This window comes from Episyrphus balteatus, chromosome 2 (genome assembly GCF_945859705.1).
Source record: "Episyrphus balteatus chromosome 2, idEpiBalt1.1, whole genome shotgun sequence".
NCBI classification, from domain to species: Eukaryota; Metazoa; Arthropoda; class Insecta; order Diptera; family Syrphidae; genus Episyrphus; species Episyrphus balteatus.
The window spans coordinates 40,347,362-40,471,010 of record NC_079135.1 but is presented as its reverse complement, the minus strand read 5'-3'; the positions used below and the strand labels follow the sequence as shown (position 1 = coordinate 40,471,010).

Sequence of the window (123,649 nt, the reverse complement as noted above, 5' to 3'; positions counted from 1 at the left end):
CCGACTTTTGTCGTCGACTTTTGTCGTCGACTTTTGTCGTCGACTTTTGTCGCTGACTTTTGTCTACGACTTTTGTCGCCGACTTTTGTCTTCAACTTTTGTCGCCGACTTTTATCTTCGACTTTAGTCGTCGACTTTTGTCGTCGACTTTTGTCGACGACTTTTGTCGTCGACTTTTGTCTTCGACTTTTGTCGTCGACTTTTGTCGTCACTTTTGTCGTCGACTTTTGTCGTCGACTTTTGTCGTTGATTTTTGTCGTCGACTTTTGTCGTCGACTTTTGTCTTCGACTTTTGTCTTCGACTTTTGTCGTCGACTTTTGTCGTCGACTTTTGTCGTCGACTTTTGTCGTCGACTTTTGTCGTCGACTTTTGTCGTCGACTTTTGTCGTTGATTTTTGTCGTCGACTTTTGTCGTCGACTTTTGTCTTCGACTTTTGTCTTCGACTTTTGTCGTCGACTTTTGTCGTCGACTTTTGTCGTCGACTTTTGTCGTCGACTTTTGTCGTCGACTTTTGTCGTTGATTTTTGTCGTCGACTTTTGTCGTCGACTTTTGTCGTCGACTTTTGTCGCTGACTTTTATCTTCGACTTTAGTCGTCGACTTTTGTCTTCGACTTTTATCGTCGACTTTTGTCTTCGACTTTTGTCTTCGACTTTTGTCGTCGACTTTTGTCGTCGACTTTTGTCGTCGACTTTTGTCGTCACTTTTGTCGTCGACTTTTGTCGTCGACTTTTGTCGTCGACTTTTGTCGTCGACTTTTGTCGCCGACTTTTGTCGTCGACTTTTGTCGTCGACTTTTGTCGTCGACTTTTGTCTTCGATTTTTGTCTTCGATTTTTGTCTTCGACTTTTGTCGTCGACTTTTGTCTTCGACTTTTGTCTTCGACTTTTGTCGTCGACTTTTGCCGTCGACTTTTGTCTTCGACTTTTGTCGTCGACTTTTGTCTTCGACTTTTGTCGTCGACTTTTGTCATCGATTTTTGTCATTGACTTTTGTCTTCGATTTTTGTCTTCGATTTTTGTCTTCAACTTTTGTCGTCGACTTTTGTCTTCGACTTTTGTCGTCGACTTTTGTCGTCGACTTTTGTCGTCGACTTTTGTCGTCGACTTTTGTCGTCGACTTTTGTCGTCGACTTTTGTCGTCGACTTTTGTCTTCGACTTTTGTCGTCGACTTTTGTCGTTGATTTTTGTCGTCGACTTTTACTTTTGTCTTCGACTTTTGTCGTCGACTTTTGTCGTCGACTTTTTTCGTCGACTTTTGTCTTCGACTTTTGTCGTCGACTTTTGTCATCGACTTTTGTCGTCGACTTTTGTCTTCGACTTTTGTCGTCGACTTTTGTCTTCGACTTTTGTCGTCGACTTTTGTCGTCGACTTTTGTCGTCGACTTTTGTCGTCGACTTTTGTCGTCGACTTTTTTCGTCGACTTTTGTCATCGACTTTTGTCGTCGACTTTTGTCGTCGACTTTTGTCGTCGACTTTTGTCGTCGACTTTTGTCGTCGACTTTTGTCGTCGACTTTTGTCGTCGACTTTTGTCGTCGACTTTTGTCGTCGACTTTTGTCGTCGACTTTTGTCGTCGACTTTTGTCGTCGACTTTTGTCGTCGACTTTTGCCTTCGACTTTTGTCTTCGACTTTTGTCGTCCAAAACGCGTTCAAAACGCGTCCACGCGTCCACAACATTAAGAATGTAACCACTTTTTTGCAATTTCGTTTTACCCCTATTTACCCTATTTAATGATTGAATTTTTAAAAATCCTTCTGTTTTATAAGCTATAGAAGATTTTTGTATCTTGAATAGTTTATTTTTAATAAAATTTATGCCAGACTGCTCAAAATTTCAGGCGGAAAGGGAGAAAATTGCGTCACTTTTTCGTAGGTGCTGCCATGGTTCATCGATTTATAAGACGTTATCACGTCAAAAAGCTTGTAAGGATGTGTCCAAGTCTATGAGAGAGAGGTCCCCCAAAAAAATTTGGATACATGGTCCACAAAGGTTTAGCTACGCCACATCTTCATCAGTAGCACTCTTGCTACTGGCAAATTTTCCCAGTTATTTTTATTTATTTATCTTCAGTAATATATGAACAAGTGGCACCACAAAACCATAACTTGGTTTAAAATAGACACACATTTCATTTTTTGTCAGTTATTACAAAATTTTTGTTTTTTTTTTTTATTTAATCGCATATTTTAAGAGTTAAATGATTAAACTCTTTGGCACTTTAACAATTTCCATACTTAAATAATAAATAAAAGAAATTACGAAAATAATATTAAATAAATAATATTAATTTACTCATTGTTTTATATCAAAAGTTTCCATCATATCAGTATATATCGAAAATCCACAAAAAGTACACCTCAGATGAACGTCCGTATCTCCAAAAATACTTTTTAAATTATCAATATCTTCTATGAATAATCTATTGCAACTAAGACAAAAATTTCTTGACAATAACGGTACCTGTATTAAATAAAAAACCAAAATTAAACTAAACCCACGGAAAGTTAATACATAAAACTAAAATACTTACCACTAAGTATGAAATTGAACATCGAGGAACTGAATGCATATCTGCACACATTAATGTAGAAAAATCAATTGGTTTATCACAGTACGTGCAATTCTCCTGAGCATCTTCAAATTTATTTCCCAAATCCATAAGTAGACAATCACTCAATGTATTTAAATTTTCATGAACATTTCGGAAAACATCTTCTTTGGACACGAGTTCTGAGTGAAGTAGTTGCAGTTTGTATTTCATACATTTGCCAGCGAGCATTTGAAAAGGCGATAAATGCTTTAAACTTCGAAGTCGTTGCAGTCGTAAATTTATATAAACGCTTTCAATAATCTTGGTTAACGAGTTTATTTCATTTGTCATGACTTTCTTTACAGGATTCAATTTTATACTGAAAATGAAAACAAATTTGTTTCTGTTTTAATTCTATTGATGGGATTGAATTAATTTTCTTACCGTTGATAACTTATCCCCGCATTCATTATCAACAATTTCAACTGCAGCTTTTTGAAATAATGTTTTGTTATTTTTACATCTTCAATAGAAATATCTTCATATTTCGGTGATAAATTGTCTTTTAAAATTTCCATTCTAATAGCTTCGGCGCAATCTATAAGATTTTCTGAGCCATCGTCAATATCATTGGTAAGCATTTCCAATACATCTATGCCATTGAAGCTACATACTGATAGGATAGCATCATTGGAAGAGTATATCGAAGGGTGTTTGTAAGGTTTGTTGTGGTATAAAATGAATGTCCATATAATTTTGTTTGGCGATGAAACTAGACCCAAAATCTGATAGTTTGCTTGATCATATTCATATTTGACATTCTCTTCGGTGATACCAATAGTGTCTTTTTGGATGTTAAGTTTTATTAATTTAACTACTCCCGTGATGGTAACAAAAATATATTCTGTCGGAGATAAAAGATCAAAGCCTTGAACAGAAAAAAGAAACATACATATTATTTAAGCTTTAAGAAAAACTAAAAAAGTCGGAATCACTCGATAAAAATCATTAGATGAAAATCCATTATTTTTAGAGGCAAGGGGTTAATTTTAATTGTGTCGTTTTCCTTCACTCTATTTGGGAGTACTCTAAATTTTAACTCCTTTTTCTGGAGTGATGGAACATAATGAGAGTATTTTTTTTTTTTATTTGTAATTGTGTGTGTGACAGGACAGAAATTGCTCATTTCCTTCAAGAAAATAGTGATAACAGACGTAGGGAAAAATTTGTATGAACTAAAAAAAAATTCGCTATTATTTCATGCAAATGCTTCATGCTTTACGCTTGCCACTACTAACTACGAACATTTTTGAGTTTTTTTAAGCCTTATTGACAGACACACTTGGTTTGATTTTATATTTGTAAAATTAAAATATCCCATCGGGTGCAGAAAAAAATGGGATTAATTTTTAAAACTTCAAATTCATTACTGTGTGTGCAAATCCGTGTAAATCCGACTAAAAATGTGGAATAAATCCGGAGTACTCCGTAGTACTAAAATTACTCCGGAGTAATATTTTTGTACACTTTTGTGGCGTGAAGGAACACAAAACCTTCAAAAGTGCAAATAAGTACTAAAAGGTTACTCTCATTGGAGTGAAGGACAACGGTATTAGATAGATAACCTTGATTTTTTTCTCGAAAATCTTAAAAAAAATAGATTTGTAATTTTTGTAATTAAATGGGTAGGCATATTCATTGTGAGCTCATATCTGTAAATCAAATCTTGTTTCGAGACCTTGATCCGAAAATATCTGCTTCCGAATGTGAAAAAATAAAAATACTCGATTGCAAATAATTCAGCAACCAGACGTCCAAGAAACTTTTGGTTTTCAGTAACGAATAGAGTCTAAAAGACCTTTTTTTTGATGTCTCACTCGATGGATTTGGAGGACTTTTTTGAAAATCCATTATTTTTAGGCAAGGGGTTAACCTTGATTTTTTCTCGAAAATCTTAAAAAAATAGATTTGTAATTTTTGTACATAAATTGGTAGGCTTATTCATTGTGAGGTCATATCTGTAAATCAAATCTTGTTTCGAGACCTTGATCCGAAAATATCTGCTTCCGAATGTGAAAAAATAAAAATACTCGATTGCAAATAATTCAGCAACCAGACGTCCAAGAAACTTTTGGTTTTCAGTAACGAATAGAGTCTAAAAGACCTTTCTTTTGATGTCTCACTCGATGGATTTGGAGGACTTTTTTGTAAATCCATTATTTTTAGGCAAGGGGTTAACCTTGATTTTTTCTCGAAAATCTTAAAAAAATAGATTTGTAATTTTTTTACATAAATTGGTAGGCTTATTCATTGTGAGCTCATATCTGTAAATCAAATCTTGTTTCGAGACCTTGATCCGAAAATATCTGCTTCCGAATGTGAAAAAATAAAAATACTCGATTGCAAATAATTCAGCAACCAGACGTCCAAGAAACGTTTGGTTTTCAGTAACGAATAGAGTCTAAAAGACCTTTCTTTTGATGTCTCACTCGATGGATTTGGAGGACTTTTATGAAAATCCATTATTTTTAGGCAAGGGTGATTTTTTCTCGAAAATCTTAAAAAAAATAGATACGTAATTTTTTTACATAAATGGGTAGGCATATTTATTGTGGGCTCATATCTCTAAACCAAATCTTGTTTCGAGACCTTGATCCGAAAATATCTGCTTCCGAATGTAAAAAAAAAATATTTCGATTGCAAATAATTCAGCAAACCAGACCTTGAAGAAACTTTTGGTTTTCAGTAACGAATACAGTCTAAAAGACCTTTCTTTTGATGTCTCACTCGATGGATTTGGAGGACTTTTTTGTAAATCCATTATTTTTAGGCAAGGGGTTAACCTTGATTTTTTCTCGAAAATCTTAAAATTTGTTTACATAAATTGATAGACATATTCATTGTGAGCTCATATGTGCACCAAATCTTGTTACGAGATCTTTATACGAAAATATCTGCTTTCGAATGTAAAAAAAAAGATAATCTTCTAAATTGTATGCCAAACTTAAACTTAAAAAATTAAAAAAAAATTATTAATTAATAAATAAATTACCATGACCGCATTTTTTTAATCTAAGATACGTAATGCAAACGAAACACTTGCAAAATTAAGAAAATAAAAGCAAACATAAATCCCAGAATGATATGCTATATATGTATATTCGACAACAAATTAATTATTTGCAGGGAAATTTTTTAGATAAAGGGTCAAAATATTCAATTTAATAGCTGTGATAAAAGTTTCCTTTATAATCTGTGAGAGTTACAGGAGCTTAGATCTATTCCTCGTATGCGTATTTTTTACAAAACAAATAAAGATCTTTAAAAAATAACATCTACAAATATATAATTACCTGTTATTTTGATGCTTCCCAAATATTTTCTATTTTTAAACAACAGCTTGCCTTCCTTCGACAATATGAATACAATCACATGAGCCGTTTTCGATGTCACACAAATCCATCTATTTGTGATCTCACAAAAACTCATGCTAATCTGTTTGCAACTAATTCTATCTGCATTTGGCCACAACGTATCAACGTCTATAATTTCATTGCCTCTCAATTCGAATACCTTAACTATGCCATTTGAGAAACAAGTTACTATCAAGTTCTTTACAAAGTAAACAAGAGATATTCGACCCAATGTAGTTGTGTACTTAGTCAAACAACGGACACATCCATCGTTCGTCAATGAAAACAAAAGAATCCATCCAGTTGCATTGGCAGTCACAAATATGCAACGTTTATCTGTTGGATCCATATTCCACGAAAATGCTGTTGTACAAGTATTTTCAACAGCTTCTCGAAACTTTTCAAAAGTTTGACTCTTTGGAGTAACTGTGACTGGGAATAATTCCAGATGCAATTGATTCAAATTGCAAACTTCTATTTTCCATTCACGACTTATTGTATCGCGTCGTCTTAGCTCACACGTTCCATTGTTAGATACTATAGCTAATATACTACTTTGGAATAAGTTTTTAGGACTCCAAGTAAGTACGACAGGCTTAAACTTTGGAGGGTCTTCTGACAATTCAGATACAAAAATAGGATCTAAGGCAAAGTATTGTCGTTGTGTGGTATTTGAATTCAAGTATATTTGTGCCATGTCAAATTTAGGAACAATTTCTGAAGCTACCCGAGTGGAAGAGAGTCTTAAGTTTTCTACGGCATATGGAAAAGTATAAGGCGCTAAGCTAGAGTGTCGCAATTCGAGTAAAACAACATCGGAAGTGGATCCAAAGAGTCCCACATTGAATTCGGATGATGTTAAATTGAATCCATGGATTGTATTTTGTTTGAATGCGTATGTAGATAATTCTCTAAACTCCATGATGAATTGTTAATATTTTTTTGTTATTAAATTGGAGGGAGCATGCAAATGTCTGGCGGACAGTTTAAAATAAATACAACCGGCAAATGGTTTTGGCGGTTCTGCCAGGAGAGTTTTTAACCAAATTTTTGTTATTAAATAGGTTAGCGGTAGATCATTTTATTTTTAGTTCGTCTTAAGAAATTTATTTTGTTTATTTAAAGCTACAACAACCATTCAATTGAATTTTAACTTTTTTATTAAAGCAAATTTCTCAGTTCTCACAAAATCAAAACAATTTTATTTATTTTTTGTACACAAATCAAAAATAACAAAGACAAATGTCAGAAAATTGATATCAACTGCGAGACTTGAAATGGAAATGAATTTAAGAACAGTTCACAATAGTTTGTGATTTATCTTCCATATTCAAAGGGTAAGTTTACACGACGTCTATTCCTTTCATTTTTTTCTTTATTTTCATTTTAATGACTGATCCTTTTATCAGTTTTTAAGCTAGTTGTACAAATATTTTTGAACTATAGCTCTATTTCAAAAGTTATATTATACTAAAATAGCCAAAACGTGGCTTACCCAGAGTGTTGAATCGTGCCTTATCGGCGAGTTAAAAATCTTAGGGCCAGTTGAACAAATATTTAATCATTGGTTCAGGATAGTTTACCTCCTGAAATTGGTTGTAAAGCATATGTTAAAATAGCCAAATCAATTGAACCACAGCTAATCCACAAAAATTGGCAAGTTAGTTTCTGAACCAAGGTTGAACCACGTTTGAATAACTGGCCCTAAGCCAAGGCTCTAACTCACTCATTTCAGTGAGCTATGGTTTAAATATTTGTAAAACAAGCGCTGAATGACAGTAGTTCGAAAGTGGGTTATTTTTCATTGGAAGTGTTTAACTCACTGAATTTGGGTCTGATCCAGTTATAGTTTAATTCTTATTCAAGCATGTGCTTTGATATTTTTACTTATGACCCTCTGGTCTCTATAAAATTAAATTAAGTTTGTCTTCAATTGAATATGATAGGATACAAGAGAGATTATTTAAAAGCGTTTTTTTGAGTGGTTTTACCCTTTTAGCTAAGTATACAGTTCTTCTAAAAAAATAATGCATTTCTATTGGGAGAGATTTTTTTAGATTTGTTTAGATTTTTTCAGAAAAAAAATATTTTTTAATTCATAAAGCTAAGTATACAGTTCTTCCAGCAAAAAAAAACCAATGCATTTCTTATGGGAGACATTTTGTTAGGTTTTTTCCCAAAAAAAATATTTTTTTAACTCACCACAGCTGTAAACCAAAATCGAAAAATAAAAATTATAATCACCACGTTTTTTTTCTCGCAAAACAATGTGCAATCTGTTCACCAACGATATTTTTTTTTCTTCACCACTCATTTTTTTATCAAAAAGAACTGTATACTGGGCTTTAACCAAAATCGAAAAAAAATTTATACTCACCACAATTTTTTTTTCTCGCCAAACAATGTGCGTCCCATTATTTCTGTGGAAAAAAAATTACAATTGTCATCTGTTCACCACAGACTTTTTTTCAAGAAAAAAAAATTGTTCAGTATTTATTATTTTTTTTTATCGAAAAGAACTAGGCTTTTGTGTAGGTATTTTCAAAATTTAATATAATTTCTTAACTTTTTATAATGCCGAACAAACGAATAGTTCCCTATAAATGTAACTAATCTATTGTGAACTTATTATATTGACTGAAGAATGAATATTGTGAATTGAATTTTAAATGTCAAACTGTATCGTGTAGTTTCATAACAAAAAATTAAAATTCAGTCAAAGTCCATAAATTGTGTGTCATGTCAGGAAAGAAAGGTGTAGAATTTTTAAAGCAAATTGCTGAATATATGGCAAAAACCAAAGGATATGACAGCGTTATGAAAAAGGTAAGTACCAAAGTGGTACAAATTTTATATGGAAACGAATGTTTACATTAACGGAACATTGAAGTTGTCAAAAAAATGGTTAAGATGAGTTCACAATTATATTTTAAAAACTATGTCAGAAGACCCATTCACAATAATTTTCCGATTATTTATTCACAATAATTTTTGAGCTAGTCTGACAGGGTGCAACAATTTTTTTTAAATTTTAATAAAGTTATTAATTTTATGCAATTTTTATTTTTTAATTTCAAAGGTGCAAATCACAAGTGGCGGTGATGGCAAGTGTATGGCTGAATTTACTGTTTCTGAAGAACATCTCAATCGTGGCGGGGGATTGCATGGAGGATTCACCGCGACAATTGTTGATAATATAACAACATACGCCCTTATGTCAAAAGATTGTCATCCTGGTGTCTCAGTTGATTTACATGTGAGCTATTTAAAAGCTGCCAAAGAAGGTGATGAGGTTATAATCGACGCAAATACTGTTAAAGCTGGGAAAACATTAGCATACATTGAGTGTGAACTAAGGCACAAAAAGAATGGTTCCATAATTGCCAAAGGAGCACAAACCAAATTTGTTGGTTTTTGAAATTTTTAAAAGTCAAAAATGAATATAGTGTCACAAATATTAAATTGTAGTTTATTAAAAACTAAATAAATATACATAGGATTTTCCCCAAAAATCTTTAATATCTTTTATTTAATAAATAAATTTGTAACCTAAATATAAATTGCTTTGTAGGCGTTCTGTTTAAAAAATAAGACATTTTTTTCCAATACATTTTTAATACCTACATATAAAAGATAAATTAATTTAAAAATGATTTTGAAATACTATAAAAATTAAATTGCATGAAATTTGATCACCCTGTCTTCAAGTCTCTAAAAACGCCATTTTTCTTTATTTCGAGTATCGGCCGGTATTTCGATGCGGTCAATGAAAATAATTCACAATCGTCAAAAAAAATGATGTAAAAGAAAAGTGTGTACGCCATAAACAAAAAATACCAAGACTGGAAAATTTCGTACGTCTTTCCCCCCAAAACCCTTTTGTGGACAGTGCTGTCTGTGAATATATGTGAAAGCCACCACGTTGATAAATGACGTTAACACGCACACATTTATAGATTCACGACATTCACCACACATCGGACACGAACACAACGATAGGTTCACGACATTCACCACACCGCGCAGCTTGTAGGCAAACGTCAGTTGACCGCCGAGTTTCCAGTCTTGGTATTTTTTGTTTATGGTGTACGCCAAAACCAAAAAGTAATTCTCTTTCCTCTCTTGTTCTTGGCAGCTTGAAAAATTTTCAGTGGGGATTTTTTTTTTACTTTTTTCTACAAGAAATTTAATTAAATAAAACGTGGATAAAATTATAAAGTTTACATTCGTTTGCGCTTTTTTTCCTTTCAAATCTACTCTTGGCTTTTGCTAGTGAAAGTAGATTTATAAATTGAAAAAAAAAAAACACCAAAAATTGTCTGCAGATAAACTTTGCTGAATTTTTCTGAAAAATGGCGTCCCAAGTTGCAAACAAAGCTGGAACTGGCTGGCCACGGCGAACTAGCCAGGGACAAGTTGAAGGATCATCGAATAATAAATTAAGCCAATCGTTGACGATTAATAGAACAATAAATTTGTAAGTTCTTTAAATTAAAATAGTATATCTAAGCAAAGTAATTAAAATAACCCCGAAAATATACTGGGCGAATGATTCTTCCTACTATATAGTGGATAGACATGGATTTAGCTATTTTTTCTTAACAATTCTGTTCTATCTGTAGGTTTGTACATCATAATTGGTTAGTTCCCGCATGAAACCTTAAATGTGTTTTCTTTTATGTGGCTTCTATGCTCTAAAAATTTATAGTACACTTGTGTACTGTGTCTACGTTCTAGGCGTTTTTTTTTTTTTGTCTTTTTCCTTTCTCTTTTTGCATATTTTGAACATTTCTTACTTTGACCGCAAGTGAGATATATTGTTCGGATACCTACCAAAAGAGTGGGTAACATAATAAAGCCATCTTTCCTGATACCTACTTAAAAGTTGGTTTATGAATGTTTCCATAGAACAGAAGTATTTTATGGAAGAATTCGTTAACGCGCTACTGAATAATATAGACGGGAGAGCAAAAAAAAACCCAATGTTGAAAAAACATCAAAGTTTGCCTTGGCTAAAAGACATTTGAATAAAAACATGCAGTTTTGAATGAGAGTTTTTTTTGGAGTGATGATTAACTAACATTGGATCCAATAGTAAAACATTGTCCATCCCCCAAAGTGTAACAATTACAACCACAAGAATTATACTCTCAAAACGATAAAAACAATGTGTTTTACACGCAAAAAAAAAAATGTAATTGTCTATAATTATGCGATTAATCTATCACCTCTAACTAATTTGGCTAGTTTCACTGACCTTGGGATAGTATTGGACTCAAAATTAACTTTTACTGACCATTTTGACTACATTATTAAAAAAGCTAACATGACTCTTGGTTTTATCAAAAGATTTGCTCGGGAATTTCGTGATCCTTACGTTTTAAAAACTCTTTATGTCTCATTCGTAACATCCATTTTAGAATATGGTTGCGTTATATGGGCGCCATATTATGCGTTTCATATAAATAGATTGGAGTCTGTTCAAAGAAGATTTATGGTTTAAGATTTCTACCATGGTCAAATCGAATTAACTTGCCACCATACGCTCGACGTATTAAACTAATAAATCTTCCATTTCTAACTAGTCACAGAGCGTATCTACAATTTTGTTTTATTGTCGGGATAATCAATGGATCGATTTCAGCTCCATCGATCTTCTGTCGATTAAATTTCATTGCTAGTCAGTATAGTTTGAGAAGGCAGTTGCCAATTTCTAACATTTACAGAAGATTAAACTGCGGTGCTAATAGCCCTTTAAATCTTTTAATTAATATTTACAATAAAAATTCAAATATTGACAATATAAAATCACTTAACTTTAAAAAAATATTCTTTATTCAAAATAACCCATAACGTACATTAGATGTAAGTTTTTCTTTTAGTTTTGTAATAATATAATACCTATATGTATATGTAATTTTAATTTTAAGAAAATGTACCTATGTATATCGTTAGTATTTAACGAATAAACTTATGATAAACTTATGATACTTCTTCTTTATAACCAGCAAGATGAAATTTCCTAGTATGGAAAGGGCCATTTGGTTAGGTGGATTGCAGAATTGATGAATTCTCCTATCTTAATACATATACAATGCTGTGCAAACATATGCAACTGTTTCTACTTACTATTTCGTGTTTATTTTCTGCACGTTTCTGCTCATAAGAGAAATATCAAATTAAGAAGAGGTAGGCCCTAGGGGTATACTTTGTATCTTTCAACTTTTTATAAAAAAAAATAATTCTTCAATGGGTTTTAAAAATAAAATAACAAAAATCATTAAATTTTTCTGTGTAAAACATATATGCAACTTTGTATGTCAAAAAACATGTTGGACCAACGGACAAAGTCGCAAACTTAATAAGGATACAACCACAATTTGAAGTCATGCATTTGACAATCATCTAAAAAAAATTACAGGCCATACAACACCTCCTTCCATACAAAAACAGTTGCATATGTTTTGCACAGCACTGTACCTAAGAATACCATAGAACCATATTTCTCGTCAGTAAATTTGATATTCACGCATGTTAATGACTAAAAAGTCGATGTTTGTATTTGGCTAACTCAAATTCACGATCTGAACCATATAGAAAATATATATATTAAGATTGGAGGAACAAAACTCATATTTTTAAACAATCTTTGGGGCGGAACCAAAAAAGCCAACCAACCACTAGATCCCAAACTAATAGCTTTTTTGAACAACAGTTTCAACACTATTTTGAGAGTTTTGTTGTTCAATTTTTTGTTAGTTTGAATCGATTGAAAAACTTTCGAACAAAAACAGAAGTGGTTGTGTTAAAAATCTTATATTATGAGTTTTATTGGTCGGATTTTCGAGATCAACGTGTTCAGGGTCAGGGAAAATGACAGAGCTTCATTTAGCTTTTACATGCTCTTTGTTTTTTCATGATATGACCATTTTTCACTGAGATACAGTCTGAGGAAAATCACTAGAAAAATGAAGAATTTTTTTTTTTCCTGTAATTTTTTTTTTTAAACAAAAAATGCATTTCCGATGTAAGATTAAGTTATAATCTCTCAACTTTGAAATACTCGGCCCTAACGACAACGAGATATCCGTCGGAGCGGAAAATTCTCCGATTTCATACGAAACTTGCTTCGAGGTCTGCTTCCGACAGATAAAAACTTCGGATGAAATCGGACAAAATCCGCTCCGACGGGTTACATCGCTAGGGCCGAATAAGTTCAAATTCGTCACATCTAAGACCCATAGAGCATATTATCAAGAACAGTCAGTGTTAGGGTTAGTTTTTTCATTGGTTCCAAACTTTTGACGGAGGTGGCCAAAAACAAAAAAAGTTCTTAATTGGTTTAAATTTTTGGTGAGGTTTTTACTTTATGATTGACACTGAAATTAATTGGTCTTAGCAATAATTTGATCAAAATAAAGTATTTAACACTAACGCATTTTATTAAAGCCTCGAATCACAAAACAAACCACACACAAAAGATTACAATAGGCGTGTTTTTTCTACAACTCAGTAGCTACTCAAAACAACGAAAAACAATAAAAACAAATACTTACTTGTGTAATTTGTATCATTGTTTTGCGAATAAAATGAAAAATGAGTAGCTACTGAGAAATAGAAAAAACACGCCTAATATATTATGTTCAATTGTATTACATACTTATTTTTTTACCATTTATGAGCGAATTTGTTAATATCCTGAAAAAAATCCTTAAAAAAAATAGGAATAGAAGACTTTGATCCGAAAATTATCTGCTCCTGAATGTAAAAAAAAAGAATGAACAAAAAGAAAAATCCAATGCATCCATTATACAGCAACTAGACCTTCAAGGAACTTTTGGTTTTCAGTTATAAATAGAGCTTAAAGTGACCTTTCTTCTGATCTCTCACTCTATGGATTTGGAATAAATTTTTTATTTAGACATAAAAAAATAAAAAAAATTACACAAGTATTCTAACCGTCCATAATTTACTTATCGGTCTAAAACATAAATTACAACATAAATTAATCAGACAATCTATTATCATAAAAAAAACATATTACTATTATAGTTAACTACATAACTATTTTCTTTTAATCAGATATCCTTTGACAAACTACACCTTCGGTACAAAAGAACCCCTTTTTGAAAAGGACCCATCAGTGCCAGCACGCTTCCAAAGAATGCGAGATGAATTCGACAGAATCGGAATGCGTCGCTCTGTAGAAGGAGTTTTGCTAGTTCACGAGCACGGTCTTCCACATGTCTTGCTTCTACAATTAGGTACAACATTCTTCAAATTACCTGGTGGTGAACTTAATGCTGGCGAAGATGAAGTGGAAGGTCTAAAAAGACTTCTTACAGAGGTAAGTTAAGATACACTCAAATAATAATCAAAGAAATCGTAAGGAAGCCTATCTCGTTTGTTCGAATCTGTAAACGAACACCACCAAGATACATGTTTTCTAAATGATGGGAATTGTAAACAAACTTTAAAAAAAAAAATTGTTAATAATTTAAATCACTTTATAAATTTAAGTAAAGATTCGTGTGTGTGTGTGCACAGAAACGCATAAATTTTGTTAAATAAATTAACATTAAACCACCAACAAAAAAAAAAAAAAACTAGATGTGATAAAATGTGTAAAAAGCGTTAAAACTTGTAATTTATGTTAGATTGTATATGATTGTATGATTTATTTAGACATTAGGCAGACAGGATGGCGTTAAGCAAGATTGGATTGTTGAGGACACCATTGGAAATTGGTGGAGACCAAATTTCGAACCACCACAATACCCATACATCCCACCACATATCACCAAACCCAAGGAACACAAACGACTGTTTTTGGTACAACTTCACGAAAAGGGTAATGTTTCATAAATGACAAATTGTAATTTAATTTTATGCATAAGAACAAAATTTGGAGATTAATTAATAACAAAAAAAAAACATTGTTACTTTCCTAGCTCTAGAAACTGTAAAAATCAATACCAACAGAAACTAATTTTATTTTTAATTTTCTCTTTTATTTTTTATTTTGTTAAATATTTTACTCGTTGCAACCAAAAAAAATCAAAACAAAAATGTAGAATGAACAACGACATACCATTTGTGCGATTGCGCATTGTAAATCTCTTAGAATAATTGTTTACTTATGTTTTTTTTTCTTTTTTTTTTAATAACAGAACAACAACAAAAAAAGTGTAATTTGATTGAGTCAAATAATATTTGCCGCTGTACAGATTCTTTTTGCCTGCAATTGTTTGTTGAATTTTTTAATTAAATCGAATGTTTTTATATATAAATTTGTAAAAGAATTTGTAATAGCACTGTTTGCAAATGGCAAATCAAATTTGTGTACTCTTAAGAAATCTTTTCTTCTTACAAATTGTTGCAAATGTGTTTCTACTATTTTTAAAAAGAACTGTATAAATGAAGTTATGTCTTCATGTATTTTGAAAATATATATAATTTATATTTTGTTGAAACTCATTTTGAAATAAATTTCTGTAATAACTATCGCTCTGTACTTATGGAAGTTTTGAACTGACTTGAGTTTTTGTAGCTTCATATTGAACAAAACAAAAATATATTTTTGTTAGGATAAAAAAAAATCTGTTATTATAAAACTCTTTCAAAATATTGTAAATTTATTTAAAATTTATAAAAAAAGCTTTTTGTGCAAAGTGTTGAAGTCTGAAACTTGTGGGTTTGCATTGGCATTGATTTAAAATTGTAATAAACAAATGCATCCTAGTTACCAGTCTAATAGAGTAATGTTTTATAATTATTTTAATTTTTTTCCATGACCTTAGTTATTAAGCATGAAGAAAAGTTTAAATTATTTAAAAGTTAATAAGTGAAGGGAAAGAATGCTTCTTTTTTATCGCCAAGTACAGTATTGCCAATGCTTTGGCTTTTACCGCTTATAGTTGCTTTCAACCCAGATTTTCAATTTGTGTAAATTAATTTGCGTTCAGTGATGTAAAATTATTATGCAATTTTTGATGCGATGAGCTCAAAAAGAACAAAGGCAAAGGGTTACACTCACAACAAAAATTGAGTAGATAAAACCATTTCTTCGGTTGAATTTATCTAGTTTTCATTATTACTTGCAGTATTGTCAAGTTTTGGATTCGTAAACAAAATTGAACTCAAGAAAACAATCAGACATGACATTGCGATGATTGAGAATCCCATAAAATTGGGTTTCGCAATTTTGTGTGTCTGTCTTTATCTTGACTTCTCAATAAGAAGTTTTGGAGATTTTTTATTTTTTGGACCAAAATTAACTTTCCATATGACCGAAACAGAAAAGTTCATTTTTCTCAAAAATGGCTCCAACGATTTTGATTAAAAAACACGTAATAAGTTCCTACCTAAAAAAAAAAAAAAACAAAAGCCATAACTTTTGTTTTTTTTTTAGCATTTTGTGTTTATAAATTTTGTTTTTAGAATTTAAATTTAAAAACAAATAAGATCCTCTAAAGGTACAAATGTAACCAAATATGTACATACAAAATTATAATACTCTTTCTTATTACATATCTATGAATTTAATGTTTATCTACACAGTTTCAGTTCACTTTGCACAAGAAGCTCTCAAAATCTATTTTTTGTAAAACATAAATACCTACATTGTTTTTATTTTAATTCTTTTGTTTTTTCAAATTAATAAAAGTAGACAACCTGTGAATTTGTTAAATGTATTAATTTAAGAAAAAAATTAAATATTTTATTTTTAATTCTATGTATTAAACTTGATTGTTGTTATTTTTTTAGCATTATTTGCCGTACCTAAGAACTACAAGTTAGTAGCTGCACCGCTTTTCGAATTGTATGACAACTCGCAAGGGTATGGACCCATTATTTCGTCATTGCCGCAAGCGTTATGCAGGTATTTTACATTATTGCAATTATTTATTATAAATATGTACTTATACTAACAAAACTTTATTTTTTTAGGTTTAACTTTATTTACATGTAAAGCGAACAAATACGTGGGCAAGGAAGAACAAAGTTAAAATTTGAAAAAAAAAAAATAAAAATATGATGAGAGATAATTTTACTAAATGCTCATTGGAAAGCCTTTTTAAAGCTGAAATTGACATTAAAATTAATGCAAATTGTATTAGTGTGTATTTAGTTTATCAACAAATAAATATACTATAGTGTAAAATATTTAACAATAAAAAAAAAAATAGCAATAGAGAATACAAATTATTATTTTGTTTAACTTAATTATTGGGCAAGGTGCGCTATAAGTACTGTAAGTTGATGAACAATTCTATCTCACTTCAAAAAACGCAGTTACGACGAGCAATACTTTGCGAGTTCAATGTCATTAAATTAATCGATTTCGATTGATCAGCGCCATTTACACCAGAAACCACTAAAAAGAATGCTAAAAACTAAAATGCTGTGGACGAATTAGCCTTATAGCCTGTTTTCACTAGGGCCTTAATGAAAACTTCCTATTAACATGTAAATATAACAACTTAACCAATAGGAACAAACATTGACTTAATATATATGGACTGCTAGAAGCATATTCAGGTTGGTTCCACTTGTTTCTTCGCGATACTAGCGCCCTAAAAAAAAGCGGAGAATAAGTGCAACATTTTTGACGAAGTGCGAAAGGAACAAATATAGAAAAACAGAGAAAGCACTACCTTTTAACGACAGATGTCATTCACTAAAAGTTTCCTCTTTTCGCCGTCTAAGGTTGTACCGCTAGTAGAGCTAGAAAGATGTGGAATCATTTTTTTTCAATTTTTGTATGGAAAAGTCAAACGACTAGCAGTCCATATATAGTAGGTCAATGGGAACAAAATTGGGCTTTAGAGAAGAAAAAAAGTGTTTGTTTTTTTTTTGGATTTCCGATATGGGTAATTTTTGGGGCTTAAAATATATCTGAAGCAGATAATGTTTTAATACGTTTTAGAGAAAAAGAAGATCAACCAGTTTTTTAATTTTCGAAAGGGGGGCGAAAGTTGGGTAAGAGTTTACTAAAATCGGTTTTGTTAGTTTAATTGTCTAATTCTTTCTTTTTTTGCGATTTTTGATTTGGCTTAAAAAATATATGTAAGTGTTCAACTTGGAACAAGTTTTGGAATTTTTTTTTGAATGGGGACCTATAGAAAATGTAAAAACATCACGATATACTTTGAAAGTACATTTTCGAGTTCATATTCTTACTGTAAAACACTGAAACTCAGTAAGAATATGCAGGTATGCATGGTTAAATATTCGAACTCGAAACAACTTTTTGGAAAACAAAAATTGGAAAAGTTTTTTTTTTTTAGTTTTATGAAAAAAAAGTTTCGAAAGCGATATCTTAAAAAATACAAATCTTACAACCTCTTTTTTTAGAACAATGCAATGGTTAGAACATTTTTTATAGATTGTTTTATTTTAGCCCCTAACTTTCAAAATATGTATGTATTTAACTAAGGTCCAAAAATTTGGAACGTCAACGTTCATATGTATAATTTTTTTCATTCAACCATTCAGTAATTCTTCAAAATCCCCATTTTTGAAAATTTTTCAACAAAATTGGAACATTCCGGAACAAATCGGAAACAACCTGGAACAACTTTCAAAAATAGCAATTTCAAACTAACTTCCCACACCCTCGATTAACCCTAAACTTCCCACACTCTCGATAAACCCTTTTTTATTATTGAAATAGGTGTTTTTTAATACAACCACCGACCGGGCTAAACTTGACGAAAATAACGCAGTTGTGGTTGTGGCTTAGCAATTTCAATCCATGAACTCCCCGGGATGCACTGTATTATCGATCCACGAAAACACACTAAACTTACTTACCGACATAAGTCATTGTTGACACTTCTTATATAGCCAAATGTCATTCTATCACTTCCGCACCGGTGGGTTCGGTAATAGGAAATCTGATGAAAGTGACTCACTCCCGCCGCAGTGCATCTGCGTCTTCGGTAATAAGCATGATTAATTATATGTTGTTTGGGTCGCTGAAACCAGATTCGAAGTCTATTTTGTCCTATCACGCCAGGTTTTCGAAATAACCTCAAAAAAGGTGTTCGTTACTTTTTTGAGGTTATCTCAAAAACTCGAAGTGATAGGATAAAATAGACTTCGAATCTGGTTGTTTCAGCAACATGTAACTAACATAGTCGCACTCCCAGATAAAAATAAGCCGAGCGAATTTTACATGTGAATTTCTTAGCCCCGACTGCATTGTTTTTGTCGATTTTGTGTCGTATTCCTCCAATATTTTATGTATGTTTATTTGAATATGTTTTCTTTTCAATTTCCCTTAAAAATCTAAAATTTTACAAAAAACACAAAATTGTAGATTGGATTGGATACGGAATTCAGTACGTTCTTCATTCACACTTCCTTACCGACAAATTCATCTATTACATTATTTCCATCACTCTTCACTTTTCTGCCCATCCCTAATCAAGATAAATTGACAGCAGCTAAAAACAATTTTTTTTATTTTTTCATGGAAAATAGATCGGGAGTGAAATCATAAGTTAAATAAATTTTCTTATATCGAATCTCTTATTAGGTGCATTATTGTTCAATTTTTGCTTTTTTGTTAATTTATACCAAAAGTGTTTATGTTTTTTAATAAATTTATTATATTTCATATCAAAATCTTAAATTAATTTCCTAAACAAAGTGCTGAAATGTGTCGCTAGAAAAGAAATTACACACCAAAAAAAAGTAGAAAAAAAACGAAAAGAGGGCAATGAACAAAGAAGTACACTACGAAGGCTGGCTGATAAAATCGCCACCAACTAAAAGGATATGGAGAGCTGTGAGTCATATAATAATTTTTTTGTTTTGATTTAAATTAAATATATTTTAAAAATATTTGTTTAAATTAATAAGAAAAAACAAAACAGTAGAAATCATCTAGAAAATGAACACTTTTTTTTGAAAATACAACAACACTAAAGTAGCCAAAGGGTGTAACCAGAACCACCTCCCATTTGTTGTGCGGGGAATGTTTAACAACATTTTTATACCGCGCCTATCCTTTCTCCCCATCCTCCTTAAATTTTTGAATCTGAAAAAAAAAAGAAAATTGTCGGCTGTTGAATAAAAAAAAAACAGTCGCAATCGATAAGTTGAAGAGCAAAAAAAAATTCATTGACAACTAGCTGCCAAAGAACGAACTTTCACATCGCGTCGCTGTCCTCGTCGGCTTCGACATCGATATCGATATCGACCAGGGCCGGTTTTAGGGTGGGGAGTCGTCGCCCAGGAGCGCAAGCATTTAGGGGCGCCAAATTCGGTCCGTATATTTACGATACCCTATATCAGTGTTTTTCAAACTTTTTGAGTTCGCTAGCCCCTTGAGAGGAAAAATATTTTGGCGACCCCGTCATAAGTATTTTTAATAGCTGAAATCACTGTTCACCCCTTCAAACTCGACCTAATTACACAAAATTTTACTTATTCTCGAAGAAATTTGTTCCCATGTTGCACATTTTATTTTGTAATATCCTTCCTGCTGTGTTGTAACTTCTGCCCAGTTTTGTGCCACACGATTTTAGAAGGCTGACACGACTACGAAATAGATTGGACAATGTTTTTGCTTGTTGTAGCGATGGTACCAAAGCTTTGACCAACAAATTCAACTACATAATTGCAAAATTGAAACTCATAAAGCCAAACATTTCATGAACACACTGCTTCCTTCATAGACAAGTTCTTGCATCGAAGGTAATGCCTCCATTATTGAATGATGTGTTTAAAGATGTGATCAGAGAAGTGAACTTTATAAAAGGCAAGGCCTTATTTAGGATTGTATGCTATGAAATGGTTTCACTCCACAATAATCTTTTTTAACCACACATCAGAGGTCAGTTTGCTGTCAAAGGGAAAAGTATTTAAAATTAAGAACTAAATTATTGGTGTTTTTACAAGATCCAAAATCTGAAAAAAATCTGATCTGATCCGATCAATTTTTCTGACCCTCTTAATAAGACAATATCAGAGGATTTCTCGGAAAACTTCGGTTATGGCCCCAGCCTTTACAATCAAAAAAATTTGATTCTTTTTCCAGCGTTCAAAGAAAATTCATCGGAAGAATTTCTAATTTATTCCTATGGTACAGAGTTTATTAAATTTGAACATGAAACTATTGAGTTGGTTTCCAGAAATGGATTCTGAAAGTGAAAATGGAAATAAAATGGAATTCAAATCCTTTTTTCAATAATTCGTTTGAACTTGCTCACCTGTCGTCTTTAAAACTGAAAGAAAACCTTTTAGATTTAGCTGCAGGTGGCATGCTGAAAATGGATTTAATTAAAAAAAAAAAACAATTTCTAGATTAAGAAAAGGGAAGAGGAGAGTATTCTGAGCTCGCAAACGAAGCTTTGCGGTTGTAAGTGCCCAATATTGGACAACACATTTCGCACTGAGAAATTTTCTGTTTTTATTTAGGCTCTATATAAAGAACGAAGGCATCTTATCCCTTATAGGTGTCTTAACGGGACATAACCTACTGGGCTACCATAAAAAGAAAATAGGGCTTAGCACAGATGACCTATGTAGAGGCTGCGGCAATGAGGACGAACAGGAAGACACTACTCACTTCCTCTGTCACTGTCCAGCTCTCTGCCGCACTAGAAAAACATTTTTAGGGAACTACTTCTTTAATGAATTAGAAGAACTATCAAAACTGTCAGGCAACAGCCTACTGAACTTTGTCAAGTCTACCAAATGGCTCGACAAACCATAGGATTTATAGGATTACACTTTTTTAATAAGGTTATTAACACTTCAGGGTATCACAAGGGATCTACATTGATCTAAGTGTGACGGTAACAACATCAACTGTCAGCCCATTTAACCTAACCTAACCTATACTTATTGTTGGTCTTTTTATTTTGGTGTCCCTAGTTTTTACTCTAATTCTTTCGAAAGGCGCCCCTAATCTACATTAAATCTATTTTACTTTTCCAAAGGCAACCCCAGCCTTACACTCTTTTAAAGACTAAAAGCGTCTCCAATCTTAAGTGGATATTTTGCCAAAGATGTACAGTAAAACCAGCTTAAGAGAAACCCTCTTAAAAGAAAAACCCGCTTATCTAAAACACTTTTCTTATCCCCTAATATTGTATTTCACTTAAACGGGGTTTGTTTAAGTGAAAAATCCGCTTAAGTGAAAGAGGAACTGTAACATTTTCCCGTTTCTCTTAAGCGGGTTTTACTGTACCTTTATTTGGCCCAATTCTTTTATAGGGATGAAGCTGCCTCCAATGTTCGTTCAGTTTATCTGACCTCCGAAAAAGTGTCTCTTACCCCGTTTGTATGTCCGATTTAAAGATCGAATTGAAATTTCGATGCAGGTATTTATCGAGGAATGGAATTGAAATAGAATCGAAAACACAATTTTTCTTTTAAAAATATAGACAGAAAATAGAAAAATTTAACAAAAAATAAAAGGCAAGAGAAACTACATAACATAATACACACATACAATGAGTTTTTCAAATAAGAAGACAATCACACACAATTTCCACCAGAACTGATACTCGAGTCTTTAATTCTGTAGTTATATATGCGCGTTATCGATTCGATTCAGCTCCCGAGTTGGATCGGAACGATAAATCCGGATTCAATTCGATCCAGGTATATATAGAACTTAATCCTGATTCAATTCGGATTCAAAAACGTCTTATAAACGTGGTATCTTTTTAACATCCTTATTCCTTATATTTTTGAAGAACTAAAATTGAAATTGAAAGCACTTTTATTTATTCTGAATTTTACAAAAACGTCCTTATTTCAAACCCCTTCTATATTTGAAGAAAGTGGCGTCCAATTTTCGCTTTTTTTTTTAGTTCAAAGGTGTAAGTGTATTTTTAGCCTTACTTCTTTTGAAGGATATTAGCACTCCTAATCTTTCGTTTAATCTATTTAGCATTATCTTCTCGATTACCAGAATGACTTTTCAATGTTGGTATTAGACAGGGTGTCCTGTAGTAAGATAAGGAAAATTTAAGAAGGGTTGGTTTTTGGGTATTTTCCAAGAAAGAAAAAATGTTTTACACTAACGCTCTATATGCAAAATATAAAAAAAACTTTTATTCCTAGGAATAAGCTCTATCTGAGGTTTATCTGACTATTGAAAAATTGGCACTCATAAACAAAGCAATAATAAACTTACAAATTATTTAAAAGCTTACCAGAAAACTAATATATCTTATGATATTTGGGAAAACCTGCACCAGAGATAAAGCCTTTAAAAAAATGTGGTTTTTGCTTTAGTCTTAAAAATCTAAGGATACAAAATTATAATTTGTTATTTATTTCTGGAATTTATTGCAAATACTAAATGTGTTTGTATTCTGCCTTAAACAGAAATATTTCTACTTTTTTCAACACAAAAAAAATACACAGTTTCAGAGTTTTAGGAACTAGATTAAAAACGTTTTTGTTTGAGGCAGTACCCAAATAGACCCATTAATTGAAAGAGGTTTTGCAAAATCATCATGCATCATATTATTATTAGCAGGATTGGCCTCCAGTCCACTACGGTAACGGAGAAGACACGTACGATATTTTCCGTTACCTGTGAAAATTTTGGCTTCGTTTAATTAGTTTGTCGTAAAACTTCTAAAATCAGCTTTGTGATGAGCGCTCAAGAGTCACCAAGTTTCAAGAAAAAAAATGTTTTCTTCAACGAAATAAACTGGATAACATGGATATGTCTTCTCCGTTATTTTGGAATGGCCTAAAAATAAACTTATTTATATACATATTTGTCATTAAAAAAAAAAAAATTGGGGGAGGGCGCCGCGTGAAATCTTGCCCAAGGGCGCCGATAGTGCTTAAACCGTCACTGATATCGACATCTATATCACAATCCGCATCAAATGAACTATGATTATGAATCATGCATTTATTAGCTATTAGTCGTGTTTTGTATGATTTTCATTTTCCAACTCGAATTCCATTGAAATCAACAACAAATAATGTACTCTACTCGTGTTACTTTCTTTGTGCAATCAAAAATAAATAAAATAATGCATAATATTTATTTGTTATTTGTCATTTCCATTTCACAGCGCTGGAGACGCCGCTGGTTCACTTTGAAACAAGGTGAAATTCCTGAGCAATTCTGCCTGGAATACTACACAGATCGAAATTGTCGAAAGCTCAAAGGTGTCATAGATTTGGATCAATGCGAGCAAGTCGATTGTGGGCTACGCTTGGAGAATAGAAAGCAAAAGTTTCAGTACATGTTCGATATAAAAACTCCTCGAAGAACTTATTATCTTGCAGCTGACACGGAAGCCGATATGCGTGATTGGGTGAATTGCATATGCCAAGTGTGTCATTTGCATGATACAAAGCAGTCAAATGATTTGCAAGGTAGGCTTTGATTGTTTTTATAATTTATATGCTTTAAAGTTGTTTTCTTTAATTGCAGATGAAAAAATACATATCGCTAAAAGTCTAACAACAACCGAACAATTTGTGCCATCGAATGAAACGACTAGCACAACAGTAAACACTTCTGGTTCCACACAACACGAAGCATCCATGACAAAGCAATCATCTATGAGTTCTGATTGTTTAAGACAATCGGTTATTAGCAGTGCATCACAATCAGGCAATGATTGTTCTTATGTGAATACCGATTACTCGAATAGAGAGACTATGGTTTGTGGTGGAAACCAACCTTTATATGGGAAGAAACCATCTCAGCCAGCACAAAATATGACAAAAGCCACTACGTCGTCAGGTTGGAAATCAGCAGATACACAATCTCGTTTGGCTGTGAGTTCACAAGGGGTAGTTCGAAAAATTCCCGAGAATTTGGTATTGAGTGCTACAACATTGGTTGAAGGTAATGTTGAGCCATCGCCAGCATTGAGTACATCTTCGGGGCCTTACATTCCAATAAGTGAATGCTATTCGGGAAGTCCAAAGTTTATGGTAAAATTACAACTATCATTAGTTTAAGTTTTTGAATGTTTTTATTAAAATGATTATTTTGTTTCTAGACGGAAGGTGGTAATCCTTCGACACCACTCAATAATTTGGATCCGAAATTTTATGATACTCCTCGAAGTCATAACAATATTGGTTTGAATTTGACAAATGATCAATCTTATTCTCCCAAGATAACGAATTGTGGATTGGTAAGCAAATAAATGAAGATAAAAGGCTTAATAAATGATTTATGACTCCTTTTTTTGTAGCAAACGACATCTAAAGCACGCAGTGGCCGTTCGAGTCCAACTGATTCTGAAAGTGTTTTTACCGATGACGATGAATGGACGCATCCTTTGCCGCTAAGAGAAAATGTTGGTGAGTTATTGGTATTGTATTAAAATTCACAGACTTCACTTAAATTGTTTGTTACTAAAATATTAGCTGTTTTTTTTTTTAATGGTAAAAAATAAGCTAAACTACTACTTGGGCTTGGCCACTTACTTAGCAGTATACGTAAACCGGATTGATTACAAACTTCTTCAATGTTTAACTGAAAACTGGGCCCTATTTCATAAAACTATTAATATTGTACTTGTAGACTTGTAGTTACAAGCACAAATAAAGGATAGAGCGGTCCTCCAAAAATTTGTGGAGGTTCTTGATTATAATGCTTGATAAATTAAGTTTCATTTGAATGATATAACCTTATCCATAAAGCACATTCAAAGAACAAATGACCCAAAATAAGACACTATATTTTTATAGTTTATAATTTATTATTTTTTTAGTTTTATGAAATGGGGCCCTGTTCTTAGAAATATAAAAAAACATTCTTTTTCTTTAAATTAGTAAAGACAAAAAAATCAATTACAAAAACTGTATACCCTTTTTTGAACTTATATATAGCTTAATTTGTATAATGAAGCTGATATCATGTTTTCTAGCTTCCCTCCCTCACTTAATCCAAAAATATAAAAAGTACTGTTGAGTCATCTTTATTTATTGAAAAAGCACTCGAATAATAGGTACAATGTTTATTTAAACAAATAATTTCTCAGATACAATTGCACTCTAAATGAACAAACTAACGAAGGTTTTTTTTTAACTCAAATAAACAAGACAAAAGCATCCAAATTTTAAATTTTTCCACTATCCCCCCACTTTAGTACAATCCATTCATAATCACTTAATAAATAATATTTGTTCATTCTATTTTTTCTTTTAAAATTGAGACTGTTAGGCTAAATTTGCGGAAATGATAGGCAATTTCGTATTTACTTACTTAATTACAATAAAAACACACCGAAACGGTAGAAAATGTTAGTAAGGAATACATCGTATTTTTAATTTTGTGTCTACGACATACTGTAGCCTTGATATCGGCTTAGAACCAAAGTAACCCAAAAAATGCATTTTTGTACATAACTAGAATGGTCAGGTGGTGAGAATTTGGCTTCAATCTTTTCAGATACAGCCTTATCGATCCATGGATTTTTTTTAATGTAGTGCATTTTATATGCAACAAAGGTTTTAATTTTCATGAAACTCGTCAAATCAATTTGAACTTTTATCAGAAACAGTATTTAAGCGAAACATTGTTGTAAAAGTTGAATTATATTAGTAGATAGTGAACAACATTTTTAAATTGTTTTATTTTATTTTGTTATTTTTATTTTTTTTATTCGTTTATCTTATATTTGAAATAGATCGAAGCACACGCCCCTCTGATAGTTCTGTTGAGAATGAATCTTTTGTGTTTACATATTCTCAAAGATTCTCAAAATTTCCTGGAGATAATAAAGACGAAGAAAGTTCTGAGCATGCAGCCGAAAATATGTCGAAAGTTGTTAAACGAAAGAAAAATTTAAGTCTCGATATAACGAACGAACATGAAAAGTATGCAATTTTTATTTAGTATCATCAAACAAATACTTAAATTATTATTTTGTTTATATTTTTATTAGAGTATTAAGAGAAATGCCTCAATTTTCGGATACCGAAAACACTTCGCCTGCAATTGGACCACGAGATGCATCATCGGTATGTATACAATCTTAATACAAACCTTGAGTTTTTTATTAATAAAAAATAATATTTACTTTCAGTGTGTGGAAGAAAGTTATGATATTCCGCGTTCACACAATTTGCCTTATTACAATATGAGTCAATTATTTGACAAAGTAAACAGCCCAGAGAATCCTGTTGCGGCATCAACCCCGAACCTATTACTTGATGCAGAACCGCTATCAGCAACAAGTTCGAATCGCACCTTACCACGACCCCATTGCTACACAAATGCAGCACCAACTAAAATGGAAGGAAATGTTTTTCGTTATGATTTTATTGATCAGGTAATATAAATAGTCAATTATTTTAATCTTTGTTAAATGTTTATTTTGCCTTTTCAGTCTGCTTTGCCTCCAGTAAATAGAAAGTTAAAACCGAAAGTAAGTCTGGAAGATAGGCCTCCAGAAGAGCTGGCTGCAAAACCACCTCTTCAACACAACGGACAGGGTACGTTAACGAAGCTTACCAAAAAGCTGATGTCTACAACAATGAATAACAGCGGTGAAAATTCTCCCCTGCGCCCGCCACCATCGGTCGATAGAAAATCAAAACCAAATGCATTTAAAGTGAGTTTAAAATCATACTTTTTAAATACTATTTTTAACACTACCTTCTCTGCAGGCACACGGTTTTTCTTCTTCTGGCTGTACCACCAGAAGATCAGGTATTCCCACATCGATGGTAATACAGAACGAGAGTGACGCTTACGTTATGGAGACTAGAACATTACCCCGTCAACCACGAGGTCATATATCAAGTGTTTACAGTAACACAGTAAATCGGGCAATGTCTCTCAGCAAACCAACACCACCAACTCCAACAACAACGCAAAAGAATGAACATAAACTCCAGTATTTCGACTTGGACGTGTCAAATCCACCTGCAATGAATCGTGCTAGCATGAGTACTAGCAATCTAACAGCTACCGGATCAAAACTCGGTCTGTCAGCAGACCCTTCTGCTCGAGTTCCGGTTAAAAGCAGTGTTGTCTATAATTCAGTTGATTTTGTTAAAACGGATGCATTTAAAAAAATTCGAGAGGAAAGAAAAATGGGTATTAACAAGTAACTGCCTGGCTCATTGTTTGATTTCTTTTTAAATAAAATTAACATAAACGCATATTAGATGAATTTTTCCAACTTGTTACTTTATATTAATAATATCAAAATATACTCCACTGAAATTAATAAACATTGTCCCAAAGTGCATAATATTTAATAAATCAATTAATATGAAAAAATAAAACATATTTAGGTTTGATTTGAAGAACTTTGAACACAAAGAGAATCATCGTATAGTACAAGAGTGGCTCTAGAAAATTTAAGGCAAAACAAAGTAATTTTATATACAAACAAAAATGTTTAAAAGAGTTCAAACACTTGTATGTGACAAAAGTAACTATTTACTATTTTTTACAAAAAACAAAAACTTACAAATTTATTTAAACTCTTATTATTGAGGCTTTATTTGGGACATCAAATCAAATCTAAATATTTTTACTGCTACTTTTTTATCTACATTTATATATCAAATACCTATACTAAAATAATATTAATCTAAAACCAGTGGACTTTTACATCAATTTTATTAATGTTTAATTGCACATTCTTTTTTGTATAAAATTATAAACATAAAAAAAATATTCGTCATAAATAAATATAAACACCGCATATATACACGATTTTGTAAGAAATTGAGTACAAAATAATCGATAAAAAAATATATTAAACGAATCCATATCATATTTTGGAAGCGCAGAGCGTTTATCTTATACATACATACATATTTTGAAATATACATACATATAACATATAAATAAATCATGTGTTTTTATTTTACTAAAGGAATTGATGATGAATTTCATTAATTTCAAAATTGGTTTGTACTTCTTTCTATTTTTCTTTGCAATTAATTCGTGTTGGAGTATCAAAACAGGGGCCCCAGCACGTAACTTGATACAATCGAGTGTGGTCGATACAATCGAGTATCGGCAGCATGTAATTTGGTTCAATCGAAGATTTTCAATGGTAAATGCTCTATTGATCCTAAATAGGTGCTGCCACTGCTCGATTGTATCGAGTTAACTCGATGGTACAAAGGTGCAAGGTAATAATAACTCTGTTAGTAGGGATTGTAACGATAAAAATTGTTGTTTATGTGAGAGTCGTTAAACAGAGGCTGCTATTATGATGATGTTATGCGATCTATTTTCTAAACAGTGTACTTAAGTAATTTAGACGTCATTTCATACAAAACTCCCCTGTATAATCACGATAGGGCCCAATAAATCTGGAACTTTTAAAATTACATTGGTCATACACCATCCTATCAACTATATTAAATCTAAAATAAAATACTAATAATAACTCGAAATCGTATGAAAAATTACAATTTCCTTTTAAGATTTTTCAGTTTTCTGAAGAATGGCAAAGTGTTTTTTTCTCCTTTTTAAAAGATTAGTTTCGGTGAAGAGGCCCATTATTTGATATGATCTACCTAAAGTAGCTGAAACCACTTCTTATCTTAAATGTCTTCAATATATGGGGCACTTTGACGTAAAAACATCACGATTCTCGAGGCATAACAATGACACAACAAAGGTTTTGTCCACCTTACTAGTCCTTTTACTTAATATGACTTCATTCAGTTAAAAGTAATAGATGAAATTTTAATGGATATCTCAATATTATTTCAAAGTTAATTTCCATTGACATACATGGTACACTGGGGTGTATACGTGTTTCTTTTTTTTTTTGCTCAGGTTAAAAGATCGACTTGATACAAACATACTATACTTACATGTGATGTATTAGATTATTGCAACACTTAACCAGCTTCCGTTCTTTTCAAATTCTCTATCAATTGAATTAACAATACAAAACTTTTACTGTGTTTTGATTTCTTTATTATTTGCTTTAGCGAAAAAAAGTTCACTTATATACTGCATTTTTATAATATATTTTGTTTTAATATAATCTTAGCTTCTACGAATACATTTTTGTGTGAAATGTTTTTTTTTTTTTTGTTTTGTATCAAATTCAATATAATATGAGTCATATAAAATTTTGTAAGATTGACAATAAAAAAAAGTGTTTCAAATTTTGTTAAAATTTATTACGTAATTGCTATAAACAGAATTATAAAAAATTCAATGCATGATAATGTTATGTATGTTTTTTTTTTTTACAAAAAAGCTTTGCTAATATCATTTCTTTTCGTTTTATATTATAAAAAAAAAGATTCATTGGAAGTTTCCATTTATCAAAGGGAAGTAAGTGAAATATGTTACGTCACAAATTAGATATTTTAAATTTTGTTTTTTTTTCTTTTGGTCTCCAAAATAATGATATTTTTTTTGTCAAAATGCATATAATGTAAGTATTTTTTGTTTTTACTGAAGCTTCCTCTCCTCTCTATAAGACGCGTCATCGTCATCTTCGTTTTGTGTGATTAAATATAATATTATATTCATGTTTAAATATTCTATAGCATTAAGTTTTGGTAATATTTATTAACCGAAGAGCTGTAAAATAACAATTGTGTTGTATGAAGGTACTTTAAATTATTTAACTATAACTGAATTAACTAAATGAGTGCGTTTGTGCAGTCTGTAACAAATTGCAAATGAAACAATTAAAATACATAATATAAACAAATAAAAATAGTTAATAAAATTCTTCTAAATACATACATACATATATATACATAGCTATACATATGTATTGAATTTTCAAAAAGTTGCCAGTACAGTAAATACGTTAGGGCTAAATGCATTTATAACAGTTTAGGACTAAATTATGTTTAATGGCTGGCGCATCTGCGGCGACGGCTTCGACTTCTGCGGCAACGACACAATTTACCAAAGCTTATTGTGATAAAATTTCAAATCATAATAGCCTTGATCAGTGAAGCCTTCTCCTGATGAAACTGTTGACATTGCATCAGTGTTGTCTGGCGGCGGTGGAGAGACCAATTTGCCAGGAGGACGATTAATTTTGACAACGCCAAATTCATCTGTTTGTTCCTGATCGAATTCCATTTTATTTGTCGGTGTAACTGCCATACCTACATTGAAAGAAATATTTTTAAGACCAGTATGTTGCTTGCTCAACTGGAATGAAGTTGGCTTCTGGGGATGAGATAAGTTCTCAGCTACCCCATCGGGTTCTACTCGTTCTTCATCGTTGATAATATTTAAAGAAATGTCATTAATATTTTCTTCTTGAAGTTCCAATTTCAAGTGTTCGGTTGAAGCTTCTGAGCTTTTCTCTTGAATAACATTTTCTTCTGATGGTGCAGTTTGTAAGGTTTGGAAATCCTGACAAACAGAATCTATTGTAATTTCCTCTTTCAATACATCTTCGACATCGTTTAATGTGCTGTAAAAATATTTTTTGTTTTGTGGAATATTTCTGTTGTATAAATAATCTTTTCTTTCTACATTCTAATTAGGTTTTTTTTGAGGCGAAATGGGGAAACAAAGACAAAAAAGCACAAAAATCAAAAATCATAATGTACTGATTGATGTTACGATTTTTAGGACAAATTAAAAAAAAATGAACTTTCAAAAGAACATTATTAGTAAAAAATCTTATGTCAAAAATATGTCGTCTTATTTTCCAAAAAGATAATTTGACCATTGCATTTTACGGAGCCGATAACAAGCCCATAGTTATTAACCGGGAGCTGCCAGTAGATTTTTAGGATAAGAAGTAACCCATTCAAGCTCGCCTGTCGAGTGTTTGGTCGCCAATAAAACGTCTGTCATGGGTATTTTTCTAATCAGGACAGCAAAGGCGTCAGGATCCAATAGATTCCAAGTGGTTCCACAATGCCTTAAAACGCGTAAGGCTGGGACTAACTCAAATATAGTATCTATCGGTAACTTTTCACTCAAAAATCTGCTGTCAGGGGTGAGATTCTGTATGGCGAAAACGAACAAACGTTTTCGTGTGTGCGAAAGGTTTGATTCACACAACTTGAAAAACGAAAGAATTTGTTCTGTATCTGTCGCAAATTTTCTTTCGTTTTTCAAAAACGAATGATCGTTTTCGTTTCGTTTTTTATAGAATGTACCCCCAGCTTTTAGACTGTTATTGTTATGCAAAAACAGAGAAATTAGAATTTGTTATCTAGTTCTTATACTTTCTAAAGCCTTCGTTTCAAAAATGTTTTTAAAACATATTTGTAGTTTGAAATAACTCCACATTTCGATCTTAAAATGGTCAATAGGTGGATTACAAGGCCACGTACAGACATGTCCAACGTCACGTACAGATAAATATTCCCTATTGGTTTTCATATTTTCGACATACATATAAAAGAAATTTAACTCCTTTCCTTATTTTATTAAGAGATCAAAGGTAAAGGAACGTCATTTACAGACAGGCAAGACAATCAAGAAGTTCGATGGAAGTCAAAGAGATCAAATTAGAAAGAATTTGGTCTGAACTTGTCGTTTTCCTTTCGTTTTTTCAAAAACGAACGATTTTTTCTTTTCTTTTGTTTATGCTGGCCTCTGAACTATAAAATTTATATACATAGTTTCAATTTTCCAAATTTTTTTCATCAGCAAAAACAATACAAAATAAACAAAACAAATGTATGAATTAAAAAATGTCTTTTTAATTTTTGTAAAAAAAAAAATTATTAAAATGTGGACGTAACAAATAATTTAACTAGACAAACAAATTTATGAAAGATTTTAACAATTAGCAGCACAATGTTTATAATTATTATAATGTAAAGGTATAAAAAAAAATATTCTTTGAAATGATGATGAAAAATAATATAGTATAGGTACAATATTATGAAACTAATGATCCAATCAATCACAAAATCATAAACATGTTGATCGTTACGATATTCTGAAATAAAAACAAAAAAAAAAACAATTAAAAGTAGAAAATAAAACATTAAAGAAGCAAAATTAAAAATGGAAATACATATATCAGAAAATAATGAGGTGAAGGAAATGTGTATTTTAATTTAATAATTTTTATTTTACCTGCCAGCTTCTCCTGTATTGGGTTTTGTACTGCTATGAATTATCTGTAAAATTATTCAAAAATCATATAAATTTCATGTTATATAAAACAAAAAATTTACATAATATTATGTCAACTTAGTGTTTGCAAAAGAATTTTGTTAGGTAAAATGTATTTAATTTTGATTTAATTTTATTTAGTTATATTGAAGGTAAAAAAGATTTTGTGAGAATGTTGTTATTGTTTTATACAGAAAATTAGAAAATAAGAGCCCTACATGCCATCAATGTTCACCGTGATAAATATACTTACGATATTAATTTATTATCCATCAATGATGCCTATCAATGAATAATAATACCATTAGAAAAAATAAATCCTATTGCAGGAGGAGTATCGGCAATAGGTATCGAAGTAAACTTTAACTATAGCTTTAAACCCTCCATATATGAATTCGTTTACAACGCCATCTATTAAATACTAACAAATCAAAACACGGATAAAAATGAAGGATACAAAAACTATGTTGAATGGCCCATTCAGCGCAAAAAATTATAATTGCAAAGATTGCTAGATTAGGCAAAGCTATTTGAAACACAAACTTAGCCTACAGCGTTCAGCAATGAGCCCGGTAAAGACTAAGGGCGAAATTCAGAGTCGTTACTCAAGTAAAATTTTTTCTCAAGCACAAGTTTGAGATGACATTTCTGAGTGATTGGTCAAGCATTTACTTCAAAACATCCTCAGTTGGTACTCATAAGCTAAAATTCAAGTAATCCTTTTTCTTTACGTAACGAGTAGCTGAAGTTGGCCAAACGCAAGAGGAAATGCTTACTTGAGTAAATTTTTTTATTTGAGTGACGACTCTGAATTCCGCTCTAAATGCTAGATGTTATTGCATAGCAAACAGATAAGCTTTATATCATTACAAATCTTTCATAAGATAAAACAAGCGACTATTTTTTAAATTTAACTATTCCCTTTCTATTCATAAAATACGGTCAACATGAAGCTTGAGTCACATGTTAGTTCTATACAATACAAATAGATGGCGTTGTATGCACGCTACATAAAAATGCTCAACGGCTAATTCAGCCGCAAAGTTTTCGTTAACCTTAAAGCGACTGAAAATGAAAACCGAAATGCAACATGATTGAACATTGGAAATACTTAATTTATTGAATAATAATATCTAAACAATGGCTCAAGATAGACCGAGAGCTGGGAGCAAATTTTTTGCGTGAGAGGTAACCGATTCATATTAATATTAGAATAAGTCCCAGCCATGGTGATGACGAAAACGAACGTCTGCCAGCATGTGTCTGCGCCTTTGCTGAGAAAAAGTGCATCAAAAGTACATTTTTTCTGAAAATTGATTTAGTGAGGGTAACCACCTGGAAACAATTGGAACCTGACGCCCTCGTCGCCCTGATTACAAAAATACTCATGACAGACGTTTTAACCGCGCCCAAACACCCGACAGACGAGCCTGAAAACGCGTTTTTTTACGCGTTTTTAGGGATTGGGGTAACCACCTAAAAACAATTGGAACCTGACGCCCTCGTCGCCCTGATTACAAAAATACCCATGACAGACGTTTTAACCGCGCCCAAACACCCGACAGACGAGCCCAAAAACGCGCATTTTTACGCGTTTTTAGGGATTAGGGTAACCACCTAAAAACAATTGGATCCTGTAGCCCTTGACTCCCTGAATGCAAAAATACCCACGACAGACATTTTATCCGCGCCCAAACACCCGACAGACGAACTCGAAAACGCGATCTTTTACGCGAACGCAAGGGCTTGGGGCAACAACTTGAAATTAGTCTCATTCTGTTGGTCTTGACTCTCTGATTACAAAAATACCCATGACAGACGTTTTAGCTGCGCCCAAACCCCCAACAGACGAGTTCTAAATCGCGATCTTTTTCGCGAAATAAAAAAGCAAGGACTTGGGGTAACCACTTGAAATTAGTCTCATCCTGTAGCCCTTGACTCTCTGATTGCAAAAATACCTATGACAGACGTTTTATCCGCGCCCAAACACCCGACAGACGAACCCAAAAACGCGATTAAATTTTTTAATTGAAGATTTTTGTGAACAAAAAATTTTTTCAAAAATGTTGCTTAAATTTCATAAATTTACTAATGCCAAAAGATTGGTTAGGGAATTTAAGGAAAACAACTATAAGGCATGGAATACACGATACAATCATAGTACACGACTTGAGATGTACCGATATCGTTAACAATATCGAAAAAAGCACATACACCATGCGATTCACTTACGATTTCATTATCTGTCAAATAAATTTTCACATTTTTATCCATTATTTGGATGTTAGGTAAAAACAATTTATGTAATCTCAAAAACTGAATCATGGGTGAATTAAAAACCCACACACGCTACAACCCTCATCTAATCAATCGCATACTACCTTTTGTTTTCCATCATCAACATTCGACCGTGCGATATGGGTACAGCGGATACTTTGGTGCACACATACGATACAATTATCGAATGCGATTCAAATTTTGTACGATAATCGGTACGATAATTGTACCGTGTATTCCATGCTTAAGAGTGAAGGACAATCTTCCATCGCTTAGGCGATAATTGCAATATGTAGAAATGAAATTCTGGCTTATTAAAAACGTGTATGCAAATATTGTTATTGCTGGTCACCCTAAGTAAGTGTATGCTAATATTCTAGGTGCTGACCGTTGTGCTCAAAATATTTTGTGTTTGAAGTCAATTTATGAGAAAATTACATTTATCGCCTAAACGGTGGAAGATTGTCTATGACTCTTAAATAGTTGTTTTCCTTTAATTGCCTAGCCAATCTTTTGGCATTAGTAAATGTATGAAATTTAAGCAACATTTTTGAAAAAAATTTTTTGTTCACAAAAATCTTCAATTAAAAAATTCAATCGCGTTTTTGGGTTCGTCTGTCGGGTGTTTGGGCGCGGATAAAACGTCTGTCATAGGTATTTTTGCAATCAGGGAGTCAAGGGCTACAGGATGAGACTAATTTCAAGTGGTTACCCCAAGTCCTTGCTTTTTTATTTCGCGAAAAAGATCGCGATTTATGACTCGTCTGTTGGGGGTTTGGGTGGAGGTAAAACGTCTGTCATGGGTATTTTTGCAATCAGGGAGTCAAGACCAACAGAATGAGACTAATTTCAAATGGTGACCTCAAGTCCTTGGTTTTTTATTTCGCGAAAAAGATCGCGATTTAGAACTCGTCTGTTGGGGGTTTGGGTGCAGCTAAAACGTCTGTCATGGGTATTTTTGTAATCAGAGAGTCAAGACCAACAGAATGAGACTAATTTCAAGTTGTTGCCCCAAGCCCTTGCGTTCGCGTAAAAGATCGCGTTTTCGAGTTCGTCTGTCGGGTGTTTGGGCGCGGATAAAATGTCTGTCGTGGGTATTTTTGCATTCAGGGAGTCAAGGGCTACAGGATCCAATTGTTTTTAGGTGGTTACCCTAATCCCTAAAAACGCGTAAAAATGCGCGTTTTTGGGCTCGTCTGTCGGGTGTTTGGGCGCGGTTAAAACGTCTGTCATGGGTATTTTTGTAATCAGGGCGACGAGGGCGTCAGGTTCCAATTGTTTTTAGGTGGTTACCCCAATCCCTAAAAACGCGTAAAAAAACGCGTTTTCAGGCTCGTCTGTCGGGTGTTTGGGCGCGGTTAAAACGTCTGTCATGGGTATTTTTGTAATCAGGGCGACGAGGGCGTCAGGTTCCAATTGTTTCCAGGTGGTTACCCTCACTAAATCAATTTTCAGAAAAAATGTACTTTTGATGCACTTTTTCTCAGCAAAGGCGCAGACACATGCTGGCAGACGTTCGTTTTCGTCATCACCATGGCTGGGAGTTATTCTAATATTAATATGAATCGGTTACCTCTCACGCAAAAAATCTGCTCCCGGCTCTTAGACTAAGATGTCTTGGAGGTATAATGATTCTACTTTCTGGAAATTTTAGCCAATTGAAATAATAGCTGTGTCATGTCATGTCATCATCGAACGGATTGTTTTGGTTTCTTCCGAAATGAAATCAAGTAGAAATCAATATAATTTTGCCATATAAAGCGAATAGCAGAATAATGTTTGTCGGATCAGCCAGTTTATACTAAAAGTATTGAATTAAGTAGTGTCAACGAAAAAACTTTCAGCAAATATCAAACTATTGGCAGTGTTAGCTGTAGGAAACGCACAAGCAAAATAAATAAACGAACGCCATTTGTCTTACTCGGTGTCTAGGTCCTTTTAAAAATTAAACAAAAATCAACATAGGAGCTGTAACTAAAAAGCTTAAAATTTAATCAGGTTTTACCTATTCCTGCCTTCACCAAAGTTTCAAAGTTACTTACACGTTTCTGCAGTTGTGATATTGTCGCCTTTACCCGTCAAAATTTAGTTACACATTGATTTATGGCCATTTTCATACAATTGTGACAGTGTAGTTTGTGCAAAAAAATTGCTTATGTGATTGCCTGAGAGTCGGTACAAAAGCGTTTCGTTGGTTCGGGAGATCCAGATGATATACAAATTTAGAAAAATAGTATACTTATAGTTAATCATAGTTACTTTCTTATTTCCCCACGAAACATTTTATTGGAAACACTTAAACTGGAAGCTACTTTCTTGTTCTGCTCACGTTTAATGTGTAGTTTAATGTATTCGTTATAAAAAAGTCAAAGAACTGCCTGTTCCTTAATAACATTTTGACAATTACCACATAAATAATGATTTCGTATCAAATTCAATGTCCATTATTCTTACGTAGGTATGCCAGACAATTATTATTTCCACAGGTCAACTACCAACATACTACATTTATCGACCATAAAAATGAATTAGTTTTAAAAAAAACCTAGTGTCATGCAATATTCATCACTATAAACTGACGACTTAACTACCGGAAACGACCTCCTACTGACCCCAAATAAAACAAAAAAAACCTGCAAATTTATAACCCAAACATTTTCCCTACAATCTTTCCACATTTCGACGTTAAAGTCGACTTGTATGGAGTTTGTTTTTGTTGTTTTCGTTTTGTGAACAATTTAGTTGGTGTTTTCACTTTCCTTTGAAAATTATGCGGAAGCGACAGGGAAAGTTTATTGGCATCCAGCCAATTTAATGGCAATAGACTGCATTGTCATTATAATCGTCCTGTTTTCTTTTTTTTTTTGCGAGAATTGTGTTCAAAAGGCGTGATAACACACAAAAAATAAAGAAATTCCTATCGCTGTGGAAATGTACCTACCTATGTATACTATGTGCTCTTGTTCATTTTGAGGAAGGGTTATGGTCGTTTTTTGTTTGTTGTCGTACGTTGATGTTACTTTGCAACAGACAAATAACCGAAACACATTTTGTCGTCGTCACATTTAAATGGTGTCGCCTTTAAAGATAAGAGCACATGCAAGTAGGACAAACGAAGGATAAATAGGAGCTATCTCAAAAACAATTATAAGTGAACGTCAAAATGCAGATAGTCTGTTGAATTCCATTAATTTAAGGAAAGGATTATACTGAGAAAAGTAGGTACCTACTTTAAAAAAAAAAAACGAATTCTTGCTGCTATTGCAGATAAAACATAGGAAAAGTAGAGTTTTGAATCTTAGATTGCGGACTAACCGCTTTGAGAAAATTGTAGATTGTATGTTTTTAAGGATTTTACCGACATATATTTAACGATGCATACTTATGATTATGATGATGATTATTATTTTTAGCTGTGAAAAATTTAGCATTGCGGCGATGTTCGTCTGAAATGTCTATCGGAAAGGATAAGTCAATAGATTTCAAAAAAAATTGACAAAAATGTATTCCTAACTAAAATTCGATAAACTTGAGTAATTTATTTATTTAATTTACCTTTCGAAATATTTGCTTTTTACATGTATCTTCATTGCTTTTATGCTGAAGAATTTTCTTCGGATTTGTTTGAAGTTTCGGGTACCAAAAGTATTTTAGCTGAGCAATTAGGGCAAGTTGTACAAAATCCTTTTTCCGATTCATTGGATATCTATCATTACAAACTTTTACTTATAAATACCTAGGACCCAATATAAGTTAAGAATTACATTTATAGGGTTTGAGTTTTCTGTGAATATAGGCTCAGAAGGTGGAGGAGGATTCTAGAAAAATTTAATTTATTTTTATAGTTCTAAGGAATCAAAAACATTTAACACTTTATACCTTGGATTCTTGGTTAACTTGTATGTTTGAAGTAGTTCCCTATTTTAATAAATATTGAAATTATAAAAATTTAACAAATTAATTGAAATATACAACCGTCGTTATGCCATTATCTTTTTGATTATTATTGTGACCCTGTTGCTCTCTAACCGATATATTCTTTAAAAAGCAAACAAATTTAAAAGAAAAACTAAATGAAATTCAAAAGTTTTACCGATTTCTTCTGAGAAAACATTGAAGATTGCTGAAAATGTTCTTCTGAAACATTTTGTAAGCCCTTAATGGGACAATTATTATTAAATGGATAAAATATACGAAAATAATAATGAATTACCGATCTCTTTTCAACAACGTCTATTGTTTTTGGAGGCTTAGTAATTGCATCTAATGGATTTTTCTTTTGCTAAAGTTAATATTTTTGTTTAAATTATATTCCAATGTAAAACAAGAATTAAAAACTGCAAAACATACCAAATTCAATTTATCACGTTTTGTAACTTGACTTGGTGTAAGACTTACTTCACTTTCTCTAGCCTGTCTCAAAAGTAAAATAAATAGTCAAACAAATATTTAAAAGCTTGAAAGAAATGCTTACATTCAATGCTTGATATTGTGCAACATATTCGGGGTTTCCAGTTAAACGGGTAGTTTTTCGATCCATTAGAAGTTATTAGTTTTCGTTATAAAGCAGAATAATAAAAAATATGAGTTTTCAAAATCTTGTGCAAAACACAAATAACAAAGTTAATGTGATACTTTTATATCGATTCAATAAACGAACAAGTAGATTTTATTTTTTCAGTTTTCATGTGAATCTTAGCTAAGTCGAGACGGTTCCATAAAGTAAGTATAGTTAAGCCCATCAACTAAAATCTTAAGTGATTAAACCTAAATGCCAATAATTTTGTCACACATTTGCAAATAACTCAGCAACAAAGAAACTTTTGGTTTTCATATATGATTAAAGCTTACACTAATCTTTCTTTTCATGTCTCACTCGATGCATTTAGAGGAAATTTTTGAATATTAATTTTTTTGAGACAAGGGGTACCCCTTGGATTTTTTTCGAAAATCTCAGAAAAATAGATTTGTCATTTTTGTGCCTAAATGCAAAGGGTTGTTTCCTATGAACTCATATGAGCTCATATCTGTTAACAGAAACATGTTTCGTGACTCTGGTCCGAAGACATCTGCTTGCGAATTTTTGAAAAAAAGTGTGATTGCAAATAACTCAGAGCTTAAACGGACCTTTCTTTGGATGTCTCACTCGATGGATTTGAAGGAAATTTTTTAAGATGCATTTTTTTTCGGCAAGGGGTACCCCTTTGATATTTTTCAAAAATCTAAAAAAATAAAATTTTTAATATTTGTACCTAAATGCATTGGCATGTTCACTATGAACTCATATTTTTAAACAGAAACATGTTTCGAAACTTTGGAAAAAAAATATTTTGGTTTCAAATAATTTAAGAAACTTTTAGGTTACATTCATGAAAAGACCTTAAAGAGAATTGGTTTTGTTTGCGGAGACACATTTATAAGTTGTAATTGTAGCACATTGCTCTATTTTGTACGCTTGTATGCTTTTCGATTCAATTTTATTTTTTGGGCAATTTTATGACCAACAATCGAGGCGACTGCAATATAATCTTATTTCGTTTAACCCTTTCGAACCAAAGCTATGTTTTTTCAGTATTATCGTGTCAAAAACATCACAACTAAAAAATATGAAGACCAAAAAGTTATTTTTTAAAGTAATTAATAGAAATAGCAAGTAAGAAACACTGTCTATGACCACAAAAAAAAGTCGGACAACTGAGAAAATAACCTTTTATAGAACAATATTGTATGTATGCTACTTCTTCTAAGCCCAAAAACAAAACACTTTCTGGATTAACATTTTTTATATCATTTTTTTTTTAAAGCTATGACCATATACATATGTATGTACAAAAAAAATTTAAGCAAAAAAGAGTGAATTTCCCTTTTTCGATAAAAACAAATTAAAAGTATGATATTTGACTAACTTTTTTTACTAATACAGTAACTAGACATTATTATCTTTTAATTAAACCATCGAGACCTAAAAAATTATTGAATGAAATATTTTTTACGAATTTTTAAATATATGTTACATGAGAGTAACGCTGAGACCGAAAGGGTTAACATTATAAGATACAATATAAAAAAACATTTATGTTCCAAACTTCATTAACAGGTTAGGACTCTAAATTCATAATACTATCACCGACATAATTCTGTCTGTTTTTCGTATTCCTTAAAAAAATAAATGCATAACTGAGTCGCATGAACTTCTCTTTAGAGTTTATTTTGTTTGAATTTTTAAAACTTTTTATGTAAAATTTTTTAAGTTTAATTAAGTTAAAAAAATTAATTTGTTTTTCAAAGGAAAAAAATTAACATTTAAAAAGCATTTGAATTAAAAAAAAAAATTAGCAATTTGCTTTTGTAGGTACTTTGGTAACGTTCTCATACAGTCGACAAAGATATTGGTGGCTTGATCCTTTATCTACAAACGAAACAGTAAGGAATTAATACTTAAATTCGAAGATTGCAGTTAATTGACTTAAAATACACTTGGGGATTTATTTCATGTTCTCTTACTGAGAATTTTTTCTTCTATAAAATATTTTCCGAATTTCGCGTTATTTCATATTCCTGGAATTTAATTCCGTAGCACCCTTAAAAAATCCCAAAATGACGTAATCATATTCTCAAAACCACAAAGAATATTGAATAATAAAAACCCTTAAACGCAATCCTTCCTTTCTTTCCTTTATTTTCCGGCATATTAAATGGCCTATTAGTCTGCACATATTTTTATTTTGTTAAAAATGAACGTTAATGATTAAAGTGCATGTCTGATAGCTATTTTGATAATAATCCTAATCAGTGCCAGACTGATTTTTATTATGTCCTAGTTACATGCGAGTACTCAAAACTTGAAAGCTGATGTAGGGCTCTTTTACATAATATTCTTTGTTAATACAAACTCATGCCACATTCTCACATTAACGCATTCCTCTTAATCTCATTCAATCCAATCACAAGAATCAACCCTCAAGTCAACAATGCTACTACTACTTGTACTACTTGATAAAAATATACCTCAGCCATGCTGCAAGATGGACGGGGTGCCGCATAACGTCCAACTGGTGAAATTTGTGTTACTTGTGCGCTGGGCGAAGATGCATCCAGTTGCCTTATCCTCTTCTTGTTATCATTACCAATGAAATGTGGTCCAAATAATGCGGTGTTAGGACTGCTCATTATTATATTTCGTAAGAATAAATGTTAAAATGAAATAAAAGAGTTAAGTTGAAGAATAGGTAGAACATGTACATATGATCAATATGCAAATTATATATGTATGCTAGTATGTGTGTGTTAATATGTTGGTATGTGTGTTGAATAGTTTCCGTTTCCGTCCCAACAATAAAGAAAAAAGGAAATACATGTATGTTGCGTGTTTTAAGCAAGTTTGTAGACTTTTTTGTCACAACTTTTGCGTGTTTTTTAACCAAAATATCTTAATTAACTATGCAGCAGTGTAATACATATTTATTTTGATTGCTATACGAGTAACTCTCTTACCTGTCGGTTATATGTAATCCATTTGCATGTTGCTGATTGTTATTCTCAGTTGTTGGAGAACCAAAAAATCCTTCATACAAAACAAAATTATTCGACTGCGGAATAGTTTTTTCCAGTCCATAATGTTTCTTTAAGAAACCCAAGAGTTTCTCCGATGGTCTATCGATTGAGAGCTTAATTGGAGCCCAATTTTCTTCAGCTAGCATTGCTTCGAATAAATCCTTGCCAAGGCCGGCTCTTTGACGCGATTCATGAATGTAAAAATCAAGTATACATGGAGCGTCATCGACTTTTTTCGTTTCACCGGATTCGTCAAATAAATAAAGCGATTTGGTACCAACCTTAAGGAGGCCAATTACAGCACCACTACAAATAATAAGTGAATAATTCAATAAAACATTAAATATTTTGATCGTCAGTATAAAGTGATATAGAATAATAAAAAGCGCGTGGTGCGAATAATAAATTTTTTATTGGAAAATAAAATGCCAGCTGTTTAGAAAATAATACAAAAAAATGTTTAATTAATTAAATTAATTCTAATGAATAATTGATAAAAATAAAAAGCTGGAAGGAGGTCGAGGGGCAATCGTTAACAGTCATTCGTTTATAAAATATAATTTTCAAGGCCAGATTTTTGAAATATGAACCAGCCAAAACACAAACATTAAAATTACTGAGATTAGTCAGGTGAGAAACCAACTGTGTTCTTATAGAGATATAATAATATTATTAGGGAGTAGGGACTCCCTGATACAAAATTCCTCAAGGTCTCTTTGATTTAATTTTTTAAAGATTTACTGTATAAAGCCTGGTACGCTGCTCGCGCTAAAATTTAGCTGAGATAAAATTCCCATACAAGTTATCGATAACTTGTAACTCTCGGCTAAAAATTTTCGATAATTTGTATGGGAGCTAAAATTTAGCGCGAACAGCTATATAATAATACCTATATAATAATACTAAAATCAATACATTTAAAATAGTGCTCTTGCATTATAAATATAAAATGACGTTTTTATAAATCAAAAATCATCATGTATCATGACTATATTACATAAATATGGCCTTCTATGAAGAATTTCCTGCTGCTAGAATAACTGCCAACTACAACGTAGTAAACAGTGATTTTTGCCAGAGCTTTGATTCTCAGTCACCGAAGACAGAAAATTTGCATTAGGTCGCAAAACATTGCAATCTACTGATTTTTGGGATGTTGTTAGTAATGTTAAACTGGGTTCTTATTTTCGAAATACCTTACAACTTGGTGCTCGAAAAATCGAGAAGTTTTCAGTTTTTTTTTCAGTTCCAAGTCGCATTTGATGAGGCTGAGTTACAACTTGATCATAAACATAATCAATACTCTGTCAAAATTTCTAAGAAAATTTCCGAAGTCTCCGTAATCGAGAAAGACATTAATTTCATCATAACGAAGTAGTTCTGTAAAAGATCTTAAATCATTAGTGTATGAGGTCAGGGGAATCCAAAATCCTGCTGGGCTGCTCGAAAAATCTTCGAATCCAACCCCTATGGACAACGACGCAGAGTTACAACATCTTTTCCAATTGTGTGTTCGTAATTGGAAATAGCTAGGTACGGAGAAGCAAAGCTCCTCCTAGGATTGTTAAGTATTCTAAGTAAAATTGCTGTACTTTTGAAGTATGTAATAAATACCATGATTTGTAAATTTTTTTTAATAATTATGCAGTTAAGCTCATGCAAACATCTAAGCTTTCGTATAAAAGCAGCATTTAAAATAAACAAGAAAGCTAAATAAAAGGAATTTGTTTCCAATATCTTAAAATCTGTAAGAATAATAATAAGAACTTACTTATGACCAGCACCCACATCGGCAAGTAAATATATTTTTTGATTATCAGACATCCTTAACCGCTGAGATGTAGTTACCGCTTTGGTTAATTTTTGTGACGTTGCCGACAATTCGCCAAGTCTATCAATTATTTCTGACATCTTTGAGGTTGTATCCCTGTGAAATATTTAAAAAAAATTAATTTTTAATAATTCTTTTCTTTCACCTATAAAAAAAACTTACAACGCCATGCGTCGGTCACCTCGAAAAGTGTGTGGCAACAGGTTTGATGTAATCTTAACAATTGGCTGAGGAAATAAGGGTTTTATATCAAATCTGAATTCCACCATAATGTTGATTTGTATTAAGTTTTATATAGCACCAAAATGTGGTAAGAGATCTGCAAAAAAATAAAAATAAAATTTATAATTCTTTGAAATACAAGAATTCTTGAATTTTAAAATCGATAGTTTTGCTTAAGAAAATGTAAAATAAAGTTTCAGAACTGCAAGTTGATGAAATAAAAAAAAGTGTCCATTATTAATATGAAGTGGTTAAAAATCCACAAGAAACTTAAAGGGAAGTAAAAACTTTTCTATGTAATTAGCCACCTGTCTAAGACTTTCACTCATTTTAAAGGAAATTTTTGACATCTGGCCAAATGGAAGTTTATTAACTGTAACAACACAAAGTGGGGTCAAAGAGAGACTTGTTTGTAAAAAAAAGTCTTATCGATTAAACTCGAGGTAGGTCAATCAAGGGGTAAAGTAAAATTGCAATTCAAGTCTCTAAGACTTCGTTTTATGAGATATGTACTTTTCTTGACCTGATTGAATGTTTGCCATGTGGGGTAAGAATTAGGTTCATGCAGGTAAAAGTTATAGTTATAATGTATGCGGATGTTTTTCTTAATAGCTGAAGCACCTGAATTCATTTTTCTTTACAAATCAATGATGGAAAGCAGGGTTTACAAAATATTGTAATAGATAGATGTTTAAGAGGGGACACGTTGAAGACAAAAGTTATGGTGGCCACATGCAAAAGGAGTGTATTTTATTTTTGTTTTTACTAAGCCTTTTTTCTGGAAAACGATTTTTATACCTAAATACTTATTTTTTAAAGATTTACTTGGATACTCTCCGAAATCGGTTCTATCCAAACAGCTCAATTTATTTTTGAAAATGTCTTTATTCATTGCATAAAAAGTTCTTGTATAGAAGAAAATTCAAGGTTGATAACACCTACATTCATAAATGCACCCCACCCAGTTTGTAATTTGGTACACAAAATGTATTCATTATTTTCACTGCTTAATTTTCCGGTATATACATATGTATATATAGTATATGGTGTATGACTATAGGTGCCAGTTATAAAAAAGAATGCATGGTATGAAGAAGCAAAGTGGCAACGTATTGTGTGAAGACCATTTAAACAGAGAGAAAAAAAGCCTTTTTATAGAAAAAAATAATGTTTTTCAGAAGAATTCAAACATTAAAAATGAGAAAACCTGAATACGGAATATTCTATTCTTCAGAGTGAATTTAAAAATCGCAGCTAGCACTCCTCTCTAGGCCTGTGGATGTTATCATTTCTCTGCATTCGACCATATTACGAGTAGTTGTTCACTTTACCTTTATAATTATGGAACTTTTTATGTAAGGCCTTGTATTGTAAGTAAACAAAAGTCATAATATTACTGAAAACTCTTATGGAATAAGCATTAAACTTATAAAAATTGGCTTAAGGGTTTCTTTTACCAAGAGAATCAAGATATAAAAAATGAATACAATTAAAAACGACGGATGAAAATAATGCGGAACTCAGCTTGGACTTCTTATAAGTTGAAATAACGTAATTTACTTTGGCGGACACTTTTTAATCTCAGAAAACAGAAATTTGTAGCTCGCATGGTTTTGGAGTTATTGAGTTTTCGCTAAATTAAGTCTTAAGTTAGCGGACAAAAAACTGAAATGATTAAGCAAATTAAGTTTAGCTTACATCCAGTTTTATAGCTTTTTTAATGCTTTTAAACTGCATAACCTTCGTTTTTATAGTGACACCAGTTTTTTTTTATTTTGAAAAATGATCGAGGAACAAAACTAGACTTTTCGGCAAAAGTTTTCCTTTGAATAGTTTATTTGAAAAAAGCCGTTTCTTTACCTTTTTGCATTGGCATAGAGAACCAGTAGTGCGCTTAAAATTTAAATAAAAACTGGATGGGGCTACAAAAAAATTTTTTCCACTGTAATTTTTTTAAAAAGAAACACAATTAAACTTTTTTTGTTGAAAATTTTGAGTTTACATTTTCGTCTTATTTTAGAGGAAATTAGTTGAAAAGCTACAATTACTGGAAAAACAATTTAAGAAGTTCATTTTTTTCAAAATTTCTTATTGGCTTCACCAAAGCGGAATAGATTTTTTAAACTTAAGATTTAAATAAAAATTTACTCATAGGAGCTTCATTTTCGAGTTTTAACGAGTTTCCGGTGTTCTTTTCCCTACTTTTGTCAAAATTTAATTGATTTGAAATAAAAGTATTAAAAACAATTCAAAACCATTTCCTTCCTAACGGGTTTTCTGCAATTTTTAATTAGAGGATTTTAAATATTATTTCAGTGTTTTTTTGCTACTATTTTTTTATTTTGACAAAATTTTATTCATAGGTAAGAATGAATAATTCTTTTTTGATTACAAAAGACTCTGGAACTTTTTATAAGAAAGTAGGAATATTTCAATTTTCAAACAAAAAATTAAGTTTAACTTAAACTTTAAAATTGTTGACAAAAATCAAACATTATGTTTTTCGTACTTAAACTTTAAAAATTTCATAAAACTCAACTTCAAACTCACATAGAATTACATAATTTAATTTAAAAAAGAAACAGAACATCGACCTCCAACGAACTTTGACCTCAATTCTTTGTTTCTTAGAAATGTAATTTATATTTCCATCCTTTTTCTTAATAGCAAAAATGACATACATTTATTTCTTTTTATGTTGTTGAAAATGCAATAAACAAATTAAATGGAAGAAAATATAGAAAACACAAAAAAAAGAAAATATACCTAATCAAAATAATGTTTGTTTATTCACTGTGAAATTACATCATTGTGTTCCGGTATTATCATGTATTCATCAGAGCATAGAGATAGATAAATATACAACTACCAAGACCATTCAAACAAAAGTATACAAACATATATAAATCACAATAAAATACAAGAAATAAAACAGTCAGCATTTAACATGATTTCAAGGTTCAGATAATATTTATTAAGAAACACTCGTCGAAAAAGTTAAAGAAAAGAAGTAAAAGTTAGGAAAATTTAAACTGCAATCATTATGTACATCAAAACAAATCTATAACACCCAACAAAATACTTTTATTAAATTGCAAAGTGGCTTTTAAGTGCACGATATTAGAAACTTAATAATACACTTTGTACATAATTTGAACTACTCAAATCCCTTCACTTAAATCATGTCTGTATGGCCTTAATTTCCATAAATGATCATTTAAGTACAAAACATGATTCAGCCTTGGTTTGACTTTTAAATAGTGAAATTCCGTTTTAACCCTTGGCAACAGACCTCAAAACTGTCATTTTGAAATATAAGAAGTTTCGTGTTAAACATATTTAAAAGCCCAAAAATTAAGACCAAATGAACATCGAACTCCCACAACTTTGATCATGATTATTGTAATCTTTTTTTAAGGAAGTTCACAATAAAATAATTAAATTACCACACTATTAATAGACTTTTTAGCATGATTTCAATTGATGATTCATATGAAAATTTACATATATTTCACAAGAAAAAAAAAAAAAAAACAGAACACACATAATTTATGTCCAATTGATGATAACTTATCAGACCCTAAAAAAACTAGACATTTTTTTTCAAAGAACTAGCTTCAACTAGATTTTTTCAAATTGAAATATTCCATTCAAAGCAGTTTCTTATCATTTCATCCTACATAAACGTCTGTACATTGATGACCCTAAAATAAAATAATTGCAATCAAAGTGCTGTACTTAAAAAATAAAAAAATGAAAGGCAATCGCACACATGAATCAAAATTTTTGTCTTTGTTCATACACTGTTAGAAAAATCATTCATAAGTGATGAAATTGTGAATTTTGAATTTTCACAAGCGAAAGATGGTGAATTTTGTATTGCCCGCCTCAAAATATGCAACCACCAACTTTTTTATAAAATATGCTTCATGAAGAAAAAAGCTAAAAATCTTTCGTTAATTTCTATAATTTTTTTAAAGATTTCTCTCAGAATAAAGACTTTGTATACACTTTAAGACAAAAATACCCTAGCAATTTATTAATTTGTAAGGACCATATTAAACGACAGGTGTAAGTTTTTATTTAACTTTATAGAGTTTTTATTCCGGAAGAACTCTCCGGAAATCACCGATCCGGGATACCAAACAAACAAGTAGCAATAACAATACTTTTTTTCATTTGGAAGTTTGTTCGCTTTTATTGTTTTAACTTTCGAAATGAATTTGAAGCGAAAGTTTCAACTTTTATTATACTTTAAAATGATGTAAGAGTTTCCTTTTTAAATACACTCATTTGGTTGGATAGAACAAAACTGCAGCATAATGGCAATGGATCAGAACTGTTTAGTAAAGAGAAAGCAAATAGTGAAATGCTAAGGAATATTACTAAGAGGGTGAATTAAAATCCAAAATAAAAAATAAGCATAATCGTCGGTTGACAAGTAAAACTCTATTATACTAAATACAAAACCAATAGCAGTTAGTGAGTTTTACTTATCAACCGACGATATATTGACAATAGTGTTAGTAGTGTATTTAAAAAAACAGATAAATGAATGCAAAATTAGTACATTAAGTTACATAATTTTATAAAACTTTAAGGGCTCGGATATCATAGCACCTCATTTTCTTTGTCATGTTTTGTCCTATAAATAGTCTGTTATTTTTTAAAAATCATGTCATAGTAGAATGGACTGCTTTTTATTTGACATTTTTAACAAGAGCATTTGACAGTAAATTGTGTAACAAAATTACTACTAATTACAAAATTATTTTATTAGTAAGTGGCCAATACATTTTGTTAATTTTTTTTTTTTGTTTGTGTGGATAACTCAGATATTTACTGTGGCGTATGTGTAACTTTTTTTTTTTTAATATCAATGGTTAATGCTTATTGTTTATTCTTGAGCCACTTATAAGACGAGTTGAACTTTTATGGCCATTTTCAAGAATATAATGTACATTATCTCACAATTGTAGTGATATAAAAGAAAATAAACCTAGTTTCCAAAAAGCGTTCGAAGTTCGACTATGAGTACAAAAAAAAATATATGAGTACAAACAAAAATTCTTCTTATACAATTTTAATTTTTTTAAAGTCTTATTAATATTCAGCGATCGATTTCAACTTTTTCGCGTGTCTTGAAAATAACACTTGTTTGTAAAAATTTTTACTAAAGGTCTCTAATAACCGGTTTAGTCACAAACTTTTTTTCCTGAGTAAGAAACTTTCAATTATACTTTTTGTAGGTGAAAGACATAAAATGTACTCTCTACAGAAAAAATGGTAATCAATAAAACGAATTAAAAATAGTTCACAAAAAACCTAATTTTAAAAGACAAGTAAATAAACCACAATTTTCAAGCTTGTGTCACATTAATAACAAAAATATAGTTTTGTTAGATTTTAGGAGAAAATTATCTAAAAAAGTTTACTTTTAACTTTTTTTTAGCATTTTTGAATTTTTACCAAATTTATTTATTTTTAGAAAACCGGCATAACTCAAAAATCCTTTTTTAATTTTTGTAAACTCAGTATAAATTTAAAGTATTTGAATCCCATCACACAGCTGATTTATTTTCTTCAATTTATGAAAATAGTATGGAAAATTGACAAGCTTGGAAATTTAAAACAGCTTTTCTAAAGAAGAATTAAGATTTTTGAGTTATGCCAGTTTTGTAAAACAGCAAAGATATGCTTTTAAATAAATAAAGATTAAATACTTGTACCAACCATAAATTGTGGATATACCAGTTTTCGATAGCACTCACGGAGTAATAGACGAAACCCAGTTATTTTCGATAAGTCGTTCTAGAGACATTAAGATACGCGTTTTTTAAATGTTGGACGTCCCACAGCACTAAACATTACGCTCAAAGAATCCCCTCTTCAGAACTACATACAATTTTGGTAACGTCACAAACTATTTTTCAAATCCGCTTTATTTGATTCCTCATTGATTAGAGTTATAAAAATAGAACCTGCAACATTTATAGTTTTTCCGGTTGATAAAATTTTTGACAAAGGTTAACCTTTATATTCAAAATAATCGCTAATAATACCGCTAAAAGAATCTCGTTAGAAATTTATTTGTAGTCACTTAATGGCAACTACCCTATATGCATCAGACTTATATAGAACTTTTAAACAATTTCGAATTCCCTTCGAAGCACGACATATTTATTTGAATTAAGAATTATATTTGCTAAACTTTAAATGTGAGAAACATGATAAATAACAAACTGACAATAACTATACTAACCAATTGAGTGAAAATTGTCATGTCTGTTCGGATAATATCTAACTTCCTGACCGACACCCACCAATTAGTTAGATTAAAACATAAATTAAATATTTATACTGCAGACAAAGATAAATGGTTTACCTCGTCAGCACCATACTCCATAGAACTAGTTGCAATTGGCAGTATGTTCGTGTTCTCTAAAATATTCGGAAAGATATTCTTCCATGTTTGTCAATTTATCGGTGTAATTCCATTTGATTTTGATTTCAATTCTTGCACTGCAAAAATTTCCAATTTTTGGCGAAGTTACACGGCCGTGATATTAATTATAATCACAGTATTCACTCCGGGAAGTACAAGTAGCATTACCAGCAAAATGGATTTCTTAAAACGACAACGGATCATGTATTTCGTTGGATCCAATCGATGTCTTGTTCTTCATTTATGTGCGATATTAAACACTCTTATTCAGCTGGTAAAGGACCGTACTTTTATATATTGCTGCAATGAATGTATTCGTATTTTTGATTCCTTGCGTGCAATTTCGATTGACAAATCTGATATAGTTGCGTCTTTCGACAAAAGTGTTATGCTTCGAATATTGGTTAAACTCATCACATTAGGGCCATTGACGTATACAACTGGGTTCTATATTGTGTACGATAAAGCCTTGGATGATACTCGGTTTCTATTTGCTCTATTCTCACAATACCTTTGTCAATTGATGATATATATGACAGTGAATATATTGTATGGTTCTACGTTAGTACTCACAACTTTCGCATGCCATTTGAATCGAAGCTTGAAGAAGACTTTTGAAGATATCAGAGTTTTGAAAAGGCAACCGGAACGATCAAACTCCTTTAAGATGAAAAAGTACTGTCAGTACGCTGATGCCTTGGATAGAATAATTAAAATCTATAAGAAAGTTGCGGTTTTGACTAGACTTGTGAATAAGCAACATCAGATTCAGATATTTTGCTTTTTGATTTATATTTCAATAGAGTGTATCGTTCAATGCTATATAATGTACTTCGTTTACACTCATCTACCTGGCCCGCATCACATCGATTGGAGACTTTTCATTTATATTAGTTCATTAATTTTAGAATTATATGTGTTCATAAATGCTGGTGAACGCTTGACAAATGTTTTTGAAGAAACAAAATGGATTGTTCGAATGGGTGCAGAAATTGGAAGAGTCGATGAAAGATTGGAAAGAATGGTTAGTTTTGTTCAAACGTTTTTGTTTAATAACAAAAGTTTAATAACTCATTTAAAGATTTTATTTTTCTGAGCAGTTAGAACAGTTTTCAATTTATTTGGACAGTGCTGATAGATTGAAATATTCTGCGTGTGGTTTACTCGATTTGGATAATCGATGCTTTATGATGATTGGTCAGTGTTTGCTTACGTCTTTGTTAATTTTGGTACAGTTTGATAAAATACTGAAATACTAGTTGGGTAAGTAAAGTTTAGTTTTTATTTTTTACTATGCATAATTTTCATTTATTTATTTTAGGAACATCGCCGAAATATAAAAAAAAACTTTGGAAAAGAAACTAAACAAAATTAAAAATGAAAATATTTTATAGTATTTAATAAGAAGAAGGACTGACTTGAAACACCACATTGGTTACGAGCTATATTTCATCATCGCATGATTGTTTCCACATATTTATTATTATTAAGATTTACAGAAAAATGCATAAGGCAATATTTGTAGATAATTTTATGACGAACAAATTTTCCATACACCCCTATTGACCTCCGAGCAACAGGTCACGAGATATACATATGCGAAAAACTGATTTTCGTGACCTTTTGACCTCTATAACTTCTAACGCGGACGCTATATCAATGTCGATTTTTCACATCTTCATAACAACGCCGTAAAGAAGGTCTATACCAAAATCGAGCCCAGTAGGAATTTTTCCGCAGATAAAACCTAAAATTACTGGACTATATTTGCAATTGGTAAAATTTTGTTATAATATAATATAAAAGCAAATTTTAAAGTAAAATCGTATTTATGCTAATTTTTAGTTATTTCTTTTCTTCTGTCTGACAACTTTACCACAGAAATTAAGTTATTGAATATATCCGATATTAGACCAGATAGATTGCAAACATTCTGATCAGATAATAAACTTCAATATTAACCTTGGAATATTCGTAACATATTTTTGGATTCATTAGTAATCAATTTTAAACAACTATAATAATTAGGCTTGTGTAGTTCGCGAACGATCTAGTTCATCTTGGTGAACTAGTGAACTTAGTTCACTTACTTAGTTCAAATTAGTTCGCGAATAGCGAAGAAGATTTTTTTCAACAAACTTAACAGCAACCTAGAGCAGTCTTAATATGACATTACAAAACAGCTTGCGCTCACTTTACATTATCATTTTTTTTAATATATTTTTTGTGTGAATGTAAGTCCCATCTGTATAGGGAATTTTTAAATTTGGTCCTTGTCTTTTTGTCTTATACGCCGACAGCGTCCTTTTAACCTGACAGACGTTTAAAGAATAGGGGTTCAGAAACCAAAGTACATATGAAATTGCATCCAATTCTTTTTAGAGCGAAATTACTTCTTTTGCTCTACCTCAAAATTTAGATGTAAAAGGCAAAAGGTCGCTTGTGCCAGTCTCAGTGTTTCTTCAAACACCACTTACTCTTATTTCTGAGCAAGAACAAAAACAAGTAGCATATTGGTCCTTGCATTACTTTAATTTCGATTGTATGAGAGCAAAACGAACTTCTTCTAAACTTTCCTCAGGAATCAGAAAGCTCGACAAGTAAATAAAAATATGTATCTGTTATTTTTAGGTTGAATTTGTTTAATTATGTAGAATGCGTTAATTTTACATAAACTGAACAAACTAATTTTGTTTTTTAATTCAAACAAAAATGGATTGATTAAAATAAATTGAACTAAAATGAACTAGTAAACAAAGTGAAAAAAATAATGAAAATTATTTTTATTTTTAAGCGGAGTGATTGAATATAATTCAATTAAAAAGTTAATAATAAAAAGTTATTAACTTTTTAATTGAATTAAAATGAACTAGTTCAGAACTAGTTCAATAGCGTGATTTGAACTAAAGTGATCGATCACTCAAATGAACTAAAGTGCCCAACTCTAATAATAATACTTTAAAAAGCCAATTTTTATATTATTTGATATCGATGTAAAACTAATTTGCAAACGGTACTAACATTTTTAATAAATATGTAGGTAATAGACTTAGAACTTAAAAAACACTGGTCAACAAGGTTTTTGCCACAAGAAACAAAATATACTTTCCTGTAGCTTTTTGAATCCGAAGTCAGAAAATTTGTATTGGCCTCCGTTTTTGAAATAAGACAAAATGCAAAAAAAAAAGGTTTTTTTTATATCGGTTATATTTCAAGAATGGAGGCCAATAGAATTTTTCAGATTGCGGATTCGAGTTCAGCAACCGAAAAACCTCTACCTCTGGAAAAGTATATTTTAGTTCTTGTGGTAAAAATTTTATGACCAGTAACTTAAACTTTAGATTAAATTTAGTTTCTCTTTGACTTATTTACTGAAACTTAAGATATCTCGAGCGATAAAAGATATATCGGGAAAATTTAAACTGTTTTTGAAAGAAGAATATCTGTTCTTATAATCACCGTTACAAATTTGATTATAATCAATTATCCCACATAAAAACAGAAGCTCGAAAATAGCCGAAATGACGTTTTTTAGAATTTTATAACGGTAATATCTCAAAAACGGAGGCCAACCAAATTTTTCTGACTTCAGATTCGAGTTCAGCACATCAAAAACCTCTAGAAAAGTATATCTTGGTTCTTGTGACAAAAAAAAGTTCAATTTTGTTAACCAGTGAAATAATCAAAGGGAAAAAATATAAAACTAATTTTTTACCGAGTCGTTTAACACTCAAAAGTACTTGAGTGGAGAACTATCACGTTTTGGAGGGCTTGTCGCAGTTTATAAAATGGTATGCAAAAATTTCACAACATCTGGATAAAGAGGAAAAAACGATTTTTGGAAACTGCAGCCATATCGTAAGAATTCATACCTTTCCAACGTTATGTATTAAACATGTAGTTTTGGCAAAAAAACCTTTACTTCATAAACTCAAAAAAATTTAAAACACTGTTTTCTAAATTTTTCTCACTTTGAAATCCATACTAAGCAGTACTTGAACTAGCTCTATTCTAAACGGGGATTCACCTTGGCTTTTCTAATGGAGTACCTAAAGCAAATTATGTCGTATCGCTTTGATTTTGAAGTTGTTTTTTTTTTTTTCAAAGGTTGGCAACTATTAATAGTACTTAAAAAATTGAAAGCAATTTTATTTAATTGATGAAAAATTTCCATTTCACTTTCACAAAGTTTTTATCTCTATATAAAAAGGGAATTATTTATGAAATTAAAAAAAAAATTGTTTACAAAAATCTTAATTTAAATAAAAAAGTTTTTTTTTTACTTGCGAAACTAAAGCAAATCTGCCAATCCCTTAGTAATTAAAGCATTCCCTTTTACTAACTTTAACTCTTTGTAACTCCGAATGCACATTTTTGTGACTTGGTCTAGTACAGATGTGAGCTCTCCATATGTAAATAAATTTATTTATTGAATCAGCTGATCGAAAACAACACAAAAAAGAAGCAATATAAATATTACTAAGAGATAAAAATTATTAATTATTTTTATTTTTTAATCTTACTACAGTTGGTGTTCTAACGAAGGAAATTTAGGACCTATTAAAAATAAAATATTTTACAACACTTTGGTCAACAACAACATCGTCATCATTGTCCAAAAAAACATCATAAATCTATTTTTATTTGTTCGTAAATTTTCCCTACTTTTTCATACAATATTTCAGGATCCCCCCAACAACGACTAGAAGTGTTTATTCATTAAAATAAATATTTTTAATATATTGGCTTACGCAATTTATAGCAAGATTTCCGAGAGATTGATGTCAAACGTCAGCAGTCAGTGATAGCCAAACGAAAACAAAAAAAATAAAACATACCCCCCTGGTAGCACAGGCTTTAAGACCAAATTAAGCTCTCTGTTGCTTTTAATTTTATTTTATTTAAAAAATGACGTCCGTTCGTTGGTTTGCAAATTGAAATGAATAATAAAGTGACAATGAATTGTAGAGCTCGAACGTTTATGTCGATAATAAGTCTTTCTACAATAATAAAAAACATGTTTATCGTTTATATTTTATGCCATGCCTCATGGCATACATATACCTACTTTGCTTAATAGAATAAAAACGAATTGAAGAGTCTTTTTTGAAAACAAATTAAGGTGACCCTGAAACGGAAAAACACCTGTTCGATTGGTTCCCACATTAATTTGAAAAACATATTTGTTATTAACTCCCACTTTCAAGTAGGTATATGTAGGTATTTGTACACACTTTCATATACAATGAAAAAAGAATGACAAAGAAACATTTGTTCGAAGTTCGAATTTGGTGATGGTGCTTGTGGTGGTGGTGGGATGAAAGTTCTTAGATTTTCGGATAACAACTAGCGATAGTAAACTAGAGTCCGAGGCAATGTACAGCTGGTTTAATTGTTGCATAATTTAACTGTCAACTGCCATGAATGATATAGGGTTTGAAAGATTTGATAAATTAACTTACAATTATAATATCAAAAAAGCGAACAGGCCTTGAAAACTATACTCGTCTTTGTATGTAATAAGGGCACATACATATTTGAATGACCATATTATTAAAAATTCAACTTTGTATAGTTTTGCAACCTGGCACTTGCCACGATAGTGAAAAGTTTGAGGTTTACTTTTGATCTCTGTTTCAAAAGAGGCCCGAAAAAAAGTTTCCCTTCTAGGGGAACCACCCAAAACCTTAAACCAGTGTTGTCTAAAAGATTAGCTCTGGAGAAGGGTTTCGAGTAAAATAGTGATATCATAACTCCGCCAACTTTTAATAGCAAACAAAAAAATTAAGGTTTCATCGTAAAAACAAAAATTGGAGAACAACGCCAACGCCAGCTTTAAGGCATAATAGAAAAATACAGGAAAAAATTTGTAACTAGAGACCCCGAAGACTAAAATACAGGCCCCACATTTTCGGCGTCTTTATCATCTCAAATTCAAGTTTGTTTTTTGATATCCCATCTGATAACTTTTACAAAAAAACTTGCCTTGAAGTACCTTTCTTTATCGCAATAAAAAAAGGGGAGTGTCATGACCAATTGAAATTATAAACTTATTTATCTTGTTTTCGAAAAAGAAACACTTCCTTAAAACTTTGGTGTTAAGTGAACCAAATACCTATATTTTTTAAAACCTGCTTGACAAACAATTAGACTGTCCTAAAATTTCCACAAGAATTTCACAATAATAGAAAGTATCTTATCGTTTTAAAGACAATAATAAGATAAGACCAAGATTTTAAAACAACATACCACAAATTTGTGGTTTAAGTCAGTGTCATTTGTACTATATTCCAAAACTAGTTCACCAATGATAAAAATATTGCTTCCATAGTCCATTTAAGTATTGATACCAAAGAGTTTTAAAACACAAAACAATGTCACATGATTAAACATTTACCTAAAGAGTTCAACGACAACAACAAAACCAAAGTCAACAACAACACCAAAAACAACAATAAAAACAACAAAATAATATTTTTGTCAAATTTATTGTTTTTATCCATAAACAAAGTCTTACGACCTTTCATAGAAAATTACCACTTGATTTAAAACAAAATATTTTTTATGAACAATATCTACGTAAGTATGTACATTGTACAGTTCATAAGCGTTCAAAATTTGTTCTTAAAATTTTATTATTGCTTAGAATAGAAGACCGGAGAAGGCGTGATCATATTTTTCCCTTTGTTGCTGACTCAAGATTGCAAATCGCACGTGAATTCGAAGATTCACACCAAATAAAAATAACTACAAACACATACGAACAAATAATTAATATGTGTATATTAAACAGGGCCGGACTAATCTTAAAAAGAGATTTAAAGGTCTAAGTTACATATTTTTCTGTTTTATTTCAATTCGCAAATATCTCTACATTAACTGTCCTTTCCAAGTATACAGATTGAATTTTAAAGACTCGTCCATAAAAAAGTTGAATCGTCACTTTATTGTTTATAGACCAATTACATTTTGTACATTCCTGGTTTTCAAAATCACTCATGAAAGTGAGTGCATTTGGTTAGAACGATTGATGGATATTATCCTTTTTTTATCCAAAGGATTCAAGATGCACCTGGTATATCTAAGGATTCCGTTTTGTTTTGTACCTAATGTGTTGAAAGATTGAAGTCTAGCGCAAGAGTTCACTTTGATATCTACTGATTCAATGCACAACTCCCAAATTTGTAAATCAAGGCTCACATTACAAAATTTTCCCAATACTTTACAAAACTTGTATGTTTTAGGACCCTTATAACGTTATAACATAACCAACAGTCACCGTACGCTTTCAGCAACGAACTACAGAAATCTGAAAATGACGCTTTCAGATGGATCAACAATAGCTTTCATTTAATGATTGTACTCAGGACTAATTATGCGTTTCATCAAGACCAGACCGGACTAAACGAGCCAACGAAACTCCTCAAAGAACCAGTTACTCACAGCTGAACTATCATGTGAATTAGGTTAGTAGAAATTACAACTTTTGGTAAGAAAAATAATGAGGATATGCCCGGCCTCGAATCCGATCAGCAACAAAAGAACAGAGATTTGTTGCTAATATAAAGGATGACAGCCTTACCCATGAAGGACTCTCCGAACCTTGGTACCTAAGGACCATGAATACTTTTGGAAAGCAGGGAAGCAGTCCTTTTTTACAATTGATAACGTAAATCTATGTAACGTAGCCTTCAAACACTTTAAAATCTATCAAATTCCAAATCCAGCCTTGGTTATTAGGAATTCTTTGTTATTTTGGCCTACAGGTAGTTTGTTTTATCTATTTTACCCTACAAAAAAACATAGTCCGGCACTGTCTATTGTTTGTGTATACACATATTTCTATTATACTTAACATAAGTTTTACTTTTTTTTAGTTGTGTTTCCAAGCGCTTAATCTTTTTTTTTCCATTGCGTAATAAAAAATTCTTTGTTTCATGATTATCAATTGGATAAAGAAAGTGAGCTTAAGGTTCTTTAGAACAAATTTTATAATTACAAATAAATTAGAATAACAATCTAACCTAAAGACCATATAATAAAATGTAACAAAAAAACAGTACACAGGCAACTTGTTATCACACGTCACCATCACCATGCCATTATCGATCACTCGGCTCGAACAAATATAAAAAGAAAAAAACACATTTCTCGTCATAATCGTTCAACCAACGGACGACGACTCAATCAGTCTCTCAACACAACTCGATTCGGGAGGATCGTCAACAACATTTTTGTTATAAATCTATACAAAAAATAATATAAATACTTGCTCAAGTGTAGCAAACAAGTTTTCATTTCGCTATATTTCTGTTCCGTGATCTTCTTTCGTTTTGAATTTAATAAAATAAATATAAAAATAAAAAAATGAATCGCTCACCAATAGCTGTAGCACGAAACACAACAAACGGTTGTGCAATCAATGGAGTGCCACTTTTAAATGCAACAAAAGATTCATTTGTAGGCAAACACTCCTCTTGCCCCATAATGATTAATCACAATGACGACAAAAACAAACTGAAAAATCCAGAAATGGCTGCAAAAATCATCAAAGAATCCAATATAGTGTGTTTCGATGTTGATTCAACGGTTATCCAAGAAGAAGGCATAGACGAGTTAGCTGACTTCTGTGGCAAAGGCTCTGAAGTGTCCCGTGTTACCAAAGAAGCAATGGGTGGTTCAATGACATTCCAAGATGCTCTCAGAATACGATTAAACATTATACGTCCAAGCCAAAGTCAAGTAGAGGAATTCATCAAAGTTCGTCCTAGCAAACTAACAGAAGGTGTTAAACAATTCATTGGGTATTTGAAGGCTGAGGGCAAACAAGTCTTCTTGATCTCGGGTGGATTTGATTCACTTATTGAGCCTGTGGCTAATGAATTAAACATTCCCATGAGTAATGTTTTTGCAAACAAATTGTGTTTCACTGAGAGTGGAGACTATGCTGATTTTGATACCACAAAACCAACATCTAGATCTGGTGGTAAAAGTGAGGCTGTAGCGATAGTTAAGCGGAATAATGAAGCTTCATCGGTAATTACAATGATTGGTGATGGTGCGACAGATTTGGAAGCTGTTCCCCCAGCTGATTATTTCATTGGCTTTGGAGGCAACGTTGTCCGCACTGAAGTATTCAACAGAGCAAAGTATTTCGTAACTGATTTTGATCTACTTTGGGCTAAAGACGAGTAGAGAAGGAGGAATATAGCTTTGTGTATAAGAATAGATTTTTGTTTAGTTTAATTGTTGTTTAATGAGTGCTACAAACAGTATATACTAAATAGTGTAAATAAGAATGAATTATGTTTTAAGAAAGTTTCATAAATTAATAAGAAAAAAATTGTTTTCATTTTGTAATGAGAATAAAGTAAATTTTCGTTGTATTTAAAAATACATTACTGCCTTACATTATGTTTTTTTGTGTTTCTTTTTGTAATAAACAAGTTTCTCTCAATCAAGAAAATTGCTCTTGAATAATTGTCTAGGTTACAAACTGCAGATAGAAACATATAATTTTGCAAAGCTTAATTCAGTAAGTATGTATATGAAAGTAAACAAAAAAAAAATACAAAAACAACTTTAGAAAGCAAACAAACATCAATCAAATTTAATTTAAATTTCAATTAACCCCCGAGAATAAGGCCATTTATTGCAAAGAGCAGAACAAGTGAAAATTGACCTAAAATGTAGCGATAAAAAAAACAACAATAATAATAACTACGAGTATAAACCACATTTCTTCCTACATGTGCTATAAAACATTAAACATAACGAAACTACGTACCTGTATTATTGAACATTAGTATTTGTTTTGTTTTAATGTATTAATAAATGCTCATTTTAAATAGACAAGACGACGCCACGTGTTTTAAAAACTGGCTTTTTGTGGAGGTGGGGATAGTGGATTTTTTAAAGTGTTTGGTTTACTTGTAGACAAATTAGTAAGCGTCTTTCAAGATTAAATGAAATACTAAGGTTAAGGTCTATGGGGATGTTGTCTGTTTTTTTTACAAGTTTTAATAGTCTCTCAATTTTTTTTTTTTTAACAGAAAAAAATAGATAAAACTTTTGATTTGAATTAATTGTCCAGGGGCTCTGAGATGCACGGTGACTTGCAGATCTAGGGGAATTCGTAATCGTCTGACGAACCAAATTCTACAATTTTAAAAACTAACAGCCGAAAACGGATCATTTTATATGGTACATTTCTTCCTTCCTTTCTATCCTTTCAAAAAAAATCCATCGCCCCCTACTAAACCTGCCCGCTATTATGTACGGTTTATCAGCAATGCAACTTTAAGTCACGACGAAATGCATGCTGTATCTTTTCGTGGATGTCCGTAATTATTCAATTGGACCAAAAAAGTACAGCTTTTTTGTTTTTATTGAAAAAATAAAATGAGTCGATATAGTGCATTTTTTTTTATTGAATTTGAGTCCGAAAAGGTTCATGAAAACTATCCAATGAATATTTTAGTGTTGTTCTTTTTTTTTACTATTGTCACACAATTTGGTTAAACATGAATCACACCAAGATGGCGCCAGTCGCTGATTATATTCGCCGCTTTCCAACAGCTATCAAAAATTCAACATATTTAACTTTACCAGTCGGTGATTAAAACTAGTCGATTGATGACGTCAGGCTTGTATTTTTGTAGTCACACAGGGGTGGGAGAAGAGACTTCTTCAATTATCCTGTGCTTTGAACGTAGTTAAATCTGGGATGCGCAATCTGAAAACGAATTTAATGAAGCTATATTTTGGAATGACACGGTACTTTTTCGTATTTGTAATTTCCATGTGGCACTATTAACTAGCTAGGCCAAAACACTGAAATTATTCCTTATCAAGTAATGCATAAAATGAAAAGGTTCATGTAAATGTTTCCAAAACGAATTTTGTCCCAACACTAGTAAAAAGAGTCAATCTTATGTTCGTTGTGAAGTTCCCACAGTCTGCAATAGAACTGAGGATTTTTAAAGAATATATTGCTTTCTTGATGAGTTCGCATTGTTAAGCCGGAACTATAATTGGCGGATGGAGTCGGAAGCTACTGTCAATTGTTGTTGTTTTCCATAAGTTTTCATCCGACGAGTGCGCTCGCAACCGCACTCGACGGATGGAAACTGATGGAAAACAACAACAATTGACATTAGCATCCGACTCCATCCGCCAATTATAGTTCTGCCTTTAAGGTTTTCTACACGCTTCCATACTTTATTCGAATTGATAACGAAGGAGTTAATGTGATTTCAATGCCATCCAATGTGTCCCAGTGCGGACATCGAATAAACTTATTATGGGACTAGTAGAATTGGGATAGTGGAAGCTGTTCTTTAATTCCTTTTAATATCATGACTTCATGACATTTAAGACAAATTGTGTCTGTAAAGCATTAAAAAAATGCGCAGGCAAAATTTCCATTTGCTATTTTTTTGTTACGGTAATTCAATTTGAGGTGAACTCCACAGGCGGGTCACTCTCACTAGTGTGAAGCAGATACGTGGGACAGTTATGATCCCCTCGACAACGAGGTCATAAAAGCGCCGAGAAAAGGAAAAAGAATTTATTTTGAGCTGAAGTTCTTTGACTTTTCTTCGCTAATTAAACTTTTTGGTATTCTTTCATTGTTTTTCTAATTAATGTGGGCTTTTTAACTAACTAACAAGAAACGAAACTAACAATCTAAAACTTTAATCACACCATAAGAAAACTTATTTTTTTTTGTAGTTTTTTTATTTAGCACAAGAATGGTTATTTTGACCTTTTATCCGTACTAGAATCTATAGCTCTAATGAAAAAATTTTATAAATTATTTTGTTAGGCTTATTAGACAGAGTCGTTAATATATATATAAAAAAAAAAACAAACAAAAAACCAAGAAAGTTTCATGCAGACAAGGCATTCCCAGTTTGGTCTTTTATTTTAACTAAACATTCCTAATTAAGAGACTATTAGTTAATTTATTAGGAAGTGAACAATTAATTATGTGCTGCATTGTTATTTATGTTCATATATTCGCTTTAATTCATTAAAAGTTAAGTAAATTAATCATTAAATACACTGAGCGTTCACAGTAGGAGAACAACAGGAGGAGTATAAAAAGGAAAGGCTTAACACGGCAATGCAATTGAGAGTTTTAAAACTTAATGAAATGACCAATATTACTTAAAATGATAACGATTGCAATATGATAGATCTTCATCCATATTCCTTTTTCTGTTTTCGTTCATAAGAAGTCTGGAAAATGGAAGTATTATTATTATGTTGTAATGTTTACGCTAACAAACTCTGAGTCTCATAAAGGCTTATGTTGATTTTATGTTGATTTTATGTTGAAGTTGAAGAACTACCAACAAAATAAATTTAATTTTATAATAATGAATAGAACACCTTGGGTTCATGCTAAAATGGATTTTTCAATTGGCATTATATTTGTCAAACTTCTCCCTCCTTATTTTCTATTCATATTCAGGCTTAAAAGAGAAGGGGGAATTATTTTTTAAATTTAATTACTTTTGGTCCGATAACCTCTAATTATACTATTCAACCAAATTCCGTAATTTTCCTTTTTTTCCAACTTTTTCTTCCAACATAAAATGAAAATCACGGAGAGTTTCTTTAAAAATTAATTTTGGCATTCGAAGATAGCCTTCAAAGAGGAAAGAAAAAATCCTTTGTGATAAATTCATTTAATTTAATTCTCATTTAAAGTTAGTTACGAAATGCTAAATGAACAAACTAAAAAAACTTAGTGATGCGAGAAACTTACTTATATATGAGACGTTCAGAATAATAATGAGCCAAGTTTTCTTTCTCTATAGGTTAGATGTTGTAAGGTCCTCAAAATTTAGGGTTTCGTTTTATATCAAAAAGTATTGAAAGAAAGAAATTCTGGAAGTATAGAGCTATTGGTCTGTGAAACATTTGTTTCAAAAGTTCCTGAGAAAAAGCTTCTAAAAGTTCAAAATAATGCACAAATTTTAAATGGAATTGATCCATTATTATTTTGAACGCCTCATATATGTATATATTTGATTATGCACTAGAAGAGACAAAAACTATACTATTTCTTTTTTTAATAAATTAAGTTAAAAATTTTAGCAATAAACAAATGCAAAAGATACGGTAGATACATCAAGCTTAAATTTTAAAACAGCACCGTCAAAAAAACTTATATGGCTTGACAGTTCTTTATTATGAAAAAAAAAACTTTTCCTATTATTGCAATTTTCTAAGTTTAAGAGTTTTCTTAGTCAAGCTAAGTCGAATCGTCGTAGGGTTTCTTTTCATAAAAATTTCGTTACATATTCGAAAACAGGTTGGTCTTTCAGAATATTCCATTTGAATCATTGCTCTTGGGGTACCCTATATATGAGCGCAATGTGAACGAATTTTCCAATTGTTATTAAAATAGTTAAGTTTTGTGCTAAATAATAAATAATACCTATCTGATATCTGACCTTTGGTAGTATCATACATTTCGAGCACAATTACACACTAGTACCCCAATCCGGCTAAACTATCTGCCTTATGGAAAGTGTAGAGTGCGAAGGCTCTAAAAAAAAGTTATTTTGTTTGGTAGTTCTGAGAACTCTTCAGAATTTCCCGATCCGGATTGCGAACAAATTTAAATTTAAGTTTGTAATAAAGAGTTCGCTTTAAATATTTCAACAAAAAATCAAATTTATAAGAAAATATAAGTTGAAAACAAAGCTATTTAAAACTATTTCTTACCATGTGCACATTTAAATAGATCCAATCAATCATTTTTTTAACTGTTATAACTAGGTTTAAATTTTTTTTTAAACAAATAAATTTGAGGAAAACTGACTTTAAATGAAAGCAATATAGGTACATATTTTCCGTAACTTTTTCACAGACCACTTTCAAAATTTCCAAAATCTGTCTACATTCCTTAAGCAAAAATAAAATTTGCGTTCACTGACTTTTCTATTATTGGCAAACAAAAAATCCCTAAAATCCCAGCCCGGTAGGTAAGTAAACCATTTCAACCGCAATAGGAAGGTACTTTTTATTTGTATCTGCCGGCCGGTAATTTGTAGGTAGATACTCAAAAATGTTTATATTATTTTTTTTAGCTCTGCGACACCAAAATTGGCTTTAGGTTCATGAAAAGCAGATACTTGTTTTGTTACTTTGACAGCGTGATATGCCGCATTGACCTTAAAAAAACACCGAAAAATAGTCTCGTTTTGGGGAAAAGCTGATGTCATTGTTTCTGTTTAAGAATTAAGTTTTTAACTACATATTTAAAGGGAAGGAGCTTTTTCCTAAATAAAATAAATACCAAATTATTTCAATTTAAATCATCCTAAATTTTCAAATAAATACATTTCCTTTAAAAAAAAAATCAAACCCAAAACACTGTATTTTTTCGGGTTTTGATGTTCAACGCATTTTGTATACATTTTTCAAATGCATAAAATATGATTACCTAATACAAAAAAAAAGTGCAAACTAGGAAACAAGGACTCAAATGTAACGATTTGTCCCACTCCTCAGATAGTTTCATTTTCATATGTATTCGGTACGGTGTGGTTTTATTAGTGTACATACATTTTTCATTTGTACTTTTTTTTTTTTTTTTAGGATGAAAATAAGATGCAGAGCCAGAGAGGGTGAACTTTCAAACACATTTCGCATTCATGTGTTACGTCCTATGCAGCAAAATGAGTATCTACATCAGCATCTGATTTTTATTTGGTAGATACTTATACCGAAAAAAATACCGCCTTGGATGACTCAGTACAAAATGTATGAATTTTCTTATTAGATTGCTTTTTTTGCAAAAATGTTTCCTATTGAATGTTTCATTTTTTCAGGCTATTCTAGGAGAATTAAGTATACACAAAATGCATCTAGAATTTAAATCTGTTGAATACTTTTTAATTGAATCTTTATTTAAGCAACTAAAATGTATAATAGGTGGATCGTAGGATGGTTTAATACAAATAATTATTTCCAGATGCTAAATTTGGTAATAATAATAAATACACGCTAATAAGCTTCTCTGTCGTAATAAGACAATATTGAAGAAAAACAAGTTTTAGAAGGCAATACCACCCACTACTTGCCGCCGCATCGAATCGCTTCGTTAACTGAAAATCTTAACTTATTTTTTTTTGTTTTTTAATGATATCATAAATCGATGAGATCACCAGGGTGCTCCGAATTTATTTTTTGTAGAATCTTCTCAAATTAACTCTCAAAACAAAAAAAGTTTAAATTGTTATTTTTAATTATAAACAAATTAATTTATTGCAAATGCTTACCTTTTAGTTCAATTTGAATAAAATATAAAAACTATTTAAGCACTCAACAAAAAGCACCAATTTGTTTTTTTGTTTATAAATTTTTGTTTTGTGTTAAGTTCCACTTAAATATTTTTCTTATCTCAAAAATACACGTTGTTTTAATTAATTCTGTAAATATTGATTTTGGGAAAGAAAAAGAAAAAATTAATTATGATGTAAAGTAATGCTATGTAAAGGAATTTTATTTTAAAACAAAACGAAAAGAAAGAAAAAGTTTTGTTTACACACAGGCGGAAATGCAAATGACTTTAAACAAATCTTCTTGGCTAACGATTAGTCACTCTACTTCAAGTCGGTTTGTTACACCCGAAATAAAATTATTGTTAAGTTAATTATAAAAACATCTAGCTAATAACCAACCCAGGTTCACACAGTTGAAGAGTCGGAAAATTGTCAAGAAGAACTAACAATTTTTGTATCTAAAAATCTTTTCTTTGGGCCTGATTTTTGAGAGAAACAACGAATGTGGAGAGGCAGGAAAAAGCATGAAAAATATTTGACGTCTGCGCAAGATATAAATAGTGCCAACTTTCAGGCACCAAAAATTTTGTAGTTCAGGTTTTAAGAAGAAAATAGAACAAAAGAGATGGGTTTTATGATAAAGGTGGAAACAAATTGAAAAAAGTACTCGTCGCTGGGAATTGGGAGAAAAATAACGATTCGTTGGAATGTAATGTCGTTTTCGATTGGTTTCACTCAAGAATTCACTCATTCTGAAATTGAATGGAACAGGACAAGTCGATTCCACTCAATTCTGTTTTTTATTTTGTGTTTGTGAAATTTCAAATGTCAAATATTGATATTATTTTTTTTTTTTTTCAAACGAAAAACTTATAAAAATTTAAAATCTGAAGACGATGGAAGAAGAAAATGTAAAAAAAAAATTATTCCACTACATTAAGGTACCCATTTTAATCTTTTTATTAATTTTATTTTTAATTTAATTTAAATTCTTGAATGACAACAAAAAAAGAATGATTGAGTATTTTTTTGTTGACATTTAAGTGTTCATGTATTAGTGCTTCTGCTTTTAAATCGAGAAGAGAATTTCTCTTCTGAGAAGCGTTCTGTCTGTCAGTTTTGTTCGAATAAAACACTTTCAGAAGGCTTCTGAATGATTCCGGACGCTTCCGGAGAGCCAATCGAAAACGCCATACAGTTTTCATGAAAACAACCTCACAAATTATTTTAATCAAAGATAAATAATTGCTTTAGCGTTGAGTAGATAAAGTAACGAGAGAAAACTGTTATCTTCTATGAACGAAAATACGGCCTTTTAAAAAAAGTCGAAGTAACGAAAAAAAAATTGTTAGAAGTTGAGTTAGTACTGAGATGGTTTACTATCTGGGAAGTTTCCACCGTCCACCGCTAAATCTGTAATATGATAAAGATCACAAAATGTTATATCAGACAAAAATTATTGTAGAAGAAACTGAGATAATTTTACATAAAATTTCCCTTTAAATTTTTCTTGTATCTTTTCTTGTATTCTTAGCGGTGACTAAGAAATTCTAACATTTTAAATCGAAACATAATTCATATAAAAAAAGATTTCGTTTCCATTCTCATTGATGTGAGAATTACAAAAAAAAACGAGCAAAAAATGTATTTCAAAATTGTCATTTACCTACCAATTCTAAGAGAAAAATGTTTTTTTTTAATTGATTTTTCAAAAAAAATAATTTGTATTAATACAAAAAAGAGTCCCTTTCTCTAGGATCATAATTTCACGTTTGAATGTTAACTCATCTCAATACTTATGTATAGCGCAAGTTAAAAAAAAACTTTCACATATTTAGCTGCTCCGAATTTCGTATTCGAACACATTTTGTGGATTCGTAGGTGTTTTAAAAAAAAAAAAAAAAAACGGATCTACAATCCGACAAATTTTTGCCGTTTTCAATCCGGGTAGCAATTTGCTAACGGAAAACAATATTCTTCAACAAAAAAGTCGAATGGAAATCAGAACAACCGTTTTCAATTCCTACAGGTTCAATTGTCGTATCCGTTTTCAAATTCGAAGGAATATTAGAACAGCCGTGATGTTAGTAACATGGGATCAAAAGTCTGTGAATGAAATTAATATTTTTTCCTAACGTGTTTTGCTTTTTTTGTCACCAAAACGATTATAGATAATTTTTTGGAATTTGGTACCCAAATATTTTAACTAAACACGTATTATAGTTGAATATAAGTTCAATAGATGATGATTTACAATTATATGAAAATGATAAACAATGAATATAAATCAAAAATCATTCTGGAATCGTAGGCAATTCTGTGAGTCTTTGATTTGAATCATATGAAATTTTGTGGGCGAAGGCAACAGTAAATTCCTCAAAAAGCACATGTAGTTTTAATCTTCTTATCCTCCGATCTTACATAAACATTGAATATGGCTCCTAGTCTTTTCGTAGTTAGATACATAAACAACTGTCTAAACAACTTATAACGAAAAAGTGGAGAAGATTAAAATCTTGTTTTCTTTTGGCTTTTTTGGAAAAACAGGATTTTAATCTTCTTCACTTTTTCGTTATGAACTCTAAATTGGTCAATAAATCAACTTATAATTATTAGTAAACAATTCGATGTGTAGGTAAGGCTATAGGATGCGAGCAAACTCAAAATTTCGTAATTGCTTTTTTTTACGTGCCGCAAACTCGGGTAAAGAGGCAAAATCGTATCCAATCTGTTCCACACAAATTTATTTTGGATAACTGAAACTTTCTCAGTACGCAGATGAAGCGAAACGAAAAATTTTGAAGTCTCCCGCTTCAGCTGAGTACTAGGCTTTAAAGTAAAACTCTAGAAATGTATTAAGGCCCAAGAAACCTTGAACCCATTGTTCGTGCTATGTGATCACTTGAATTTTTGTTTTATACTATGTTTCCACCTACGCTAAATACGAGATTTAGCTAAGTAGATTTAGCATAAATCTCGAGATTTATTCTAAATCTCGGTTTGAAAGTAGGTGAAAATCTTGGATTTAGGGTAGATGAACCCAAATCCATGATTTAGCGAAGTAGATTTAGAATAAGTCTCGAGATTTTTGCTAAATCTACTTAGCTAAATCTCGGATTTAGCGTAGGTGGAAACGTAGTATTACGATAGTTGACATGGTATATCGCTGGCTGAGAATTATAGGGTTGTATGTCAACTCACCTTAGTTTTGAGAAAATCGATCTCAAAGTTTTTTAAGGCTGGTTTTTGGATAAAATAGTTGCATAGCAGTAAAGTATTGATGCAATCTTATAAAGGACCCTAAAAAAATCATAAAACCATGAAAAAAAACATTAATTTCACCACAAAAAAGGATTCTATGAGCATTTTTAAAAAATGACATAGAACCTTTTTATGAAAAAATTTGTAAACAAATTTGAAAAAGGTTCTATGTTCAACATAGAACCTTATAGTTATAAAGAGCTTACATGTAATAAATTCATTTTATATGAAAAAAAGTGACTTCATCGTGAAATATGCTTTGATTTAATTTAATTTTATTCAAGTTTTGCACAAAACAGTCAAAATCTATTTTAAATAACAGAACAAAATACCACAAATCACGTTGTTCCATTTATAGAAAACAACAATTCCTACTTTTGTTGAATTAGGTACACAGAAAAAAGACATGCTAAAATCATTTAGAATTTGTATTAAATCAATCGGATTTTTGCATGCTTTTTTGCCAGAAAGACAGTCGTCTTAAAACAATCATCTACGGTACAAAATGTATGCCAAAAAGTTTGTTTAATCTTTTTATTTTAATAAGTACATAAAATTAATGAAAAATCATTTCAATCTAAGCAGGTATCTACACTTAAATTTTCTTAAGAAGAAAATTTTTATTAAAATGAAGTTCACTTTGATTTTAAAAATGTTTAAACAAATTTTACTTATTTTTATTAGAAATCTTATTAATTTAAGAGGATTGGATTTTAGAGGAGTATCATCTTGATTCTAAGTTGGTTATTTGTCTCCATGTATAACGTAAGTAAATTTGCTGCAAGTTAGAAAAAAGTTTTATTCGATGAAACTTTTAATAGAAATAAACTAATATAATTGTAAAGATGAATAACGAAGAGTTCACTACGGTTAGTAGAGTAAAATCTTGACCTTTGAAAAAATAAAAACATACTGAATTTTCCAAATACCACTAAAAATTAGTTAATTTTTTGTTTTTTTTTTTGGGTACTAAGGTTTAAAGTTAAGGAATCTAAGTGTTTTTCTTTAACTTTTGGTTTATTAATACGAACTATGAAATTCCCAACCTCGATTATGAAAAAAAAGTTTTCAAAAAATCACTTCCAATTCTTGGCACACAAAGAACATTATTTTAATTTAAGTATGATGTAAGAATATCTAGGTTATGAATTATTGCAAAAGTTAAGGTTGGATAGTACAATTTTTTTGGTTTAAAGAGTACAGAACGAGATACAAAAATTCTTTGTTGCTAAGCAAAAGCCCGTCCGCTAACTTGATAAACGATGGATTATGGAGCAAAAACGTCGTTTTTGACTGTCGTTTATTGACTATCAAGTTAGCCGACTCCATCCCTGTTGTTCAATACCAGCAAAAACATCAAAAGATCTTTTATTTTTACTTTAGTTAGAAAAAAGATCATTTCCATAAGATTTCAATTTGAAAAATTTGCGTAAAAAAGTTCTATGTAACTTAAATCAATGTATTTTTTCGTTTGAAAAAATCAGTAAAAAGGTTCTATGTTGCAATTTGAATAACATAGAACCTTATTATATTAATACATGTATGTGAAATCATGAAAGTTGTATGTCTTTTTTACCTGTGCCGTCGCCATTAATTTTTTTCTAATTTTTTTTAAAATTTTATCTAAAAGCCGTTGAAATTACGAAAATTTTGGTGTATAAAACTCATTTTTTTTATTTTGTATGAAATACACCCTTATAATTCTCAGCCAGCGATATGTCAGAAGTTCTAAATTAATTATGAATTTTGAATTTAACATCTTGCAAATATTAAATGCTTTTATCATTAGTCAGTACTGTTTGGCAATTGAGCCTATAATTTTGTATTCAAAGACCTGGAGCAGAATCGACTATTGTGATAATCACAAAATATCAATTTCCTCTGTGAAATATGATTTTCGCAGTCCAAATTTAGTTCTTGTGACTATCATCGTTCACAAATCACAATAGCCGTAAATGCTCATCAGTTCACTGAGTCTAGAGCCCAACTTCAGACGAACGCTAAGATATAGGGATTCTTTCTTTAGCCGGACAACATGTATGTATGTGCAATACTTTACCAAACTCGATATTTCCAACCCATTATAATCAAAATGCATTCAAAAGCAATGGTCATCGGTTTCTCCACCTTAATCATCTCTAATTTTTTCTCCTGCTCGCACTATATTAAAACATTATAAGGGTAGCTAAAATCCCTTGAGTGTGTACTTTATAAAAAAAAAAAAAAAAAATAGCCGACTAAACCCCTGTATTTTTGTATAGAGAAACTATACAATTTGTGGACAAACACGAAAGGGTTCTTATGATTAATCTACACTAGGTGTATTGGAATTGGAATACAAAATCTTCAAATAAATTTTAATCTAATTTAAGAAAAGCAAATGCTACAAAAAATATCAAAGCTTAAAACTCTTAATCACATAAGTTGGCTTTTGCCAACTACTTTTCTAAGGCAGTCAAGACACCTTAAGCGTTCCACCTCAGTCACTTGCGCAAACCAGTTTTTCAATTCAATAGTCAAAGTTTCAACAGTCTACGATACTTACAAAACAATTTACATTGCGTCCTTAGCTTGATTCCGAGTTTTTAGACGGACAATTCGAATGACAACCACCATAGTGTCTCCTGGACAACACCAGCTATAAAATCACTTTTTCCACAAAGTTCAAACACATCCAAATGATAACCAGTTTTGCAAACATATTTTTTTTCTTTTTAAAAATTTGTATTTAGTCCATATTCAATACACAAAACTAAAAAAAGGAATCATTTAGTTCCTTCGGTTGAAGTTATTTGTAGCGGGTTGGGTTAGTTGCAATCCACGGATGTTGTGGAAGTCCAACAACTTCAACATCTCCTTTGTATCAGGATCAACTTCAATGATGTCCTGTTCCAAAGCAGACACGGCGGGAACGTAGTTATCACGACGTTCACGCTCCTCTTCTTGCAATTTAATGGAAATACCACGAACTTGTGAGTGACGGAGACGTCCCATCAAATGTGTGACATAGCTGGAGTAAAGAGATAAATTATATAAATAAACAATGTTCTGGGAGGGATCTTTGGTGGGTGATTTGTGAAAACTTACCCAGCAATCTTGTTCCTCAATGACTTGGTGGGAATGATGGCTACTTCTTCACATATCCTTTTGTTGGTATGGAAATCCAAGGTAAGGCGGGTGTAGTATTTCTCAATAATGACCTTAGCGGCCTTCTTGATGGTTTTTGTTCTTACACGACCCTAAAGATTTGACAAAAAAGTAACATAGATTACTAATTTTGTAAGAAATTATTTGATTATTGTATAAAGCACACATTTTGGACGCGATATTTATTTAGAAATATTAAATAATTATAAAGATGCCATGAAAAATTAAAGATTTTTTAATAAATTTTGACAATTGACACCTACCATGGCGGACGAGTTTACCGGAAAAGAAAATCGAAATGTTTTTTTCTATGGATGTTGATGGACAAGAGTTTTCTGATTATTTAGCTTCCGGTGACAATGGAAACTATTTCAGAGAAGGGATGTGTTCAAAGAAAATGTCACAATAGAATAAGGGATTCGAATTAGAATCGCTTTGGATTCGCCAAAAGAATATATTTTGTATTTGTTTTTATGTTGAACTTTTATTTTGGTCTGGTTAATAAGCTACAATTTTACGGCAACCAAGATGAATTGAATTAATTGACTTTGAGATTTAATGCCGACTTTTCACTAGTCGATTTTTGCCGTGTGGCGAAGCTTTTCGGCGTAAGTCGACTAGTGGGAACGTAAGCCGCAAGCGACTAGAGTGACAATAATCATAGAAGAATCCTAGTCGACTTTAGCCGTTCGACATTTATTGTGCGGCTAAAATTGACTCGTGGAATGTCGGCATTGGACAGCTGTGAGAAAGTAAAAATCTATTCTTTTGCGCTCTAGTTGCGTTTATTATCATTAAGACCTGTTCCAATACCTAGGTTTCTTGCAAGTGTGCAATGTTTCTGATCGACTTAACGACCCAACTAACATTTCAGCTTCGGTTAAGGTATTACAAAAGCTACATTTTAGCTTCTTTTAAACTTTAGTAAGGTTGTTGGGCATGGAAAAAGGAGAACGTTATACAAGTTTGACCCTCTATAAGAAGTTTAAACGAAGCTTTACCGAAGCTCTACAGAAGCTTTGAGATTTGACAGATAGCTTCGGAAGAGCTTGTATAGCTCTTTAATACATGTCTTATCGAAATAAAAAAAACTACTACAAAAACAAAAAATAATTCTTTTTTAAATGGTTTTTATTTGATTTTAAATCATGAATTTTATCTTTTAATCTGAAATTAAATATTATTATTCCATTATTTTTTAGTATATCTATTAATAATAATTTTAAAAGTATATAATTTTTTTACCACACCCAGGAATCGAACTTCGTATCTGCTTGGTGGCAGTCCACCACTCTACGCACTCGGCCATCCTCGTATATTAATTAATGAAATCAAAAACTTAATTAGTTCAAATAGCAGAAATGTAAAAAAAAATGTCTGAGCTAAATTATTCAATGTCAAAACCAAAAAGTGTCCCAGCTAGATTATTCAATATCAAAACCAAAAACCATAAATACTAAACTTGGTAATATCTGTAAATCTTCTATAAATTCATTAAGCAGGCTTTTCCGAAAACAAGCTTTTTTCGTTAAAGTTTCTTTAACAATATTTAAACAACTTATTAGAAGTTGTTAAACAAGTTCAAACTTCTATAAGAAATTAAATTCTGAAGCAAGCTCAATACAAGCTGTATAAAAAGTAGATCCTGCGAGATCTCAATTTATAGAGGCTGTTGTGCTAGTTGGGGAGGCCTCTGTAAGGCCGGTTTCAAGAGGTTTTATGTAAGTTATACACCTTTTTTTGGCGTTGGGGTATAAAAATTACCTTTTTAAAAGAAATGTCAAACAAGGGATTAGCGAGTAGCACTCTAGTGCTCATTATTAGGTGTGTTTTTTTGTTTATCTATATAGATTTTGTGCAAAAAAACGACATCGAGATTTTTGAAATCCGTGTAAAAGTTTGGCAGCACTGAACATTAACTTTGACAGCTGTCTGTCAAAAAGTTTGCTTTTGCTTTTTTATTTAAAAAATTAAAATTTAATAAAACAAAGCTCTAAACAAAATGAGAGAAAAAAAAACAAACAACAAAAATCGTAGAATTGTTCCTGTTTTACCTATGCTTACTTATGATGCCCAAGGAGATGACGAACAGAGATCGCTGCCACACATCGACAATGGTGACCATTCCAAACTACCACCAGGAATTCTACCACATGGTTTGCCCACTATGAAGGAAGTTGCATCAGCCATAACACCACTTGAACACAAAAAAGAACCTGAAGAGAAAAATAGAGTAAGTGAATTTTTTCTCTCCTCTCTTTACATCAATTTAACATTTGTGCTTTCAGTTAAGGAACTATCGGAAGAACAAAAACAGATGATCATCTTGTCGGAGGACTTTCAGAGGTTTGTTCTACGCGCTGGTCTCTATCTGAGAATGTCGACATCTACACAGACTACATTGGAGGTGGTGATAATGAAGAGTCAAACGATGAGAGGACACATGCTAGGTTATCATTGAATCGAGCTTTCTACGAAGACCGATAGTCTAAGAATCGATGCATCACTTCAATGAATTGGTCAACACATATTCCTGAACTGATTGTTGATTCATATCACAATAATGAGGTTTGCATTTGTATTTTTTTCTACAATTCTATCTAAAACCCACTAAATAACTTTTTATAGGAGAGTCCCAATGAACCAGATAGTGTTGTAATGGTCTGGAACACAAAATATAAAAAACAAACACCCGAAGATGTATTCCATTGTCAGATATGTCCATATGTCAGCATGCTTTGCTAAATTCAATCAAAATCTTATACTCGCTGGAACGTATTCCGATCAGATTGTATTATGGGATAATCGAGTGCAAAAGCGGACACCCATCCAGAGGACACCTCTAAGTCCGATGGCAAGCTTTGCTCATGGAGTTTGGATAAGTTGTCGATGCCGCAAGATACACTGAAATTGCAGCAACGGCAATCGAAGCCAATTGCTATCAGTTGCATGTCCTTTCCGTCGAATGGTAAAAGTTTGTTGTGATTTTCCATTTGCTTATAAATAAATCGTTATTTTTACTCAAGCTTATCGACATGGAATACGTTCGGGTGTGTCTAAAGTCTATGAGAAGCATTTGGGTCCAGTGACGGGAATACCAACTCATCCAAATCAATCTACACCAGATTTTGAAGATTTGTTCCCTACATCGTCCAATGATTGGACAATTAAGTTATGTAGTCTTAAGGTGAAATTTAATATCTACTATAACGACCAATATGTATAACATTTTTTGTATTTACTTGTAGGACACTAAACCATTATATTCATTTAAAGATAATTAAGATAATGTTATGGATGTTGCATGGTCTCCAATTCATCCCGCCTTGTTCGCTTCTGTCGACGGCAGTGGTCGCCTTGATATATGGAATTTAAATTAGGATACCGAAGTGCCCTCAGCATCGGTCGCAAGTTATCGTAACAATGCTTCCCACAAATTCTTTCGTCGATGAGCAGAATTAGCTTTAGAAAACTTCCATTACTGTACAAATTGTATGTGATGTATATGGGTTAGTGTTTTTTTTTTGTGGTTATATATGCTATGCATAGCTATATTTAATTTATTTTTTTTGTCCCCCTTTAATCTAGCCCATGGAAGTGTATATCGACGATGAAGACAAACTCACTTTGCATGGTTTGCAACAGCATCAAGTTTAATTGAAGGAAATCGAGAAGAACAAGTAACACTCGCCAGCAATTTTCAACTTTTTTAATTTTCCAGAAAAATTTATACCAAGTCGTATGCATTTGGATTCAATTAGCTCAAAAATCATAATGGTTTCATTCTATCAGCTCTAGTTTTTGAAATATTTAATTTTTCATATTTAGGGGCATGTTCGTTCATACTAATTTTTAAGTTTTGCCAATTTTGATCGTTTATTGAAATTTTCCAGAAAAAATTATACTAATTTAATTAATTAATTAATAAATTTAATGTATTTAAGGTCAGTAATCCTAAAAATCACATTTTTTTTCTTTCTAGAAGCTCTATTTTTATTTATTATTTTTTAGTTTTTCACATTTTGGTGGCAATTTTCTACTATTTTTAAAGTTATGCATATTTTGACTGTTTGTTAACATTTTCCATACAATTTTTTATCAAACCTTATGTATTTGGGTCCACTAAGCCTGAAAATCACACTTTTTTTTCTATGAGCTGTAATTTTTCCGATATTTTCATTTTTCACATTTTGGGGGTAATTTCATTCTAAAATCTTTTTAGTTTTTCTTATCACATGCGTTTTTAAAGTTTCGCTGGAAAAATTTATTTCGACTGTAATGTATTTCGGTTCAGTAGCTAAACAAAAATACAAAATAAAAATTTACAAAAAAAAATTTGTATGAGTTTTTATGTATGAATAATTTAAAAACTAGATCTGCTAGAAAAAAAACTAAAAATGTTGTTTTCGGAATCAGCACCCTCCATTTAGTAAGACATGATAAACAACGATCGGGAAAATTGTGAAATTGTGTGTTGGGCAGTGAATTTATGTGGTTAAATTAAAGAAAAATGTATTAAAAGAGACTTCAAAACTATTCAAATAAAAATTTTAAGTTGTAATAATTGAAACTTATCAACCACGATTCTTATTTCACTAATATCCCGCCTTTGTAAGGACTCCCACAGCTGGACCAAGAATGCTAGCTTGCAAATAAGTTTTTTGTTTAATTGCAATTTAATTTTAATTTTGATTTATTGAACTTCCTATTGACTTAAAATAACTTATTTCTAAGATACATTGATAGATACAAAATTTTGTTAGCACAAAGGGGGCCTAACGTTAAATAATGACAAAGTTATAAAATATAAACAAATATAATACATGGATAAACTTTATTTAAAAAGTCTGCTGTCTAGGCGGTTGTCCTCGAGGTGTTCAGACCTGGATAACCAGTTGTAGGGTTGGTTGAGTGGGGTTTAATTCCTTCCGCTGCATAGCTGTTTAGGAGGGGAAAGTAATTGCGAAGAAGATTTATGCAGATATCATTTTCTCGGGATCCCGATGGGGGCTTTAGAGCCATCTGTAGAAGACATGTCCTACAGAAACAGGACGACATCAATGCAGGCAGAGTTCATCTGATGAAGAAAGAATAAGGAATATATCGAACCAAAAAAAGGAGAATTAATAAAAAAAAATTACCCGCAATCAAAGTTGGGGACATAAATGATGCTCTGAAACATTTACTATAACGTTCTTTCAAATATTTCTTCCACATCAACTTTCAAGATGATATTGTTTCCACATCACATGTCGTCCAAGTTTATAAACGTCGATACCATCATTTGCACAGGCAGTGAAGTGATCTTTTTCTAAGATGGCTTTTCATCAACGGGTCTTGGTTCTGATATCATTTACATAAAGTGAGGTCAATTTTAGGGAGCTGAAGAATATGGGTGTTGAATGAGCTGCATAATGCGATGTTAGGATTGTCTTGCTTATTGCTGTCTGCTGTTTGGGATGAAAAGTATTTCCTGGGGGAATATTTTTCGGCTTTTCTTCGCAGCGCACATACATGACGTGTATATTTTTAAAAAGTTATGAGACTGTTTTTGTGGTGGGCATTCTATTGAGGCAAATGATTAACAACAAGATCTTTGTTATCATTTATCCATGTTTATCGTCAAAGAATAAACGTTTTCGCAAACGAGCGGGCATTCCAAGAGCATTTTACACTACATTTGGCTTTGCATGGGGGTTGAAGGTACCGGCACGATTAAGACACAAGCGCACAATACACAGAATTCTTCTTTTGTGAAATAATTCCTAGAAAAAAAGATAAATTATGCTAGCTCATTGTAAGAATAAATTGTTTAACTTTCCATCTGGTTTCAGGTTTTTTTCTTTAATTTTGCGGAAGATATCGCACTCTTGCAAAAACGTGAATCCTAAAATTATTAATCAAATTAAAACAAAACAAATTTTATGGCACAATTTTCATCTTTTTTCAAAAAATATGCTTGTACTTACATTGATTTGTGTTGTTTGCTATTCCTAATTGAATTCAATTTTATATATTATATTTTTTTGTCATATATCTGTCAACTGCAGCTGTCGTTCAATGGAATCTGACATTTAATACCTGTAATGTACCTTGGCAGTACTGTTTTCTATCGAGAGAAAGTAAAATCTGGATAATTATCTGGATTTTTTAAAAATCTATACAGATAAAGTTTTTGTTGTATTTAACACGTAAATTGTTTCGATTTCAAAAATCTCGATGTCGTTTTTTTGCACAAAATCTATATAGATAAACAAAAAAACACACCTATTGTAAAAAAGTTTTATTATGGAAAGTACTAATTTCTAGTGAGTGAGAAGTATATCACTTCAATCGGATGTATATGTGTACACACACTCATTTTTCCTAATGCATTTGAAAAATCATTGTATACTCACAAGAAACTTCTTAAAAAAGGTCTTAACATATAGGTCTTATACAAACTATTTTGGCGCAACACTTGCGTTGGATGTTGTAATAAGACCTTATAGAGGTTGTTATAGGGTGTTGAATTTATGAAAAAATTACTTTTATTATCTTTTTCTTTTCTTTTTTATTTTTATCCTTTTTTGGACACCACTGGTTTTTCTGTTGTTCTGAAATGGTAAGAATTTTATTGAAGCCTTAACTACATTAGGTGTATTTTTTATTACCACCGGTCAGCTGATTTCGGAACATTTAATACGCAGTGCTGCCAATTTTTATCGCTAAGCCCCGAGGCGTTTTTTTTTGTCCAGTTAAGCCCGGTGGTAATAAAAAACACACCTATTGGCTCAAAAAGTGAAAAAATACAAAAGTGAACATTTTCAAACGCATTTTTGAATAGTTTTTCGTGCTGGAAAATTAAAAGTTTATTTTTTGTACTAAAAAACAATTTGTATTCTCTTTTTCACAAAAAATGCGCTAGTCAGTGCAAAATATTTTCACTTTTGTACTTTTTCAAACAGTGGGGTATGTAGTTAAGCCTTTAACCTTAAGCTAAGCTTATTTACAACCTGTGTGTTTCAATGAGAAATAGAAGGGAATGTGCTAGGTAGATTGTGCGGTTTGACATAATTTTCGCTTTAATAGATGACCCCTTTCCTAAAAGTGCATCTACTTCAAATCATTCTCAAATTGTTAACGTTATTTGTTGCAGCTTGAAGCAAATGACTTTTAAAAGGAAGCATCAGAAAAAACATTGCATACTTGCAAGAAACCCTTTGGAACAGGTCTTAACGAGGCCTTTCTGTTACTTAAAAAAAAGTACAAGGCTTCCTTAGAACGGTGCCAACGGGTCTGAAAAAGGGGTTTTTTTAACTGATATTTAGGCAGTGTGCGAATTGCGTTAAAATGTTGGTTAAAATTTCTACCACGATTAAAATTTGACGTTTGGTTAAAAAAGGGATCAAATTTATTTTTTTGCTGTGCGAATTGGGTTAAAATGTATTAAATGGGACTTTTTTCTTGGTACTACTTTGAATAAAATTCCCTCAAGATAAAACAAAATTACCCTCAAAAATGGTTTTTCTTATGTTCAATTAACTATTTTTTTTTAACAAAACCCAGTTGAAAATATATCAAGTTAAATATTCTAGTATGAAAATGTAAGAAATTCTCAATTTCACATACTTTTTTTTATTTTATCGATAAATTCCCATTTCATTATGATCAAAAAGAAATTTATTAAATCAGTCTTCTAACACTAATTCGTAGTTCTCCAGCTGCCAACAAAATAGAAATATAAAAAATACAAAACAAACAAACAATTATTTCAAATTATTATTTCAAGATGAATATTAATTTGAGGAAGTACTTTGTATTAATACTTTTAACATTTCTTAAAATATCAACGCATTATAACAAAAATAATTTCAAATCTATCTTGATCTTTCTATCTTGAGAAACGTCAAATTTTAACCACTAGTGTCAAATTTTACCCTGATCCGCAGCTGGGTAAATTTTAACCCATTTTATTCACCATGCTAGTGTCAAATTTTAACCAAACGTCATATTTTAACCAACATTTTAACGCAATTCGCACACGGCCTTACAAGGCTTCCTCTAACAACTTCTTAAAGTCTTAATGAGAACTTTTTTCCAAAATGGTTGACTTGCGCAAGCAAGCCTTAAAATAAACTTAAGCAAACTTGCCGAACAAATACAAAATGGATCTTATGAAAGCCCAATTGTTACTTGGGATAAGTTTCCGCTCCTCGAATTGCGAATTCGAACATTTTTATTTTAGAATCGAGTTACATTGGTGTTTTTGCAATTGCTTGTATTGGGAATTTTTAGGCCTACCTTCAAGGTCATTTTCAAACTTTGCCAACGTCAACGAAAACTAATAACTTTGAAAATATTCGATTTTCATTGAAAAGATTTTTTTTTGATAGGTATAATAATAACATTCATGTAACTCTGCCCAACAAAAGCAGTTTTGTGTTGCAATGAATAAAGCTTTACGCCTTTGAAAAAATTGTAAAAAGTCAATTAGGCCATTATGGCATACCAATATCCTTATATCAATTTACTGAAAAAACAGTCCAAAAAAATCAAACAAATTATGTACCTATTCCGTTGAACTACAATGTGTTGTATGCATTTCCAAACATGTTGCCATGGGAAAGACGAAAAAATGTTTTTATTATTGCAATATTTTTATTTAGGCAAAAGTTAAATGTAAAGCAATTTTAAAACATAAATTTACACAAAAATATCTAAAGAAAAGATTCAAATTGTCACTATGGAAAATACCGACGAACAAGAAATTCAAATTAATGAATTTCTAAAATTTTTAAAAACATCTTGTCACGTAAACGATTTGATAAGAGATTCAAAAGAATCAACAGCAAATTCTCAATCAATTGATTTCGATGAACTTGCTTCAAATAAAATTATCAAAAATCTTTATGGATTTAGTAAGATTGTAACTTCGGAAAATATTCAAGATACTCCTCCTCCATCATCGACAATGGATATTCAATTAGAAAAATCAGTTATAGATTGTCGTACTAACGGCCGTGGCAGAGGTCTATCGATAAGTAATGTCAGTAAGCAAAGATCCAATTTAAAAGGACCCAATGGTGGTGGTGACTCTGAACAACAAAAACCTAAAGTTCATCCCAAGCTTTCTGAAAAATTGGACTATCTTATAAATGAAGGAGTTTTGGATTCAGTACTTCCATTTGTTTGCCCTGTTGTCACTGCCAGAAATCTTTGCCATGGAGTCCAGAAAGGAAGTTCTAAAATGAAAACGTTGGAAAATAGTCCTACAATGGCTACGGCCATTGTTCTCTCGAAATCTCTATCATCTGTAAATATTGATGGTGAAGATGGATCAAATGTAGAAGAGTCAAAAGAACCAGCTCCATTAGCCCAGATAGCAGAAGAAGCTGGGGTATCTGTTCTGCAAAAAGATACCAAAATTATGCCAAGACGAAAGTCTTCCACATGTTCTCGTTCAAACTTAAGTTTTGATAACAAAAAGCAGGAGTAAGTAATATTATCGAAATTTCAAATTAGCCAATATTAATTTTTAACGGTTAAGGCCTATTTTCGACTTATTTAAAAAAAATTAATCTATCATCTTTTTAAGCATTGAAGTCGTAATTCATGTCTGTGACGAAATAAAGAGCACATCTCGGGATTTCACCTGCCCACAAAAGCTTTTAGTTAGTAAAATGGGTTACTTTACTGATGTCACTGCTGGACAAAAGCTCGAAGACATGGATATTTCTGTACATTGCGATATTCAAATATTCGAATGGCTTATGAAATGGATTAAGAAAACTCCCGACCAACAAGATTCACTGCCTCAATTAGATGCTACTAATGTAGTTCCAATTTTAGTTTCTGCCAGTTTTCTTCAAGTAAAGGACTTAAACAAAGATGTTACCATTTAATAAGCACTTACCTTTTCAGATGGAACCTCTTCTTCTAGATTGTTTGTCTTTTTGTCATGCTCGTCTAAGTGATGTTGTACGCTCATCAACCAATTTGTCATGCTTAAACGATTCGATTATAACTCGATTAGCTGCTATGTTTACAAATTTAGAGCTAGAAGTTGTTAAAGATAAAAAAGAACGTGTAACACCACGTCTATGGACTAAGCTTATTCAAAGCCTTACCGAGCCAGAGCCACAAGCTCTACGTGGACATTATTTTAGTTTAGCTGGGTTATTTCGTTGCTCAAGGTATGTATATCAATTGAAATTTTTGTATTTACATAGATCGAGTCATTATGAATATTCAACAAACAGGTGCTGCAAATGTATAACTCAGACTATGAGCTCGTATATTAGTTGTGTACCATCAAACATTCGTCTTAATCGATGGGGACAGTTAGTCAGCCAACATACTCGAGATGCAGCTTGGGATTTATCCAATTACATATCATCGTTGTTCAAAGAATTAAAGTCTTGGCGTAAAGTCTATTGGAAGCTCTGGGGACACTGTCATTTTCTTTATTGTTGTATTTGTGAAAGTCATTTTCCTGTTTATCAGGCATGGATTATCAAAGTTGTGTATTTTTGATTTCAAAGTGATTTTTTTTTTCCAGATGACTTGGTGTCGTTTTCATCCGGACGGGGCTCAATTTTTGGGACCAGTTACTGAAGGACGAGTTGCTGGTCCAGCGGGACGATATCCATGTTGTGGTCAACAGGCATTTCGATATGAAACACTACCTGGACCAAATGTACTTATATTTTGTAAATTTTTATCAGTTTAGCATTGCTATCCGTCTGGGATAGCTTTTCATTTTTTGCATTTAAAAAAAATGTATGATTTTATTTTTTTGTTCTTTTATTTAAGGGATGTCAATTTAGGGAGCACAGCGTTCTCATAGAAAATGATCGAGACAGAGCTATATTGAATTTATTGCAAATCGCATCAGAAGGTGGCAATCTTTTTGAAACTCCACCAACGAAGCTACGTGAAGAAGTTTCTAATAATTTAATGGAACCAAGATGGATTGGTTTATGTTTGATGCCAACCAAATGTAGACCTGGACTTTTGCCTATACTCAGCACAGAAGGTAAGCAAATTATTGATTGAAGATAAAAATTAAATTTCAGAACAAAAAAAAAACAAATGAAATATGATATCCCTTAATAAACTGAAAAATTTCTTATTTTGGCCACAAAAAAAAAAACTTATGTTAAGTTTTTTTTAATCCGTTGCCTATATGAGTTATTTAAACATGTGAAATAGCATTTGGGAATTAATTTATTAATGAAGGATAACAACAGTTCGACTATGCTCAATATGTTGAACTCAAAATGATTCTTGAATCAAGGCTTTGTTTTCTTTCTCTACAAGCAACTGGCCAAGAAAAGCCAACTTGTCTAATCAGGAAATAAAAATTGCATAAGTGTTCTTGTTTCTCAAGACAAACCAAAAATGTTCCACATACACCACAGTGACCGCCAAACTTAAACTTGAAAAATTGATAGAAACAGTCTATAACTGATAAATGAATGAATTATCTGGCTTTTCGAATGATATTATTACAGTCCAAAAGTTAGCAGCGAGAGGTGCCCGATTCTTATTAATATTACAAGCAGATAAGGTAGTGATAGGAAATATGTTAGTCTGTCGGCATTTACTCTCGGCATTTCACATAAAAAAAAATCAGTAATAATGCAGTTTAGTACGTGTTTATAGAACCAGGACAAATTCTTTGCAATATCCTTATAGGCTTTTGTTCTTGGTGTGTAACGTTGAAAATTAAATTGTATTGTATTTTCTCTCTTGAAAAAGTATCATTGAATTTATATCTATTTTTATTTATTTTAATTAAACGTCCGATATCAAACTTCATCAAAATATTTGCTTAAAGCTTTTTCCTGAATCCGACTTAACCGAGGTTGTGGAGGTTTCAGAACATTCGGACATAAATGATACTGGAGGAATGTGTTGCGTCGATCGCAATATAGTTAATCTGGTTGAGAGTTAATTGATTAGGAAATTTTCATGTCACCACTCACCAGAGTCATTAACTACGGCTTTGAAAAAGGTTTCCAGTTCCAGCAGCTTTATTGAATTTCAATTTAGATACAAATTTTTCAGTTCGAGCTCTTGTGAGGTTCTTATTAAATTCTCATACAATTAACAAATTGATTCCTTCAATAGCCTCTTCCTATGTTGCTCTTTTAACTATTTTTCAAAATGTGTATTGTAATCGGTAACCTTTGAGTTTTTTTTGACAATGCTCATCCTTTTTTATGCATTTCGATTTTTATCTGACTTGTTTTGCTTAACTTACCAAAGATATTCCATAATTGATTTTATTTTTCTTAGAACATAACACAAAATTATCGCGAAGACTACGTCTGGGTGCTTCGCATTTTGCAGAATCAAGTAGTGAAACTGACACAAGCAACACTCCGGAAAAATCGAAACAATTTGCACCACGATATTTTTCCACAAGCAGTGACGGTTGCGAATCAGAGAGTAGCAGTTTGAAAAGAGTATGCAGAAGAAGGACCAGAAGGTACATACTTTATCCCCTGTTTTTTAGTAAACCGTTAATAATTCCATTTTTATATACAAACACAGACAACCAGAGTTATCCGGTAGATTTTGGTCTGGTGAATTATCAGCAAGAAGCAATCAGGATCACCAGAGAGAGTTTGAGGAAAAAATAATGAAGCAAGTTGCTGCAGCAGTTGGTAAGAAGACCGGTAGCGATATCAATACAACTCAGAATAATTCCACAAATAGTGGATCATATATTCGCCTGGAAGCAGAATGGAAAGAACAGTTAAAACAAAAGAATACAAATAAACAAAAATTCAAATAGAATAAATTAAAATTGCAAAAACTAGCAAATATGTTAAACAAAAAATTAAAAATATAGGGAGAAATATTTAGTTTTTAAATAAAATCAAATAATTTTTTTTTTTATTTTTTTTTTCTTCATTTAATTTACAAATTTTGATTCGCAAACAATCTAATAAATTGCATTCCGAACATTTTGTTTTCAAAAAAAAATTACTTTTTGCCTGTTTAATACATTTTAATAAATTGAAGAGTTTTTGAAGTCACAAAAAAAAAAAAATAAACTAAATGCGTTTTTGTATATTTTTCAATATTATTATTATGTTTAATGTGCTTAGAAATGTTTAGCACAAGAATTATCTATTTTTATTTGCAAAACGAAAATGATAGACAAAATCACTTGAAAGCCGTTCTATACTCAGAGTATTTTCACTGTTGTTCAGCGGTAATTACTGTATTTTTTTTTTCTAAAGATAGGTACTATGGGTTTTTATTTTTAAGCTGAAAGTTTTAAATAAAAAAACATTTTGTATAACACTTTTCGGTTTCACCTCAACAATAACGATAACATTTAAAAAAATCAATTTTTGGGGATTTAAAAATACAAAAAACAAAATTAGTTTAGCAAATAAGACAGTAAATTAATTAATTATCATAATAAATAACAGGATTTGCTTTTTAAGTTCCTGTTTGAAGAGAAATGGAGTTGTTCGTGTTCTATTTTTGAAGTCATTTTTTACGTTGAACATGATGTGTTGCTTTTTTTAAAACCTTTTTTGTCGAGCTATCTAAATAAATATTCAGTTGCTTTTTCTAGATCCCAGTTTTCTTTTGATAATACAGCTCGGGCATCATGTTCGTCTATACCCATGTCTTTGAGACGTTGAATTTTAGCATCAATATCAGTAAATTTATGGGGTCCTGCAAAAAAGACAGAACATGATCACGTTTCACAATTGAATGTTTGTTTGCGACTTTACCTCCAGCATATGCATTTGTCCAATGCCTTGCAGTTATTTCAAAAAGAGGGTGGTTTTCTTTATATTGTGAAGCTACAACTGCATCTTGAGGATCGTCTGGCTCAGCCGCAGCTAATAATGCTTGCAACGAAAGTAGAACTGTCCGTAGAGTCATCGCTGCCGCCCTAGTTATCACAAATATGAAAAAAAGTAAGTGTTTAATTAATGAATTAAATTTGGTTTTGGATTTAAAAAAGCAACACAAAAATTGCTAATTAATCTTATGAAAAGATATTATAATATTACAATGTTACAATACTAACCAGTTGTCTTTCAATATATCCAGACAAATAGCTCCGGTCACAGAAGATATGTTGGGATGCCAGATTTTTGTTATGAATCGAACCTTAGAAAAAAGGAGAAGCAATTATGAATAAATAAAATTTGATTATTAGTTAAATTTAAAAGCAAGTTTATGCAAACTAACCTCTTTTAAAAGAGAATGCTTTATTGAGATATTTTCGAATTCATATTTTACAAATTTCTAATGTCAAGGTCCAATCCAAAAAGAGTTCTATTTTGCTCAACTCTAAATGAGAAGCAGTTTTAAAACCCTCTTACAAAACCGAACAAAACTCAATTTTGTATAAGATACATCCTTTTGGCAATTTTATATTCTTCAGGTTATAATCATCTTTTTTTATGTCCATGTTTTTTTTTTTTCAAATAAAGTTATCTTTATTTTAAGCAGCAGTTAAATTATTAAGTTTTTTTTTCATTCGACTCATTATAACCCCCAACAATTTATTGTAGAAAATATGAACACCAAATTGTTTGGACAATAAGGCCGATTTTGTTCTCTCTTGTAGGATTCACAAAATTTTAACGACCGTACATTTGTTTATATCAGTTGCATGATTATTGGACCCTAAAAAACGGTTATGAAAACCAGAGTTACTGGGTGAACACAATGGTGAAGCTGAAAATGTGGTACTGTCAAAGTTGAATAGTACGAAAGAAATACAAAACGCTACAATGCGAAGTTGAAGCTGATGCTGATGAAGCACACGCAGAGTAAACTTTAACTTTTGACTTCATGCTGCGCAGATTTTTGACATATGCGGGACCAAGTTGAACAAAAATTTGATTAAAAATCATTTTAAATGGAAAACATTGGATTTATTTCAAACTATCAATTAATTTCCACATTGACAGAAAAATGACTTCAGCAATTTGTTTTTTTTTTTTAAACTCTTAAAACTCTGTGGTGGAACCGATTAAGGTTATTTGTTACAATTGACAGCTGAATTCCAATCTTCTGTAATCGGTTAGTAAGCTTTAGGGCATAGAAATGTAACTAAAATAACAGAAATTACGAAACCATTAAATATGTATTTCAGCGTCAAATCAAAACATTTTTTTAAAGCTTCCATTTTATTATTATATTGGGCACGTTCAGGAAATATTAGGGACTAGATATTTAGGCAACGTCATTTTCTGAACGGAAATTTGAGTAAATTCCCTAAATTAGTTTGGATGTGATGTTATTGTCAAATTTCGAAATTTACTTAACAATTTATAGATCGCATGGGGCAGACACCAAATTTCACTTCATTTTTAATAATTAAATTATAACCGATAATGCACATTTTACTCGTTTTTCACACAAATAAATTTAATTCTGTTAACGAAATTCTATAATTAAAAACAATCAGTTGTCAAGTTGACAAAATAAACTTTCCTAAATGTTTAGGGAAAAATTTCTTGCCTAACTTTCCAGCTAGCTTTCCAATAAAATTACCTAAATTGGAAGGATTTTTTCTGACAGTTGACTAATCAGAGACCGAGAAATTACCTAAATATTTAGTCCCTAACGTTTCTGAACCTGCCCATTTACAGCCAATATTCTAAATACAGGTTAGAAATCAATATATGCAGAACAACGTCTGCCGGGTCGGCTAGTATTAAAATAAAATTTATGAAATTCGATTTAATCGTTCTCATTTTTACGATAAGTTCATGCAGCTGAACCTCGAAAAAAATTGACAAAATTAGTTGATATATTATTTGAGCTGTTGATATCGTAGAAGCTTGTGTCGAATTCCTTTGAACAAAAAAAAAAATCGAATTAAAATCAATCTCAATGCGTCTTACGTGTCAACATTGTTTCGAGCATGTTATCTATGGTGTTTGATCATAACAGCATAATAGCCTGTTTTCACTAGAGCCCAAATGAGATAATAACGCAAATTATCTCATTTCGAATGTCAAATTCTATAGAAAAAAAATTGAATTTGAAATCTGAACTGACCTCATTTACGAAATTATCTCATTTGGGCTCTAGTGAAAACAGGTGCATTTTTTTTCGAAAATGAGTTTAGGGGTTATATCTAGTTGTAAGTGATAAAAAAAACCTTCTTTTTTGTGGATTTTTTGTGAAGAGGCATTAAATTATATACATATAATGAAAAAATATCCATATAGCAAATTTAATGTATTAAAAGAATTCGCTGTGTATTTAAAAAAATATTGGGTTCCGTTATTTTTGTAGTAGATCTCCTATACGACCTCCAAGAAAAAGGTGTCTGGCGGTGAGCAAAATTTCTCCGAAACGGCTGAAGTAATCGGCTTGAAATTTTTACACAATTTTCTTAGATACTTTTGTCAGGTAATGAAAAGGCAAAAGGTTTTTGTTAATAATTCGATTTTTTAAGCCACTTTAAAGTATAAATTTTCGTGAAAAAAAAACGATTTTTTCTTTGGGAAGCCGCCATTTTGTCAAAAATCAAAATTTTGACTATTCCTTCGTTCATTACCTGCATTCGTCTATCCTGAAAATGAATCTTTTGGTTTTTTTTTTTAATTTTAAGTGACTTGGATCAGAGATATCTTGCTCACCGCCAGACACCTTTTTCTTGGAGGTCGTCTAGGAGATCTACTACAAAAATAACGGAACCCAATATTTTTTTAAATACACAATTCTTTTAATACATTAAATTCGCTATATGGATATGTATTCTTTATGTTTGTATAATTTAATGCCTCTTCGCAAAAAATCCACAAAAAAGAAGTTTTTTTTTGCACTTACAACTAGATATAACCCCTTAAGTACACTAAAGACACAACTCGAAATAATCTTATTCTTGAACGAAAAATAGTTTGGTCACAAAACATATATGTATGTAAATAGGAACGCTTAAAAATTAAAATTATTTACTTTATTTGTTTAAATATTAAATAAAACTGAGTATTAAATAAAACTAACAAAAAACCGATTTTAAATCGACTTTTTTTTAAATGAATTCGACATGAGTTGGCTAATAATGCAAAATGTTATCAATCTTAATAATTATTTAAAAAAAATTTATTTAAAATACTGAACTTAACATAAAAATGAATAGTAATCCTTAAGTTAGCCGTATTGTGTTCGTTCAAACAGGCTAGAGTAAAAGATGTACATTCAAATAATACGCTACGTGCTTAAATTATAACAAAATGTTCATCTTTCGCTATTCATATTTAAAAAAAACATTTTTATTTTATTTTGAATTTTATATAATGTCCTAATTAACCCCTTGTAACCCAACATCGTAAATTTTAAAATTAATAATGTAAATCGAAAGGGCTTTAGCTATTATAAAACACGTATTTTTTTAAAATTCAATAAATTCATTATTTGCTTAGTTATTTCGAAATTTACGCAGTAAAAAAAAAAGTTAAAATAATTTAATTTTGTATATAAATGCAAAAATTCAAACAAAAAGCTATCTAATATTTATTTTTAGGCGCATTCCTAAAATCCAAAAATAAAACCCCGTTAGTTTATGCACGAAAAATATTTTTTCTGAATTTCATAGTTTTTACATACATAAATTTGCTTGTTTTCCAAAAAAGCCGAACTTTCAACATTAACTGCCAATTAAAAACTATTGGTGCTATTTATTTGAAATATGGCGCATTATTTCGATAAAGCAATTCTTAAAGATTATGTAAGAAGCTTTAAAAGAATAAAAATATGTTTTATTCTGCTTTTGGGCGATCTTTTTCGGTTTGTTACAGAAATGTCACATGGGGCTACAAGGGGTTAATTTTCTAACCCAGATCGTTATCAAAAATATTATAAGAAACATTTGTTTGAATTTCTCAAATAATTAATACGATCTCACAAATAATACTCTTATTGAATTTGAGCATCACTTTCTGTTCATTCCTTAAATAGTGTAAGAACAATAATTTTGAAAATTAAAAAAAAAATTTACCTTGGGCGGATTGAATGGATAAGTTTCGGGCACTTTAATCTCAAGAATAAATTTGCCACCCTCATAAGGTGTGTCTGGCGGTCCAGCAATTTCTCCCTTCAATTGTGTCCAATCATCATGGATTAATTCAATTTTAATTGAACATTGAACTATCTGCAAAAAAAAAAGAAACAAACAAAAAATTAAAAAAAAAATTCTTTACCGGCAATTAATGTTTAAAATTGCTAAAAAATACATTGTTTACAAAATAAAAATATACAATCACTACCTACAGAAATACAGATTTAATCAAATGGATGTATACCCAAAAATGCTTTATAAATTTCTTATCGACAAAACTTTGCCATTGCCAGTTTGCAGGTCAGAGTGTAATTAAATTTGCTATAAAAATAAAAACAAACAGCAGCAGCAGCAGAAGTACCTCTAGCAGCTGAATGAAAAATAAAGAAAAACAAAAACTTCCGTCTGTTATATACAAAATATGAGAGCATTATTTTCCTCACCTATTGATTTTATTCTAAATTTAGAATAGTGCCACAGTTTTCATCAAAAAAAGACATTCAAGCAAAAACAATATTGTAGTTTACAAAATATTTATCTAACATCAAACTAATAGACTTTAGAGTGTTTAACAAATTGATATATTTTCGTGGTGCAAAAACTGTGTGTAAATTGGCAATGAATTGCACCAAATCAAGTGACCTAGGAGAACATAATAATGCTTCTTCTGGAGGAGCAGCAGATTCATCAAATTCCGGCAAGTAGTTGTCAATATTTCGGTGTTTTATTATAATTTTTTGATTATTTGTTTAATGTTTACGTAAAGCCTGTTGTAGTGTTATGCCGAGAAGGCAAAGGCAATACAAAAAAAAAGTGGTGCAAAAAAATAATAGAAAGGTGCAACTTTTTAAGGTTAAAATGATTTAGCCGGATTTTTTTAATGATTTGTTGTTTAATGTTTTAAGAGTTCAAAAAGGGAAAATATTTGTGTTATTTTTCGATTGATTTGATTTAAAAAAAGTTCATTATTGAATTGGGAAAGGAAAGGAAACTTACCTCATCGCTTCGCATAACTTCTTTGAATTCCCTTTTGATGCGGGATACTGCCATATCAGCCATTCTGATTAATTTTTGTCGTTGATTATTCTCCTCTGTGGTGTAACGATTTTAATTGATAAAAAGTGACCTATGCAAAATTTATGTTTTTTTTAATAAAATGTGAATTTTTTAAATGAATTTAGTTTTTTTTTCTTCTGTTTAAATTAATATGAAGAGACGGGAACGGGACTAATACAAGAAAAACAGTACTCATTTATTTATGCATTCTATAAAAATATATCTCTCATTGTTGCGCGAACGAAAGAAACGTCAAAATTTTGGTTAATATTCGTGTATGGTTGCAGTAAATTAAATTTGATTCTTTTCTATTATCTTTTTAATAAATGAAAATATTAGTAATATTTTGTTTTAACAATTATTTTGTTATACCTGGGTTTTTTTTTTTTGTTAAAAATAAAACGGAACAATGTACACGAGAACTAAATATTTGTTAAATTATATATTTTTTTTGTTGGTAAAATTTTGCACAAAATTTTTATGTTTTCTAACTATCTTTTTCTAACTTGACTTTAGTGATAAGGTGCTTTTTCGCAATGAGAGAGATGTCCTATGGTGATGGTGAACTGTCAAATCTGTGTCACTTGAAATTTTGCTGATTTTCGTTGAGTTGATTTTATTCGTTAAGTTGGTATCGTTCAGAGAAGAAATTGGGGGTATTGATGAAAGGGTTCCATGAAAATTTTTTTAATTAATTTTTATGTAGTTTTTTATTTGAAAGTTAAGAGCAATTCGAATTTAGAAATAATTAAGAATAGGGAGTATGAGAAAAGTCCAATGATATTTACACAAATACAGGCGAAATTCAAAATCATTTTGCAATAGATTTTTTCCTTTTCCTTTTTTTACTAACGAATAGTTGATAGAAATGATGTTTATTTGAACCAGAGTTAAACTGAAGCTATATCTTCAATTTAGAATATCCTTAAGGAATGACCACACCGAAATTTATTCTGTAGGGATACATACCCGACAAACAGTTTTGGTTCTATCAAGCTTTACAGATGCAATTGTTGCTTCTGTAAAGCATTATAGAAGCAAAATTGTTAGTAGGGTATGGCGGTACGGGTACTGGCATGAAAAAAACTCCCACTTGATCCATATAGATCATTAATTAACACGTATATAACAACAACTACATGAGATCTTGCGATCATGAATCGTGATCCTGATGAAAAGCAAGATCTCATGTAGTTGTTATAACACGTGTTAATTTATAATCTATATGGATCAAATGGGATAATAAAAAACTGCTATTGATGTTCCAGTTTCGAATTTTTTCATACAATTACCTGTACCACTACCGGTGTGGCACATGTGGTACATTAGTAAAAGTACAAAAATAATTTTTTTTCTCATAAGCTCAGTTAGTTACTTTGTGTTTAGTATAGAATTGGTTTATTAAACCAAAATCTTAAACTTACACAAAACCAAAAATCACCTTTTTTAATTTTTGGGTACGAATATTTTTCAAAACAAGTGTTGACGATACCAAACATCAGACACACCCACACATGCATGGTTTTGTATCTGAACGCTCTGAACTGCAACTGAAATTTAAAATTTGGAACTGAACGTTTTCAAATATTACGGTAAAAAAAGATTGCGCCGAGTCTTTCATTTTTGTTTTCGCTTTATAAAAAATAAATAAACAAATTTTATGAAATGTGGATTTAAGAAAATTTTAATCCATTTTAATTAATATCATTTATTTTCTTCAATATCAGTAAAATACAAATTACATCTTTTTCATCAAAACTTATAGAAGGAATACATGTAAATGGTAAGTTGCTTGCAAATATCGAAAGATGAACTATTTCACTTATTCACTATAAAATAATGAATGATATCTTTATTTTTGGACTTGATGAGTTCCTTCTTTCGCAATTTAAAGAATTCGAAGCCAATATTTTAAGTCTCGAAGACAAGAGCATTGGTACTTAGAACTCAGCTTTGTAAAACTTACACTTAACACAACAACAAAGATAGTTCTAAAGATTTTATTTATTTTAAGTAATCGGTTGTGGAAGGGTCAAAATCACAAATTTTTTTCAATTCAGCCTCTTCTTCAAAATAAACCAATTCCATCCTTTAAGAAAAAAAAATCTTTTTTTTTAAACATTATTCCAAATGTTTACAAATTTATTATATGCAAGAAATTCGCGGTTATTTTTGTTAGTTTGACTTGAATTATGAATTTCCATTCAAAATTTTGATAGAATTGGAAAGCTGTATCATTTTTTACGTCATGTTCCTTCTTTCTTCAAGTTTAAATTCATTGCGCATGGGAATTTTTTCATTTGCACATTTGCGCTGCAAATATTTGCGTTTAACATTTATGAACACCTGACATTTGTCATTTGCATTAATGAAAGCTTTGCATTCGTCAGACTTGCGCAACCATGCATTTATGAAAGCACCCAAGACTTAAAAAACCCAAGACTAAAACGTATACTTTATGAAGCCCATTTTTGAAGTTACTTTTTAAATACTTAGTCTTGAAAAAGCGTTAAGAACATAAAAGCCGTGTTTTTGTGGTAACCCAGTACTGAACCAGACCACTGTGGTCTGTTCTTTTAGACCTCCAGGAAACTTTTGGTTTTCATTTACAAATAGAGCTTAAAGAGACCTTTCTTTTGATGTCTTACTCGATAGATTTGGAGGAAATTTTTGAAAATGCGGAAGGGGTACCCCTTCCCCTTGTTTTTTTTTTCGAAAATCTTAGAAAAATAAATTTGAAATTTTGTTAACAGAATGCATTAGCCTGTTCGTTGTGAACTCATATCTATAAACCACAACTTATTTTGAGACTTTGATCCGAAAATATCTGCTTCCGAATGAATAAAAAAAAAAAAATATGTACATGCCTACATACCTAGACCTAGACTATCTTCTAAACGACTCAACTAATTTCAACCAGAATTTTTTTATTCAAGCGTTTAAGTAACCGTTATATTATATTAAAAAAAAAAAGAACAAACAGAAAATCGATATCTTTAAAAAATAATTTTGTTTTTTTTTTTATGATGAATTTTCTTTAATTTTTTTGTATGTCGTTAATAACACTGTTTGACACTCAAAATATAAACATTACACCCCAAAAATTTAGCCTTAGGGCCTGAAAACGGTTTATTAGAACTTCGCCTTCAAAAGTCTATCATCTTTAAATGTTCACCAATTTAAGAATCAAAGGCAGAGCTAACAGATAATGTAGTTCTATATTTTTGCATTTTTCAGTCCTCACTTGGTTCCGAAATAAATATTATTTTAGAATATACTTTTGGGAACAGTGTGTTGTTTTGAAAAAATTGTTTAAAACAACAGTACAAGAATTAAAATTTTACAAGACTAGATTTTTTGATGAAGGTTCAACAAATCCTTTTTGGGCCCTAGTTACAGATTTTGAGAATGTAACCCAATTTTTGCATACCGTTTTGTAGTCAGTGCACCAAGCTCTAAAAAACGTGCTAGGTCTCCTTCCGCGTAAATTTTTTAACCTTCTTTTTTGTCACAATGTAATTTCTTAAAAATGGTTAATTTTTTTCAAAACATTCTTTGTCATACAAGAAATACAAGAAATTGAATTGAACTGAATTAAAAAAATCTTGATAAAAGTAGGTAAAATTTGTGTCCAAAATTTAAAGTTAATATTCTCGTGTAAATGTAAAAAAACATATTTAAGTACAACTTATTAGTTTTATAAAGATTTCTTATCGCCTCAAGCATCAAGCTACTAATTTGCAGTTCAATATTAAATAATTTTAGTTCTTTTATAACTAAAAAAAATGATAGCTATTAAAAACTCAAAACAACAAAATAAAAGTTTAAAATCTTCATTTAACATTCGTCACATCTTCATTTTTCTTTAAGACTTAGAAATTAACAGGCGGACATCAATTATAATTTCTACTTTTTCATGTACACCATTGCTACCTTAACAGGAACAGGTATAACTTATACATTTTCCAGGAAATAATTATAAAAGGAAAATAAACCTACCAATTCTATTCTGAAGTCAGGTCAATGGTCTTAATATCAGTGTGTAAAAACAGCAACTAGAGGTTATTTCAAGGACATTTTCTTTTATGACTCCCAGTTCCCATCCTATTCTGAACAAAAAAAAAAGGTGGACACACACAAATAAAATGCAATAACAAAAAAAAATTAACTTGAATTCCTGGCAGGCCTGCAACAAATGACTTGAGTGCAAATGTATCTTTCAGTTATACATTTTACTTTATGCTTAATCCTAACAAACAACTTCATTTAGTTTGTAGCAACTCGTGCTTTCTTTCAGAAGTATCTTGAGTTTATTGTGCTGAAGTGCGTGTGGGTTTAAAGTGAATAATTTGTGTAAGTTTAAAATAAATAAATCTAAGAACTCAAATGGTATAAACATTTAAATATTTTGTTAAAAAAAAAAAAAATATGCGTACACCAAGCTCATACGATTTTTGTTGTTGCTATCAATTTCAATTTATTTGTTGTTGATTCGATTTTTCTTACAAACAACAACTATATCATTTGTTTGTTAGTACTTGCGCACATGGCTTTGATTAAGAATACAGAAAATCTACATACGTCAATTGTTCGAAATTCCAAAATGAAAACAACAAATGTATTTTTATAAAAAGATTTCCATGGTTAGCATTTTATTATTTGTTATCAAAAATTTTCTAAAACTTGACTATTTGTTTGAGAATGAACATAAACGCATCATAGAAGATAGCATTCGGTGAACTTTTCAGAGAACGTCAGAATGTACTACGTGTGAATAAATGTACATATGTGTGTACGCAAATATTTTATCAGAAGTCTCCAATGCGGTGACACTGTTTGCCAAACAAAAAAGCTATGAGCACGTTATTTTAATAGTATTGCCATATTCAATATAGGAACGTTTTTCAAAGTGTTTCATTGAAAAGAAGATAAAAGTATTTCAGAAAATTGTAATTATGTAGATGTAGATAAATGATTTCTTCTTTTTTATTCTAAAAGAAAGTTAATTTTCACTTCGTACAATTTTAAGATAACACTTAAAGCTAGTTTTATAAGAAATTGTTAATATTTTAAGGGCCATTTGCTGAAAATACGTTGAACATAGACTCAAAGTATTGCAGTCAAAAGAATTAAATAGTTTACTGGTATTAAAAGACTTAAGACTCAACCGAACTAAATACTGACTCAGTGTTATAACGCAGTTTGTTAATAAGTAATAAAAAAATTTAAATGCACATATGTGCGACAATATTCCTTTAAGATTAAAAAGCGTTTATCAAACATAACATACAAATCGCTTCGTAACACACATTTTTACCGATTTAGTTAGTTTTTTTTCGACGTAGTGACTAATTTTTCTATAAATCAGTCCCATAAATTTTATTTCGAAAATGGCTGTGAAGAACTACAGTTTTTAATACTGCTTCAATTTGTTTTAACGAAGAATTTCAATTTAAAAAAAAATCGTAGTATTTAAAGAACGCTATAACTTATTACTATTAAATGATATTTCCTTACCCCAAACAAAATTTATATTTTTAAACAAAAAATACATTTGAGGTGAAAAAATCCAATTGTTTTTTTTCGAAAATTCTATATCTCGAAAATTACCTTAAGTTGAGCTACAGCCTAAACTACGGAAGCGAAATTTAGGAAAGTACAGTTGTGGATGATCCTCTCAAATTGATTTTTTTAAAGCCCAAACTAACGGTACTAAGATTTTGATCGTTATTAATGTCAGAACATTTTTATATCTAAAAAATAATTTTTTTAAAACGGCTCTAGGATTTTCAATTTGTTTTAATAAAAATTCCTTTGCATACAACAAATCAAATGGCATGCTTTGTTTCGTGGTCAAAAGTATTTAAAACAGTGTTTAAATAATTATGAAAACAATTTTTAACATTACTTATGATAATATTTTCCACCTATCAAGAGAAATATTTTAAGAGAAATTACAAATACAGATTACAACAGTTTCGAAAACAAGAGAAATAAAATGCCATTGCATTTCAATCGGAATTGAATTTTGTTTTCAATTCACTTTCGAGCCTGGGTGTCAATAAAAATTTAAATAAAAAGCACGACTATGTCGCACAAACTAGCTCTTAGAATTCAAATTGCTAAAATGTTTAACACTTCTTATACACAATTGGTAAAATTCGTTCTTCAAAGGAAAAATAACATGACAATTAAATTGTACACCAAAACAAGTATGTACATAACTTAATTTCTTTTATTAAGATGCAATGTCAGAACAAAAATTTCAAAAACGTTTTAAAAAAAACTTTTATAAAAAAAATTAATAAATTTGGCATGCCATTTTATAGTAATATATTTATTTTTGAATCCAAAAATTTAAGTTTGGTTTTATATAAAAACTATGTAAGCCCAAAATAGTATATGATCCATAAAAAAATAATTTTCAAAACCTCTAGAGTTTCGAAAAAGAAAAAGCTTATACAAACAGACAGACGGACTAACCCGGCCGACCTTTTTGTATAAACTGACTAAGCTATCGTAATCATGCAGACTTTACAAAAGTGTAGTACGTTTCTACGACAAGGTAAAAAAAAATATGTGAACCTCTCTTCAAATTTGAATTATGTATTAAAAAATTTTTCAATTTAATATTTTTAAAATGTGGCAATGCTCAGTAATGATCTACATAATTCAATTAATGTTTTATTATTTAATTCAACACATACACCTAAACTTTAATAACCAAATCAACTCTATTTAAATAAAACGGTTCTCCTCATAGAAAACGTACTTGTATTGGACTGATTGTTCTGCGCTCACTCTTTTTTGATAATAATAAACATTCTCTCAGTGTAAAGACTGTGTAGAACTACTCTAGAACTGTAGAATCCAGAATACTTGTAAGAAATCTCTCCGTTGTTCTCGTTTTCGTTCTCATTTTGTTCAATTCTCAATTTTTTTTTTTTCATTTTCGACGTGTTCTCATCGATTTTGCACATCATCAAGCCAAGCACAATTAACTGCGAGCGAAGCGAACTCAACTCAAAATCCAAATACAAGTCTATTTAATGTTTAATTATGTTGGTGTATTGCTGCTGCAAACAACAACACTGAGCACTGCTTGATGGTTGGTGAGCTTGGTGGGTGTCGCACACATAAACATAAAATAATACATTTTATTGTGTAAAAATTTTTTCATTCAATGAAGAATCAAAAGTAAAAATAATAAAAACTTCTACCCGTAGATTGTGTGATGCCAGTTCGATCTGCTAATCCGATACGCGCTAAAAGTTTGATTCGCGACAATTTGGAGAAACAGGCTGGTAATAGGAACTTATTACACTCCAGAATGCCAAACATAAAAGTGTTTTCGGGTACCTCTCATCCTGATTTGGCCCAACGGATTGTCGATAGGCTAGGCATTGATTTGGGAAAAGTCGTTACAAAGAAATTCAGCAATTTGGAAACATGGTAAGTACCTAATATTAATTCTACATACTCCAGAAAAAAAAAAGTGATTTTAATTTTTTACAAACGCAATTTAATTAAAGTGTTCTCTCTTGTTCGTGGGGTTTTCTTCGTCTTTTTTGTTCTTTCTTTTTTTTCCCTTTGTCCTAAGAAAATATTTCTAACTACTCAGTGAATACCTACAGAAAATGTGACATAACTTAATTGCAAAGCAACACAACTATCAATCAACTACATCAACTATCGATTTAATATAAAATTATAGGAAAAAACAATATAATAAAACAACATGTCAACGAATTTAAATATTCAATTTGGAATTGTTTAAGGACAGTGATGTTATTTATTTAACAAAAAATTCTAATTTGTGTTTCGTTTCGGAAGCATGTGAGGTGAAGAAAAATATTACAAAATTTAAGGTTATGGAGACTCTCTACTTAAGTGACTGTACGATATTTTGTTGCTGTCACGTTTTTTCCTGTCCATGAAATTGCACCACCTAGCCTAGCCATTCCCAGTTGAGTTTGTTCAAAAGGGAGGAGGCACAAGCAGGCAAGCAAGAGATAAAGAAATCACAAACAAGTGTTCTTTAATTAAATTTATTTTTTATTTTTTTTTTTGTTGCCCTCAGTCTCAGTGTCAGTATTCTCATGTCTATTTGACGCACTCATACTCACACCAACCAATTTTATACTCTCAATCTCAATTTGTTGAGATACCTTCAATATTTTCAATTATTTCGTTCTTCGCATAAGATGGTGAATCTATTTTTTTTGGTGGTGTTTTGAGAGTATGCCGTGTGTCGTCGTCTTATTGTTAGATGAAACCAGATGAATTGCCTATGAATTTTTGCTTAGAGTTCCTAAAATTAACCGGAATTCAATTGATTTTGTGCCTAATAAAGGGGCAAGAGATTCATTGTTTTATTTTAAAACTTTCCATTCCTGAGGCATTTTGTGTTGTTTTTGTATGTTGTAGCTTGGTGGTATGTATTCTTAACCTCGTGGTGGCACATTGTCAGCTGTTTTGATGTCGAATGTGTATGCCTTGTAGGTAGGTAGTAGGTATGTTGTTGTAAAATGAATAGAATCCACGTGGGAAGGAGCGCTTGAAGAAAAATTTATAATTTATCTTCTATTTAAGGTCTACCTCTATTTGTCTACCTATAGGTATATCCTAATGATGTTTGTCCTTTGCTAGAAAACAGGTATCAATCTGTACTTTTTTGTAAAAAAAATATTAATATGCGTTTTTGCAAAACAATTTTTTAAACACAAAAAGACAAAGAGAGATAGAGAAAAGGAGAGAGAAAGAGAGAGGTGTAACTGAAATTATTCCCTTTTTATTTACTTCTTAGAAGATGTTTCTTGGTGCTTCTATCGTGCTATATTCTGATGTTCGTGACCGCCAGTTATTGTATTGTATTATTTTAATTTATTATTGGCAATTCGCCTATAATGAATGTTGATTTGTATTGGCAGTTGTTGTCATTTCAATATGTACCTATGTACGTCTTTCTTAAAGTTAAACCAACTAAAACTATACTTGAGAATTTAATTTATTCATGTTCGCCCAAGGGAAATAATAATAAGAATTTAAATAAAACACAAAATATTTCAAGGGAATCTAATGGAATTATAAATGTTATTCTATTTTTGTAGATTATTTGTTATCATCTGTAGTTTTTTTTTTGTTTTTTTTTTTTAATTTTTAAATGATGTCTCAAATTGTTGATGATGATGCCTTTTGTTGTTATCTCTCGAAATGAGTAAAAATAGAAAAAATAATAATATTCTTTCTATTCTATAAAGTTCTGCAATTAAAATTAAAAACATGTTGACTTACATATTTTATTAAAGATAAGCTTAAATGATAACATATTTAATTAGAATGAGGCTGGGCGCTTTTAGAAGTCCTACCTATAATATTTCTGTAGTTGATGAAAAGATTTTTGTGACGAAGCTATGATTTCGATTAAGATGTCATGATCATGATCTTAGAAAACTCCGATTAACTTCTCGGCTATGGTTTTTTTCGAAATCTGTCACAAAACAAAAACTATGTCGACACTTTCTCTATAGAAAAATTGCATTCAATGCAATCTTTACTTTAAAATACTTTGCAAACCTCAATGAATTGCAGAGAAATTTGTTCATTTGAACGCGGTTCAAGACAAAGAATTCGAAGTTAAGTTTAAAATTTTGAAATTCTGTCATCAAAAGCTTGTTTTGAAGGCGAAAGATATGGGCTAAGTGGGGTTGATTATGGTTTTTTTTCACTTTTATCATGCATGTGATTTTTAGTTTAAAAAGAAAAAAAAAAAATTAAGCTATGTTTCTACATAACATAACTTTTTGTAGATACTTGCTAATTGATTTCGTTAATTTAGTCCATCAATCATACAGACACAAATAATAATGTGAAATCAATTATATACATACGTATGAAAGTACATTAGATTAGTTTTATGGAGTTGTTAAAGTCTAGAAGTTCGTCGCAAACCAATATCAGTTGATTTTAATTAGAATATTTTTCAAAGCCAAATAACCGCCATAACGGTAAATAATGTATTTACCTGATAAAACTGTTTTGAATAGGGCTAAAAGACAATGTTTTGTCCTTTTATTGCTTTTATTGCTTCAATTTTGATATTTTTATCGCTTTTATATTTTTTGTTTGAACGATATTTAGAGTTTCAACCAAATTATTTGACAAGAAAAACAAATATATTTAGAAGAGTTTCAATCGCCATAACACATTCCAGGGTTTCTCTTTTTCTATTTTGCTATTGTCAAAACGACGACCTAATAACTTAGAAAAGTTTTTTTTATCGATATCTTGAAGAACTCTCAGAATCAATAATAAAAGATTTGATCGACGAAATGGCTGCAACCACTTTAAAATTGATCCCTTTAATATCCCTAACTCGACGTTTCAATTACTCAAGAGCCCCCGCACACTACAACCTTTCTAACGGCGCTTTAATCAGGCTCTTAATCAGTATGAAAATGTATGAGTGTGCACACTATGACGGTTAAGTATCGGCCGATAAAAAAAAGATTGTTGTGATACACAATTTCCTACAAACAAACGAGTATCGCCCACTAGTCCCAACAATATGCCGATTAAAGTCTGTAATGCACGGGGCTCTAACAGTATCTATTAGAATGCGTTCATATTTTAATTGTATGTCTAGCAATATAGGTTTCAACCACTCACCGGTCATGATGCATATAAAAGGTTTATTGGGTCACCAATCTAGAATATTTTTGTTTCAAAAGAAAATCGATATGAGCTTTTACAAATTTTTTTATCAGCCGACAGTTTAGTCGGTTTCTTAAAGAATGTAAAAATGTATGAAAGAGCGCACACTACAACGATTAAATATCGGCCGATTAAAAAGTAGGAACGATCGAAAGGAAAGTTTGTTGTGCTAAACAATTTCCTTCAAACTAAATATTTCTACTACTCCATTATTTAGTCGGCTGACTGTGCGCACAAAAGTAACCCAACCCGACTAAACTATTGTGTATGCGGGCTCTTAAGGCCAGCATTAAAGTTCAAAAACATAAATGAAAATAATTGCGAACAATAGTTGCCAAAAACATTTTTGCGAAAGTACTTCAAAGTGCATTAAAAAAATATGTTGATATATAAAAAGTCTCATTAATTTACACTATTATAATATATTATTACTTAAATAGTTCAAGAAATGTGCATATAAAATATAACTGTTTGTTATTCTAGGATTACATCATTTTTATAATGCTTATGGGTGAGGTTGATACACTTGTATTCTATACTAACAAGCGTAAACATAAAATTGATAGCAGAATCTTTAAGAAAACCAGCTGTGGTTAACCGCATTCTAAAGCCCTTAGAATTGATCACAGTTAGGAAGTATACATGCACGCAATGCACGTTGTTTTCATTTCGTCAAGTCAAACATTTAGAAAACAAATGCACATTGTATCTGTTTAGTGATTACTTTGAATAAATAATATACTTCCCTATCGGATGGCTTGCAAGTGATAAGATACTGTGTATTTGAAATACTTCAGTAAATATCAACTATTACTCCAATGACGAATATTCAAATGCAAATAATGAAATAATATGGAAAGGAAATGTGTGTGTTTCTTTTTAAGGAAAATAGATACATTATTCAATTTATTGCATGTTGTTGCATTACTCTGTTCCATTTTTGATAAATGTTTGTTTAGCAGTAGGTACAAAAATTCAATTATACCAATTATTTCATTGTTATGAATTAAATTTCAAAAATAAATAAATAAATTAAACAAATATTTCTTGATTGACTACATTTCAGAACTTCTCTACAAATAATAATGACTTGACTTTAATGTGAACAGTCTACTTCCATAGTTCATTGAACTTTCTCTGTGTTTATTTCTATTTTGGCATTATTGTGTTTGTTTAAAATAAGTATTGCTAAAATGTTTTCTTTTTGGGGCGGAATTCTCCAAATAACTTTTTAATTGCTCTATATGGCAATAATTTATCATTTTATAATGTAAAAATATTGAGATCTAAGATTACATTGACCAACAAGTAGCGCCGTGTAATTCGTGTAGTACAACATAGTTAATAAAAAAAAGGACGACTAAGTTTTTTTTTGTCGTTAACGACTCTTACGACCTTTTCAAATATGGAAATTCTGACTAGCCCATTAAATATTGCATAATTAAATCTTTAAACGAATATTTTGTTTTTAAGAAATACAAATTGAAACAAAACACGTTTTTTTTTAACTGTTTTCTTTTCTATTCGTTTGCTCAGGTGTAATTTTGCAATGGATTTTTAACTTGAAATTTTCTGAGAACTAGACGACAATGCAACATTTAACTATCTACAGTTACATTTTTAGTCAATTTTAAACTAATTTGCAATCGGCTTACATCTAATTTGCAATCGGTTAAAAACTTATTTCCTGGGGTTTATAACTTTACGTCAGATTTTTGAAAAATGTTCGTAAAATCTATTCTCAAGGGGCTTGTTATCGATCAGGAAAATTTTTTAAATCGATAAATAACGGTATTTAAAGAACAAATGCTTCACTAATCGATTGAAAATCACTGAAATAATATGTTTTGCAAAGAAAATTTTCATTTGGAGAACCATTCTTTGTTATTTTTTTTTTTCTTTTTTTTCTAATCCAAATCCTCAGGAAAAAAATTTTCAATATATCGTAAAAATTTATTAACTTGAAAGTAGAAAATAGTTATTGTTAAAGAGTTTTGAATTATTTCTCTTTTTCTACTTGTCGGAAAGGATGGAGATTCCTGTAATTCTTAGCGTCAGTCATCCTGATAAGACGTAGCAGTTTTTAATCCTTTCATGAAAAAAATCTGTAAGCTTACTCTACTTTCTATGATCTTATTTTGGTTTCCTTTTGATATTTAGTTCAGCTTTTCGTTTTCATAATTATCTCTGAGGTTAAGTTTGTGGATACGAAAAATTACCAAAACATCAACAGTAGAATTTTTTACTATGTATTATTTTTAAAAATTGTAATATTGAGTAACATAAATTGAATAACAAAAAAATGCAGAAAAAAACCTTATACCTGAATAATAAACATACACGTGTTTACGACTTTAACTCAAAAACTTGACGAAAAATTCCAAGCTCTCAAAATAAAGTTAAAAATGCTGTACATTTTAACACGTCAAATTATCCCTAACCCGTAAATATTTTATCTTTAATTTCATTTCTACCAAAGCGTTGAAATTGGGGAATCTGTTCGAGGCGAAGATGTCTACATCATTCAGTCTGGTTCGGGCGAAATAAACGATAACCTTATGGAGCTGCTAATTATGATAAATGCCTGCAAAATTGCATCAGCATCTCGTGTGACAGCTGTGATCCCCTGTTTTCCCTATGCCCGTCAAGACAAAAAAGATAAGGTAATAAAATATGTAGTAGTCTTTTGTCAAAACAATATTAATCAATAAATTATTTAATTGTGTAAGGTTTCAGTTGTTTGTGCAATTTACAATTATTATTAATTTGATAAAAGAAATTTAAAGTTTTTTTTTTTTAATTTAATTTGTTTGATGTAGTTTTTTTTTTATTTAATTTTTGAATTAAATATATTTTTATTTATTGTATTTTTTTTTTCTTCTACATAATAATATATTTACTATATTTTTCATATAAGTTAAACTTTTAAAATGCTCTTAATGTGGAAGCTGTGTTAGTAATAATATTTATAATCCAAAAACAAACCTATACGAACAGAGAATGTAATTGTTTTTGCCTCCTTACAGACAGGTGGTGAAGAGGGCCCCATGATGAAAAAGAAAAACTACGATTGGAAATTTAGGGTATACATTTTTTTTATATAAAATTTAATTTGAAATTGGGGAAAACTAACTTTTTTTATTTGTGTTCTCATATTTGTTCATTTTGTACAAAATTTCGAAAGCGTTTTTTTTAAACAATAAAAAAATATTAATTAATATTAAAACAAAATAAAATAATTGTAAAATGTTTTTAAATTGTAATTGGGATTTATTGGCAAAATTTGCATGATCTATTTTTTTTTTTAATTTTATATGTAAACCTATTGTGGCCGTGTCAATAGCATACTCTATTGGTATATTTATGTAATAATAATTGTTTTTTATCTGTTATACTCATTTTGTGCTATTTTGTGATTGAAATTGTTTTGGCTACATTATATATTTTAATTTAAACTCATGCGTACTGTTGAGAAAATGTAAAAAATGCTTTATTGTATCAGGTTTCGCTTGAAAACACACAATCGCAAATTTTTTTGTAATCAGCTTAGGGAGTAACATTGTATTATTTTTGTAGACATACACGATATATAGTTAAAATAAGACTCATTTTGGAGTTTTGTGTATAGACAACAGGTTGTACAGATATGAAGAAAAATATGTTTTAAAATTTGTTTGAAATGTCTGTTATCAATTATTTAATGGCTTAAAATCAAGGCTTTTTCAAGTAGTTGGGATAAGATAAAATGTGATTTTACTTATTAATTTTGATGGTATTTACTTTTTGGGAAAATTGTTTTCGTTTCAAAAATTGACGGTAACCAAACTATGAGTTTCGCTTTAACGCAAATTGATTTGGGCGTCTGTTTCTCTATTTTTATACAAGTAAACAAATTTAGTAATTTTTTTATTTATGTGATGCTCACAACTCTATAAAGTTTTTGTATCGACAGAAGATATACGAAAAATTATAAATTAGGGGACGCTGTCTAATCTAACTTGCGGTTGATAATAATTCGATTAAGTTTTAATTCATTCAAAGATATTGTAAACATATCTATTAAAACTGTATGTTTTAATCAATACAAATACTGGAGTTGTGCGATACCAAGTGGAAAGGGTTGTATCAGTACATGCCTCTACCAAGCCCGTCGTTGGTTTTCGATCTATCAGTATAAAAATGTCGACTGATATCAGTTGAATATAAGTGTCCAGTGCACCGGGGGAATGTAGCGAAGGAAGCCGTTTATGCACAAGCTGTCTGATTTGATTATGTTTTTAGTTTTTTTTTTTAATTACAATTATATTTTTAACCAGCGCTGACGAAAAACATATTTATTGGATTTAGATTGCTGCTGTAAAGCAGGTTTGCCTTCTTTTGTTATGCATTGCATACTTTTCCTACAGTCATTTGGTTGTTCCCAGATCGTTCCGATTTAATCATCCTAGTGTAGATCCATCGTAAGATTTTTGATTTGTACTCTTTGAATTGCTTGCTGGTTTCATTAACTATCGGGTTTATCGATTTTTATTTACTTCCAAATAAGTTGAAATTTTCAAAAAATTGTATTAAAAACGTTTTTTTCTAAAAAATCTATTTTTGTTTTTCAATATCATCAATATTAATCTCAATTGTTCTCAAACGAATAGATTAAGAATATTATATGAATTGCCATAGTTTTGAAATAAAAATTTCTACTATAAAAAAATTTATAAATACAATAAAAAAAATCTTGTAATGCGTTTTTGAATTTGAAAAAGAACTCGGACATGTATCAATTTACCATGTTTTGCTTCAAAGCTTCAATTTTTTCTTGATTTTTTGCTCACTTAGTCGTCAAATGGCGCTATTTAAGAATTTAAAAATGTACTTTCTCGAACAGAGATTTCTATAGTTCTGTGTTGTTTTTCCATCAAATTCAAATCAAGCTTCAGAGTTCAATGCTTAGTTTTCATTCCTAATAATAAAATATGTAGAATCGGAGCTATCAGGAAATATAAATTGCAAATTAGATTGAGATGGAATTGTATTTGTTGTTGTGTTTAAATGGGGTCCACTTAGCTTGATGATAAGCTTCGTTTGTAATGTAGCGTTGTTTTGACTTAAGGGGTTATATCTAGTTGTAAGTGCAAAAAAAAACTTCTTTTTTGTGGATTTTTTGTAAAGAGGCATTTAATTATATAAATACAAAGAATACATATCCATATAGCAAATTTAATGTTTTAAAAGAATTCGCTGTGTATTTACAAAAATATTGGGTTCCGTTATTTTTGTAGTAGATCTCCTATACGACCTCCAAAAAAAAGGTGTGTGGCGGTGAGCAAAATTTCTCCGAAACGGCTGGAGTAATCGGCTTGAAGATTTTACACAATTTTCTTAGATACTTTTGTCAGGTAATGAACGAAGGAAAAAGGTTTTTGACAGTAATTCGATTTTTTAAGTCATTTTAAAGGGTAAATTTTCGTGAAAAACGACGATTTTTTTCTTTGGGAAGCCGCCATTTTGTCAAAAATCAAAATTTTGACTATTCCTTCGTTCATTACCTGCATTCGTCTATCCTGAAAATGAATCTTTTGGTTTTTTTTTAATTTTAAGTGACTTGGATCAGAGATATCTTGCTCACCGCCAGACACCTTTTTTTTGGAGGTCGTCTAGGAGATCTACTACAAAAATAACGGAACCCAATATTTTTGTAAATACACAGCGAATTCTTTTAATACATTAAATTTGCTTTATGGATATGTATTCTTTGTGTTTATATAATTAAATGCCTCTTCACAAAAAATCCATAAAAAAGAAGTTTTTTTTTGCACTTACAACTAGATATAACGCCTTAAATTGATTCAATTTGATCTTAGCACAGTACAGTAGCCAAATCGTATTCTCAATGTCTTATCTCCATCAGAAATTAAGGAGAACTCTAGGATTTTTCTCTTGGAGAGAATCTTAACACGATGATAACATTAAGTTAAAGAGTTAAATGCTCCGATTTAAAGCTAAATGAGATTGCCTATTATAACCCCCTGAATACAATGGTGTAGATGTGGCTGTAGCTTGTAGCGCAGGTTGAAGAATTCTCAACTTTTTGTTCAGTAATGCTTTTCATTCAAATAAGTTTATTTTGAAAAAGCAACAAAAGCATTATCACTTTTTTCTCGGACGTTTTATCCTAAGTTGACTTTGTTTTGGGGATTTCAGATTTTCGTTTTGCTGAACTACATCTAGTTCATAGATGAATGAATGTTTCTTTATTCCGCAGTGTGTTTGTGTCTCTTCTTAAGAGAATACTAACTTTAAGTGGTCCGTTATGAGGTTTGTAGATACTATTGCTTATGCAAAAGGTGAAACAATTTTAAGTGTCTCGAAATTTTGATAGTTTTAACCTTCTTTTACTATTTATTCATATTTTGTTGTATATACATTGGTACGCTTCTGCTTTTGGTAAAACGTATTTCTTCAGGGAAACCAGGAATGAAAAGCAAATTTGGCATAACCTCAAAATTCCATTTGTCAAGTGTTTAAATTAAATTCTACCTAAAATTGTATTAATTACAATTTCTTTTGAAAGAACAACAGCAAGTGCTTATCAAATCGTAGATTCAATGCAAATCAAAGACTTTTGTAAATCCAAAACGCTTAATTTAAAATCATTTGAAAATAAAAAAGTAAATAAAAATCATAAACGCAATTCATTCATTTATGCCAAAATATCTTTCGAAATTTTGTATAAAAAACTTAAAAATTGAGATGAAAAAATAAAAGTTCCTCATCAGAAAAATGAAAATAACGAAAACATCTTCCACATTATGTAGCTGTGTAGAATGGTGTTGGAACAAACTGATTCAATAATAAGCAAATCCATAGGAAATCCTGCTGTTTGCTTAGCAAAAACACTTTATACAAAATAAATTGATTTGCAAGAGTTCAACTTAGATAAATGTGAGGCTGCATTTATTAATCTTAAATTAAAGTTTTTAATTTTGAGTTGAGTAAATTACATAATTTTTGTTTGCACTAAAACCTCAATGTATTTTCCCATTATTATTTGTTCTCATTTTTATTGTTTTTTTTTTTTTTTCAAATTTTTAGTTCAAGAAAAGAAATCATAATATTTTTGAAACGATTTTTATAAATAATAAACAATTATATATTTTTTTTTGTTTACTCCACAAATGTTATGTATAACGGACATCCGTTATTTTGTGTAATGTGTATTATTTCATTATTGAAACAAGTTGGTGTTAATATTTTTGTGTTGAAGAATATTGTTCTTTTTCAGGTGTTTCGTTCTTGACTTTCCGAAATGAAAATTATTTCTTTTCCATTGCCTTTAAGTTTTTATAGGTTCATCTTCTAGAAACCGATACACCAAAAATACATCAGTCTACTTACATATAAACAGCATCTCCAAAATGCCTACGTTCAAGGTTTCTACATAATGACATGAAGTTTTCGGGCCTATCGCGTTTCACCAAGTGTTTTAGAATTTGTTTGGTTTTCGTTCATTTCTTCATTCTGGTTTACACTGAGAGAAAAAACAACTTAAAATCAACAAAAACCACTCTGTTGTGTTTCCTCGATCTCTATAAACGCACATTTAAGTACAGAGATTCTTTCTTAAATCGAACTTCAAGAATGCGGTTCCATTTTTTTATTAACATATTATAATGAAATTGGCATCGGTTTCCTTTTTAAATCCGGTCAAATTTTCTAAATGCTCATCATAAGTGTTTCACGAGAATTAAAGGTGATCCATAAAAGTGGATTTAATATGTTAACGAACCTTCCCTTTGAACGTATTTTGGAACACTTGCAACCAAGAAATTGTGGTTAAAATAGTCTAAAAAGAACCATTTCCTTCAACACAGATACCTAATTATTTAATATGTAGAACGTTCAACATAGTGACGCACAATTTTAGCCCAGTCCGTCAGTATGAAACGCTGATCTGCAACTTTCACATTGATATGAAAAGTTTATTAAGTTTTTTTTTCGTAAAGTGTCTTGCATTGCCAAATAAAAGACTTTGTATTGCCAAGATGTCCTACAAAAATGTGTTTAACAAAATAATCTTCATTTTTTTTTCGAAGTTGCATTGAAAATAACAAAACAAAACTCAAACTCCTTGTTAGTGTACTAATAAGGTCGGTTTTCGAGTTTTATAACAAGAAAATTGTATTGTTTTAGGTGTTAGCATTGCTTTTGTTGGTTGTTGCCTCAATAAAGGTCTGAAAAGTTATTGCTATTAGAGTATTCTTCTATCAAGACTGGTTATAAATTTGCGCCAGTATATTTGTGTTCTTACGCACTGAGTTGTTTTATTCTACACTAAGCACAAATGTTATATTTGTTACAAAAAATATGTATACTTTTTTGTTTTTTGAACCAATTTCTTTGTTTATTTTCAATTATTTTCCAAAAATGCACAAACTATTTTTCCACAACTCCGATTGGGACGAGTACAAAAATTAAAAAAAAAAAAAAAACATCTTGTGCAAGATGTTTATTTTTCGTCCTTATTCTCTATATTTGATTTTTTATTTTCTTTTCAATATCTTTTTAGGAATTTTCATCGAAACAATATACTGTGAGTAATCGATGCAACAATGTTGCACTAAAAGGAAACCCAATTAATATTTCCAACACTTAATGAAGTTTAATTATTTCTAACGAAGTTTCTTTTTTTTATTTCATTTATTTACTGTTTCTTTGTACCCTTTTTCCAAACTCTTATATAAATAAAACAAATATAGATTAATTTTTTTTTTTGTTTAACTTCTGTATGGTTTCGTTTTATTTTAATTTATATTTTTTTTCAAGAAAAAACCCTCAAGAGTCATACCTTTTTCGTAGCTTTTGAAGGCATGAGAATGAAAAAAGTTTTCCCCAATTTTTATTTTTTATTTGCTGTTCCTATACCACATACTAATAATGTTAAAATAAATCTGTAAATTTTTAAAATTTTATATAATTTAAAAAAATACTTTTTCTTTTTCAAGATCAGTCTACAGTGAACATTGCATATCATAAGCTTTTTGGAAATTGTGATGAAACCAACACTTCTTTTCTAAATTCAAGATTATCAACAGTTATATTTGGGACTTTATTCTTCCAGCGGTCAAAACACTTACAAGATTTTTTAAGAACTCATAAACTGCGTTATTATTCCTTAGCGAATAGGCTTATAAGATTCTTAGGTTATGAGCTCTGGAAGAATGCTGGCCTTAAACATGATTTATAAGTCAAAGAAAATCTTTTTGAACTGAGGAAAGGTTCGGTTTTAAGCTCTGAATGTAGATCGAGCTAATTTTTAGCTTTCATACAAAATTAAATATATTTGATTGTAGATTTTGGAGAGACTTTTGTGTGGGAGCTAAAATTAAGCTTGATTTTCAAACTGGGCATTAATCAATGAAAGATTAGGTTGTTCGATAGAAGTTTGGAAAAGAATTGATTTGAAAATATTGCGATCTTTCAAATAAAGGGCATTTTTCAGACGCTCTTGATCCGCTATTATTGGCCATGAAAACATGTTTTTTTTTTCAATGCTGTCAATGCTGGTTTATCTTCAAACTCTTACTTCATTTCAAAGCATATAAGATAATACAAAATCGTTTTTATCTTCTTTACTTTTTCCTAACTATACTACTTACTTTTTCGTATAATACTGTTCGGAGTTTTAAACAATTCAGTTCAACATTGGATACAACATTGGCTTTTGAACTCTGCGTTGAACACTCAAATATAAAAAAAAATATAAATTTTAACTTCGCTTGGTTCATACGATTATTGATGGTTTTTTGGTAAGGTTGTACAGAAGCAGTAGTTTAAAAGATGCTGATTGTTATTACGTAATTTTAAGATCAAATGTTACGCATTTTCGCATGCTTGTCAGTTAAAACTTCTTTTCTAAAATTGTCCAAATTTTGAATTTAAAAATTGCCACACTCAGTTCTAATTTTTAATTTCGAAAAGAATTTATCATTTCTGAACGAATTTGTTCTTACTCTCGAAATTTCAAGAGACGATTGCGTATTGGTAACATAGGCTTTCACGACGTAGTGCTTTCCCTGAGTGCAACTTTCAACAGCTTATTTAAGGAGGACTGATACTTACCATAGAGTATTTCTGTCATGTTAGTTGGTCATGTTTGTAGTTCCTTTCCATTGCTGTTGACTTATTACAAGCAAACTACCAATTTTTTTAAAACTTCTCTTGATTTTTTTTGTGTCTCCTAAAATCTCAAGGCGTATTGAAGATTTATAATTCAATTCTCATCTTTTTTTTCGGAATCTCATGCTCTTCTCTTTTTTCTTTTGTTCACATATAAAACTTTAAACCATAAAATATTCGTTACCAGGAAATCTGTAGAGAGAAAAAAAGTTTACTTCTGTTCATATAGCTTAAAGTGATGAATAATGGAAAAACCTAATCTTAAATTGATCGAAATATTTTAATATACAAAGTTTTCTTTTATTTATAAAAAATATGTTTAACATCATGACTTAAAAAGAACAAATAATATCTATATCTAGTTTAAGTTTTATTAGTTTATAGATATAGTTTTAACATAATGTTTTTAGTCAAAACAAGATTAGCGGTTTGTTATATTGTTTTTTGTTTTCAGTTAAAGTTTTATACTCTTTTTTTTTACTTTCTAGGACGTGTTAGTTTACTTTGCAATTCAAGCTTAGTTCATACCATTACCTTAAATGTTATTCATCTCTGCATAATATTAATGCATTTTTAGGTCAACAATAAAAAACATTTTTTTTAAAGGTTCACTTATTTACTTATTTAGGTCCTCAGACCTAAATTAAATAAATTTAAATCAACATTCTGGGATATTTTCACCTCAACATATTCGTACATATTATATAATAATAATTTTTATTATTAATGAAATGTAAAACAAAAAAAAAAAACATTTCAATTATAATATAAATCTTTGCTTTTGTGTTTTGTTTCTTTCTTATTTTATTTAATTATTTTTTTTGAATTTATTTGTTAATATTTTTACTATTACTAGAATTTTGTTTATTTTTGGCAATTAAAATGTTTAAAAGTTTCATTTGGTTTTTGTCATCATGCACATAATATTGTTTTTTTTTTCATATAAATTGAATCAACTCATAAATAGTAAAATATTTAATATAAACTTGAACAATATTTAATTTTGTTTCCTTTCTTTTACTTTGTTTATTACAGAGCCGTGCTCCTATTTCGGCGAAATTGGTTGCAAATATGCTATCAGTGGCTGGAGCCGACCATATCATAACGATGGACTTGCATGCATCTCAAATTCAGGTAATGAATAATTTATTAATTAAAACATTTCCTAATTTCAACTTTGTTTTTTTCTGTTTCTATTCGAGGATATTCTTTTATAAAGAACTTGGGAATCTACAGTTTGTTTGCATTTGATAAACATTCCAAAAACAAAAAGTTGCAGCTGCTCATGCATTTATTAGAAACTAAATCAAAAAGAGGATACAATTTTTTCTAGTGTTCTTGCTCTTGAAGCGTAAGCGTGGATATAATTAATTGAATGTTGATATCTTCGCATGAATGCAGAACTAACCTTAGTCCAAAATTTCGAATTTTCGTTTTTCCTTTTGAGAAGAAAGCCAATTGCGTTCTGCGACTGCCTTTGTGATGACCGTGTTTCTACGTGTAATTGATTGCTCACAGTTTTAGTTGTACTTCATGAAATAGCCTTGGAGTAAATACAGTTTCAAGTTTTAAAATAGCTCTCCTGAATAATTAAGAAATTGTGATTTAAGCTAGTTTTGTATTCATGTGACGATATGTACAACATTTATGGAAAATCCCACTGCGTTTCCAGAAACACTTATATCATCCAAAGTTTGGTTGTTTCTTTTCGCACATATATCTAAAATCCACAGTTTAATAGAAACACACTTTCAAGTTTTTATTAAATGCTTCTAAATTCGAGACATGTAAAGGCACTTAATTAAAACATTGAAGTCTTAAACTACGTGTGTCAAAAAGATACATACCTTTTAATTGCATTTTCTTATTACAAAAGGAGTATTTTTTGATTTGACAAACTAAAATCTAAAGGTTCAAGTCCAATCATGCAACACTTCTTGTTTATTGCAGAAGAAATGCTCCATGACCAAAAATAGACTCCAAAAAGTTATTTGGCGATGCCCTGATAAAAAAATTAAAATTTCCATCACTTTTGATAACTCAATCAAAACAGTTTCATACAGCGCACAGCATCAATCTCTAATTTCTGATTAATCTATTCCGATGCTTTATTAATTATTGTTTTGTTGTTATGATGACTTTTATTTGTTTTTTTTATTAATAAATATATTTTTATTTTTAATTGCTATCTCCAATTTACCCCCCATTGAGTGGAATAATTATGACCTGCGATGACTCTTACAAACACATGACGTTAATGAGAGCTCTTCGCCGTCGTCATAAACAAAAACAATTTCCACACAAATAACCAAAATAAGATTGTTGCCGGGAATACAATCACTAACATATTATTGTTGATAATAATGGAAGGTTAATTTTTTTTTCCATAACAAAAATAGTGATAACATTTTGAATTCTAAAAAACGAGATTGTGATTTTAATAGATCTGTTTACATTGTGTGCTTTTATATTATGAAAAGCTGAAACTTTTCTCAATTCAATGGATTTGATGACGTATATATTTGAGAGAAAATCCTTTTGCTTACCTGCGTTTTTGTTAAAGAATTTCCAGAGTTGTTAATGGTTATTTTGTCCTTCTATGATTTATTGCTTGTTACAGGCTCTGGATAATTTTAAACCCTTTTCGCCCTATATTTATGAATTCGCGCCTACAGTTACTCGTTATGAAGCTATTGAACAACCTGCATGTGCCCCTAGCCATGTTAGCCGCTTTAAAGCCAGCCAATATTACTATATCAAGCTCGATATTACATCTATATTACATTCAAAAATTGTCTGATAAATGATTAAGAAATCTAACGTTAATCGCACTAAATCTATATGAAACAGCTAATGACAACATAGCTAAGAGTTCAAAATAAAAATAATCGATTTTCTAAACTCCAAACGACATTCCAGTTTATTAAAATTCAATTATTTACAGACATATGAAATTGTAAAAATACTAATATAAAATTTTAAATTTATACAAATTACTCTATTTTAAAAAGAGTTGAACTTGGTTCCGATACATTAAGGGATTCTTCACTTGCAAGTTTCCTGACACTTTGCAATTTTTCAATTTGTCCCTGCAATTCTTCAATGCGTTCATTTTTCAACTCAATCAAATTTTCCAAATGAACATTTTTTTGATAAAGCAAATCAATCTTAATATCTTTCTCTTTGGATGCCCGAAATGTTTGTTCAAAAATCGAATAAAGAATCATTTTCTGAGGAACTTGTATGATTCCATCACCAATCTGCTTATTCATATTGATCATAACTATTTCGTCATTCATGGCATAAGGCAAATCATCTTCTTCTTGCAATTGAAATTTAATTTTTTGTGCAGAAGCTTCTTCATTGCGCATAATTGTAAATAGAAGTTTTTCTATAAATCCCGAAATTGATCTTGAAATCGAATCAAGAATATTTGAATTTTGTTGAATACCAAGTTTTTTGAATACTTTATTATTAAGAGTCTCCCAATTAGTTCGTTTTAATTGAACTGAAGAACTTGATGAATAGTTGTGTAAATCTATTAATTTTGGGTACATTTCTTTCAACATCATTGCAACTATTACTCCATCAGACAAATCTCGGTGCAATTTGTTAGCAACGAAAATTTTATTTAGAGAGAATTTATTCAACCAATTTTGAAGTTCTTGAAGTTGATTTTCTGTCAGTTTCTTGCTCATGATTGTTTAAAGCTTTCTAATGATTCTTGCGGAAATTTGATGTGTTATTAGAAAATAAATGACGTTTCATTTTATTTGTTGATATAAAACTCATAGAAAATTTATTTTTTAAGGTTCATAAAGTTTGTGAAAACGAAAAACGTTTGGTACTTTTAAAAAGGTTTTTGAATGATTACATGTTTACCTTCCTTTATTTTCTTGTTAATGTAATAGTCAAAATACTGCAATTAAAATGATGTGTTTTTAACATTTTTAGCAAAATGGAAACAAAGAGTTACCCGTTTTGGAACAAAATTTTTAGTATTAGAGAAAATGAGATTTTTTCTATTTCACAATTTTCTTCTCAAAAGTACAAACAAATTTGTACAAATAAAAATTTTAATTGTATATTGTTGAACTTACATAAATTTCGTATCAATCATTAAGATTGTTTTTAACGTATATTTTCTTATTGCAGGGATTCTTCGACATACCAGTCGATAATTTGTATGCTGAGCCAGCTGTTCTTAAATGGATTAAAGAAAACATTCCAGAATGGAAAAATTCGATAATTGTTTCTCCAGATGCTGGTGGCGCAAAACGGTATGTACAAGGACACAGCAAGAAAACTAACGTTTTTTTTTTCCTTTTTCTTATATCAATTTCATAAATAACAACAAAAATTGTTTTATTAAATTTCAGTGTCACATCAATTGCTGATCGCCTCAATGTTGAATTCGCCTTGATTCACAAAGAAAGAAAAAAGGCAAACGAAGTTGCATCGATGGTGCTTGTTGGTGATGTGAAAGATAAAATCGCCATTTTGGTAGATGATATGGCTGACACATGCGGAACTATTGTTCACGCTGCAGACAGACTTGTGGAAGCAGGAGCTACAAAGGTATTAATAAAATATTTTTTATTTCAAAGATTGATTAAATCAACAATTAGACGGGCCAGGAACTTAAGTTCTGAATATTTAATGACTGAATGGAAAGAACCTAATGTGTTACTTTATATGTCATATGACCAATTAAAGCATATACAAATTCAGAACTTTAGTTCAGGTGGTCTGCGTTGAACCCGGGGAAACACATTGACTAATTTTAGCTTAATGTCAAGTAAATACGCTGAAGATAAGTTCTCAGTGATGTTTTGATTGTCGCAAAGAATAAAATCTCTATTTTTTTTCAATCAATTTTGCAGAACAATAAAATATCCACCGCCATGAATTTTCGAATAGAAAAATGAACAGATAAACTGTATCAGTGTGCTCAGCTATCCAAGCTCGCAATTTTGCCCGAACTTGTGAAAATGAGATTATTTTTTAATTATTTAATTAATTAATAGTCTGGTTCAAATGAATTTGCATAGACAACATAAATCTTGAAAAATAAAACTTGATTGAACAATTAAACCAATCAAGCAATAGTTAAACAACATGAAAGAAGAGCGGAACTTGACTCATTTATCTATTTTATGGTATATAATTGACAAGTTAATTTATAAACACCAATGAAAATTAAACTTTGACCCTGCAATTAAAATTTCGTTACAAAAAAAGAACAAGATATTTGGACTTGTGATTTATCGCAAGGGGAGAATCGAGTCATATTTTTCCTTCTGTATTTGGTTCCAAAAGGACATGACTTAAATAACCAAAAAGTTGTGTTTCATGTTTAAACATTAGAAATGCTTCCAAGCTGTAAGCATTGATTTGATGATTTTTGAACTCCTCTCCGTTCCCTGTTCCCATTCTTTTTATTGACTGATAAAATTGTTTCTTCTAAACGACAAGCTTGATTCATTCGACTCCCGCTAATTCTCAATTTTACAAAAGCCTTTTTTTCTTGACGCTTTTATGATGTCAATGTAAACGTAAGGTTATCATAACTATAATACGTATCTCCTTCACATTAGTGATGCTAGTAATCCTTTTGTGGGGCTCGACCGACGGGTTGTCCTCCTTGTTGCTTTGCATCTAAATGTAAATTTATTTAAGCTGATAATAATAATTCGAAGAGAATTTACCATTTATATTTATTGTTGTAATTGTTTTAAATTTTTATTAAATTTGTTGCTTCTATTTCTAGGTTTATGCCATATTGACTCATGGGATTTTTTCGGGTCCAGCTATATCCCGAATTAACAACGCTTGTTTTGAAGCTGTTGTGGTCACAAATACTATTCCCCAGGATGGTCACATGCGGGATTGTCCCAAAATTCAGGTAAGCCCTATTTAAATTTTGTTCATTATGTTATTTCGTACTAAAAAACGTATTTGTTTCACTTTTTGCAGTGTATCGATGTGTCCATGATGTTTGCCGAGGCTGTAAGGAGAACACACAACGGAGAAAGTGTCTCATACCTTTTTTCAAATGTTCCATATTAGTTTTTCTTTTCTTTTTTTTTTTAATTTTATGATTAAACTACATAATTTTTTTTCAATTTATACTTTTTTTTTTGTATTACATAATGCAATGAACATAAAATTTATATTAATAATAATAATAGTGTCATGTAAAGTGAAGTAGCCGAGTTCTAGGTATGATTATTTGTGGACATAATATTATAATACAATAATTGCTTATTAAATAAGATACAAATTTGTGTACCATTATTGATTGAATTACACACACACACACATACATATTTCATTGGTTTTGCGTTTATTTAGGGCAATCAGGTACACAATATAAAACAAAACAAACAAAAATCCAAATATCTGAATGTTTTAATAAAAATAAATGTTATTAATTGATGATTTTTATCATTTCTCTAAAAATTGCAAAACATGGATTATTTTTTTAATGTATGTATCATCATTGATCGTAAGCCGTAAATAATTGTACTGTTAGAAGCAAATAATAGGAAAATAAAAATCAAATGAAATTCATGAATTTTTGTGTGTTTTATTTTTATAAACAAATCGATCGCTTAACATTTTAGATTGTATATGAATTTTTCATTAATCAATAATAGCTTTTTTTTATTCACAAGAAGACGATTAAAAACACATTGCTGAACCAGTTTCAAATTTTAAATGGCCAAATAGAGAAATTTTTATTTTTCAGTAATTTTAGATTAAAAAAAAAATGTTACACATACGCCACAGTGACTTGTAAAAACTTTGAAAGTTTTTACACAGTCACTTTTAACTTGTGCATTCGTAGCCAATTTTGGATTGTAATCGTTTTTTTTTTTTTGTGATCTCTTATTTGGTATTTAATAGTTTGGCACTATAAATTCAGTTTTGCACAGATTTGTTTAAAAGACACACCGAAATTATATATTTCAACTAAAGATGCATTAGTTTCAGTGTTTAGTTATGCCTTTTTGTGCACTTTTTTACGAATCGGAGCCTATACAAGTTTAACATTTTGATACATTCTTGAAAAATGTAAAATGCATTACCTTACCTTACCAACATTGATAATTAACATTTGTTGAAATACTTTTTCCACTCAGAAATTCGTACTGCTAACACAAAAAAGGCAACATCGAAGCATATACCACCCACATGACTGACTTTGACCATTATCAGATTCATCATAACAAACCTATTAAATGACCGATTACTTGCATCTTTTATCTTTAACCGTTACAGATTATTCTCATCAAATCGAGATAAATATTTTGTTAAAATATTTATTCCGACTATTGTATAAAAAATAGCCGCGTTTTTCTTAAACTCAGTAATTAGGTACTCAATTTTTCATTTTAAATGCAAAACAATAAATTACAGAAGTGAGTACATTATTTGTTCTGTATTTGCTTGGAAAATGAAATCAAAACCTGAGTAGATATTGAGCTAAACTGGACTAGTAATAACGAATTACTAGTTATGCTTTGTTTTTTTTTTTTAAATTTAAAACAAAATTTTTTGGTTTATTTTTAAAGCAGCAGGACATCATCAAAATTAAACCAGAAAAGCAATAATCACATAAGGACTATGTACATTTAAATTGTTTGATTTAAAATAAAATAAAATAAAATAAAAGCCATTTTCGATAAAAAAAAAGAAATACGTTTTAATAGTGAAAACAAAAATAAAAGGAGTGCGATTCTGGTGCCCTAATTTGTAAAACGATTATCGTTGAAACTACTTCGTTCTCCTTAAAATGCGACTAAGTATGTATTACGGTAATCGTTTTACTTCAACGATACTCGTTAATATTTACAACTGCCATTTACCGATCATTTGACTTTTGTTTAGTCATAATATTAATATTATTATTGCATCTGCTGGTAGAATGCATTTGAGCCTCAACAAATATATTTTTTTCGGGTTAGTTTAGCCTTCGTTTACCTCAGTATCGATGACTTGCCGCTCGTTTCTTGTTATGCAACAGCGCAGACAAACAATCGTTTTTTTATGTGTAAACGATTTGCTTTATTTATCTTCTCGCACATTTTCTTTCGTTTTTCAAAAACGAATGATCGTTTTTTTTATACAATTTGGTCCAAGTACCTACTTTTTTAATTTATTGAAATTAGGACTTGTATTGATTTTCGAAAAAAAAGATTCCTCACCTTTAATTTTTTTTTTTTGAAAAAAAAACTCCAAATTGTATATAACATAACTCAAAAATTAATCTTATGAAAAAATATTTTCTCATAATTTTCGTCGGAAACTTTTGAACTTAATCTACATTGCCTAGCTTTTGAAAGGATTTTATTCGTGATACTTACCCATTCCCAACAAAGTCAATAACAATAGTTGTAGCCAAACTTGAATATCCAATGGCCACTCAAAACGCTTTTCTTTATTTGTTTTATTTTGTTTTTTTATTAATATTTTATTATAAATTAATTACACGGAGTATGTTAAAAATAAAGAAATAATATATCATTTCAATCAATATTCATATTCATCATCGTCGGCGCCATCACCATCATTCGTGTCCGCTGAAACCTCCTCAAAGTCTCTTTCCAAACAGGCCAAATTTTCACGAGCCTCACAAAATTCACCCTCTTCCATACCCTCACCCACATACCAATGCACAAATGCTCGCTTTTGGTACATCAGATCATACTTATAATTAAGTCGAGTAAAAGCCTCTGCAATGGCAGTCGTATTCGATAACATGCAAACAGCTCTTGAAGTCTTAGCCAATTCCGATCCAGGCACCACAGTTGGAGCTTGATAATTGATACCGATTTTGAATCCAGTTGGACACCAATCGACAAAGGTGATATTTCTGTTTGATTTAATTGCAGACACTCCCGCATTAATATCCTTAGGAACGACATCACCACGATACAACATACAGCAGGACATGTACTTTCCACGTCGTGGATCGCATTTAACCATCATATTGCCCGGACTAAAACAACTATTAGTTATCGAAGAAATCGAAAATTGTTCATGAATAGCTTTTTCGGCCGACATCAGAGGAGCATAAGCGACCAAGGGGAAATGAATTCTCGGATATGGTACAAGATTCGTTTGGAATTCATTCAAATCCACATTCATTGAACCCTGGAATCTCAATGAAGCAGTGGTAGATGAAACGACCTGCGCTATCAGTCTATTCAGACTTGTGTAATTCGGACGATCAACTGAAAGGTTTTTCTGACAGATTTCATATATTGCCTCATTGTCTACCATAAACACACAGTCCGAATGTACCAGTGTTGAGTGGGTGGTTAAAACAGAATTGTAAGGCTCAACAACGGCAGTTGATACTTTTGGCGATGGATAGACGGCAAACTGAAGTTTGCAAAGCTTAGCATATTCACAAGCTATCCGTTCCATTAGCAATGAGGTGAATCCCGAGCCAGTTCCACCTCCCATGCTGTGGAATATTAAGAAACCCTGTAACCCTTCACATTGCTCGGCTAATTTTTGAATTCGATTCATTACAGGATCGATAATTTCCTTGCCAATGGTGTAGTGACCTCTGGCGTAATTGTTGGCTGCATCTTCTTTGCCAGTTATAAGCTGTTGTGGATGGTAAAGACTTCGACATGGGCCAGTTTTGATGTCATCGATTACAGATGGCTCCAAGTCGATGAATATCGTACGTGGGACATAACGACCCGAATCGGTTAGGGAAAAGAATGTGTGATGGCTGTCGTCTGTGTTAGCTTCTGTTTTATTGTTTGATCCATCGGGGTTAATTCCGTGTTCTAATAAATATAACTCCCAGCATGAATTACCAATTTGAACACCAGCTTGACCAATTTGTAGAGAAATGACTTCACGCTACATGAACGAAATAGTAAAAAAATTCATAATTACCCAAATGTACATTATTTGTAGAGATTAACTTTTTTAAATACCATTTTTTGGCGCTTTTTTTTAAATTGAATTCAAGAAAAGAAAGATCAGGGAATTAAGATAATGGCTGCGATGCGATTAACTGTGCAAGCAGGTGGTTTAAATTATCACCAAAGGTAGAAAACTGATTTACGTTGATAGCAGCTTATATTAATATATTATTTGCGATTGCTGCATAAGACGACAATTAATTTTTAAAAAATAAATTTTAATACAAAATTATTTCTTTATCTAAATTAAAAAAAAAAAAAATTAAACACTAAAACCAAAATGCACATTTAAAAGCACTGCCCTTTCTTGAACTAGACTGGGAGAGCTTAAGTAACGGTTCGCTGTTTTTGTATGCTCTCTTGGTGTTTTAAGGATTATAGAGAATAATTAACAGCTTGATCCATATACATATTTTCTCAAACTCCAGCTTGAAAAGTCAATAGGACAATTTAATATTAAAGCTCTACTATTTTCTTGCACAGGGTGGCTCATTCTAAATGGGGTGGGGGTTTAAACATTTAGGATTTTATAACAGATTTTTAGTCTTTAGATCTATTTGGTTAGCTTGCCACTGAAATATTAATACGGATTTTGTGTATTTAGTCACCTGATTGCAAACTCGTTATGTATTTTTTTAAATACAATGTTTTAATGTTTCTGAAAAGGACCATATCAAATGCAT

At 30.8% G+C, this 123,649-nt stretch overlaps 14 protein-coding genes and 1 long non-coding RNA gene across 25 annotated transcripts; 7 read left to right on the top strand and 8 right to left on the bottom strand.

Moving 5' to 3' along the window:
- Positions 1–2,156: 2,156 nt before the first annotated feature.
- LOC129911289 (uncharacterized) lies at positions 2,157–7,187 on the bottom strand. Its single transcript, XM_055989024.1, has 4 exons — positions 5,890–7,187; positions 2,981–3,464; positions 2,537–2,915; positions 2,157–2,466 (listed from the first exon to the last, which is right to left on the bottom strand). Exons 1-4 carry the CDS (start codon positions 6,869–6,871, stop codon positions 2,299–2,301), a joined length of 2,013 nt encoding a protein of 670 aa, XP_055844999.1. The 5' UTR covers positions 6,872–7,187; the 3' UTR covers positions 2,157–2,298.
- Positions 7,188–8,603: 1,416 nt separating this feature from the next.
- On the top strand, positions 8,604–9,461 carry LOC129911300 (acyl-coenzyme A thioesterase 13-like). Its single transcript, XM_055989045.1, has 2 exons — positions 8,604–8,775; positions 9,029–9,461. The coding sequence occupies exons 1-2, from the start codon at positions 8,689–8,691 to the stop codon at positions 9,365–9,367; spliced, it is 426 nt and encodes a 141-aa protein (XP_055845020.1). The 5' UTR covers positions 8,604–8,688; the 3' UTR covers positions 9,368–9,461.
- A 592-nt stretch (positions 9,462–10,053) lies between these two features.
- Positions 10,054–16,982, top strand: LOC129911297 (cleavage and polyadenylation specificity factor subunit 5). The gene is made up of 5 exons (XM_055989041.1): positions 10,054–10,426; positions 14,032–14,296; positions 14,635–14,800; positions 16,717–16,831; positions 16,900–16,982. The coding sequence occupies exons 1-5, from the start codon at positions 10,302–10,304 to the stop codon at positions 16,919–16,921; spliced, it is 693 nt and encodes a 230-aa protein (XP_055845016.1). The 5' UTR covers positions 10,054–10,301; the 3' UTR covers positions 16,922–16,982.
- Positions 16,983–19,420: 2,438 nt separating this feature from the next.
- Positions 19,421–28,194, top strand: LOC129911288 (protein daughter of sevenless). The gene is made up of 10 exons (XM_055989023.1): positions 19,421–19,744; positions 24,009–24,315; positions 24,374–24,882; positions 24,951–25,088; positions 25,149–25,257; positions 26,589–26,778; positions 26,847–26,922; positions 26,988–27,233; positions 27,291–27,515; positions 27,571–28,194. The coding sequence occupies exons 1-10, from the start codon at positions 19,676–19,678 to the stop codon at positions 28,015–28,017; spliced, it is 2,316 nt and encodes a 771-aa protein (XP_055844998.1). The 5' UTR covers positions 19,421–19,675; the 3' UTR covers positions 28,018–28,194.
- Positions 28,195–30,260: 2,066 nt separating this feature from the next.
- On the bottom strand, positions 30,261–67,113 carry LOC129911291 (alpha-tubulin N-acetyltransferase 1). The gene is made up of 8 exons (XM_055989027.1): positions 66,894–67,113; positions 66,624–66,773; positions 44,820–44,976; positions 44,598–44,753; positions 42,767–43,132; positions 42,281–42,434; positions 32,957–33,000; positions 30,261–31,328 (listed from the first exon to the last, which is right to left on the bottom strand). The coding sequence occupies exons 3-8, from the start codon at positions 44,924–44,926 to the stop codon at positions 30,806–30,808; spliced, it is 1,350 nt and encodes a 449-aa protein (XP_055845002.1). The 5' UTR covers positions 44,927–44,976; positions 66,624–66,773; positions 66,894–67,113; the 3' UTR covers positions 30,261–30,805.
- Positions 32,555–39,898, bottom strand: LOC129911299 (uncharacterized). The gene is made up of 9 exons (XM_055989044.1): positions 39,747–39,898; positions 39,623–39,685; positions 39,486–39,554; positions 39,366–39,428; positions 39,248–39,310; positions 39,152–39,190; positions 39,037–39,090; positions 38,828–38,978; positions 32,555–32,816 (listed from the first exon to the last, which is right to left on the bottom strand). The coding sequence occupies exons 1-8, from the start codon at positions 39,810–39,812 to the stop codon at positions 38,868–38,870; spliced, it is 528 nt and encodes a 175-aa protein (XP_055845019.1). The 5' UTR covers positions 39,813–39,898; the 3' UTR covers positions 32,555–32,816; positions 38,828–38,867.
- On the top strand, positions 51,118–53,097 carry LOC129911292 (putative gustatory receptor 77a). 2 transcript variants are annotated; one of them, XM_055989029.1, is made up of 3 exons: positions 51,118–52,348; positions 52,425–52,587; positions 52,646–53,097. In XM_055989029.1, the coding sequence occupies exons 1-2, from the start codon at positions 51,161–51,163 to the stop codon at positions 52,581–52,583; spliced, it is 1,347 nt and encodes a 448-aa protein (XP_055845004.1). In that variant the 5' UTR covers positions 51,118–51,160; the 3' UTR covers positions 52,584–52,587; positions 52,646–53,097. The 2 variants fall into 2 exon arrangements, with proteins under 2 accessions (XP_055845004.1, XP_055845003.1); XM_055989028.1 differs by having other exon boundaries at positions 52,425–53,097.
- LOC129911295 (phosphoserine phosphatase) lies at positions 59,252–60,733 on the top strand. The gene has a single exon (XM_055989038.1). The coding sequence runs from the start codon at positions 59,692–59,694 to the stop codon at positions 60,517–60,519; it is 828 nt and encodes a 275-aa protein (XP_055845013.1). The 5' UTR covers positions 59,252–59,691; the 3' UTR covers positions 60,520–60,733.
- Positions 67,114–67,498: 385 nt separating the features above from the next.
- On the top strand, positions 67,499–85,922 carry LOC129911286 (SANT and BTB domain regulator of class switch recombination). Of its 2 annotated transcripts, XM_055989022.1 has the most exons (9): positions 67,499–67,567; positions 81,936–82,508; positions 82,612–82,885; positions 82,938–83,209; positions 83,276–83,519; positions 83,575–83,712; positions 83,829–84,051; positions 85,317–85,509; positions 85,575–85,922. In XM_055989022.1, exons 2-9 carry the CDS (start codon positions 81,988–81,990, stop codon positions 85,816–85,818), a joined length of 2,109 nt encoding a protein of 702 aa, XP_055844997.1. In that variant the 5' UTR covers positions 67,499–67,567; positions 81,936–81,987; the 3' UTR covers positions 85,819–85,922. The 2 variants fall into 2 exon arrangements, with proteins under 2 accessions (XP_055844997.1, XP_055844996.1); XM_055989021.1 differs by lacking the exon at positions 67,499–67,567 and having other exon boundaries at positions 81,462–82,508.
- LOC129911301 (40S ribosomal protein S17) lies at positions 72,626–73,429 on the bottom strand. Its single transcript, XM_055989046.1, has 3 exons — positions 73,298–73,429; positions 72,975–73,126; positions 72,626–72,897 (listed from the first exon to the last, which is right to left on the bottom strand). The coding sequence occupies exons 1-3, from the start codon at positions 73,298–73,300 to the stop codon at positions 72,657–72,659; spliced, it is 396 nt and encodes a 131-aa protein (XP_055845021.1). The 5' UTR covers positions 73,301–73,429; the 3' UTR covers positions 72,626–72,656.
- LOC129911302 (uncharacterized) lies at positions 77,710–79,125 on the bottom strand. The gene is made up of 4 exons (XR_008771624.1): positions 79,004–79,125; positions 78,852–78,921; positions 78,176–78,799; positions 77,710–78,111 (listed from the first exon to the last, which is right to left on the bottom strand). It is a non-coding gene; the product is annotated as an uncharacterized LOC129911302 (long non-coding RNA).
- Positions 85,923–86,085: 163 nt separating the features above from the next.
- Positions 86,086–92,690, bottom strand: LOC129911298 (ubiquitin-conjugating enzyme E2-22 kDa). Of its 2 annotated transcripts, XM_055989043.1 has the most exons (6): positions 92,503–92,690; positions 92,071–92,200; positions 91,015–91,167; positions 87,079–87,161; positions 86,777–86,940; positions 86,086–86,717 (listed from the first exon to the last, which is right to left on the bottom strand). In XM_055989043.1, exons 2-6 carry the CDS (start codon positions 92,131–92,133, stop codon positions 86,581–86,583), a joined length of 600 nt encoding a protein of 199 aa, XP_055845018.1. In that variant the 5' UTR covers positions 92,134–92,200; positions 92,503–92,690; the 3' UTR covers positions 86,086–86,580. The 2 variants fall into 2 exon arrangements, with proteins under 2 accessions (XP_055845018.1, XP_055845017.1); XM_055989042.1 differs by lacking the exon at positions 92,503–92,690 and having other exon boundaries at positions 92,071–92,316.
- Positions 91,628–119,593, top strand: LOC129911293 (ribose-phosphate pyrophosphokinase 2). Of its 8 annotated transcripts, none has more exons than XM_055989031.1 (9): positions 91,628–91,771; positions 99,357–99,582; positions 105,323–105,506; positions 111,407–111,430; positions 114,052–114,150; positions 117,172–117,296; positions 117,396–117,594; positions 118,787–118,921; positions 118,993–119,593. In XM_055989031.1, the coding sequence occupies exons 1-9, from the start codon at positions 91,693–91,695 to the stop codon at positions 119,083–119,085; spliced, it is 1,164 nt and encodes a 387-aa protein (XP_055845006.1). In that variant the 5' UTR covers positions 91,628–91,692; the 3' UTR covers positions 119,086–119,593. The 8 variants fall into 8 exon arrangements, with proteins under 8 accessions (XP_055845006.1, XP_055845005.1, XP_055845007.1 ...); XM_055989030.1 differs by lacking the exon at positions 111,407–111,430 and adding an exon at positions 105,870–105,926 and having other exon boundaries at positions 91,630–91,771; XM_055989036.1 differs by lacking the exons at positions 91,628–91,771; positions 111,407–111,430 and adding exons at positions 93,895–93,913; positions 105,870–105,926.
- Positions 115,909–116,813, bottom strand: LOC129911296 (sperm flagellar protein 1). Its single transcript, XM_055989039.1, has one exon. The coding sequence runs from the start codon at positions 116,712–116,714 to the stop codon at positions 116,010–116,012; it is 705 nt and encodes a 234-aa protein (XP_055845014.1). The 5' UTR covers positions 116,715–116,813; the 3' UTR covers positions 115,909–116,009.
- Positions 119,594–121,476: 1,883 nt separating the features above from the next.
- On the bottom strand, positions 121,477–123,289 carry LOC129911290 (tubulin alpha-8 chain). Its single transcript, XM_055989025.1, has 2 exons — positions 122,979–123,289; positions 121,477–122,901 (listed from the first exon to the last, which is right to left on the bottom strand). Exons 1-2 carry the CDS (start codon positions 122,979–122,981, stop codon positions 121,552–121,554), a joined length of 1,353 nt encoding a protein of 450 aa, XP_055845000.1. The 5' UTR covers positions 122,982–123,289; the 3' UTR covers positions 121,477–121,551.
- Positions 123,290–123,649: the final 360 nt, after the last annotated feature.

Coding starts and splice junctions, on each gene's coding strand:
- LOC129911289 (XM_055989024.1), bottom strand. CDS start 6,871: ATGGAGTTTAGAGAATTATCTACATACGCATTCAAACAAAATACAATC. Junction 3,465..5,889: donor GGGAAGCATCAAAATAACAG/GTAATTATATAT, acceptor TTTCTGTTCAAG/GCTTTGATCTTTTATCTCCG. Junction 2,467..2,536: donor GTTCAATTTCATACTTAGTG/GTAAGTATTTTA, acceptor TATTTAATACAG/GTACCGTTATTGTCAAGAAA.
- LOC129911300 (XM_055989045.1), top strand. CDS start 8,689: ATGTCAGGAAAGAAAGGTGTAGAATTTTTAAAGCAAATTGCTGAATAT. Junction 8,776..9,028: donor ATGACAGCGTTATGAAAAAG/GTAAGTACCAAA, acceptor TTAATTTCAAAG/GTGCAAATCACAAGTGGCGG.
- LOC129911297 (XM_055989041.1), top strand. CDS start 10,302: ATGGCGTCCCAAGTTGCAAACAAAGCTGGAACTGGCTGGCCACGGCGA. Junction 10,427..14,031: donor ATTAATAGAACAATAAATTT/GTAAGTTCTTTA, acceptor TCTTTTAATCAG/ATATCCTTTGACAAACTACA. Junction 14,801..16,716: donor GGTACAACTTCACGAAAAGG/GTAATGTTTCAT, acceptor TTATTTTTTTAG/CATTATTTGCCGTACCTAAG.
- LOC129911288 (XM_055989023.1), top strand. CDS start 19,676: ATGAACAAAGAAGTACACTACGAAGGCTGGCTGATAAAATCGCCACCA. Junction 19,745..24,008: donor CTAAAAGGATATGGAGAGCT/GTGAGTCATATA, acceptor TCCATTTCACAG/CGCTGGAGACGCCGCTGGTT. Junction 25,258..26,588: donor GCCGCTAAGAGAAAATGTTG/GTGAGTTATTGG, acceptor TATTTGAAATAG/ATCGAAGCACACGCCCCTCT.
- LOC129911299 (XM_055989044.1), bottom strand. CDS start 39,812: ATGGATCGAAAAACTACCCGTTTAACTGGAAACCCCGAATATGTTGCA. Junction 39,429..39,485: donor ACGTTGTTGAAAAGAGATCG/GTAATTCATTAT, acceptor TGTCCCATTAAG/GGCTTACAAAATGTTTCAGA. Junction 39,191..39,247: donor AAGATAATGGCATAACGACG/GTTGTATATTTC, acceptor TTATTAAAATAG/GGAACTACTTCAAACATACA.
- LOC129911291 (XM_055989027.1), bottom strand. CDS start 44,926: ATGGTGGAATTCAGATTTGATATAAAACCCTTATTTCCTCAGCCAATT. Junction 44,754..44,819: donor GGTGACCGACGCATGGCGTT/GTAAGTTTTTTT, acceptor AATATTTCACAG/GGATACAACCTCAAAGATGT. Junction 33,001..42,280: donor CATCTTGCAGCATGGCTGAG/GTATATTTTTAT, acceptor ATAATTTTACAG/ATAATTCATAGCAGTACAAA.
- LOC129911292 (XM_055989029.1), top strand. CDS start 51,161: ATGTCTGTTCGGATAATATCTAACTTCCTGACCGACACCCACCAATTA. Junction 52,349..52,424: donor ATGAAAGATTGGAAAGAATG/GTTAGTTTTGTT, acceptor TTTTCTGAGCAG/TTAGAACAGTTTTCAATTTA.
- LOC129911295 (XM_055989038.1), top strand. CDS start 59,692: ATGAATCGCTCACCAATAGCTGTAGCACGAAACACAACAAACGGTTGT.
- LOC129911301 (XM_055989046.1), bottom strand. Junction 72,898..72,974: donor TTGAGGAACAAGATTGCTGG/GTAAGTTTTCAC, acceptor TCTTTACTCCAG/CTATGTCACACATTTGATGG.
- LOC129911286 (XM_055989021.1), top strand. CDS start 81,760: ATGGAAAATACCGACGAACAAGAAATTCAAATTAATGAATTTCTAAAA. Junction 82,886..82,937: donor TTTCTGCCAGTTTTCTTCAA/GTAAAGGACTTA, acceptor TTACCTTTTCAG/ATGGAACCTCTTCTTCTAGA. Junction 83,520..83,574: donor GTCATTTTCCTGTTTATCAG/GCATGGATTATC, acceptor TTTTTTTTCCAG/ATGACTTGGTGTCGTTTTCA.
- LOC129911293 (XM_055989030.1), top strand. CDS start 91,693: ATGAATTGCACCAAATCAAGTGACCTAGGAGAACATAATAATGCTTCT. Junction 91,772..99,356: donor AGCAGATTCATCAAATTCCG/GCAAGTAGTTGT, acceptor TTCTACCCGTAG/ATTGTGTGATGCCAGTTCGA. Junction 114,151..117,171: donor TGCATGCATCTCAAATTCAG/GTAATGAATAAT, acceptor TTCTTATTGCAG/GGATTCTTCGACATACCAGT.
- LOC129911298 (XM_055989043.1), bottom strand. CDS start 92,133: ATGGCTGATATGGCAGTATCCCGCATCAAAAGGGAATTCAAAGAAGTT. Junction 91,168..92,070: donor AAGTTATGCGAAGCGATGAG/GTAAGTTTCCTT, acceptor TTTTTTTTGCAG/ATAGTTCAATGTTCAATTAA. Junction 86,941..87,078: donor GATATATTGAAAGACAACTG/GTTAGTATTGTA, acceptor TGTGATAACTAG/GGCGGCAGCGATGACTCTAC.
- LOC129911296 (XM_055989039.1), bottom strand. CDS start 116,714: ATGAGCAAGAAACTGACAGAAAATCAACTTCAAGAACTTCAAAATTGG.